This window comes from Python bivittatus, unplaced genomic scaffold (genome assembly GCF_059951505.1).
Source record: "Python bivittatus isolate LINGU-HERP-01145 unplaced genomic scaffold, Pbiv_v1 ctg000440_np1212, whole genome shotgun sequence".
In the NCBI taxonomy this organism is placed as follows: domain Eukaryota; kingdom Metazoa; phylum Chordata; class Lepidosauria; order Squamata; family Pythonidae; genus Python; species Python bivittatus.
In genome coordinates this window covers 944,505-1,068,641 of record NW_028277063.1, presented here as the reverse complement: position 1 = coordinate 1,068,641, position 124,137 = coordinate 944,505, and the positions used below count along the sequence as shown (strand labels likewise).

Genomic DNA, 124,137 nt, shown 5'->3' with positions numbered 1-124,137 from the left:
AAAATAAAAATAAAATATTGTTTCTGTAGTTTCCAAAGGTACAACATGCAAAAATGAATACTGTAGTATGGGTACTACATACTGTACCCAGATTCAGAGTAAATCGATACCCTAGTTGTATGGGAGTACAGTAATACCTCGGTTCACGAACGCTTCTGTTCGCGAACAATTTGGTTCGCGAACAGCAGCATTCGGAAAGTTTTGCTTCCGTTCGCGAACTCTGCATCGGGCGACGAACACGACCCGCGGCCATCTTCCCTGCTCTGACACATGGTCGTGGCTTCCTCTAGGCGAGATTGTGGTCGCAGACAGACACTTGCTATGAAGCTTTCTGGTGTGCTTTTTAGCACATACAGTACCTCCAGCATGGCTCCAAAGAAAGTGCAGAGCGATAATGAAGGTGACAAGAACGTGCAGAGCAAGAATGGTAAGAAGAAGGTTTTGAAGAAAATAACCATTGAATTGAAGAAGGAAATTGTAGAAAAGCACGAGCGTGGTACGCGTGTGACTGATCTGGCCTTGGAGTACAAGATGGCGAAGTCGACCATCTCGACTTTTTTGAAGAATAAAGATGGTTAAAAAAAAATACATACGGTTCAGAACGGGTTAACCTTATTTACATTGAACCTTATGGGGAAATTTGATTCGGTTTGCGACCAGAATCGTGGAACGAATTAAGTTCGTAAACCGAGGTACCACTGTATTTAATAGCTCCAGCTCTCATAAAAGGAACAAGGATATAGGTTGCTGTGCACTATATGAATGATGCAGAATTTAACAGTCATCCTCTCTATGACAGCCTTCCCCCGAAACTCATGGGACAACTTTGTGCCACAACCTACCTCGCAGGGTTGTTGTAGTTGGGAAAAATGGGAGGAGGAAACACTATGACACCTTGAGCTCCTGAACAAAAACTGGGATAAATATATCCTAATAATAGTAATGTTATTTATCCTGCACTTATAATTATGCACAAGAGAGACTTAGAATAGAACAACAATTAATGCTAACATACTACAATCAATTATAATGTTACTTTATAATATAAAAGAAGGAGCCTCTAAAGGAAAAGGCCCAGGATGTACAACAATAGCATCTATCCATTCAAATTACAGTAATAGGTAAGATTTTTTTCAAAGCAACTTCACAGGGCCCATGAAAAAAAGGCATTTCGGTGCTTTTTGAAGCTTTGAGCAATCCCATTGCAAATGTTATTTGGGCGCGAGTCAGTTCCAAAGGTGGAATGTGAGGAAAACTCTCATCCACCATGTGGCTCTTCTGGTACATGGGAGAAACCATTGACCTCGGACTGATAAGCAGATCAAATGCGCAGGTAGGTGGACCATCAGCAGGTCTTTTCAGTAGCTGGATGTGTCCATTCAGGGCTAACCATCTACACTGCAATTTACAGTATTTCCTGGAATTTATGTTGACATTCCCAATCAATATAATGAATGGTAGTAAAAAGGAGAACAAAATAAGGAACATTCAGGTGCAATTCAAGGTGCTGGCTGTCACCTATAGAAACCTTCAAGGTACGCAGCCGGGAAGTTTAAGGAAGCCCCTTTCTCTGACTGTCTCTGTCTGCCCCAGCAGGTCCAGCCGGAGAGTCCTGCTCCATCTCTTAAAGGGTACCAGGAAGCGAGCCTTTTCTGTTGCTGAGTCTGCCCACCCATCTCACCCATGATGAGGTTGGCCCTGACCCTGTTGGATGTTTGGAGGGCCCGTAAGACCTGGCTGTTCTCCCAGGCGTGCGGCGGGGAGGTTAGATGAGCCTGTGAGATACTGTTGATTGATGGCTGATGGTTATCCTCAGCTGCCATAGTGTTCGTTTTATTCCTGTTGGGGACTTCTTTTCATTTAAAGAAAATAACTACACAACAGGAATTCTTCTGCACTGATATAATGATGTTTTTAACTTTGTTTGCCACGCAGAGTTGCTTGTGTGAGATGGGAGGCCATATACGGTAAATCAAATCAGTCGATTGATCAATAATAATATGAAAAGCAGCATTCTGGAGACTAGTCCAGGGGCAGAATGAGGTTTTGGATAACCCATATAATAGACTGATACAGATACAACATGATTACAGCATAAACCAATGGTTTGGCCATCTCAGGAGTAAAGAACTGATGGATCCTGTGAACATTCATTAACCAGGAATTGGAGATTTTGTTGTTATTGTTGATGATGAAAGACTTTAAAGAGAGTCTGTCATTAATTTGGACTCCCCATGTCTTTTGATATGACTCTATGCTAGCAGGGACTTCTGGAACTCAAATTTTCCACCCATCTTGTAGGGACTAAGTTGGGGGAAACGGGCAAAAGAAAGATGATATTTCCATCATCTAAGGAGAAGCTTGAGGACCAAACAGAACAGGAGCAGCTACCACTTTTAAGTTTTGGAGATGGTGAAGATGAGATCAGATTGAACTTATTAGTGAAAACAGATTCCAATTTTGGAACTGAGTAGCATAAAAATCCCAGAAATAAATAAAAATCATATTCTGCCTCTAGGAAAATAAGGGTTGTGGGCAATGGAAGCTTATGCTACAACAAATCTGTTCCTTTAAGATAGCACTAGACTCCATTTGGTTCTTTGTTTTTTCTTTTCTTTTTGTTTTCTGCACCCAGAAGACCTCGCCCAGATGCCAGTCTTCACCTGTGTTCACCTTAGTAAAACATTCACCCCAAATAACGTCAGAAGCTAAGAAGGAATGTAGACACTTGTTTTACCATTTCAGGTTCTTGAAGGCCAACCGGTTGAGAACATAACCCAGCTTCCACCTGGAACTTTTACAGGAGGGATATTTTGTCCCAACCCAAAGAGACACAGAGTATACCAGGTTGACAGAGGATGATGGGAATCAGAGTCCAGCACATCAGGATGGAGAACTCTGATCCCGGGATGTCTACAGGGTATGGTCAAAAAAGGAAAGATGGTGGCCCCACAGTGCAGTTGGAGCTCTGCCTGCTTTTTATGTCCATTGTAATGCCCATGTCAAATGGGTGGAGTTTCAATTGCACTGTCCCGGCTGACATCTTGACTTTTTTGACTGCCCCTGAAGACAGTGCTGTCTGATTCGAAAGAGCAGAGTCTCTTCTCCTGATATAACTCTTTAAGTAAAAAATTTACCCCTGCTCTTCATGATTGTGGCCAGAGAGGGGAGAGGTACCAGTTATTTTTAAATCCTGGTTTTTTAAATACAGTAAAGCTGTGTTAAATAATGAAATTGCTCTGTACTGATTCACTGCCCAACTTCCTGTCCATACCTTAGTGTTTAAAATATCAGTGGGAACATATCATTTGGTTACTTCTGAGTAAGTAAGAAAGTAACTGAAAGTTTCTGAGAAACAAGAAAGTTTCTGAGAAACAAGAAAGTGCAGGGGGTCACTTTCTGGTCAATTTTGCATATTAGAGATCTCAGGATCTGGCAGAATATTTCTTTTCAATGAGGGATCAGTAATATTAATTTGATGCTGTTTTCTTTTCAGGAAGTAAATAATCCTCCACTTTTCTCCATTATTAGAATATTATTATTATTCTAATAATACACTCCTTGTGTTTATACGTATTCAATAAATTATATTCTACTTTTATAGGAAATAAGTTATTGAATACATACAAACACGAGGAAATTATTTCCTAATTTGTAGAACTGACCCTACACCTCAAAGCACTATGGTTCATTTTCCTTAAAATATCCATTTAAAAAAAAAGTGTGAACGTATCAAAGTACTACAAGGTTTTTCTCCAAATCCTTTAACAATAGGCTGATGTTTGTTACCCAACATTTTCTGCTACCTGATCAGATACTTGGAAGCAGATCTGAAAATGAAAGCAAACTGTGATGAAACACCCGGTGGTTATTCTGCTGGAAAGCAAATAAAGAATTAACTGGCTATTTCCTTATAAGGTAGCTGTAAAACTTACCTAACTCTCTCTGCCATCCTTGACTTGGCAGGAAAACATGCAGGCATGAGACCCACTGTCTCCATTGCCAATCCTGTTCTACTTTTACTGCATGTTTTACTTTATGTATTTAAAAGCAAACATATTAAAACGATCTAAGAACTAATCAAGATTCCAGCAACAACTTTTGTATATACTGGGGTAAACAGAAAGAAGAACTTGGCCTATTATGTTTTGCAAATAGGATAACTTTTCCCCAAACTGAATCTAAGATAGGTTTTCTAGTACATATCCCAAGACCTCCCATCTTTTATATGCCCATTTTTCCACAACAACAATTTTCCATAATTTTTCATGCCAGAGATCTAGTGGTAGAGCCTTTGAATTTTTCCAATAATGCTTCATGTCACTGCAGTCCACCTTGTGAGGTTCATGGGTAGTGGACAAGGCTGGGGGGGGGCTTCTTAGTAGTAGTCCCACTTTTTGCAACTCTCTCCCCAGGAGTTAACACAGCCCCCAACTCTACTGGCATTTCAGAAGTAGGCAAAAGGAATTCCATTTCATTTTGCTCTCGGCCCAAGCTAATTGAGGGAGACATGAAAGGATAGTGGGGGGTTTCCCCCCCCAAATGAATTTATTGTACTCCTAGTTACACTTTATTGTAATTTTATTTTTGCCGTTCACTGCCCAGAGTTGGGATTGGAGCAGGTTAGAAACGCTGCAAATAAATAAATAAGAAATAAGACAAACCATGGCTTAGGATAATATGTCAACCCAGTCACTCTCAGGGCTAGAAGACAGTGTTTGACCTGCATGGATGTCTCATCAAGTACAGCCATGACTTTTTGACATAGGAGTGAACTATTTATGCTGGTAAGAAAATTCAAAAATGCAGTGGGACTGGAGGTCATCCTTCTGATACTCTCCTGCCAGCACACTTAGCCATGCAGAAGTAGAATTGTGTTCTCTCTGTTCATTCCTTGAGCAACACAGTTTAACCAATAAGTCATTTGCTTTAACAGGAACTTCTGACTTAAAACTGGATGGATGGATGGATGGATGGATGGATGGATGGATGGATGGATGGATGGATGGATAAAGGGATCCATTCCTCCTTGCATCATTTTCTCAATCAAAATTTCTCTGCGTTATGTTGGGCTTCATGTAAGAGAAAAAGCTCTATTGGCCTGATTCGGTCATCTGATTCTTCTTCTCACCAGCAAACATAACTAAGCAAGGATGATAACATCCCCTGATGAGTAATTGAGAACTTGCCAAAACCTCCGTAGTGCTGTGTCAGTCTACCTTTGAAAGGACAGCAAGCGACTGGATTCTGTTTTCGGTATCAAGGATCTTACTTGGTGTGAAGGTAAGACAGGAAGACACCATGAAAACCCCAGGAATGAGGCTGATGGGAATGACACCCCTAGATTTCCTTTAAAAAATAACTTAATTTTGTCCCTGTCCACGGTAAACTACTGTAAAGAGCTTGCATGGAAGAAAGCTTTATTTTGTTCTTGATGAGATGGGATGGAAAGAAGAGACAAGCCTGAAGTTTGGCAGAGCTCAAAGCCTTGTCAACTGGGGCTCCTTCTCTGGGATATCAAATGTATAGTGGGGATTGTAATTATTCCGCAATGAAGGGAAAACATCCCTTCTTATTACTCAAAGTCTCACGAGAATTAGTCATGTATATACTTAAAAAAACAATACTCTAAATTGGTGTTTCTCAACCTCAGCAACTTTAAGAGGCGGGAATGCAACTCCCAGAATTCCTCAGCCAGGAATTCTGGGAGTTGAAGTCGTAAAGTTGCCAAGTCTAAAAAACACTGCATTAAATGGAATATTACTTTCCGTGTATGTAATCACATTCTTTTTCTGCCACATTAAACATTACACTTTGTTGGTCCCTCTGAGAGACGGTTGGGAGACTGAACCCCAAGGTTTTCAGAGGTCCCAGCACCTGACAAATACAAGTTCAGCGTGGAGAAGACACGAATTTTCAACATCCACTTGGCACTCAGTGTGACAACCAGCAATTGTTGTCATGTAATCCAGGCTTCCCCAACTTGATTCCCTCCAGAAGTCAGGCTACAATTTCCACCAGTGGAACGTTTAAGTTGAACACGGTTCCAAATCAAGCAGAATGTGGTTCCTTCTGGGCATCCATGTCATGTTCATCTCGGGATCTACAGGAAATCCCAGATGGATTTCTGAAGAAGCCCCGAAGCTTCCTGAAGTATTCAATGGAAAGATGGGCTTGTGAAACAAGAGGGTGAGCAGCAGGAAGATGTAAATGAACTGATCCTAAAAGGAAATTGGTCAGAGAGGCTCTTGTGTTGATCGTATGGTTCAGCTAGCCATCACTGACCTGAATACAAGCCAAAAAGTTGCAATAGAGGAAGCTCCATGTCTCGTTGCTTAACTTCAGGCCAAGTTCAAGAAGTGGGAAAATGGAAAATAAAAGAGAAAGGATGAAAATGTTAGATAGCAGCCTTTCACAAAGGAGTGTCAAAATGGGACCATAGTTCACGATTAGGAGTGATGAAACATCCGTTATGTTTTTCTTTCTGAAATTTCAACAGAAGGAACCAGAAATAGAAGTACTGTATTTCTCAAATTTATAGTGAAGAGTTTGTTTCTCAGTATATCTGGACAAAGTCAGATCCTCTTTACTTCTAGAAATTCAAAAGTACATTTAAGAATAAACTAAATTATGCAATTGAATTGACTAATATTCACTTCCCTGCATTTATCATTCTCCACTTTTTATTTTCTCTATATCAGCATTTCAGTTTGAGCTCTTTACAACGGCTGGCATATTTGTAACCGAGAACATAGGAGCATATATAACAGAATTGATTCTGTTATTGAAAAATGAGTATATGAGTGTTGTTTATGAAATGATTTTATTGTATCATCACTATTGTATTGTAAATAATACAATAGCGATGATACAATAAAAATAATATAGCATAAATAGTATAAAACTGAACTGAAACTTTAAAAAAATAAAGAATAAACAGTTCAACATAACTAACATAACTAGCGCAGGCCTTTCAGATGTTATGAAATCTAGATTAAATGTAGTTTAAATCTAAATTATTCAGTCTAGACCAGTGTTTTTCAAACGTGGCAACTTTAAGATGTGTAGACTTCACCTCCCAGTCTAGACCATATAGCACTGTACTTCTCAAATCTTCTCATTTGTACAATGTAAAGACATTTTAAAAAGCAACCAAGAACGCCTTTAAGAATATAATTTGTTTTCAGGCCAGCAGATCTGCAAAATTCAGATAAACACTTGATGGCAACAAAGATTGGGAAGGTTTTTTTTAAAAAAATATTTCTTTGCAGATCTGGTAGTTGTGATTCATTGACTCCTTCACACTCCCGTCATCACTCTACGTGGTTGGCTGTAGAGTGGGATACAGTCAAATCTAATCTTGATATTTGACATGGAATTCGCTATGCATATACTTACCTAATATCTCCTTTCTGATCAGATGTAGTATACTTATTTCATTTTGGTGCTGCTTTTTAGAATGAAAAAGTTAAGGTCAAATCTGGCAGAACAGCCATCTTCCACGTTCTTCCTCATCCCCCAGCATAATTGGATCTCCTGAAACTGCTTCCTGCTCGGATTAGGTAAATGAACCGATAATCATACCGACCAAAAGATAGGAATTAATAAATGTACAAGCTGTACCTAAAACTGAGTGCACCACCTTCAAGGAATGAGAATTCTGTAAAACTACAAGAAAACAAAGTGAATGTCAACTTTGCAAAATTATTTACATCGAATGAAATAGACATGGCTGCCACACACTGTTTACCCGGACTGCAAACCGTTCTGATTAATATCCATTACATTTGTTAAGCAGTCTGAATATTTCACCACTCCCAAACCAAATTCAAGTTCCTGGGACAAACCGTAATAGTGCATACAAACAGCCCATTTGATGGTCTTTTGATAAGCTAATTGCCTTCTCTTAGTCAAAGTCAGAGGTTAAGTAACCATTCTGCATTGGGGATGTGATCTACGCATTTATAAAAAGGCTGGCATGGGAGGTGCAGCCTTTTCACAGAAGTCCAATTCCCAAGAAGGCAAAGGGGTGTGATGCTTCCCGGATATGCCCTCCAGCCCTCTTGCCTGGCAGCACGTAACCCTCATTTAAATCTTCTAAGAGTGTATTTGCTGCAAATAAAATGATATTAGAAGCTGGTGCTTTGCTTTGCACTTTGCTTTGTTTCTTTTTGCGTCATTTAATTTTCTTTAGGGCCAAAAAAAAAAAAACTTTAAAAAGGGGGATGGGTAAGCAGTAGAGAAGATGGTTGGGAGCACATGGGTGGTGCCTAAAGTTACCTTGACAGGTTTTCTAGTTAAGGAAGTTTGGAAGATCATTTCCCAAGGAGACCAAGGATTTTGACATCGTAGGGCAGTGTTTCTCAACCTTGGCAACTTTAAGATGAGTGGACTTCAACTGTCATGGCTGGGGAATTCTGGGAGTTGAAATCCACCCATCTTAAAATTGCCAAGGTTGAGAATCACTGTCATGGGAGAACTGTGTTAGTCTATGGTGGCCAAACATCAGGAGCCTGCTAGCACCTCTTCCGACTAACAAATTCACGAAAATGTATGCCTTTTAATAAAATGTGTTAGCCGGAAAAGGTGCTGCAAGGATCTCAGAAAAGCCACACTCTGGTTCAATTCACAATACAGAACAGCTGCATGACAGACCAACCGCAAGTTTGCATCAACTGGGAGAAACAGATGGAGCGCTCCGTCTCTTTACAATGTGCAAATAGTCAACATTCTTACAGCGACATCCGCAAATCTCCTTTGTTCTCTCATGTGAAGGAAAGCTTGAAAATGAATCCCTCGTGAACTCCATACCATTGCTCAGGAAGTGATGCCAATTAGAAATAAAAGCCATTGCTAAACCATACATGAGAAAGGCAGGAAGTAGGGCCTTTTTACTGGGCAAAAATGAGGAAATTCTCTGCGTGCATAGTTGGGTGATAAGGTGAATCATGAAAATTAGAAAAGAAGCTGATGGAAAGAAAAATAAACTCAAAGACCCCCCCCAGTTAGCTCAAAGGGTGGGGGTGAAATTTAGGGGGCTACTTCCAATCCTTAAAACACCCCAAAAATCCAATGTAAATGTAACCCTAACCCTAACTCTAACCCTAACCCTTTTCCCATCATAAGCAAAATAGAGCTGACATCTATCTATCTATCTATCTATCTATCTATCTATCTATCTATCTATCTATCTATCTATCACTCACATCACTCACCATTCAGGAACATCTATGGGGAGGGGCCTCTCTATACATTTCAATCCCCTGTGGGTGCTCTTTCTACCCTTATTCCCATTTTATAGATAGAATGACCACTGATCTAACCAATCAGAATTTGCTCCTGGCCAAAAGACTGGCATAATGATGCCAGCCCCTGGGGCTCACACCCTATCTCTGCTGAGAAGTTCCTCCATATAAACCCTCTTGGCAGTTCCTGGTTGGCGTTTACCCAATATTCACTCATTCTCTTCCTTCTCACTCCTCCCAAACTACTGATTTTAGGACTTTATCCTGGAGAGATTTGGGGGTTGAGACTAAGCTAATATTAAGTCTCTGAGTTAGTCTGCTTCAACGGCCATTTCTCAGCCTCTGGTATCCTGTTGGTGACATGGAGATAAGAACAGCTTACATTGTGCTTCTAGATAGCTTTTATCAGGCCATAAAACACTCAAGTTAAAAAACAGCACTCATGATCCATTAATTATTATGATAGACATAATGCAGGGCAATCATAAATATTTGCATATTGTGGCTCCTGTTGACACTGCATATATTTAAACATTTTTTTAAACAGGGTAGACCATCAGCTTTAGCAACCCAGAGCATCGAGACCAGTGTTTCTCAGCCTTGGCAACTTTAAGATGGATGGACTTCAATTCTCAAAATTCCCCAGCCATGGCTGGCTGGGGAATTCTGGGAGTTGAAGTCCACCCATCTTAAAGTTGCCAAGGCTGAGAAACACTGATCTAGACATTAATAGAATCACAGTAGCATAGAATGGAAGGATGGAAAGGGATCTTGGAGCTCATAGTCCAACCCTCTTCCCACTGCAGGAATCCACCACTGGAGCAATTATTCAATCAGGGCATTTGTGGGGGGATGGAAGGGCAGTGTCAAAAAAGTCAAGCTGGTGGCCACAACCATGTGATAGAAGCCTCTCCCATGTTTAGGTGTGTTGCATACGCAATGCACAGGAAAAAGAGGCTGGCTTTTGATCCCTCGGTCACAGCCACCCCCTTGACTTTTTGGATACCCCCCTGCAGATGCCCCTGTTTAAAAGATTATATTGTGAAACTTCTTCATATTTTACTCCCTTCAGACTTTTGTATCAATGTCTCAACGTCTTCCATGTTGTGGTTCTTGGGTAATGAACTTGGCCTCACGAGGCTCTTGTGACGCATTGGAACCCAGCTGTGGGAGGCTGTGGATCGTGATTTATGGCTTCGTGTTAAACCAGGCCTCTCTGTGCACCAGATGTGAACCCCGACCTACGATATGCTCGTTGCCGTTTGATGCCAGAATTGTCCCATTAGCGCCACTGGCAACAGACGAGATTTGTAACCATCCGGAGTGACTCCATGGATGCTAAATGATTGATCCAGCATTTCTAGCTCTGTGATTTTGACCTTAGGAATTTGACTGTGCCGTCTTACCAAGGCCTGAGGAATTCCCAGCCATTCAGCAAGACAAGGCAGGCCCACTCCTTGATCACGTGCACCTGAGGAAGGATTCACACAACCTCTCCCCTCCTTTCCCACTTGACACATGGCTTCTCCCCTCCTTTCCACATCTCAGTCATCCTTCTTTATCTGGCAAACCACACTCTCAACACTATCGGAGCTGGCAACTGAGAAGCACATTTAGCTGGGGCCATGCCTCCCTGCGAACCCCGAGGGGAAGGGGGAGTCTGAACGTGCATGTAATTGGCATGTATGACAAAGCAAGCAAGAGAGATCTGTGATCTCTCAGAAGGGAGTGAGCCTTGACGTCAGGATTGCGCTCCTGGCATCGGTGATTACACACCTTACACGTTCAGTGCTGACGAATTTCTGACTTGAACCTTGGCATGGTTGATGGGAGTAGGTGTCCATCAAGATTCACCTTTTGGGACACTTGGATGTCTTCCCCAACTGGTGCCCTCCCTGGGTGTTGGAATGTGGTGCTCCCAAATCCCAGTGAGCTGTTTCCCCCACCCCTGGCACCTTGGACTACCACTTCCATCATACCCTGCCTGACTTATAACTGACTATGCTGTTGGGCATAATGGTAGCCGTAGTCAGCTCATGTGATTGGCATAGGTTGTGGAAAACTCCTTGAGGGTGTTTGGGACTTCCATGGCCTTCCCACGCCATTGTGGCTTTTGTTCACCTTTGTATCTATTTATCTATCTATTTATTTATTGTATTTATATAGCTGTCCATCTCACACAAAGTGTTGCTTGAACTCAGACGTTACACCTGGTTTATGTTGTAAACCCAGCTCCTGTGGCTTTCTAGCAAACTACTTAAAGCAAACAGTGGTTTAGCATGACCTGCGTAGGCCTAGATAGTATTACACATTTTCCTAGAATTAAAAGTTGACAGGGAAAGAAAAAGAGAAGGTCTCCTTCAGGTCAGTTCAACACCTGCTGACTTTGTGGACACATCTCTGTAGTTTCATGATACATTATAGAATTGGCTTGCTGTGACCTTTGTTTCTTACTACAGTCCTGCTATTTCTAGTGGTGCCCCACCCACGTGCTTGCCTCACCGTTCCACCTTACTGAGATCATCCAAGGTCAGCTAGGTAGTGCCAAAAAAATGGCTAATTTTTTGAAATCACATTGTGGTCCTTCAGTTCCTGGCCACCACATGTATGATGTTCTTCACGAGAAGGAACACCAGGAACAAAAGGATTCAGATTGCCAAAGGCAGAAGAGCAGCACTGAATCTGGGAATGTGGTGGTATTATTCAGGCCTTGGTTGTATAAATAGTTAACCATGGCATGTACAGTAATAGAAAAAGAAAGAGAAGTGGGAACAAGAACTCCTTAGTTAAGGTGATTGGGATCAAAGAAATGCCAAGCAAGGACAGAGTCGTGGGCGAAGACATCAGGAGCCATTCCAGAGCATCAGCCCCTTCAATCTCACTCAGGAGGGAGAAGCTAGGAAGAGGTCAAAGAAAAGCTCAGGCAACTTAGGATTCTGCTTTTTCGCCAGCTCCCCAGGGTTTTCAGCTCCTCCTTGGCTCCCAAGCTTTTCCAGCATGGTGCTGCTTGGAGCCAAGCACCTCATGGGGATGAGAGGCTGAAAGATACTGGGATCTGCTGGGAGGGTCATCACCTAACCATCTGGGAGTTGAAGTCCACTCATCTTAAAGTTGCTAAGGTTGAGAAACACTGCTCTAGAGGCTCAAGCCAAACCTGAAGTCTGTTATGTTAATTTTTTCTGCACAAATGGGAATTCTAACCATTGCTAAGTCTTCCATGAGGCCAATATGCCCTTCACCAAACCCCCAGAAAAAGAAGCCCCCCAAAAGGAGATTGCTGCAGAAAAAGGGGCCATCCGGTCTCTCTGGCAACCACAGTAGAAATGGACACAGAGGCCTGAAGCCTCACGGCTAGATAGAAAAGGCAAAACTGCAGCGGGACAATTGGAACGGACTGCAATGGGCCCCCTCTTCCTTCCTGATTCGTTTATTAAAGGTCTAGGCTAGCATTTCCAAAATTACTCTGCTTCATGAGATTAAAGAGCGAGAAGAAGACCACATGAAATAAGAAAAGAACACAGTCACCCCGAGGCAGCAGATTAAAAAAAAACAAACCCTTTCCTATATCACTCCCAACCTAAAGAGGCCTGCCAAACACCTTAACTGAAAGCCTGCAGAAAGGACCAGGTTTTTAGGGCTCGCTTGAAGGTGGGCAGGGTGGGAGTCATTTAAATCTCTGGGGGGATGCCAGTCCAGAGGGCAGGTGTTGTGACAGAGAAAGCCCACCTCCTGGGATCTACTAGATGACACTGACGGATCAACGGGATCTGCAGCAAGCCAACTCTGCCAGGAGTGCCCAGGATGGGCAAATCAGCACTTTCCTGCTGGATCTCTGGGATCCGGCCAGGCCATCTGAAGGAATCTGAGCAGGGAAAGCTAAGAGAAATGAATTAATTTCCCTAATTTCTAAGGGAAAGGAGCTGACAGGTGAGGCAACTTGAGGAGCAAAATATCATTGTAGAGCCACAGTAACAAGTTGCCTATGTGAATATTGATATTTTATTTGTATATTTATAAATATTGTAGCTGCCCCAGGGGGTCACCATGAGCAAGATGGCAGATGCAGCATCATGAGGCAGCCTCAAAGGGGCAGGGGCTTGCATTGTGATGCCGTGGCCACCATCTTGCCCATTTTGACCTCTTCCCATGGACACCACTGAGCAAATACTACAAAAACAGCTTAGATTTTCCCTAGCATTGATCTGGAATTCTTCCCCACTCAGGGAAGATGAGAAACCTGGAGCAGTACAACAGATCTGCTTTCTGGGGGAGCTGAACTTCAACTGCTGTGTGGCTGGGAATTATGGGCATTGAAAGCTTCATGGAGAGGCGTGGCTTGCTCCTATTTGTGTTGGCTTGAAAAAGGACTCCTGTGTGTGTAAGGCCAAAAGAGATAGAAGGAAGACAGCCTGGCAGAAAAGGTTGTCTGAATCCCTCATGCAAGCGAGAAGCCACGAACTGTCATAAATGACTTTTTCCACTCCTGCTAGGTCATCAGGACCATTGTTGTCCCTTTGGTTATCTCCATAAGAAGCGTTTTATAGGAAAGAAATGGTAACTAAGCAGAAATAGTTAACTTATGGCAATATACTTGGTATTCACAAAGGAGAAATTAAAATAAAATCAAGAGAGGATTTGATACCACAAAGACATTCATGGTACTGGTTTTCATATGTACAACCTGGAGAAAGGTTTAAAGTTGATAAAAAGACATATGGTTTTGAACAAAACAAAGCTGTTTTTGAAACTGAATTGTGTACTAATGATGAACATCTTGTTGCTAAAACGTATAAGCTTCTGTTGAGATTTGAAACAATTTGTTGAAGATGAACAAATTAGAGATTGTATGATAAAATGGGCTAAACATTTTGGATATAATATATAAATGGAACAATGGGAAAATATGTGGATGAAAGGGTTAAAATTTACACTGTGTTATAACTTGAAGAAGAATTTCTATAAAATGTTGTATAAATGGTGTTTGTCACCAGAAAGATTATCAAAAATGTACAAAGGGGTTTCAAACATAAGTTGGAAATGTAAACAACAAGAAGGGACTTTTTATCATCTTTGGTGGACATCTAATAAAGCTAAAAAATTTTGGACCCAAATTCACATATTAATTCAGAAGATTTTGAAGATTAATATACAGTCAAAACCAGAGACTTTCCTTTTGGGACTGATGGATAAACAGTTGGAAAAAGCTCACGGACCTTTGTTTTAAGACAACTGCAGCTAGACTTTTATAAGGTGGAAAGACTTGACATTACCTACAATGGAAGAATGGATGGTGAAGATCATGGAATTAGCTGAGATGGCAACATTGATAGCTTTGCTTAGAGAACTTTAGAACATTGACTAATTTTAATGCCAATTGGAAGCCCCTTTTGGATTTTTTGGAGGAGACAAAAAAATGAAATTATATGGATCTGATGAATAGTTAAGTTAATAGGTTATACAAAATATGTATGTTAAGATGTAGCTTTATAGTAAGACATTATATGATTTATCTGTATCTGGTGTATAAGAAGTCAGAAGTTATTCTTTTTGTAATTTTTTTTCTTTCCCTTTTCTTTACTTTCCATCATGTTCACATTCTTTTTCTGTCTCTAACTCTCTTGTTCTCTATTTTTTCCTTGATTATTGTTTGCTTTTACCTTTATGCTTTTTATAACTTGATAAAGTTCTTATTAAACAAACAAACAGACAAAAAAAGACCACTGTTGGCAATATTCTGCCAAAGCATATGAAGTCCGGGGGGGAGTTGAGGGGGGAAGATGACTAATTTAGCTTTGCCTTACACATGCCGAAAAATGCCACATTGTGCAAGACTGGAGAGGTGTGGTGGGGCGGAGCGACCCGGAGAGCCTTCTGCAACAGGCCTGGAATATATATAAACCTTGAGACCTGCAGAGAACAATCAGATGCAAGGAGACCATCGGCGAAGATGACGGGACAGATAAGATCTGCCAGCGTTGGGCTGATTCTGGTCTTTGTCCTTACGGGTGAGTTGCTAAGCTAGTGAGACCAGGGCTGTGAATGGGCTGTAGATGAGTAGATGGCTACCTTGTTTTATAATTGATTACATAGACGATTCAGGTGGTGGTTGAATAATCTACAGTTTGTTCATTAAAAAGGCAGTTGGGTGGTTAGATGGATTGTCTCCATCCTCAACCGACATTGCATTGTGGCAACAGGAAACAAAGCCAGATTTGCAAGCCAAACCCAGCTGCTTTGGCTAAAACAAATGTTTAGCTTCAATAAATTAACACAGTTCTGCCCTGTGCCACGTGATAGGCATGGTTGGATAATGGGTAGAAAGAAGAACCCTTAAGTAAAGATGTTTTTATGGTGGGTAAGAGATGGCAGAGGTTGGAGGGAGGTATAGCTAATGAACAGGCAGAAAGACAAATTGGCAGAAAAGCTGAGCGAGAATGCAAGCAATCGGTACTTGCCCAGAAAATACAAGAGGCTGGAACTTAAATCTGGAAAGTTGCTCAGTTTAATCTCATTTGATGCTGGCTACTTTTGATAAACACGTGGGTGCTCAACCTCAGAAAAGACCAGCTGGAGACACCATCTCCTCTTTGGGACAAACTGGAACAACCCATAACACAGTCTAATATAAATTAGATTCTGCAGTCTGGTATCTCTATTTGGAATAGGTTTAGCAGTGTCTGGAAGTGGTGCCAATGGAGGCATTTGGTTCAAAACCTCCACATCTCTCATTTTGAGAGGCAAAAGGGTGAAAGAATGGTGGTTAGGCAGGGCAGACAGTGTTTGCCATCCTGGCTTGCTCCAGGCTGATCTGCAGAAATTTTCCCCAGTGTGACAATGAGCATGACGATCCATTCCTCTCTGCAAACCTAGTGGCTCTTATTAGTCCTAGAAGCAGGAGAGAGAGATGAGAGAGAGAGAGAGATGATAGATAGATAGATAGATAGATAGATAGATAGATAGATAGATAGATAGATAGATAGATAGATTTTCACCTTGTACAGGGAAAGGACACTGTTTCACAAGAGATCAGGGGCAGTGATGGAGGAAACTGATTCACACATGAACCTGAACCAAAAGTTCAAGCAGAAGGATCACCGCTGGTGATGCTTATGCAACACAGGCTGCCTTTAAAAATAATCAGGGTTTTTGCACTTTCAATATCTACCCAGCAGACAGGAATTAAACAGATAATTTTTTTCCAAGCTAGAAAGCCCCGTTATGAGAAAAGCTGGTCTGAGGACACCTGAGAATTCTGGAGTTGAAGTTTAGCTGCTCTAGATAGCGGGGCAGTATTCAGACTGGATCTAGACTTGTCTCATCTCAGTTTCTCCCTGTAATCAGCCGGGCTTAAACTACTCATGACTAACTTTTCACAGGCATCTGTGGGCCTTAAATGTGGCTAGAACTGAATCCAGTTTGGCACTGGAGAGCGCAGATGTACTCCCAGTATAAAACTTCCTGTGGGTAATGTTTCCTCTGCTGGGGACTAACTGGATGTTGCAAACGGGAGAAGATATGTTATTCTTCTGCCTCTGTATGTGGTTCTTGATAAATCTGCATAGCTATCTTTATCTGTCTATATCTATCTATCTATCTATCTATCTATCTATCTATCTATCTATCTATCTATCTATCTATATCTATCATCTCTCTCTCTCTCTCCATCCATCCATCCAATGCAATTTCTTTGTGCAGAGATGTGATGCTGGGGAAATCTCCCCCTATTGAATTTTGGCCTGTTATCATTGCTATCATTCGTTGTCATAGGAGACGCCAAAGGAATCAGAAAAACCAGCCACCACCTTCTCCAGGGGAGCTGTCAGCCAATGTAAAGTGGTCCCCCAAAGTCACCTTAAAATGTTGTGGGGCTTCAGTTGTGCATTCACAGCCTCCATCTTGAACCCCCCCCCCGGTGGACCCCCAGCTTCCTGGGTGTGAGGTTGGCCATCTTCTCCCTGAAGCCCTTTCGTGGAAGGAGTCTGAAGAAGGGGGAAAGCTAAAGAACTTTAGTTGTGTGCACCGAGAAGGTCAAGGTTGGGAAAGGTTGTGGAGTTAGAAAGCTTCTCCCACAGCTGAGCAGAACAACCTGTTTTAAATGCCAGAACTCCAACCCCTAACCTGTGAAATGCTAGTTACAAAAAGCCAGTTTTGTTCGCCACCGTCATTCGTCATTCAGTGGGACCCAAGGAGGAATTCTTTTGAGAATTCAGACCTCAAGTTCAATATTTTATCTGATTTTTCCCATGATTGCGAAGTGTTTTTACGAGGAAGGGGTTGGCAATGAGCAATGGGCGTGCAGAGGGCCACAGCATCCATGGGGGGTGGGGAAGGGATCAAAACAGCAAGATGGCAGCTGCAGGCCCTGTTCACAAAAAAAGGGAGCAGGGCTTCGATCACATGGTTGCAGCAGCCATTTTGACTTTTTTGACCTCCCCCTTGCAGATTCACTGAGAGAGGGGCACCAATGGCGGGGTCTCCTGAACCAAGGCCAAGTTTGATGTGCTGGCACATTATCATGTTGTTCACTTGCGTGATAAGAAACAGGTTAGCTATTTTTCCAGGGGTTTTCCTTTCTTTCTCAACTCAGAGTAAACTTCCGTAAAGAACATCGGGCAAACAAAATATTGAAACAGGAGATTTATCCCACCTTTTGTGACCTTCCCACCCTTTCTGGCTCTTTTGTTCTCTTGTGTTGTACGTTAGTGCATACTGTATATCCATTTCCTGTGGTTGCTCAAACCTGAGTTTACAGTTTGGCTTGTTATTTAATTCCACCAACAATCAGTGAATGCCGCCATTGAAGAGGGTGTGGGGGATTGTGGGAAATTAAAGTGGCAATTTCTGGTCCTTCCCTTTCTGCTACTGCCAGGCAAACTAAAGGGAGGCAATTAAGAGGCCCCGGGGGTATACACAGGGAGGAGGTCCAAAAAGTCAAGATGGCGGCCTATGTACACATAAAAATCCCAGCGCTTTGATTACATAGTTGTGGCTGCCATCTTGACTTTTTGGAACCTCCCCCTACAGATACCCTGGAAGGACCACCAGAAAATACAGCATTTGGCCCACATTCCTTTCAATTTTGAACCGTAATTTAATTTTAAGGAGAACCTGGCCTATGAAATGAATAAGGGGAAGAGAAAAATCCTGAGAATTATATGCATCAATTTGGGTTCAGATTTTTTAGCAGCAGGAAGAATCATATTTTTAAAACATCTGGAAAATACTAATTAAATCTAGCCAAATATAGGCTAGCTTTAAGGAAAAGCTGTTTCCCTCAGGGTGTGGGTTGTTTTTTTTTTCAAACATTCAATATTCAAAAAGACCCCACAGGCGCATGCACCCCCCCCCCCAGAGCTAAGAACTGTCATCTGTACAACCAGCTCCGAATTGCACACCTGCTGATTTCACTCAGTGTGTAAATCGGACTGGATTCAAAGAACGGGGTCGTGAATAGTGAAACGCTGGGCCCTGCAGGGGCAACGTGTGCCAAGGCATTGCAGCTCGTTCAGGAGAAAAGAGCTATGCCCGTTTCTTCTTTCGGGGAGTAATCTTGCCTGGTGAAATCTTGCTTCAGGCAATGGCCTCCAGGTAGGTGCCCTGAGTCACTGTTTGCAAGAGTTGTGCATACTAGGAGTTTATCTTTGCTTGCACTACAGCTCTTAGTCAAGGCAGGTCAGAGTGTCGCATGTTGGGGGGGGGGAGATTTCTCCTTTGACAAACAAAGCCACACCGGCCTGCGTTTTTAGCGTTCCTGAAGCCCAGCTAAGGATCACCATGGGAGTGTCCGCTGGAGTGTGGTCAAGGAAGTCAAGACCTGCTTTGATTGCATCTTCGTGGCCACCATTTTGACTTCTTTGACCAGACTCTGCAGACGCTCCTGGGCCCAGTGCTGAGCGTTTGGCACTGGTTCCTTGGGCTTTCCCCCGTGTGGCAAAGGCAGAAAACAGGTATGGTGGTTCTGTGGAAGCTGACAGGCGTCTCCTAGGGCTCCCCACCTTTCTTCTTTGATGGATTTTGCCGGAACTGTTAGAGATGGGGGGGTTGCATTGTAATAGTTTGATGCTGCTTTCATCAGACTAACCAGTCTGACAGCAGGAATCCCAACCCTACCCTAGAAAAATATTTAAGAAGCGTTTCCCTGTCTGATGTCTTATGTTGGACTACAATTCCCAGAACTGAAATGGTGCATGTAATAACAGGTTGCGTGATTATTCCCCAGGGAATCAATCATATTGTCTTCTCTTCCATTCACATTTCTGATTTGGCTGCAACTTTTGGAGGCTTCACCCAAGGCCCTGGCTGAAATTTGGGCACCATTCCTCTGGATTTCAGCCTGCCTTGATGGCTCCTGATCATCAGCGCATGAACATCAAACTTCAGCATTGGCTGAGCAGACTTGATCTCATTATGGTAGACAATTGCAGGGAGAATAGATTTTTTGAGGCAGAGGTGAGCCTAGGGAAGCACAACAGAGAATGGCTGAACCTAAATTTGTCAACCTGGAGAGCAAAGTATTGCCCAGATGTGCTCTCGGCTCTTGTTTGTGGAACATCTGGTTGGTCACTATGATGCATATCATGGCATATCTATATCTATATTGATATAGATTTGACATGGACTCCCTGGCAGCCTCCCTTCCAAGTTCTGACCAGAGTTGATCCTACTTAATTTTCAACATAAACAAGATCAGTCAGGGGCTACCATCGACGGAGGCTCCTAACAGCAATTTGCAGGAATTGGCAGCTTATATTTTCCATAAGGGAATGATCAGTCTTACTACTTACTAACTGCTGCTGATCAGATGGAGTTGTTCATGAGAGTGCTTAAAAGAAGCCAATTCAAATATTTGTGGCCAAAATTTCTCATCATTACATTGTTTGGAAATGATGGAAAAATCCCTCAAGGAACCAATCAGGAAGCTGTTTGTTAACTGTTGCAAGCGGCTGGAAATTGCCTTTCCAAATGAGTAGCCCCTTTGAACTGAATCACACATGACTAATATGTCTGAAATCACACAACTGCAGAGATAATCCAGAACAAACTTGTCCATTTGGTCCCAAAGTTCTTCTCTATCAAATAAATTGACTTAGTCTTGAGATTCTCCAGCAAAGCACAGTGTGTTTGTGGGTGCACTCGTTGATACTTTATCCTAGATGGTTATAACTTTAAATGTTTATTTGGTAGGAAAGGCAATTTATACATGCATTTAATAAACAGTTCAGATACTGGATCTTTTGGAAGGGATTTTAAAATTCTCAACCATGTTTTTTTCACCAGGCCTCCATAGAGGATCATCAGCTCCAGGTATGTACTATAAATGTGCCATATTTCTCTTTTATTTCACAGCTCTTCCTAATTAAAGTTGAATAATAAAACCTAAAAGTTGTGCTGAAAATGCATTAGTGCAGGACCCTTCTATCCTAGGTTTGAAAGATAGCTGCAAACAATATTTCAGTGGGCCTCACATGTTGGGTTGAAATCAGAAAGTATTTCCAAATTGGTCTTGCATCATTTTGATGTGATCAGGGCTATTTCATAAACAAAGCATGAACCCAGAACTCAGATACTGGCTCTGAAGCTGTAAATGTCACCAGTCAGTAAGAGAAGGAGAACAAGAGGATACCGCAATGAGTCCCATTGTGGCTAACTGATTATGGCTTCAATAATTTTAAAGAGGAAAATATAAGTAATTTTAATGTGTACTAGGGATTTTATATCCCCACTGTGGTAGCTAAACATCAGAAGGAGACTGCACAAAAGTTTAGGCCTTTTGATAAAATCTGATGGTCAGAAAAAGTGCTACCAGACTCCTGGTTATAAGTCAAGGCAAGTGTGTGACCTGCAGACTTGAATCAGTTTCAGGTACCTTGTGTACCTGGGATTACAATTTGGAGAGGGGCTGATTTTCCGAAAACTTCTGACTCCTTTGCATAAACAGTATTTTCAGAGAAGAAGGAATAACTGTCAAATCCAGAGAGTACTAGATGGCATAAAGAATTGAGATACAAAAAACTCTCTCTCAAAAAAAAAACTTCTCTGTCATCTGATAGCCATCTAGATTCATACAACTCAGATCTGCTAGCCCTGATCAAATCAGCTTTGGGCTCACTGTGGTAGCTTTTCACAAGCAGGCGTCTTCCATATCCGGGGCGGTCATTCTGTTAGGAATTGGGGTTCCATTATATCTGAAGGGGCACCTGGTTGGGAAAGATTGCCCTTGGGACTTGCTGAGGGACTTCTGAATACACATCTCTATATTTCAGTGTTTCTCAACCTTGGCCACTTGAAGATGTGTGGACTTCAACTCCCAGAATTCCCCAGCCAGCATGGCTGGCTGGGGAATTCTGGGAATTGAAGTCCACACATCTTTAAGTGGCCAAGGTTGAGAAACACTGCTATATTTGCATCATAAGCCTATCATATAGTTGTTTCTACTCTGGTGAGAGCCAGTGGGGTACAGTGGTTAAAGGCACCAGGCTAGAAACCAGGAGACCATGAGTTCTAGTCCCACCTTAGGCACAAAGCCAGCTGGGTGACCCTGAGCCAGTCTCCCTCTGCCAGTCCTAGGAAGTGGGCAAGGGCAAACCTCTTCCAAAAATCTTGCCAAGCAAACCGCAGGGACTTGTCCCAGCAGTTGCCAGGAGCCAACACTGACTCAAAGGCTCAAAATAAACCCACAAACCCACAACAAAAAACCCCCCTCTCTATAAGATGCCTTCTCCTCTTTCTGTTCCCCATCCAGCCTTAGCATGTGGACGTCAACGGCCTATTATACGGATAGCGGGTGGCGTGAATGCCCAGCGTGGCGAGTGGCCGTGGCAAGTCAGTCTCCAATATCGTGACCACCATTTCTGCGGAGGAAGCCTCATTAGTGATCAATGGGTTATCACTGCTGCCCACTGCTTTTATGAGTGAGTGAAGATTGATACCCCCCTCCTTGGTGCCCCTGAAATGCCTCTTAGCCTGATGAGGTTCCTTTGGCCAGACATCTCCTGGTGCATCTCCTGAATGTCTCATTGGTGGCTCAGCCTACTTCCACCACCATCTCCCCACTGAAGACTGTTTTGATTTTGCCAGGCATAGGTGGCTGTTGAACACCAAACCAAATTGTTGGGTGGCTAGTCCTCCAGAGAGACAGACAGATGTACAATTCTACCTGGAGATACCAGAGACCATTAGGTTTCCCTGAATGAAAAGAATATTTCTGCTATAGTACACTCCCATTTTGCCTTTGAAAGCCTTCAGCATCAAATCGAAAAAGAAAACTGGAATGCGGAGATGTCACTGAATCCAAGGGTTTTACAATCCACTGACTAATTGACAGAAGTATTACAGGACCGTTCCTTATATTTTTCCCCAAAGGATCATCTTCTTTGTATCAATTCATTGCAAAGGCAAGATTTTTACCTTAAGGCAGTCCTTCTTCAACCTGGGGCCTCACATTGGAGCCCCTTGTTCCATCTCCCCAGCCATGTATACTGGCTGTGAATGATGGGAGTTGTGGTCTAGTACACCAAAGGGGCACCAGATTGAGGAAGGTTGGAGGGAATTCCAGCTTCCTCATATGGGTGTTGTTTTATTCCAGGGTTGGGAAAGAAATCAACCTTGCTGAATGGAAAGTGGCGTTGGGAATTCTGAAGCTGACCGGGAAAAGGGCAACTGGAATAAAACAGAACATCTCCTTGGTCATCCCCCACAAAAACTACACCAACTACAGGGCTGGCCATGACATCGCCCTAGTGCGCCTGGCCAAGCCTGTGAGCTACACCAGGGACATCGCACCCATCTGCCTGCCCTTCGCTGACCACCGCTTCGCCTTCGGGACCCAGTGCTGGCTGAGCGGCTGGGGAGACATTGCCGCCAATGGTGAATACAAGGGGTTAGAGTGGGGAGGGGGACGTAGGGGCTCTTCAGATCTGGTTTCAGGAGTTTGTAAAGGACACCGATGAGATTTTTTTTAAAAAATCAAGGGTCTGGAGTTTCTTCTATATAACGAAAGCCTTTAGGGGGGCACTGGACACGTTAAGGGTGGATAAAACAATCACCGGCCAGTCATCCTGCTGGTTACATTCTTTCCCTCCCTCTGGGGGGAAAAGCCAGCATGCTGACAAGGAGGCCATTGCTACATGATTGACAGCTGGGATCCAGAGAGGGAGATAGGATGACAGGAGTGGCCATGGAGGCAGCTGCGTGAAGAACCAGGGGAAACTGGGGCTGAAGCCAAGCTGAAGTTAAGTGGAGGTGGAACAGGACAGTGGCTTGTCTGAGAGACTACCAGACCAGGGTTTCTCAACCTTGGCCTCTTGAAGATGGGTGGACTTCAACTCCCAGAAGTCCCCAGCCAGCATGCTGGCTGGGGACTTCTGGGAGTTGAAGTCCACCCGTGTTCAGGTGGCCAGGGTGGAGAAACACTGCACTAGTTGCATGAGACAAGAGAATGAGTGAGTGTGTACATGCAAGCATGCTCGTGGTTGTGCATGCATGCTTGAGTGTATATGGAATATGTGCATGCATATGTTTAAATGCAAAAAGTTGTACATGTTTAGGGCCACTGTTTTCCCAGGTTTAATTTCATTCCCTCTTGTCTTCCAGTCCATCTGCCAGACCCCATGGCCCTCCAAGAGATAACCCTGGACCTCTTGACCGTCGACACCTGTAACTGCATTTACAGCAATCTGCGGAATAGGCGCATTGTCAACCCTGCCTTGCCTGGCATGGTCTGTGCCATGACTCCTGACCGCAAGAGAGGGCCTTGTAAGGTGAGTCAAAGAAGGCTGTGTTTGACTGCCACTTCCTAACACTGTTGACCCTGCCTTGATGGAGAAGAATTGGTTGTTGTTTTTAAAGCAAGAGTGTAAATCAGATTTCTAGCCCTCATGGATGTAGATATGAGTTGGGAGTCAGCAGCAATGCCTGAGGAAATATTAGAATCCAGAGGCTAGAAAAGGTTTCAGGATGTTGCACAGTCCCACTCTAACCCCTCCATCTTTTTCTGGCTGGCACAGATGGAATACAAAGTGGTCGAGAAAAGGAATACAACAGCACAGCCTTATATATAACTCAGGATAATTAGGTCTAACCAATAAAATAAGGCTGGCTTATAAGTACGCATGTAGAAAACTGCAGCCCCTGATTTTGGTTGATGTGGCTTCCAAGACACTATTTTCTTGACGTAAAATGTGTCCATGCGTTCCCCTCTTCTGCTATCACTTTGGGCTCCCACGTCTCCAAATCGGAAATTCTTTGGGAATACAGGACAGGAGAGATGGATCTCAACTTTTGCAATATTAGGTTTATTTACAAATCTACCCAAGGGCCCTAAGTGGAAGGAAGCAGATTTTTCTACTAGGCAGCAGCGACTTTGCCCTATAACAGATTTCCCAGTCTCGCTAATCTGCTTTACCATCGATGAATTCACAATTCTCAGTCTTTTTCTCAGCTCCCGTCTCTAGTTTCTTTCCTGCATCTGCTCCATTCCTTAGCTTAACATGGTTGCCTATCAGAGGCTGGGGAAGGTTTATAATTTAGCAGCGTGAGGTGTCTCCTTGCCATTAGCTCCCACTGGTGGATCATGCAATGACAAAATCCGCTAGCCAAAGAAGAGACGGTGACAGACACCGCCGTGTGTGCAGAGAATGCAGAGACTCTCTCTTTCCACCCCAGGGGGACTCGGGTGGCCCGCTGGTTTGCCTGGAGAATGGTCGATGGTTCCAGGCTGGGATCATGAGTTTCTCCATGGGTTGTACGCAATTCTATGGACCCACCCTCTTGACTGATGTAAGAGCCTACGCCAACTGGATCCAGCATCATGTTGAAGGGGCCTCCTTTGCCAATCAGATTGAGCCCATACCCAACACCACTGACAGTTACATGTGCACAGGTAAGCTTCTTCACTTCTCATGGCTGTGAATATGGGTAGTTCTTGTTTAGTGACGGCCTCATTTAGTGACCATGCGCAGTTATGATGGTGATGAAAAAGTAACCAGTCCTCCCATTTACGACCTTTGCAGGTCTGTAAAGCAAAGGAAAGCAGAAGTAAGATCATAAGCACAGTGGTGGTTTCACTTAGTGACTGCTTCACTTAACAACTGAGTTATCAATCCCAATTGCAGTCACTAAATGAGGACTGCCTGTGCTTTCATTTACAACCCACCTGTCCAAAGCTTTACTTCAGGATTTTTGTTACCTTCCGTACTGCTCCCTCCTTGCCTTTGGATCAAGCTTTCAGTTCAACCTCTTCATTTTTAGAACAGGAAGGATCTTAATTTGAGCTAGGCATGGATGTCAAATAAGCTTCCAAATCTGTTTGCACTGCTGGTGCTCAAGCAAAACAGTTGCAAGCTTATTTTTGTAGTAAGTAACAGCAGTCAGCCGAAAACAGAATCAGTGATGCTTAGCTGCACATTAATCTATGCTCTAATCATTATTTAAGAGCCATTTAGTGCACCAGAGGGAAGAGGGATCTATGGCCCTCCCTACATTGAACTGCAATCCCCATCACCACTGACCATGCTGCCTGGGATGATGGGAATTGGAATACAATCACATTTAGAGAGCCCCAGGATCCCCATCTCAACATTCATTTCTTGTCTGGCATATCGTATTTTAAAGCTTGATGGGCATTTGCTCTCATCAGGAGCGGGTGACTTTTTTGTGGTGGGGATTACATGATTTACGACTTCATTTAGGCATCCAAAGGCCACATTCAGGGAGGAGGTGCACTAATTCCTTGGGTGTGGAGTCCGAACATTTTGGATATTTGGGGGCTTCAGGGAGCTAGAAAAACGTGTTTGCTCTCACAGTGACCCGATGGGCCTCTTTTGCTTCTATTTTATTGACCCCTTCAATGCACTGTGAAAATCTTTACTGTCACCATGCTGCCTAGTTAGGGGGTGTTTTGGGGGCTGTGCATGCAGCTCATGATCTGCACACCCCTGCAGTGTGGAACAGGTGGTGGTATGTGCTGTAATATATATGTACCTGTTGTCTTTGGGGACATAATATGAGGAGGCTCCCTCCGTATATTCGTGATTGATCTCCAGGCTGCGGGGTCCTGAAACAAGAGAACGGACTCTGGCCTTGGTACGTGAGCCTACGGCATCGAGGACAGCATGTCTGCGGAGGCACTTTGATTGCGGAAGACCGGATTCTGTCTGCTGCTCAGTGCTTCATTGGGTGAGTGGAAGATGGGGGGATGAGGCAGCCTCTGAATAGGCAAGACCCCACGTTGGTCAACCTCCACAGTCATGTCACTGACCTTGGATTACATCCAAGAACCTCTGGACAACTAATGCTGTCTTTTGGATGTTCTCCAGATCAGGCTAACCTGACCCATTCATTTCAGGGCATCTTAAACACAAATGAATCTGGCACCAAATTTAAGTCATGGTTCTGGGGGTGACTCTGGTGGAATCCCAACTCACAGAATTCTTGGCCTGGCTTGCAAAAATCAGGACATCTGGAAAACCTCCCTCTTAAGGCTATTAAGACTATTAAATCAAACCCTCAAAGCTGCAGTCCAAATGCATTATTCAAGCCAAGCCTAACTATACAGACTTCCTTTTCGTTTTTCTTTGGCATCATTCTTTTTCCTTCTGCATCATGTTTTCCAGGCGTCAGGAAACTGAGGGCTGGGAGGTATTTCTGGGAGAGCAGCTGTTAGGAGGGAATCAAACATGGCAAGAGAACAGAACTCTTGAAAGCATTGACCTACACAATGCCTACGTTGACAAGCTGGAAGGTTACGACATTGCAATAGCCAAGCTGGCGCGTCCTGTGGTGTTCAGCGACAGCATCCGGGCCATTTGTGCCCCATATGCTGCCCATCAGTTCCCTTTCGGCTCTACCTGCTGGACCCGTGGACGGAGAATTGGTATGTTGTGGATCAGCACGATGGGAAAGTGTGATGGATTTTCCACCTAGGACAGGCTTTAGCCTGACAGGAATGGCTTTTTAATAGAACTTGTGGCTCACCAACTTGAGCAGATACAAGATGTGGAGAGAAGAGAGGTGGGATGAACCACAACATTGCAGCTGGGATGACCAAGATTTGCCAACAGATCTGAGTTGCTACAAATCAGGGCTTTCAGTGGCCTGATTGGAAAGAAGAAATAGGAGCCAATTTGTGGATGCTAAATAATTGGGATCCTAGAAATATTTGCTGATAACTGCATGTACTCCATTGACTGACAAATAGATCCCAATGTTTCTGCCCACCTCTGTTCTAGGGTGGACTAGCTTTAGTTCAGCAAGGCTGGATCAGGGAATGGAGTAACCTGTGACTCATCAATTCCAGATCCAAACTTGTGTCAGGTATTGTTTTCACTAAGGGAGTTAAGCCTTTATTACTCTGGAGTTGCTTTGAAGGGGAACTAGGTTGAGTATCCTTTGGCAGGAAGAAAAACTTCTTCCACTCCTCCTCCTCTCCTCCTCCTCTCCTCCTCCTCTCCTCCTCCTCCTCCTCCTCCTCCTCCTCCTTGCTAGAACAAAAGTTTTCTCTCTCCACTTCTCTTGTTTCTAAAATAATAAGTGAGACAAGAGAGAAAGAGAACAGCATTCCAGGATGATACCCTTGGGCAGGAATCTTCCATTTCCATTCCCATAGTCTAAGGCAGCGTTTCTCAATCTTGGCAACTTTAACATGGGCATTCTGAATTCTGGGAGTTCTGGGAATCAGAATTCTGGGAGTTGAAGTCTAGCCATCTTCAAGTTGTCTAGGTTGAGAAACACTGGTCTAAGGAATGCAGTGGAGCCCAGTCTGTTCTGAGGCAATAGGAGTTATTAAGAGGAATACCTGATTTTCCTGAGAGCCATAGGCTTGGAAGCCCTCTGCGATAAAGGACAACGTGCAGCCTGTCAGAAGAAGAGTGTTTCGAGACCTCCTATATGGCCTTGCCTTACCAGAGAACAAATGCTCTGGAAAGCAAACAACTCCAGCTGTCAGAAGGGAATGAACTAAGTCACGAATTCGAGACACGTTGAATGCTCTCCCTTTCTCCTTCCTTCAGGGTCACTAGATAGCTTTATCTAGGATGAAAAATTCCCCCAACCCCTCAGTTATGATAATGCCCGCATTTCTTCTGAGCCTAGCATCGCTCACCGCTCAGACGCTGCCTACTGTTGAAGAAATCTGTGGTGCTTTGCAAGGGAAAGAGGGGAAGAGAAAGAGAAGGTGGATAAAGATTTTAGAATAACTCCCCCCACTCAACAATATTGTTCTCTCTTTATCCAGTTGACCAGGGGAAGCCAAGTCCTCTGCAAAGTGTGGAAGTAAAAATCCTTGGCCCAAAGAACTGTAACTGCCTCTACAACAGGTCCAGTGATCCTGGGAGTGAAATTTCCATCAAGTCTGAGATGATGTGTGCAACACCATATAAAAGTACCATGCGTTGTGAGGTAAGGAGTTACTACATTTCAGCTTACAGTCAATTATAAATGATACAAATGAAGGAATGGGTTATATCTCTCAAACTGAATTTGCCCAGGGTTTTTTCTGGCATATGACTTCATTCACTAGTAAGAGATTTAATGCACCAAAAAATTCTACTTTGGGTCTTTGCACATTTCCCAGCAGTGCCACTTTATGACAGATTTGGTAACACGCATATACATGGGTGCTGAACTCATCTTCCTGAAAACGAGAGTGAGTGGGGGCCCCCAGCCAAGCTGTTTCTTACCTTCAGAAGGGACTGCACCCCCATTTGGAAAAAAGAACTTTTTTTTTTGCTAGACATACAGTAGGTGGTTTTTTACTGTTTCCTCATTCTCCTGCATGGATTCCACTGAGTGGGGAACAGGTTGCACAAGAATCCAGACAATGTTTGTTTCAGTACAGCTTTCACAGCAGAATCCCTTGAATTCCAAATTCTCCTTCTGGGTGAAACCAGGTTTTCTCCCACTCAGGTGAATTCAGGAGTGCTCTGGTTTAGCCAGCGAGACAGCAGCTGCAATGTGTACTATAGAAAGACACCACCGTCACCACCAGAATAAAGTCTTCACCACGTGCTGTGGCTTAGAATCAATGGGGATGTGAGTGACTGACCATCCCCGCAAACAATTGTGAGCAATATAATACCAGAAGACTACATTTATGCAGACACATGGCTCTTTCTTTTTTGGAACTTGAGATATCTGTGTCCTCCCTGAAAAAATGTAGGAGCAAATATATTTGATTTGGACTTCTCATGTTTTTTATATTTGATTTAAATGTGCCCTGTTTTATGAGCTGTTTCAGAGATAAATGATTATCTCTGAATATATTATCTCTTCAATATAAATATATAATTTCTATTGAAAAGTAATGGTGCACTTAAACATTTGCGGAAACTTTTTTTATGCAGATTGAGCTGTTCGAGGGTAGACTGTTTCCTAACTCCAGGGAAATTACAATTCCTCACCACAGTAAAACAGGCATTGGACAGAAAGCACCCTAAACATTGAATAGTTAAATAATCCCTGAAGCGGCCTTTCCCCCACCCATCCCTTGCTATTATCAGGCCAAAAAAACAGAATTTTTTAGAGCGGTGGAGCTGTCCACCTTTGTTGTGGTGCTGAAACGCTCAATACATGATCATTCTAAGGCTGTGACCAGCTTCACGTTTGGAAGCACCCAATGTTTTCTGATATTTGGCAAGTATTCCTGCCTATCCTTTCTCTCACTCTCCTATTCACAACTCCAAACATCATCTGCTCATACAAATCCTTCTGATGAACAGAAACAACACCCTACAATCCAAAGTGGCAGTAAACTATCATAGTCAGTTTGTTTGGTTGATTCCCAGCTTTAATCTGACATAAAGTTCTCTTTGTTGACTGGAGATGAAACCCAGAAGTTCTGTGTCAGATCTTTCCCTCTTTCAAGCCAGTGGAATTCAGAATGCAACTTAGGACCTAGGAATACTCACCCATTTTGTCATATACAAAAGTCACTGATTTCCCTGCCAGAGCTGCTACTGTTCATAGTATCATTACTGGATGCTTTTTAAAGCAAAATAGCATCTAGCAGACCTTTTCTAGGCTTGTAAGCTAAGCAGGATTGGGCCTGGTTAGTATTTGGGTGGGAGACCACCAGAGAACACTAGGGCTATAAGCTAGAGTGGAAAGCTGAAAAAATATCACAGAATAAAGCCCCGGAAATGATCCCCTCTTATTTTATACAGACATAGAATTTTTCAACATTATAAGTGGAGCCTATGTTGGAGGCTAATAATCAACGACAATTGAATTATGATTTGCAACTGTTGACATTAAATGTTTTCTCCAATGAATGTCCAGATAGCCCAAATATGGTTGCTTATTTCTGCCTGCATTATTTCTGCTTCCTCATGATCCAATTTTGGAAATGTTGCACCTGGTTTTGGAAGCACTACAGCTTCCCATTTTGGTTCTTGTTGGCCTGAAAGGGTAATCTTTCTGTTCTTGAATCTCTAGGTAAGCATCGGAGACCCCTTGGTTTGCAACCACAAAGGGACATGGTTCTTGGCAGGCATTTCCAGTTTCGGAAATGGATGTGGAACTGTAATTCGTCCAGGGGTTTTCACATCAGTCAAGAACTATGATGAGTGGCTCATGCAGGCTGCCTGGTCTGCTTACTTCAATGTGCAAAAGCCTCCCCTCCCAAAGGTCACAGATGAAGAAACTTGCATGTCTTGGTAACTTCTTGTAACGTCCAGCAAACCCATGAATCTGCAGTTCCCTTGCAGTGAAGGATGTAATAGCAAATGTTTGCTCCATCTCACAATCTGTACATACCTCACTCTTGAAGCATTTTGCATGTAATCCAACAAACCATAGAAGGGTTCATATCCACAACAGCAAATTCTCTAGTCAGCGTTGCATTCTCTTAGACAGAGCTCCCTTGTCATGCAGTTACATTTCTCATCTCTTTTTTTTTTCTTAGTCTGTGGTTCTCCATTCCTGATCCTGAAATATCAGGATGGCAAATATGTATTTCCTTTTTTTTCCTCCTCAAAATACTCCTGGGACTAAACTGACCACAACTGACTTGCCCAGTTTTCATCACTCCTGAAAATCCACTTTCAAAGGCCATGGAGCTTGTGGGGCAAATGTGCCCTGCTCTTTAATGGCTTGGAATCTTCTTCTACCATTTTTTAAAAAATAGGCCATACCTATCTAGTGACCTGTGTACTAAATCTGAACTTTTTAGCATAAGTAGACAGACTCTTGACAATTTGTTACAGACAGCCCCAATGTTCGGTGTCACGTTCTATGCAATTTACATTCACTTTTTCCCCGTGACGAGCTATGTTTGATATTCTGGTAGATTCTCCAGCTAGCATGCTGGCTGGGGAATTCTGGGAGTTGAAGTCCACGCATCTTAAAGTTGATGAGGTTGAGAAACACTGCTTTAGTATCTCAGTAAAACCATTAGGACAGGTGGATTGAGAGACTGACCTATTTCACACAATGCATTGAACCATGATATGGCTTGTTTCCTTCAGCTTTGGGTATTTTGTAAAAACCACTGTGGTTTATGGCTTAACCTTTGGTACAATCTCTAATGGTGGTTTGTTGTATATGCCGTGGTTATATATAATCCTTAGATTTGTACCATATGTGAGCTCAGCTTACAGCATCCTTGGCATTTGGAGCGGAGTCAGGAATCCAAATTTCTTGCACTGTTTTCCTTTCTTTGAGTCTCAGCACTTCACTACAAATTAGTCTTAGTTCTGAAAGCAAGAGGTGGGTGAACTCTTGGCTTTCGCTTGTGATTTAAATACATCCAAGCTAATTTTGATCATTTTTTCCCCAGACGATAAAACTGACATGTTTTTGTAGGTGTATTTATTGTCAATGTTCCATTTAATGAAGTAAATTATTTAAACATCTCTAACTCTCTCCAGCCAGCATCTGATTATTTGTACACGCTAACATTGCTGATTATATAGGCTTTAATTGTTGGGAACCAACACTGTTTTTTAGATGCAAAAAACAATTTTTTATTTTAGAAAGCATTTGATGATTAACCTTTGTTATTTTAAAACGTCTCTCCCCCATCCTGGTTTATAATATGCTGTGCTCTTCTCTGTGTGTATATATATATTTATATTTGATAATGTGTATTTATTTTGTTTTTCTATTAAATTACTGTGAAAATTTGTTTGGAAACATGGGATATAAATACAATAAAAATAAGTAAGGAAGCATTTACCATTGCTTGTGCCACACTAACAATAACCCATAACACATATCCCCCCCCCCGCCCCCAAATAGATCAGAAAGACAACTATCTCAGCACAATTCCCCTATTTTTGGATCCTTCAAGATAAGCTTACAATTACAGAAGGCCTGCTATTACAACCAATTGTTCTTAGGGTATAAAAGGGAAGATTTTCATATCTATCATGTCAGTGGCATCACCATCTTAATTAACCACTTTGATGCAAAGTTCAGACTGCCAAAATTTGAAGAGATCTTGCTCTTATTCAGAAAAGCAAATTTGGGACACCTTTGAAAACAAGCACTGAAAAGGAATTGCTTGGATTAAAGCACTCCTTAAAGATGGCTGTTAAAGCAGCATTTTCAAGGAACTCTGGAAATTGTTGTGCTGTTGTCGCTGCCGAGCTTCGGAATCACCTCTATGCAACCATCTTGTTCAGGGGGTCCAGGGTGTGCGTGCGTGCGTGCGTGCAAGAAATGTTAAGATGGCCACAACCATGAGATCGAAGACCTGTCCTTTTTTACCTGCATAGTAAGAGGTGGGGAGTGGACTGCATGTTTGTGAAACCATCTTAATCTTCTTGACCCTCTCTGTGGACACCCGTTCCTGTTCCTCTGAAGAAAAGGCCATCACAGTTGGTACAGACCACTTGGATATTCACAGTCCAACACAGGCTTTTGGGTCCTCAGTGAAGTGCCATTTGCAAGTCATTCCCCAGATAGGCTTTTAATAGCTCCCTGGCCAGGTCTAAACTATGAAACCATTTGGCACTAGAACTGAGCCTCCCTCCCTTGTCGCAAATTAGCACAGCACTTAAAACATTTATTTTGGGGTTTGCTATATGAGTAGAGCATTTCTTAGCACAGGTTGCAATAAGTTCATTGTATCAGAAAACATATATGGCATCTGGATCCGCCAATGGGAGTGGGAGGGAGAGGGAGAGGGAGTTCTTTAAATAAAGGCAAAACTGTTCATATTCAGGATGTTAGAAAATGGTTGGTCTGGTCAGAGTGTTACCAAATGCGATCAGAGAGCCAAAGCTGCAAGGATGCTCTTAGAAATGGATGCCATTGAATTCACAAGGCTCAGTGAATACCACCTTACTCAGATGGGTGCCCAGGTGTTGGAAAAAAAACTCAAAAATGGGAAGTCCCACAGAATGTGTCTTTCTGTGGACTTAAGCCAGCACAGAGGACAAAAGGAAAGCCTAATGCCGGAATGTGGCCATAAGCAGCTTGGGTAGGGCTTGGATTCACCCAATTGTAGACTTTTCTCAATCTCACCAGAGATCACACTAACAGACTTGTCTGCTGCTTTGCTAAAGAACTCAGCTTGCTTGACTAAAAATAAAAATAATTCAACCCCCCCTCTCCAAATCCAAAACACCAGAGGAAGCGTTTTATTTTAAAAATCAAGAACAATTTATTTGCCACTGAGGTGTTTCACAGTTCAGGCCTGGGCACCAGGGGGCACCAAATACCTTTGGAAAGAAATTTCCGTCACGCCAACATACTTGGCCAAAGGGAGAACAGTTTTTCTCCACTTGGTACCCTCTGAAGGTGCTGGACTACAGCACCAGCTACTGCCAAACACTGTGCTTGCTGGGGATGATGGGAACTGTAGTCTAGCACATCCAGAGGGTATCAACTTGGAAAGGCTGGGAGCAGGATATCAGTTGTCTCCCCATCTCTGCGAGGGCAGTGGCAGCTAGTGGTTTGAAAGCAAGTCAGGAAAGCAAAATACGAAGGTTGGAAATATTTCCCTCCCCACTTACTCCACCTTTCCCCCCCAGGAACTTTCAAATCCAATTACACTGAAGAACATGTTGAATGTTTCGTGACCTGTGTTTAAGGAGGAGGGGAAACATTTGAAAACATAGGAAACTCAAAATTTATTTTCCTTTTGTGAGGTTTTTTGCTGAATCAGAGCTAAAATGTCAGTTATCCAAAACAGCAGCATAGAACAGGACTTGATCGTCAACATTCTGGAGTATTGGGCATCGTAAGGATAAACACTGAAGGCAGAAAAACAGATTTTAGCTGGCAAAATAAACCAACACGTGTCCCTCCCGCGCCCTATTAAAAAATATTACCCACCTATCTTAGAAATTCTATAAAACTTTAATCACAAATGAGAGTTCTTACCTACTTAAAAACATTTATTCTTTCACTGAACCAAATTCTACCTGAATGAGAACAAAATTGGGGGCTGGCCTCAGAGCAGTAGCAAAACATTTACCCATGCCAACCCCAAACAGAAGAAGATAGCCTGGTGATGGTCAAGTTTCTAGTCCTCTTGTTTCAAAAAGATTAAAATATTATTTTAAATGATTTCCTAACCCCACCCACCTCACCCCCACAGTCTAAAAGCTGATCCCTATAAACCATTTACAAATTCTAGCGATTATGAGGGTGGCTGCTCTCCGATGCATTTAGAGTAACCCCCAGCTGGGCCCTGTGGAAGAGGGAAAGCATGCAGGGGGGCTTCACTTGGATGCATCCCCACTGTGGCTGTTCTTTTAAAACAATCTCGGGGTGTTTGGAAAACAGGTACATCAGGGAAAGCGTTTAACTTGGCCTTCTTGATGCTCTGCTTTCTAAGATGCAGGGAAACTTTCCCAGCGGGGTGGAATCCCTTCTCTGCAATCTGATCTACATCCAGATTGGTACTGAGCCCTAAAGGGATCCAAGTATGCTGGACAAAATCGAATTAAATGATCAACCCCAATCGTTCTCTAGCTGATATTTTTCTCATGACAAATGAAACAAAGAAATCTTCCCTTCCCTGCTCTGTTGCCCTCCCACAGTGTTGGACTACCGGTCCTATTATCCTGAGCCACCTTGCTGCTCCTTAGCATTGTTAGTCTTGCCTGCTGAGAAAACCTGAAATGGGAAGAAATAAAGGGCATTGTTTGGATTTATTGTCCAGGACCCTTTAAGCAGAATAACTCTTCCTCAAGGGAAACTCAGGCCAGACTGGATGGGAGAGTAAATATGCCTTTGCCTTTAACACAGGGGGGGTTCTTCTAAAAAAACAAACAAACAAACAAACTAAGCATCAGGTGGGGAAAGGCGGCCTAATACCATCTGCGCAAAGCCCTGTGCAAACCCCACAAAGAAGAAGATTAATCAGCCTTCCAACCAGCTAGGAGCCCAATTATTAGGCTTGTACTAGTGATATTATTTACATTGAACCCCCCCCCCCTGCATCTTAAAGGCAAAGCAGCAACTTAAGAGAAATAAAAGAGAAACTGATAAGTGCCTTCCACACTGTCTCAAAATAATGACTGAACCAGGCCCAACCTTGATGCAACATCATTCAGAAAGTCTAGCACTCTGTAGTTTTCTTTAAATAAGAGGTGTATCAGATGCTTTTGGTCATTGCAAACAGCAGGCAGAGAAGCGGAAGGCCTCTGGCCAATATTGCACCCGCTCTCCAAACCTAAACCAGTTTGGTTTAAAGAGAAATAAAGAATGTGAGATCTAGTCTGGCCTTCAAAATCACCCTAAGGGAGAGTTTGGATCATAAAGTGACGTGTGTGCATCACTGTGGTTCCCTTCCCCTTTAACTGTGCACCCAATGTTGTCTTCCAAAAAGATGGGCAGATGGCTGCCACTAACCAGAGAGATCTCCTGGTTTCTGGCCAAAAAGATGGCAAGGATAGCTATAGCCAAGAAGCTTCCCCAAAGCTGGCTTCTTCCAGATGTGTTAGATGACAACTCCCATCATTCTCAGCCAACATGGTGGTAGGGATATTGTGGGGTTGGGCCAACACAACTGGAGGATGCCAAGTGGAGAAAGGGTGCCAAAGAAAATTGAATTCCCCTCCCAAGAGATAGGCCTATAACATGTCCAAGTGGTTTGGGAAGGTGAATTTTTTTCTTGATGACTCAAAAAATCCCCAAGTATTTTGCACAAGAATATCCTGATGGATCACACGCCAGCAGAAGATATGCTAAGGAGAACTTGCTTACCCACATAAACCTAAAACTTCCGGTCAAGTTTCTTTAGAAACCATTCCAAATAAACCCTAGTACCTTTTAATGATTTTTTTTTCAGAATATGTTTTGAAAGAGATAAAAACTTATGTATCTTGAACTGTTTTTTAATGTTTCCTTTCATACCAAGGAAACATGTACATTTTTTAGTGAAGGAGGTAGAAATTTTTTAAAAAATTACTCCACACCAAGGATTATTGTCTTCTTCTTTAAGTCTTTGTTCAGTAACGAAACTGAGACCCACCCCCAGTATTTTTGTTTTCCCTATAAGACAGTACTTTTGCCATTAAAAAAACAGTAATTTAAATACCATATGCAGCTTAAACATAGAGTTAGCTACTCATCTGACTTCCCAAAAGGATTTAAAAGTATAGAAAACAGCTCAAAAACTCAAATAATAGAATGTTTAAGCACAATCCTCTGAAGTTCCCAAGGGTGCTAAAATTCAGTTCCCAAATAGGATCCAAGACAGAAAAGGTATGACTTGTCATCGGGACATATTTCCAAGACACACAACGGAGATGTGTTATGTTATGTGCTCAACGTAACATTCCGTTATAGGAGAAAATTCACCACCATCCCATCCCAGCTTAATTTTCCTGATCTGCATTCTAAAAAAACTGGGGAATCATGGATCCAATTTTCCACACATTTTCTCCCGTTGATGTGGCCCGATGCCCCCATTTGTGACCAAGTATAATCTTTCCCTTTTTTTTAATGCATGGACAATTGTTCCCATGGAGACAGCTTCCCACCCAACCTTGATCATTTCCCTGTAATTGGATCTCCCTGCCATACAGTCCTTGGTGCACCTTCACACATATGCTAACAATCCTCAGCTCCCTTCCCCTGTGTTACTGCCCTCAAGGGCATGATGCCCATCATCCTTGGCATGTAACAACTGGTGCTGCTGGAAGGTAAGTTGGTGGAAGAACCTCTTCGAGCAGACGGTGCAGGAGAAGGTCTCTTCTTCCTTAGACCTGCTGTGGACCTTGGTGTGGGCAGCCAACCGCTTGGCCGTCCGGAAGGCTTTGCCACAATGGGGGCATCGGTGGCGTCTCTTGTCCGTGTGGATGTGAAGGTGGTTCTTGAGAGCCAGAAGGTTGTAGAAATCCTTCTGGCACGTGGGGCAGTGGTAGAGGCCAGTCGCATGGGCCTTCTTGTGATTAAGCAGACTACCAGGATGGCGGTACGTCCGCTCACAGCTATGACACTTGTAAGGCTGGTCCTCCAGCAGCTTGCTGGCTCCCACCAGGCCCTTAGTACTGTCCCCTCCTTCCTCAGCTTGATGCCTTCTTAGGTGATGCATCAGATCCCTGGAGGCCCGATAAGCCTTGCCGCAATCTGAGCACTCCAAACGTTTCTTCGCACGTGCACGATTGTGGTTCTTCTGGGAAGAGCGGTTGAGGAAGCGTTTGGGGCGCAGCTGACTCTGCAGAGTGCCAACAGGCGCCTCTCCGTGGTTACTCCCCTGCTCCCTTTCAGAATCCGCTTTAGTTCTCTCAGATTCTTGCCCTAGTGTGGCCTTGCTGCAAGGATGGGGTCGGCGCTGGTGTCTGTGCAATTGCCGTTGCCACTTGAAGGCTTTGCCGCAATCAGGACACTGGTGGCGTTTCACTTCATAGTGGATGCGCTGGTGGTTCTTCAGGGACATGAGGTTGGGGTAAGCCTTACTGCACAAGGCACAGGTGAAGTGTCCAACCTTGTGGCTCTTCTGATGGTTGAGCAAGCTGCCTGCATGGCGGTACGAGCGCCCACACTGCCCGCACCTGTAAGGACGATCTTCAGGATCTGGAGGATGCTTAGCGGTGGCTGGAAGGAGCATGAAAGTCTCTGCCTTGCCTGCTCGCTTGCCCCGAATGGATCTCTGGACAGAGTGGAAAGAAGGCTCCAGTTTCCTGTCCCGATGCACACGCTGGTGGCTGGCCAACTGCTTCTGGAGCCGAAACGCCTTGGGGCACTCAGAACATCGATAGCGTTTGGTTTCAAAGTGGGTGCGGTTGTGGTTTTTGAGGGCCATGAGGTTGTAGAACTGCTTCTGGCAAACACTGCAGTGAAAGAGGCCTGTCTTGTGTGTCTGTTTGTGGTTGATCAGACTGCCTGCATGCTTGTAGCTACGTCCACAAACATCACACTGGAAGGGGCGTTCCAAGGAAGAGCCTTCCTCTTCTGCTGGAGGACCCTTCTCCTCTCCTGCTCCTTCTTCCTCTTTCTCAATTGCCTCAGTTCCCTGTAGAGCCCAGTGGGCCTCCTTTTTCTCATACCCCTCTCCAGAAATATCATATTCCTGGGCCTCTCTGCTCTCAGACAGGCTTGAGTTCAATTCTTCTCCTTGTTCCAATCTTTCTTTTCCAACCGGAGAGGCAAGGGAAGAATTGCTTGGAGGAGCTTCTCCATTTTGGGAACCATCACACAGCTTGTCCTTCAGCTTCTCATAAGCACATGGCAGCCCCCTTTCCACAACAAGAATTGGTTGTCGAAGTTGTGGGACGCTGCCGTTCATCTTGCATCTTGGATGGTTTCGAAGGTGATTCCGATAGGCAGACAGATTACGGTACTGCCGACAACAGATGTCACATTGGTAATCTCCAATCAGGTGGATCTTTTTGTGATTGACTAAGCTGCCACCATGCCGGTATGTCTTGCCACACTGACCACAAGCATAAGGCCGGTTGTCCAGGGGTTCGTCAGCCATAGCTAGTGCTTCCACCAAAGGTGGGGGTGGAGGGGGTGGGTCATCCTCTATGCGTGGACCTCGTCGGAGCTGGATGGAAGTATCCGCCAAGGCTGCAGCTTTCTCTTCCAGATGTCCGTTGCTGTGCTCTTCCAAGCTGGCCATATCGTCAAATGTCTGCCCACAGTAGCCACAGATGTGGGAGAGGAGCTGGTCCTCTTCTTGATCCCCTGCACCATCCAGCTGTTCCTCAGTTTCCCTTTTCAGCACATCCTGACTCTCGCTCTGTGTTTCACCCTCCTCATGCAAGAGGTGATGGTGATGCTGAAGGCTCTCCCCACTGGGGAAGATCATACCGCAGAGGCTGCAGAGAAAGGGCTGCTCCTCAGCACCGCCTTCACCCACGGGGTTGTCCTGGTTGGATGCTGTGGCCTTGGCATGTCCGTGGAAATGGTTTTTTAGAGCCAGAAGTGTAGGATACTCTTTAGGGCAGAGGGAACACTGGTAGATGCCAGTTTGATGGGTCTGCCTGTGGTCAATCAAGTTCTTGGCCTGGTCAAAGCCCAGCCCACACTGCTCACACAGGTAGGGAAGCTCTTCAGAATCGCCAGGCAACGGTGAAGACACTTGTGACTGTGACTGCCAGCCATTTACTATCGCATCTTCTTCCAGAACGTTGCAACTATCTCCCAGTTCCTCTGCTAAAGATAAAGCCATAGGCACGGGAGCACTAGCTTCAGTTTCAGTTTCCTCGTTCATGGTCACCAGTGTCTCAGACAGTCCTCTTCGGGGTCTCTGATGGCCACGCAAGTGGCTCTTAAGGGAGGCTACATTTTGGAAGTGTTTGCTGCAAAGTGAACATTTGAAGTCCCCAGTCTGGTGCGTCTGCTTATGATTGATGAGGCTCCCTGAATGCCGGTATGATTTGCCACACAGGTCACACTCATAGAGACGCTGGATAGAAACAGGTGCGTCAGTTCCCTCTGCCATCTCTTCCAAATGCTCCCCTCCACTGTGGTGTTGCACGGCATGATTTTGCAGGCCAGCCACAGTGGAAAAGGCCAACCCACACTGGTGACAAACATGAGACATCTCCAAGGCCGGAAGGATGTCCTCAGCCACAGCTGCTCCATTCTCCAGGGCTTCTACATCCTGCTTAATAGTCTGGAGAAGATCTGCTTCCTGAGAATGAAAGACACCAAGCCTAGGTACCTCTGCTGCTTCTATGTCCTCTGCACAGGGCAGATGGCGCAGCTGGTGGAGTTGGAATTCAGCCTCTTCCTCAAAACTCTCTCCACAATTACTGCAGGTCAAGCCATCCCCTAGTTCTTTGCCCCGCATGCGCGCAGCCCGCAAATGTACGCGGACATGATTCCGAAGTGCCATAAGGTTGGAGTATTGTTTGGGGCAGATGGAGCATTGGAAGATTCCTGTCTGATGCGTGTGGCGATGGTTCACAAGACTGCCACGGTGTCGATAACTCCGCCCGCAATCTTCACAACGGTAGGGTCGCTCTTCCTCTCCAACAACCCTTTCTTCCTCTTCCTTTGGACAGGCAGCTCCTCCCCACGCATCCAGGGGCTGTGTTGGGCAGTTGTCAGGGCAGTTCTGCGCTTTCTGTGGGTCTAAAATCCCAGATGGGTGCTGAGAGGCCTCTTCTGGTGCCGATGAGTTCAGCTTGGACCTGAGATGGACCCGCAAATGGTTCTTCAAGGCGGCCAGATTGTACAACTGTTTTGAACAGACAGTACAACTGTACACCCCAATCTGGTGGCTCTTCTTGTGGTTAATAAGGCTCCCTGCATGGCGGTATGTCCGACCACAGTCCCCGCAGCGGAAGGGACGCTCTTCAGACATGGGATAGCCATCCTCGCCCTTCAAACGTGCTTCCCAAGCTCCATTGAAGCTGGGTGCTACTTGTAAAGGGCTGCTACCTTCAGCCTCTTCTTCGTCTGCCTCCTCTGGGTAAAGGCAACTGTGTTCCTTCAGCTCCTCCTCATTTGCAAAGGTCCCACCACAGCGGACACACAGCTCTCCATCAGGATTACAGCGTTCACCACCACCAGCCTTGGAGGTGTCTTTGAGGCTACAAGGGGCCCTGTCCCCAAAGTCTGTGCCCACCGGTGGTGGCTGATAGATATCCAATTTTGCCGAAGTTTCTATGGATTCCTCCTCCCACATGTCATGCTCTGAATCCTCCCAGGCTGGCAAGTCTGCAGATTTGCTCTCCTCCTGGCTGTGGGCTTTCTGGTGGCTCAGCAGCTCTGAAGGCAACCGGAAGGCTCTGTGGCAAAACCGGCATTTGTAGGGCCGATACTCAGAGTGGAGACGAGCATGGCTTCTAAGGGCCATGAGGTTGGAGAATTCCTTGTAGCACATGGCACACTGATAGACCCCCAGCGTGTGGCTCTGCTTGTGATTGGTCAGGCTGCCAGCATGCTTGTAAGCCTTGTCGCACTGGTTGCACTTGTAGCGGCGCTCATCCTCAGCGGCAGTCAGGAGCCTGGGCTCTTCCCCCTCCTCCTCATGCCCTGGGAGCTGCTCCTGCTTCTCTCCTTCCATCTTGATTGGAAACTCCTGCTGAGAAAAGTCAGCTGGCACCACCGATTCAGCAATGTACTTTTCCAGGTTGGTCAACAGGCTCCCACTGCTGCCCTCCATCCCAGAACTGGGGTCCACTTCAGATGAAGACACGTCCTGGCCCCTTTGGAAGCTGTAACTCCCACCAGTCCTGCCTTCTTCCTCCTGCTCCTGGTTGGCCTGAGCCACGCAGTGGTGGCCGGGAAGCTGGAAGGAAGTTCGGAAACCTTTCCCGCAGTCTGGGCATTTGTAACGCTTCTCTTCTGTATGAGTGCGCAGGTGACTCTTCAGAGACATGGGGTTGGAGAAATCTTTGTGGCACACCAGGCAGCGGAAAAGACCCACCTCGTGGGTCCGGCGGTGATTCACCAGGCTGCCGGCATGGCGGTAGCTCCGCGGGCACTGCTTGCATTTGTATGGACGCTCCTCCTGTACCACAGGTGGCTCACAGGTCAGGGCAGCATCCCCCTCAGCCATTGCTCACAGCCAATATCCTTCTTAACTCTGGTTCTCTTTAAAGAGGGAGCCACGGGCATTTGGGAGCACCCTTCGGTCCCATTGCACAGCCTCTGGTCCCCTCTGCTCTCCCAACCATTCCAAGACCTGCAGAGAGAAGGAGGGATAGTAATGAGGAGGAATCCCCATGATCAGACTGAGCATTACATGGAAGAAATGATCAAATGCTACTGATCACATCTTTGTGTGGAGTCAGCATAGAGAGGGCTTTTCTCTTCTCTGTACAGAAGTTGAGTTCAGGTTTTCTATCATGCCAAACTTGGAGTTTGGCTTTAAAAAAATAGGCCGTGGTATGATAATAGGAAAGCACATGAATGGCAATCAGAGAGGAAGTGAAGAAACCTGGGTATTTGGGTTAGAGTTTTATTTAACAGAGATGGGATACTTTTTTTCCTAATGGATGCCTGATTTTCTGGGGGGAACCAGTGAGGGGTGGGCTGGGCCAGAGCCAAGCTGTTCTTACTGCATGCCACCTTCTTCTCTCATTCCTAATTTTACTGGCTGATAGAGAGAGATCAAGACTTTCTAGAGCAGTGTTCCTCAACCTTGGTCACTTTAAGATGCGTGGGCTTCAACTCCCAGAATTCCTGAGCAAGCATGCTGGTGGGGAATTCTGGGAGTTGTAGTCCACACATCTTCAAGTTGCCAAGGTTGAGAAACACCGTTCTAGAGATTTATGGGGCAATTGTGGGAGCCTTTCCCCACTCCTTTTGTTGTTCCCCTCATTTCAGATTTCCCCCCATTTTTATCTTTAGCTTCTCCTGCTGGTTCCCCCCCCCCGGCATATTTAGAGCAGACCAGCATATTGCCCATCTGCTACATCCCTTTAACTGAGAGAAAGCTCTGCCAAATGCAGAAGTTAATTTTGGATAGCTTTTTATTCAGCTATAGACTCCTCCATAGGCAGTTTCTTAAAAAGATTTTTCTGATTTCCCCCCCTATTTATAGAGTTTTATAACTTCGCTACCTTTTTAAAATTCCTTCCCTTAGCCCTCTCCTTTTCACAATCTGAAAGGTCTAAACCACATTAGTACCACCTGCAAGCATAACTGCATGCAAGAATACAATCCATGTTGCTTGTTCTTGCAGTTTCAAAGGTACCGTGAGAAACAAGAATGCAGCTTCATCAAAAGGCACCATTCAGAAGAGCCAACAGTAAGAGATTTGTTTCTTTCTTTTTCCTGCTTCGTTAATGGAAAGTTGTGCCCTCAAGTCAGTCTTGAATCTGGTGACTGCTTGGACAAGTCCCTGCCATTTTCTTGGCAATGTTTTTCAGAAGTGGTTTCCCACTGCCTTCTTCCTAAGGCTGAAATGAAGTCACTCAGTTGGCTTCATGTCCAAGACAGGACTAGAACTCACGGTCTCCTGGTTTTCTAGCTTGGTGCCTTAAAGCACAACATCCGCCCATCTCAAGAGCTATAGTCAGACAAACCTTTTATTAGGGCATGCACCAAAATGCCCATCAACCCACCCCCAAAGAGAAGATAACAGGAAGATAACAGGAAAAGCATACTGATCACGTGGTCTGGCTGGAGGATTTGTCCATGATGGGATAATATTAAAAGGCATAAACTTTTGTGAACTGCACTCTAATCTCTCCGGATATTTTACCACAGACCTGCAAGTGACTGTTTCGGAAAAAACAGAAGTCTAACAGCACTACTGAGTGAGGGTTTGCTGAACTCACATCAATCAAAATGCTTCAGCCAATCTCAAAAGGTCTCAACATACACAATGGGTTTTTAACTCATTACAACAGTGTTTTTCAACCTTAGCAACTTTATGATGAGTGGACTTCAACTCCTAGAATTCTCCAGCCAGCATGGCTGGCTGGGGAATTCTGGGAGTTGAAGTCCACTCATCTTAAGGTTGCTAAGGTGGAGAAACATTGCATTATAATCATTAATTGATAAGGCAGTTGTAATCTATATCTCATGTAAACTGCATCTGCATAACCAACCAGTTTTCCCCTCCCTTCCTCATCCCAATTTAAATTCTACCTCAGTCTAGCCATTCCATGCATCTGACAAAATGAGATGCAGCTCATGAAAGCTCATGCCTTTTAATAAAGATCTGTTTATTCAAAAAGGTGCTATCAGACTCCGATCCTTTAACTTTGAGCTCTCAGCAATTCTTCGCGTCCTCACAAGGGGGAAAAACTCAGGCTCCTGGCATTGACTGGGTGGGTGTCCCTGTGCCTGTTTAATTTGGCTAGCCATACCAACCAGGATCTACTGAATAAACCAACATTAGCTGATTTCACCAAACACAGTAAACCACAATCCACAGTTTACAAGCCATAGTGGTTCAGTTCATACAGTATGCTAAAACACAAAGAAGTAAACTACATGCTGGCTTAATATGTTGGGACTACGTGACTCTTGGCCACAAATTCTCGTACCATTCTCCCCTTCATATCTGGAGGGTACTTCTGCGAAGGAGACTGCTATATGCATGTGCTCTAATTTTTCCATCTCTCTCTCTTGCAATGTCTTCCCCCAAGAACCAACCAGTAGCAAATCAGAAACAGAGCCAGTCACAAGCACTGGAATAAATGGTCTCTGAAGGCTATCTTCTTAGAAAAGGGTCATGCCAGGACACAAGAGTAAATGTTGTGGTGCCCTGGTTGTAGACTTCCTGGAAACATCTGACTAGTTGTGGTAGGTATTAGAATATTGATGATTCATTCTTTGGCTCTTAATGTATAATCTTATTGTGAAATTTGTTACCAGAAAATACAGCAATGGCTATTGCCCAGGTTGTTTGGGGGAAGGAAAAAAAGATTTGATATTGTCATAGACAAGATAATTATCAGTAGCTATTACAGCAAACAGCTAAATTGGTCTCTTCATATACAGAGCAGTATGCCCTCAATCAGTTACTTGTCAAAAAATAAAATCTTCATCCTCTGCTTGTCTGGTATGAAACAAAATGCTCAATTATTGGGGTCATGGATTAATTTACCTAAACAATTCTTATGCACTTATTGTATGAGTGTTGTTAGCTTCCTTTAGGCATTCATTGGACAAGGTAGGAGGAGAAGTTTTATAACCAACATATATATGTGCTACCTAGTGTCTAAAATAAAAGCTGCTCAGAGGACAAATGTATCAAGGAAACCACAGTGTCTTTTTTAAACCTAAACCAACAAGTTTCAGCTTCTGGGCCTTAAATCCAGTTAAGAACAGGAGGCACAGATAAGTAACAATAAATCAAGTGACCTCAAATTATGAGGATGAATCCTCAACATTCAAAAGAGAATAGTTATATATCCAATTTGTGGTTGGGTGTGTTAAAACAGGCTTTTGTTGCAGAGATGTAGAACAACCTTTTCCAGTTTGATGCCTTCTAGGACAATGGACTATAATTTCCCTGTTCTCTAAGAACAGAAACGCTGAGAATTGTGTTTGGAAAGGGGAAGGGAACTAACTTAGTTCTGAGACTATAAGTCAGAAGTTTAGAATTTTCTGAAACAGACCAAAACAATAGTTTCATACATCATTCTAAGGAACAAGGTCCTTGGAATTTATCCCCAATTCTGAGAAAAGATGGGTATAACAAACTAGGTATTTCAGTGCCCATAACAGAGTTTGATTTCACTATATGCTATTCTTTTATTTTTGTTCTGCTCGATCACAGAAATTTTCTTGGGTTTTTTTGCCCAACTATTTTATTCTAATCTCAATGCACAAGGAGACATCTAGGAAGCAGTGATGTACTTCAAGCTGATTTTTTTCTCCCTCACACAACAAAAAAGAGCATGGGTTTTATATAAACAGACATACAAGCTTTATTATATTACTCTGGACCCAGGATTTTCCCAATCTTTACTTTCCAGATGGTTTGGCCTGTAACGCCCATCAGCCCTGAACCTGACCATACAAAATTGTCGCTAATGGGAGTTGCAATTTAAAACATTTGGATGCCACCAAATTGGAAAAATTATATGTTGAATACAAGCACGCATACAGATAGACAAATAAGTTATTTTCTTACCTCTCAGATCATTCTGAATTTTCCAGACGAGCATAAAAAATATTTATCAGGGGCCACTGACACAAATTTCCTTCCCCCAAAAGCAGGGAATACGGCCAAGACCAAGACATATTAACGTACACTGAAACACGCACAAGACACAAACAAGTTGGGGATGAGTTGTGTAAACTGACTTTTCTGGTCTGGGACAGAGTTCAAGCTACGCAGGAGGCCCCCTGAATTTCCAAAAGCAAAGGCATTCAAAGGTGACATTCTTCAGGATCAAGGCGGGCCTTCAGAGTCCCATCTTCAGAGCAGGAGGTATCAAGGAAGAAGCCTCAAACCCAGAGGCTGAAGAAGACACGAGGACCCTGAGTGCTGAAAGAGGCTGGGAGCTGGACCTCCAAGCGTAGACTCCAGTGCATTTCAGGACATCCCACCGGGAAGCATCCCGTTCAAGTAGGGGAGCAGCAGACCGCAGGTATTCCAGGGTTTCTAAGGCATCCACAGGAGAGGCGGCGTTCGGGCGTCCGAGGAGGCCGCGACCAGCAGCTACGAGCGGGGCCGAAAACCCTGAGATTCGGATTCAGGAGCGCGGCGGAAGGGCCCCGTTCACCGCCCCCCTTCCCGGGAGGCTCGAGGTGGACGGGCGGGATTCAGAGTCCGCGCGGGATCCCGCCCTGAGGTAGAAAAGAGGCCCCACGACGCCCCTCCGTTTCCCGGGAAGAGACCCGCCGAGCCCTTCGCTTCCTGCTCGGCGAGCAACGGACGGAGCGGCCCGAGGGGAACAAAACGGGGGAGGCAAGCCGGGCAGCCCAAGTCCTCCGGGCCCCTCGGACGCCCCGCCGCTCCCTGCCGGGTCCCGCACGCCGGGCTGGGCGGCCCCGCAACGCCTCTTGCCCCGAGACCCCGGGATTCACTGGCAGGAGTCCCGGAGGAGAGGGCAACAACAAATACTTCCTTTTGTTGCTAGGAAACAGGAAATGTGCACGCCTCAAAGCGTTCCCCCTACCAGGCGAGACGGGATCAGACTTCCCGTGCCGCTTTTTCTCTATGGTAAGCGGAAGCGTCCTTTCCAAAGCTGTCCCCCTGCCCGCCCCAGTGTCGTAATTTAAAAAAAAAAGTTTAAACGCATATTTTCGGTGATCATCTACAGATCTCCCGTTCTCATCTCGGGAGGCCTATAAGAAAAACCTTCACGGGGAAGTTAACGGGTAGAGCCATTCAGTTTGACCGGAAGTGTCGAAACGAGCATGGAGGGTTTAAGAATTTCTATCTCTACGTGGACCGCCCTCTGTCGTATTTCCGGTCTAAGATGGAACGGCTTTTCCTTTCCCCCACCGGTGTGAAATGGTTTCGCCATAGAGATTCCAAAGGGTAGAGCGGCGCTGAAAATCTACTCCTAAAAGAGAATACTGAACAATGGAAGCGCGTCGTCTTTCCCAGAAGTTCCGCTTGAACGTGTTTCTCTTTTTCTGCTTTTTTTTTTTAATCGCCTCTTGTGGAGTGTCACAAAGATATAGGGCCGTGCAATAGAATGGACTGGACAGCATCTATAGTTCTGAGACCCACATCTCCGTTGCCTCTCTCCTTAGCGAAAGGAGAGCCTTGATGACAGAACTGCTTGCTACCCAGCAGCTTTCGGGCAGAAATTTATCCCAGAACCCCCCTGGGTCTCATTGGGGGAAGCTGCCCCCTTTTTGTTGCAATGAAAAGGAATAGCAAAAACAAAAGCAACACGAACTAAGGAAAGCTTGTGAAAGCAGTTGGTTTATTGCAGAAAGAGATCCGGTTCTGCATTCTGCTCTAGCCTGTCAGAACCACTCATGTCTCTGGGATTTCTTTCCATATCAACATTTGGTCACAGCAGATGGTCAAGGCCACGTTAGCATTTGGATGGGAGACCACACGGAAATCTCGGAGCGGTAGACTTGACTGAGAAGTCGGGGGGGGGGAAAAAAGCGGGAGCCACTTCCCTATTGCCGTCCAGAAAACCATAGGGACACATCCATTAAGTCATCGGGAGTGAGCTCGAGTCAAGGCAGTTTGCGCTGCCATGAGGCAAAGCCAAACCATTTCGGAAATGCCACACCCCCGCTGGTGCTCCCGCCAAATCGTTCCCCGGGGCGTCTTCGCCACACTTCCGCTTTGTGCAACGCCTGCCCGCTTCCCTCTCGCCGTGCCAGGATATGCCACACTTCCTGCCGTCCCTCGCCTCCCCTTGCCCCCTTCGCTCCCCACTCCTCCTAAGCCAGCGAGGCGAGAATCGAGGTCTCCTCCCTTCGCCTCAAATGCAGCCGCTGCTTTTCCAGCCGGAGTGAGAAGAAGAAGAGGAGGAGGAGGAGGAGGAGGAGCGGGGGGGGGGAGCCCTGCAGTTCCAGCTAATTGCTGGCGGACCGCCCCGCGCCTCCATTTCCTCTCCTTCCTCCGCGGTCCTAGCGCTCCACCTCATGGAGCCGCAGAGAAAGGGGAAAGCCCATAGACAAAGGAGAGAGCAGGTAAGGGGGGCCGGGGCGAGGGGGACACGCCGCTCGCGCGCGCCTTTGCTCCGCGGGGCTTCAGCTCTGCTCCGCTCCGCCCTGCTGCTCGCGCGCTGGAAGGACAAGCGCCCCGAGGACCCAAAGGCTGGTCCTGATGCAAAGCCCTGATGCGCCCTCTCCCCGCCTCGCAGGTCGCTGTCCGCTGGTCCTAAAGACAGCCATTTTGCCGGGGGTCTCCAGAGACACCTCTCGCTTGGATGCAAAGAGCCGCTACTAACGCTGCTGCTGCTGCTGCTGCTGCTGGCGGCGGCGGCGGCGTCGCCTTTGCCCACCGCCTGCTGGGAGGCGGCGGCGGCGGCGGCGGCGGCGGCAGAAAGCCGAGAGGGTGCGGGCTGCTGGCCTTCCGCCTCCCTTCGGGGTCTCTCGGTCCTAGAGACAGCCATTTTGCAGACGGGTCTCCGGCCGGCCGGGAACCTTTGCGCCTCGGCCGGGGCGACCGAGGTCTCTCCGATGCCGCAGTTGCGGGCGCGGTTGGCGCGCATCAGCTTTGGAGGCCGCTGGATCTTGGCCGCGAAAGCCGGCGGGATCAGGCACGCGTCGGTCTTAAAGCGCTGCAATGATTTGGGCTGCGGCCGACTGGCAGAGTTACCGAGCTAGTTAGTTAGTTAGTTAGTTACCCACCCTTTTGGAAACTATGTTGGCAGTGAAGAAGCAGCGTTCCCCAGTCGAGTTTCAGCTCTTGCAACTCCCGGGCATTGTCCCTGCGGACTGGGCATTATAGCGCATGAACGCATCGGGGGGACCCGGGTGAGGAAGGCGGTTCTAAGCCCGCTGACACAAATGGGTGCAAGCAGTCGATCGGCCTTCCTTTGTCCCTTCCGTTTATTTAAAGGAAAAGAAGCAGCGTTTCTTCTAGCCCTCGTAAAAGACAGCACATAACGTCTTCTTCTGGGATTGCTTTTAACAGCAAATCTACCCAGCCCACTTACGTGATTGTGTCCCCCGTGCCATCCAACCCCCTGCACTAGGATCATCCGGGGACGTCCAGCTCATGGCCCCCGTTTACCAGGGCGTGGCCTTCATGGCGGTGGCACCCCTGGCATGGAACGCTATCCTGAGGGACGTATGGCTGGCCACCATGTTTTCTCCTTAGACCAGTGTTGTCCAAACTTGGCCACTTTAAGATGAGTGGACTTCAACTCCCAGAATTCCCCAGCCAGCCATGCTGGCTGGGGAATTCTGGGAGTTGAAGTCCACTCATCTTAAAGTGGCCAAGTTTGGACAACACTGTCCTTAGACGATCAAAAAAGGCCGATCCAGGACCAGATTATTTTTCTAGTGGCTTTTTAAAAAAGTGAACGTTGTTTTTAATTTTTGCATTATTTTAAGAATTGTTGGTTTATATTGAGTGTTTTGTTTTATTTAATTTTGCTTTTATTACTCCTTCATAAAGTGCTCTGGGCTTCTTTGAGAGAAAAGGTAAATAAATAAAGGAAACAAGGAAATTACAGAAAAGCTTTTCAGATCTCTTTGCTGATAAAGAGAAAGGGTTTGCTCTATTTTTTTTGCAAAAGGCTGGCCTTGATTCTAAATTGCCAATTATTCTAGGACTGGTATTTTGTCCACCCCCTGCTTTCCATCTGCTGACGAATAATGTTACAGCTTACTTTAAAAAAAAAGACCCTGTCTAATCTCACTGAATACATTAATCAATATTGAGTAGCCATAGAAAATGTTATGACATGGAACTCGTCATAAAGTACATCTTCATTCAGGGAAATGCTCAGTTTCCCCCCCAAATCAGCATGAGTGCTTCTCCCTCAGATGTGCTGAACTGGGCTGGATAAGTGAAAAAGGAATTGGGCCTGATAAATAGATAGTTGGGACCTGTTTAGGTCTTACAAGGCCAACCACTCTGGGCATGACGGAAGTCAATAGTCCAACCCGACTGAAGGGGACCAGATTGTTAAAGGCAGTTGTAGACCGAAAAGCAGTGATGTCATGCAGCTTTGGGGTGATGGAAGTTGTAGTCTATGCATCTGGGGCAGTGGAGAAGGCTGGCCTAGAACATCTTAATGCAAGAAGCCCTGAGCTTGGAGACCAGCCAGATATGATTATCATAGATTCGTACAGTTTCACCCTGCTTCTGCTTTTCTTCTGCTCGCTCTCTTCTTCCAAATAATCTGGTTGTCATTCTAGATCGGATTGTGCAGCCTTTTATATTCCATCTTACACTGTTGTTCCATACCTGTGTTTTCTTTTCTTTTCTTTTCTTTTCTTTTCTTTTCTTTTCTTTTCTTTTCTTTTCTTTTCTTTTCTTTTCTTTTCTTTTTTCTGAGTTCTGGGGTTGGAGCATGATTTTGGGGCAAGGTAAGTTGAATTTTTCTGAGAGGGAGAGGCCTGAGCTGGCCTGCAAGGAATATCTGTAAATTCTGCTGCCCGAATTGTGCCGGTGGGCTTGTTGGCCTGAGCCCCACAGCACGGCTGGACAGACCTTGGCCCCTGAGCTTTCCTGCCCAGCCCAGTTTTTTTCAGCCCCCAGAGCACTGCCTGGCCAACCATGAAAATGAAATTTGGCAGCAGAAGACTGAAATAAGTGTTGAGGGGTTTTACCAGAATAAAAATAAAAAATAACTGTGTTAAACCTTCTATAGGTTTGTGTCCTATTTTACCTTTCTAAGAGAAACAAGAAACACCCGCCTTTCCAATGTCATGGCATCACTGCCAAATTCCCTGCTAGATCAGGGGTGATATCTCCCTCCCCTCCGCCTGCCACTACTCCAGCTGTGCTCAGAGGCACCCTTGCATGCTCTTAAGTATCCTATCTCTAGACATGCATTTGGGGGTGCTTTTAAACCCTGGGCAAACCTCCTGCTGCTGTTGTTTATTATCCAGCAGCAAACCTTCGTCTTTCCTCCTGGTAGGAAACAGTTCTGCCATGCTTTCGCACCTGCCATCTTTCTCTAAGGGCTCTGCTACACCCCCAGGTTTTGGGTTCTTCAAAGCCAAATTAAAGGAAGCTTATGAATAATTGCAGTTCTGCTTGGAGAATTCCAGGAACTCCACTTGCGAGAGGCTTGTGGTTTTATTTTACCTTCCTCCAAAATCTTCTATCTCCTGTTATTCTAGCTATGTCTGCATCTGACGGCCTTCTTATCCTCCCCCTCTGCTTCTCCCCAGATCCTAAATCCAACCATCTTGCAAAGAATAGGCAAATTCCCCACCATCTGTTCTTGCAGAGTAGAGGAAACAAGCAGCCTATTCCACCTGCTTCCCCCTCACCCCCCAATTATGGATGCTGACCTCTTAAACTACACACACTTTTTTTTTTTTTTACATTTGATTTCTGGAATCCAAAGTAGATTTGTGTTCGTTCCCTTTTGCTTTATTTTTGGTCAGTTACACACTCCTTACAAACAACATTTCATAAAAGTCTTGCATCATAAAAATTCTGATGCCATATGTACTCCCTGTGTAATTTGCATATAAATTTACAGAATAGATCTCACTCCCACTTGAACCCTTCAAAAATGATGCCAGCTTTCCCAGTCTTGCACCTTGCAGACATGTTGGATTACAACCCCCATCATGCTCATTCCACACAGCCTGTAAAAGCCACCAGGTTGCGGTGAGGTTGAGTTGTACAAAAGAGCCATACCCTTCTTGATTTGTCTGTTCCTGTGGCTTAATTTTGTTTCTCTTTCAAAATTGTTTCCCTCCAAAAGGTGGGAAGAGAGATCCTAGAGATCCTAACTCAGGAGGGGACAGTCCTGATGCCATACATATGGCCAGTAACATCCCCAATTTTGGTGGCATGATGTTTCTCAAAAGTGGAGGTGAAAATAGGAACACCAGATCTCTCAGTTGTTCCAATTTCCACCCCTAAATACTTGCCCTGCCCCACAATCTCCCAATATTGCACTGCCAAAATGCAATCATTTGGCCACCAAATTCCAGAGCTTTTTAAAAGTGGAATGGGAGCAGTTAGCTTCCTAGGTTACTGTCCCATCCTCATCCATACTCCATCCCTACCAAATAGGCCAAAATGGTTACAGCCTTCTAGTGACATCACCATCTTTCCGCTTGTCACCCTCCAGGTTGTTCTGGGTATGAGTTATGGTCCCCAATCCTTGGGAAGTTGCTAATTCCATTAGAACAAGGAATTTCCTCATCCCCATCTGACAGTGAAGTTCAGTAAGGATTATCTCAGCTCTGCGAATACTGATTTAATGAAGCTGCCAACTTCCTCCCTTGCTTATCTGCACTACTGGTTCTCCTTTACCTCTCTCTGTTCCCACACACAGACACCCACAGCATACAGTTCTGCTTTGCTCATGTATTCAGGTTTAAAGAGCAGATGTCTCTGTGAGATTAAAAGAAAAGGGAATGTCTCTGCTGCCTTCCAGAATGTCTTTGGGGTTGGAAGGTCCATCACCTGGAGGATGTTTAATTGCCTGGCTCTGTCCGGCACCTACATTTCTTTAGCTGAGCCCCATCATATGCTGGCTGATTTTGAACTGAACACACTTGGAGGTTTGTAAGAGAGAAGCCAGCTCCAATAAATGGATAGGCCTTTTCAGACTGGAGAAAAGGAAATGCCTAAATGGGCAGGGATTGTTTGCCACTCAGCTGCTGCCTGAAGATAAGACCCAGATAAGAGCCAGGAGCCTCTGTTGAGAAGGTTCTGAGTTGTGAACAGTTGACCTCCTGTCCCATTTTTGATGTGCTTACTCTGACCCTGAAGCAGGAAACTGGGGACTGAAATTCAGCTAGGAGAAAACTCTGTTTGTTTGTTTTTTTAACAAGCCTGACCTTCTCAAGGTTCTGTAGTGCCAAATAATCATAAGTTTGGATGTTTGGTGCTGCTGTTCCCTTTGAGCTTGAGCGCACATAGACATAAGGGAGTTTCCCCCCCTTATCCTTACTGGTTCACCGCACCACTTGCTCAAAATCTCACCGTTGTTTGTGACTGGTTGCAAATTTTAGAAAAAGCTTCCTTTTTAAAAAACCTTGCCTGTTTGGAACCCGTCTGTCCTCCAAAAAATGCAGGAATGCGCTAGGTTTTCCCACTTTTTTCCCTTGTTGCAATCCAAAGAGGAATCTTGGATGAAGAGCTCATGAATACTCCAAGGTAACCCTCACCATTCAGGAGGGTTTGAACTGAGGTCAGTGCTTGGTCCAGAAGATGGGCAAGATTTGGCCATATTTTTCTGACCGGGGGCCATATGGTAATAGTGGTGGGGCTAGTTAGAGGGAGATGAAAATAGTCCTGTGGATAACTGGACAGTATAGTTGCTGTTTTTGTACTATAATTTCCCCCTCTTTTGGTATTATTGGGATGTTTTGTTACTGAAGGAAAGCAACAAAGTTCAGTCACAAACCTTCAAGGGCTCTGGAAAGGCCACACAAATTAACCAGGAGGCTACATGCCACCCACATGTCCATCTCTCACCTCTATCTATAAACCACACAATGAGACAACTTTGTAAGTGTAATTCCGATGTGTATTTCAGGCAGCATCCTCTGGAAAGATGGCTGAAGCAGAAGAAGGAGAAATGGGTGTGGAAGTGAAGCTGGAGGAGGAGGATGAAGATGAAGAGGCTGGCTACGTCCAATCTGGGCGGCGCTATAGATGCCTGACCTGCAGCAAGACTTTTCCTAGCGTGCCACGGGTGTTGCGTCATTTAAAGTCCCACGTGGCTGGCACTGTGGATGGTGTAGCTGCCAAACTCACTTGCCCTAACTGCAGGAAAGAGTTTCCTGACCGGGCTCAACTTCGCAAACACCAGCTCAGCCACCAAACAGAGCGCCCATACCAATGCCAGCTTTGTGCCAAGGCTTACAAAACCGCCCCTGAGCTGCGTAACCATGGCCGTAGCCACAGCGGTGAAAAGCCCTTCGTTTGCCGTGAATGCGGCAAGGCCTTCATGCAGCCAGTTTGCCTGAGAGTCCACATGGCCCGGCACACTGGAGACCTGCCCTTCCGCTGCCAGCAGTGCCACAAGGGCTACGGCACTCTTTCCAAGCTGAAGATTCACCAGCGATCCCACACGGGCGAGAAGCCATATTCCTGCGGTGAATGCAGCAAGCGCTTTGCTGACCCCTCAGTGTTCCGGAAGCACCGCCGTACCCACGCTGGCCTCCGCCCCTACCAGTGTGAGGTTTGCCACAAGACATACGCAGAGCTGAAAGATCTCAAGAACCATGAGCGCTCCCACACCGGCGAACGTCCCTTCTTGTGCCAGGACTGCGGAAAGGCCTTTTCCCGCTCCTCGTCACTGGCCTGTCACCAGCGCATCCACGCAGCCCACAAGCCGTACCGCTGCAACCTCTGTGGAAAGGGTTTCACCCAGCTGTCCTCCTTCCAGAGCCACCAGCGGACCCACTCCGGGGAGAAGCCTTTTCTCTGCCCGCAGTGTGGGCGTATGTTCAGCGACCCCTCCAGCTTCCGCCGGCATCAGCGAGCCCACCAGGGCCTCAAGCCCTACGCCTGTGACAAGTGTGGGAAGGCCTTCCGCCAACCAGCTGACCTGGCCATGCACCAGCGCATCCACACGGGCGAGAGGCCCCACAAGTGCTCCCAGTGCGACAAGAGCTTTGTGGCTTCGTGGGACCTCAAGCGCCACCTGCTAGTGCACTCAGGCCAGCGCCCTCACCAGTGCGGGGAGTGCGGCAAGAGCTTTGCCGAGCGGGCCAGCCTCACCAAACACTACCGCGTGCACTCGGGCGAGCGGCCATTCAAGTGCGGGCGCTGCGGCAAGGCCTTTGTGGTGTCGTCCAGCCTTCGGAAGCATGAGCGTACCCATGGCAATGAGAACAGCGATGACAAGGCCGTCTCCCTGGGCAACCAGGACCCGCCCCCTAGTGACCCGTCCGCCATCGTGGTCGCCACTGTGGTGCCTGCCTGTGGGGAGTGTGGGGAGGCCTTTGCCTCCACCCAAGAACTGCGCCGCCACGAACGCCTGCTGCACCCCGGCCTGCGCCCGTTTCCATGCCCAGAATGTGGCAAAGGCTTCTCGGACCGGGCTGGCCTGCGTAAGCACGAGCGGATCCACTCGGGGGTCCGCCCCCACGCCTGCCCCCACTGCTCTAAAGCCTTCTTGGGTGCCTCGGACCTGCGCAAGCACCTCAAGACCCACGTGGCCCTAGAGAACAGGAGCTCCGACGAAACCGTGATGACTGCCACCATCACGACCTACGAATCCCTCCTCCCTGCTCATCTCCATCCCCATGACGACGGGACGGAGACTGACAAGGATTCTCCCTCAGACTGCCTGCCTGACCCCCTCACAGAACCTTCTTAAGCTCCGTCTCCCTCCCTCGCCCTGCCTGTGATTGGCGAAAAAGGAGCCAGCTTGGCTGCTGAAAGCCCTTTGCGTACTTTGATGAATGCACAGTCTTGCTTCGTTGACGTAATGTGTGGACTGCACTCGTTCAGGGCCTCCTATCCAGCATGGCTCTCTAGCACTTCTTTCCAAACAGGGCTAGGCGTGCTTCATCAGTCAGTGTGTGTGGCTACCCTTTCAAACCAAACTCATACTTCTGAAACTTTGGTGGGCAAAAGGGGCCTGTATCTTGTGAGATTGTGCGTGTGTGGAGGTGTGCTTCTGCTGTCTGCAGGGTGATACACATTCATCTGTAAGGTGTTTCTGCATCTGTTGTGATCTGCTGGGTTTTTTTTTTTTAAGAAAAAAACCTCCAGGTCCTTTTAAAGGCAAGAAGAATCAAACTGAGAAAATCAAGGGAGGAAGCAAAGAACAACTATCTTTCCTTCCAGGAGAGTTTTACGAACTATCCAAGGGTTTCCCTGCTTGTAAGAACAGAGTAAAATAAATGGCTTGCCTTTTTTTTTAAAGGGGAAAATTGCCCTGGATTGCATGTTTGAGGTGCCAGTTTTTGGCTTGGGGAACAGAATCCTTATCTTTTATTCTCCTTATCTCACCTATTGCAATTTACTTCATTTTAAGTTTTATTTTATTTCTGTATTTATTAGATTTCTATACCATTGCAATCAAAAGCCTCTCGGCAATAAAGCCTCCTTGACTGCTGAGAAGAGGGTCTGGGAACCTTCCTGCTTTCCTGTTCTTCTCCCACTACCCTTCCAAGACCTCGCAGTCTTGGCCCTTATACCATCCATTAATGACTGTGAAGCCTCTTAACCCTGGTTGGCCTGCTTGGGGGAAGGTTCACTTGCTCAGGAGCAAAGCTGCCTGCCAGCATCTTTTCTGAGGGAAGGTATATTTATTACTATGAATGGGGTTTAAACCACCCATAGGATTCTTGGGAGGAGATTCTGAGAGGCAGAGAAATTAAAGAACAGAATGGTGGAAGCAAGAGGGTAGGAAGAAGGGGGTGATGTGGAGGCCAGATATAAGGAACCCGTGACTTTCCAGGTATTGTTGAACTATAGCTTCCACCATTTCTCACCAGCAGCCATGCTAGTTGTGGTTAAGAAAGGCCAGAAGAAAAGAGAAAGGGAGAGATGGAATCAAGAAGAGATGAATCCCTCTGTTGGGCCAGAAGTCAATTTTCCTCAAAAGACAGTCTTCCTCGAAAAGGGGTTCTTCAGAGAGATCTTTGATTTCAACTCTGATGAGAAGAGCTGTTGGAGGGTTTCTGGCTGATATGCATCCATCTATGCGGTGTTTGTCCAACTGTTGTCATCTGATGGGGAAATGAGCGGTAGAGAATGGAATAGGAAGTGCAGTATAAAATGGGAGAATCAGCAGATGGTTGACAGGAGGAACCAAGGAGAAAGTAAGATGGGCAAAAGGTACACATAGAGCCCAAAAACAGAATGGATGAGCACTGATGGTGTTACCTAGTCGGGTAATGAAATGTCTGCAAGCAAACAGCCAAGTTCAGAGAGCACCAAGGACTCCACAGTTCAACCCTGAGCTACAGATATTCTCTTCTATTGGACTCTGTACTATTGGCAGGCAGGAAGGAATGGGTGGGTGTCAGAGACACAGTTTCAGTAACTAACTGGGACATCCTGTTTTGGTGTAATTTGTCATTGCAACATTATGACCTGGCAATCCTCAATGGGATGGCTTAGGGAAGATAGGGTACACTCTCGGACATTTCTGTGGCAGGAGGGTCCCTTAGTCCTGGCCCAATGTTTAGCAATTGGCACAAAAATCTCCTACAGTCTTGCCATTTAGAGGGCACCAGTTTGCATAGGCATCTCCAAATGGGGTGACTTTCAGTTGGGTGGACTTCAACTCCCAGAATTCTCAGCAATGGTCATGCTGGCAGGAGGTTACTGGGTGTTGAAGTTCACATATCCAGAGAGCACCCTGTTGGGGAAGGGTACCCTCGCTGCTTCTGCTTTTTCTCAAAAACCCCAGAGGCAAAACCTCACACTTGTAGTGACATCAGGATGTCAGAATGGTAGGAAAACTGACCAAGCAGGAAACTCTTATTTTGTCGATGTTGGCCTTAAGAGTTTTTCTGGCTTATCAGAGGTTTTTTTTTCCTGTGCTCAAACTGTGTGAATCATGACAGCTTCTTACTCCGTGGTCTGCGTTATTCATCTCTATCTTCCTTAATTACAATGAGAGAATAAATTCTACAGTTTCTCTGAAGCTCTGTGGCTGCTGGTGTGGAAACAATAAGCCACTGAAAAGCTGCACAAGAGACTTTGTGAAAAAGCTTGGTCAATAAACACACACTCCACGATTTTATTCCATTACACGGGGCTCTGACTGTGATCACCGTCCACGCTTAAATCAGCCGCTCTCTTGTAGTTCCCAAATCCAGACGTCGTAACCTGCACAAGCCTTGGTTCCAAGGCCTGCTTCTGAAAACACCAATGGTGGCTATTTCAGGTGTAGATGACCCTAAACTGGATTAAAGGAGCCGTGTGTTGTTGGGGCGGGGCAGGGGGATAAAAGGAAGGCAGGGGAATGCCCCTTAATGAAGTTTTTGTCCTAAGCATGCTGTGAAAACATAGCCAAAGTATCATAGAGAACACTTGGGACTCTGTGATAAAAAGGAAGCAACCTTTTCTGAGACTGAGGACAAACTAGGGTAGCCTGTCCAATCACCATGCTGGGTAAGGGTGACCCAAGATAAAAGGAAAGGTAGAAAAAGGAGAGGGGAGCCCTCAGCTTTCCACTTTCTCAAGACACTGAAAAGAGTACAAAATAATACAGCCAGACTTTCCAAGGCTGCATCGTTATGATCCGGGCCAATGCGGCCTGCTCCAGGTGGAGGTGGATCCAGTCCATGTTATTCACAAGAGCGATGCAATTTGCTCACTTCAAGTACCAGTTGTTCTGGTTCTTCTCCCCACCATCTTGATAAAGGTGGAGGTACATAGTGCAGAAAAACATTGCCATTGGATGTCCTGTGGGCATGATGGAGTTTGCCTAACTTGCTGCCTCCATGATGTGCAGTAGTCTCTGAATGAATGCCAACGAATACTCCATCTGACTCATCCCAAGATTCATATTCCTGTTCCTGCTCCAGATATTATCTTAACGACTGCTTCTGTCTCCCAGACCCCATTGAGTCAAGGAGTTGATTGGGCTCAATACGAGGGATGATAACAATTGTAGTAGCACAACATGGTTAACCATAGTTAAGCATAGAACTGAACCCAATTTTACAGGTTCATCCAACAATATTTTATTCAATCCGTAAAATAATCATACTGGCCAGGATACTGCAAGATGCTTTTTTAAACCATGGCTGGCTAACTTGTGTCTCAGTGTGTTGTGTGAACACACCCAGTGTCCCTCACCTGGGCTGTCTCTCTATGCTACAAATCAGCCAAAGCTTCAAGAGTGTCATGTGCTCAGAGGAAACCAACTAGGTCCATCAGGTGCCTGGATCAGATTATTCTAACCAGTCTTCCCTTCCTGCACAGGTTTGTATTAGGTAATAGTCCAAAGTTGATCAGAGAGTAATCTGTTCATAAGAATGTAGCCAGAATTCCCAGTACACCCAAACAGAATCCTGAATCAAGTGTGTACTATACTGTGTGAGTGCAGTCAAACACTAGGAGAGAGAGTTCCACCATTGTTGTGGTGAATCTGAAATCCTAAGACCTCCTTGTTTGGGTAACTGCATGGACACTGAATCCCACCAGGATGAGAAGCTTAGTATTATCTACACCAGTGTTTCTCAACCTTAGCAACTTTAAGATGTGTGGACCAACTCCAGAATTCCCCAGCCAGCCATGCTAGTTGGGGAATTCTGAGAGTTGAAGTCCACACATCTTAAAGTTGTCAAGGTTTGAGAAACACTGATCTACACTGTGCTTAAGATCATGTTGGAAAGTACAACAGGATGGACTGTACTCTGTTCACAACAAGCACTCATCACCAGCAGATTGTCAAGAGGGGCATCTTTGGGAGAAGGTGAAGATCTTTAGGGAATATGAATGTTCTCCTGTCGCGCCCTTCAAACCTAGCCTGATACTTAGTGGAGTAGTCTAGTGGACAAAGATGAGAAAAATGAATTCTCTGTATCTTTACAAGCCAGTTTTTTTTCAAATAGCTTAGGCAAAGTCTTGGCTGCATCGAGAGCAGAACAGATGTTAAAATATATGAGCTCTGGAAATCAAAGTCTATCTTGCCAAATAGCCATGATCATGATCACTGCATGATTATGGGCTAGTCTGCATCCTCTCAGCTTAACCTACTTACAAAGTTATTAAAAAAATACAGAATAGGGAGTAAGAAGGAAGTACCTTGAAGAACCATAAGATAACACAACAAGGCTTTTTTAATGTGGGTGGAGGTGTGAATTCTGCTGTTGTCCCCACAAATGTTTACAGTAATAAAAGCCTTAATATTGTGTGAAGTTGGTAAGAGTGTAACCCTCAGAATCACACTTTTGATAAAGTTTTATCCTTCAGATCAATAACTGAGTCATCCCATCACTGGGGGATGGATTATAAAATGTGCAAGGATATGTCCATGGACACATACAAATCCTATGCAGCCGGAGGGACAAAAAGAACACACTTAGAACTCACCTTATTCCAGCTACAGCTGAAGGTATGGAGCGTATGGCTATCTGATGTTTCTCTGAGCAGAAGAGTCAGGAGGAAAAACAGGGGAATTGGGTCTGATAATATGCCTTTAATATATTTTTTTATTGCTTCTGCTCAGCTTAAGAATGAAGGGGGAAAAAGTATTCAGGAAACAGATTCCAGCTTCTTCTGAGAATTTTATGCTTTGCACTTTCAAACTCTGTAACACAACCTGAGAGACTGTAAACTTAATTTGTTCTAAAAGGATAGTTAGGATTCTCAGAATGGCAAAATCATCCTTAGTGTAGCATTTCCTTGAAAGTTCCCACTTTTTTTTCAATGGATTGAAATTTTGAAAAGCAATGGATTCTCTCCTACTAGTTTTCGTCAATGTATTCTTAGAAAGCATGTTTGAGGAATACGATAAAGGTTAAAAAGGAGGAAAAGAAGGGGGCAGAGAACAGTTTGAAAACCACCTCCGATGCTCTATTAAGGAAACCTAACATTTCAAATTTGAGAATCTCAAATTTAGGACCATTTCATGAAGCAGCAGTAAATTCAGACTCAAAATTTGGTTTGGGGTTGCACGTGTCTGTAAACATGGAACATACCTGGGAGTTGCACCCCAGGTTAACTTTTGTTAGTTAAGCAATGTAGTAGTATTCCCCAAGCTGTTACCTTTTTGAGGTGTTGGGACTTCAAATCTCAGTACCCCCAGCCAGCATCAGCTAGGAAACAATGCAATAAATGGGGTGGAAAACTCTTGGACATGTCAGGAGAATCCTTTTAGCTCTAAATAGGAAGTCTTAATTTAGCTGTCATAGGCAAGAAGTTATCTTGGTTGGTTTTTCTAAGAAATTGAGAAGGGAGACCCTAGGTGCGGACCAAGTTTAATTTGTGTTGGTCCCCTGCTTCTAACTCCATGTAAGATGGAGCATGAAGTGCTCCGGTGAAGCCCAGAAGAAGTACTGTAATGAAGAACATCTCTCCTGCTTTGACTCAACAGGAATCACTGCTCAGAAGAAAACTGCCTCTGATACTTGAAAGTGCCAGAGAGCCATTGCAGGTATCCCTCTGCCCATACCTATCCCCTACAGCTATGTCTGTAGCCATTCCTAAAAAAATGCGTCCATTCCTGCATCTTGCATTGGGGAAAAATCCCCTAAACAACTTATAGGGATATGGTGTCTTCTTCACACAACTTTGTGACTGAGGAAAGCAGCTTCACTTTGTGATCTAAATTGCAATGCATCTTTTCCATTGAAGTTGACAGTCCCTTTTTCTTTCCCATGTAGGATCAACCATGCTGGGGGCAAAGCCCATCTTTGCTGCCTTCACCCTTCAGCTTCCCTTCCTCCTCCTTTTCCTGACCGGGGTCTCTCCCCATTGCCAAATCAGCACAGCTGAGGAATGCCAGAAGAATGAAAACTTTGTGCCTGGTTACAGCTTGGCTGGAGAAGGCTTTGACATCACCACGCTGGAGAGGAAGGAGGCCAAGATGTTGGATCTGAATCAGTGGCAGAGAGCTAACGGCACCTGCACCCTGTGCCAGAACCCTTTTCTGCCAGGGAAGCCTCTCCAGAGACTTCCCTTGGCAGCCACTGACTGGGTAGCTAAAGCTGCGTGCCAGAGGAAGATCCACACTTCCCTACAGAGCTCTGGCATCGGTGTGGTTCAGGCAGCAGCAGCCGATGTGAAAAATGACTGGAAGGCTGGACTGGATGTGCCGATACAACCTGGGATTCAGGGCCAAGTGGCTTTGGCCGGATCCCACTCCAGGATGGCTGACTTCACCATGGAGAAGAGTAGCCAGGACAAGTATACTTTTGCAAGCCATGAGGTGACCTGCTCTTACTACAGGTGATGAATTTTATTTTTATTTAATTTATTATCAAACTTGTATGCCGCCCATCTCCCCCAACGGGTGACTCTGGGCGGCTCACAATAATAAAAAAGGAAAAAAAACACGAGTCCCTCCAACAATGGGTAAAATCTATAAATAATTAAAGAAGAAACATGTATTAAAAATGTCTTTTTTTTTTTTTTTTTATCTGCGCTCAGTCGTTACCGACTCTGCAGTGACTGCTTTGGACGAGTCCTTTGCAGTTTTCAAGGCAATTGTTTCGGAAGTGGTTTGCCAGAGCCTCCTTCCTAGAGCAGAGCCCAGCTGGCAAGCGCAGGAGGCGGGGTTTCCGTTGCTTCGTGCCCTTTTTGGGCGAGCGCGGTTTCGCGCTTACCGGCAACTGCTCCTGACTCCTTTTGCAAGGCGCCGCCAGCATTTTTCCTCCCACCGGAGTGAGAGTCCCCATTTATCTACTCACGTGAGTTTTCGAACTGTTGGGTTGACAGGAACTGGGGAGGAAACAGGAGCTCACCCTGTTAATGTGAAGGCTGGACTCGAACCGCCGAAGCGTCGACCATTTCTGGCCGGCAACTTTCAGTGTCATTAAGCCGCTGCGCCACCGCATAATAATATTAATATAATAATAATAATAATAATAATAATAATAATATATAATAATATAATAACAATAATATAATTATATAATATAATATAATAATAATATAAATAATAATATAATATTAATAATATTAAGGCATAATAAATGTCTTAAAAACCTCCTATAATTTTTAGCCCTAAAAACCTGCAAGATGCTGGGGGGGGGCAAACCCATCACCCCACCAGCCATCTCCACAGGTGCGGGCCCCCATCCGGCCCCCAGGCCTTCTGGCAGAGCCAGGATTTAATCCCTTTCCTGAAGGCCATGAGGGAGGGGGCACACTGGACCTCGGGAGCCAAGATGTTCCATAGGGCGGGAGCTACAGCAGAAAAGGCCCTCTGCCTAGACCCCACCAATCGGAATTCCTTGACTGGTGGGGTCTGCAACCTGCCCCTTCTGCTGGACTGAGTGGGGCGGGCTGAAATGACCAGGGCGAGGCGGTTCCTCAGATAACCTGGTCCTGTGCCATGAAGGGCTTTAAAGGTGATGACCAACACCTTGAACTGGACCCCAGAAACAAACTGGTAACCAATGCAGCTCATGCAACAGTGGTGTTATACGTGCCCTCCTAGGGGCATTGAGAACTGTCCACGCCGCCGCATTCTGCACCAGCTGTAGCTTCCGGATACTCTTCAAGGGTAGCCCCATGTAGAGCGCGTTACAGTAATCCAACCCGGAGGTGACCAGGGCATGAATATGGAAAGAGCAGTCGTGGGGAAGTGGAAACCTACGGGATTTGGCTAATGTTCTTTTCTCATAAAGGCTGACATTCCTGCCAGCCAAGGTGGGAATGAAATTAATGGGAGATCAGTCATGTAACCCTGTATACCAGTGTTTTTCAAACGCAGCAACTTTAAGATGCTGGCTGGGGAATTCTGGGAGTTGAAGTCCACAATCTTAAAGTTGTCGAGTTTGAAAAACAGTGCTCTAAATCCAATGGAAATCTATACAATTCTGTCCTTGCCCTGACTTGCTCTAGATGCAAGAGCCATAACCTTCAGCATCAAACTCACAATCACAATCAATTTATTAAAAGGAATAAAACTAAGATCAAAGAATCCTATAAGGGTTTTGACAAGATAATGATATGTCTAAAACACATTGATTAGGAGAAATGTGATAATAGTAAGAAATAATACTAGTAATAAGAGATGATGATGATGATGATGATGATGATGATGATGATGATGATGATGATTTCCTAAACAATATTCAAATAGGAATAGTCATATATTGCCATTAGGAGACATTGCATACATCTCTGGTAGAGTGGCCCCCAACTTAAAGTTTCTCCCTTTTTTAAAGGGACTTCCAAACTCATGATAGATCTAGCCTCAGTAGTTCCTTTGGAATGAAAGAGGGCATTTGTAGATCACCAGTTGTGCTTGGGATCTTCTCAGAGGCACACATTTAGCTGGGCACTTAGGATACTGGGTTAAACAGAAGAACTCTGTCCAATGGAGGATCAAAATCATGGCTTTAGTTTCAGCAGGTTAATTCAGTAGGTGGTAGCCTTTGGTCAACTTTTTTGGGGGGCTAGGAAGCTAAGCAGAGTTGGGCTTGACTAGCAGTTGGATGGGAGACTAGGGAATTCCAAGGCAGCAGACTAGGCACCTGGAAGAAAACAACCACGTCTATATTATTACCAAGAAAATGGTATTTCCATGTCTGTGAAGATACCTGGTGTCAAGCATGACTCAGGGGCGTTTTTTAATTATTAATTATTTTTATTATTGAGATCATACATTATCTATTTATTATTCATGCTGTGCCCCCCTGTTTTGTAGTTTTGGTATAAACCACTGGGAGAAATTCACTGACCATTTCAAGCGTGCCCTGAACAACCTCCCTCCCAAATACCAACCTGACTCCCAGTTGGAATATCACCAGCTTATTGGAACCTACGGGACCCATTTCATCAGTCACCTTCAGTTGGGGGGCCGTGTGAGGGACGTGACCGCCCTGCAGGTCTGCAAGACGGTGTTGGATGGAGTGACTGCCGACGAAGTCAAAGACTGTCTTAACATCGAGGCCTCGATCAGCATCAGTGGAGGCAGCATAAGACCCAATGCAGCGTATAGTGTATGTGAAGAGCTGAAGAAAAAGAAGAGCTTTAAAGGCAACTTCCATCAGACCTACAAGGAGCGTCATACTGAAGTTGTGGGAGGGGGCATACACATTGACTTGCTTTTTTCCAAGGATCAGAATACTGAAGCTTACAAGGAGTGGTTGGAAGACCTCAAGTTTATGCCCGCCCTCCTCTCTTACTCCCTGCAGCCCATCCATACTTTGGTGCCTAAGGGTGACCCAAAGCGGGAAGGTTTACAGCAGGCAGTGACCGAGTATATCAAAGACAGGGCCCTTTGGAGGAACTGCACCCAGCCTTGTCCTCCTGGCACCCAACGCAGCATTCAAGATCCCTGCTCCTGCGTGTGTCCCAGTACCAGCATCACCGATAGCATGTGTTGTTCCCGGGAGCGAGGCTTAGCCAGACTCACGGTGACCATCCAACGGGCCTACGATCTGAAGGGGGATGTATTCTCCCGTACAGATGCTTTTGTCAAGGTCATTTTCAAGGAGAAATCCTTCTCCACCCCTATTGTGCGTAAAAACAACAATCCAGTATGGAACATGCAGTTTGATGTGGGAGACATCACAGTCCTTGGGGAAACCACCCAGATCCATATTGAAGTCCTAGATGAAGATAACTACGTATTCTTCCAGCATCATCAAAAGCTGGGTTCGTGCAAAGAGAGTCTACAGTCGGGGAAACCACAAAATAAAATCTGCTACTTGACCCACGGCCGCCTGGATTTCCAATACCACTTGGTCTGTGGCCCCCACCTGGGGGGACGCTACTGTTTGGATTACGTTCCCGAGGTGCCCAATTACACGGGGGATTTGCTGCAACGAAAGAGCGAAGCCAACGCCTTGAAAACACAGGTTCCCTGAAGGGTTGGACCTCCTGGGCTTGTACGAGCAGAAAAGTTCTAGGTTACTTAATCCAGTGCAAGTTACTTAACCTAAGTTACTTAATGCAATGCTAGTTTCCTTCCCCCCATCTTCCCATCCCGGAGGGGTGTTCATGGAAAAGGGTTTGCCACTAGTAGTTCTGCTAGTCTTTTAAAGTGTGCATAACTCTCCGTCGCTTTTGGCTGATCAGTCTGTTGTTCCTCCTTAAAGAACAAAAATACAATTCTGCTTGCTAAAGTTTTGATATTAAGAATGCTGACATAATAAAGTGGATTTTCACAAGCTTAGTTGATTTGTATGAGTTTGTTTTAGGAAAAGTAAACGTTGGGTCTTCTCCCTTCTGGCAATGCAAAACCTCTGCCTGCAGGGATGTTTTACCAGACCGAGTTCCAAGAAATCTTCACAACCATAAACTCTTTTTGTCATATATTAAATCTGTGATCCTTTAGGTGCAAACCCCCAAGGCACGATGCCATTTTTGTACTTGTGTGGTGCAGATATTCAAAGCCACGTTGAAACAAAGCTTTTCCTCTCATTCTATCTAGGCTTAATTTAAGATAGGATTGCACTTCCAATTTGTGGGGGACTAATGGCAAACTGCATGTTGCAGAGCAACAGCAAAATAGTTCAGATGGTTGTTTTTTTCTTTCCTAAAAATCTACAGGGTGGGTAGCGATTTGTACTTGAAGATTTGGGATGCTAAACAAAATACCAAGTCATTTTCAACGTTCAGTACTTTTCTCTTCAACACAGATCTGCAGACGGAACTCCAGATATAATATGGATTATCTCAGAATCCAAATTCACTTCTGATCCTTTAGCCACACATCTTTTCCAGTCTACTTTTGGCATTTGCAACAGGGGCGAAGCTTCTACTGTGACGCCCACACCTATCATCTTGCATATTTTGATACAATCAGGACACCTCTGACTTCAGACTTTTGAATTAGCAGATTCCACAACTGGGGTGTTATGGGGCACAACCTCCCCACAGTATCCTCCTTATCATCCAGAGGGCCATTATCACACTCTCCAGAAGAAAAGGAAGGAAACATTCATTGGATGTCCCAGGCAACTTACCTTGATAGACAACTCATTCACAAAAATCTAATTTTTGTATTTATGATGGAAATTTGCTTTTAATTTATTTTAAGATTGTTCACTGCCCAGAGTCACTTGCTGAGATGGGCAGCCATACAAATACACAAATAAATAATAAATAATGATCAAGAATCACAGATTAGGAAATGCATCCATGAGGACATCCACACCAACCCCCAATCTTAGAGCACCAAGATTGGCACAGTCACTATTTTAACAAGTAGAACTAGCTTAGAAAGCATGCAGTTATTGGAAGAAGTTGCTGGAATTAATCTTAACTGAAATTCCACAGATGTGCCAAGTTATAAAGCTGTGGCATATAAGAGAATTAGTTTTTAGAACTAGTGTTTATTTGACAGCCAGTGTGGGGGAATGATGGAAGTGCTGGACTGGCAGAGGTTCAGATCCATCCCCTGACAGTCCCTCTCTCTTGTCCCAAACTACCTTGCAGGGATGCTGTTATGGGGACAAATAAGAGGAGGGAATGCTATGTATGTTCCCTGGGGCAGGATACAAATTACATACACAGACACAGACACCCCCCCCCCCCAGAGGAGTAAAGCTCCTATTTGTTCTTTGAACACATTTACCACTAGCCTTAAATCAGTCTGCTTTCACTATGGTGCCTTCTAGGTGTGTCAGACTACAAATCCCATAATCCTACATTGCAGGGTCAGAACAATAGCAAAACCTCCAAACTGGGGAAGACTGTGCTTATAGAATAAATTGCCCAGCTTATGCAAAATGAGAACAAAATAAGGGCATTCATTTTTAGAAGAGCTCTTTTTTGGGCAGGGTAGAGTGTTTGAAACTTCCCATTCTGGCTGATATAGATATGGAATATTAATGAAGCAAGGCTAAGAGGGAAAATATGTATATTTTACCCTATAAAATTTGGTGGAACTGAACTCATGCTGAGGTTTCCTTGTGAAATCTGTTTGGTGGCCAGGGGTCAGACCATTCATGTGGTGATGCTCCAGCGATCCATTTGACATAAGCCTCTATTGGCAAGTTACCCTACAGTTGGGGTTTTGTGCGCTCAGCCATTTCACACAAGCAAGCTGGATGACGAACAGATGTGGAAGCAAGTTGGATTTTTGGAAGCAAGTTAGTTCTGAACATGGATGTCTGCAGATTATGGTCCAAAGCAGTGTTCCTCAACCTTGGCAATTTTAAGATGTGTGGACTTCAACTCCCAGAATTCCCCAACCAGCCATGCTGGTTGGGGAATTCTGGGAGTTGAAGTCCACACATTTTAAAGTTCCCAAGGCTGGGAAACACTGGTCCCAAGAGTCAAGATGGCAGCCGCAGCGGTACACTTGAAGCTCTGGTTGTTTTTTCCATGCATTGTGCTCCAATCGCAAGTGCAAGAGGAGATGTTCAGTTCAAAGAGAAGTGCGTCATTGCAACTGATTCAAAGTTCCCCCCTTCTAAACCCCCCCACAAGTGTCACATAGATCCCATGCCGACCACATTAGAGTTCAACCCACCCACAACATTTCCTGTAAAACAGACCAAAGCATGAAACGGTGAGAAACATAAAAGCAGAGAAGTTTTGGACTTCCAAGTGGAAGAAACCTGTGTAAGACATGGGAAGGAGGAGAAAATGACACTTCGGTCACAGAAGTTGAGAACTGTATTCTTGTAAGGTCTACCCATGACTTTGTTTTGCTATCAAAAAGATGCCTCATCCATCTTTCCACAACTAGGTGCCCTCCCAGAATTCCCAGGCACGGCAGCCAACTGGGAACTGTTGTCCAACCCGCCTGGTGTCAGAAGGGCATCCTGGTCTCTCCTGTTTCTCCCTCGGAAGTGCCCCGTCTGACCTGCAGCAGTGGGATTTGACAAGGGGGTTGCTGGGGGATGTAACTATGCCGAACTGGGCCTTTGCAAAGAGAGACATTAGCGGCCCTTTTCCTCCCTTTGGACCTACACAGATGACCTTCTTGGGGCAGGGCCATCTGCTTGGGGTTGTGGGGGGGGGGTCAAAAATGTCAATATGGCAGCCACAACCATGTGATCAAAGCCACCTCTTTTTTATATGCATTGCATGTAAAATGCTTGTTAAAAAGTGCAAGGTGTATAAAAAGGTGTGGGGCTTCGGTCACGGCCACCATCTTGATTTTTTTTGCCCCCCCCCAGTCCAGATGCTCTTTCTTATGAGCTTTTACTTCCCCTCAGCTGAACCCCCCCAGCCAATCTCTGTCTGCTCATTGCTCTGGCAATTATGGTGCTTTTCCCCAATCCTGCTAGAGCAGATCGGTGCACCTTTCACCTGTGCTGAGGCAACAAAGAACCCATGGTCCACTGCCATTCCTGAAATTCTGCAGCTGGAGCCACGAGAGCAGTCTGCCATGCCAAGCATCTCCCTGGGCAGCCGTGGGAACTAGGGATAAACATAAAAGAGTCTGTTTTTATCCTCAGACATCCTTTTTCAAACTGCCATGCTGTTTGCTAAACATGTCAGACCTGAAATCCAACGGCTATGCTGGTTCGTGACTCTTAGGGAAAGCATTGGGCTGAAGAAGGTGGTCCTAGAGGCACAAAACTGGCAGAAATTCAACAGGTAAAGCTGCCAAGGAGCAGCAGAACATTGGCTTGGCTAGTTCATGGGGGGGGCACACCTGTGGCCCTCCTGATAAGTGTCAAACTATAGTTCTCAGCCATGGTGGACATTGGCAAAGGCAGATGGAACTTGTAGTCCAGCAACATCTAGGGAACCACAGATTATAGAAAGGAAGGAAGGAAGGAGGGAGGGAGGGAGAAATGTTTTCTCTGGGACAGAATCTGGTCATAACACACAGGATTTAGCCATGGTGGACATTGGCAAAGGCAGATGGGACTTGTAGTCCAGCAACATCTAGGGAACCACAGATTACAGAAAGAAAGAAAGAAAGAAAGAAAGAAAGAAAGAAAGAAAGAAAGAAAGAAAGAAAGAAAGAAAGAAAGAAAGAAAGAAAGAAAGAAAGAAAGAAAGGAGGGAGGGAGGGAGGGAGGGAGGAAGGGAGGGAGGGAGGGAGGGAGAAAGAAATGTTTTCTCTGGGACAGAATCTGGTCATAACACACAGGATTTATACACTGAATCTTCTGGGTTCTCCCCGTACAGGAATAGGGTTCCATTTTGAATTTTTGCTTAGTGTGTAACAAAGACAGACACCTATTGTCTGTTGGAAAGGCAACAACTTCTGGATGAGATTTGTGGCCCCCCAGACTAAGCTCCATGCTAAACCAGGTTTCACCATCCCAGTAGCTTCCAGGTGCTGCAAACTGCAATGCCAATCAGCCTTAGTCGCCACAGAAAATAATGGCAGCTCGTCAAAAAGAGTTAGAAAGCAGTTCGTTATGGAAGGTTCCTCTAGGTCAGGGTTTCTCAACCTTGGCCACTTTAAGATGGGTGGACCTCAACTCCCAGAATTCCCCAGCCATCCATCTTAAAGTGGCCAAGGTTGAGAAATGCTGCTCTAGGTGGAAGATACCATGACAAAAAGCAGTTGTGATGGTTGCCTTCCTGACCTGCGTGTGCCTAAATTGCAGAGCCAAGACACCCAATTCCCATGAACCCAAGGGCTGCCCAGGACTTTGCGTGGCCCATCAAGGGCCACACCCCAAAAGTGTGTAGAATTGAATTTCAAGTGTTTTAAGAGAAGAAATGGGTGCCTTAAACACCTGCAAAACTTAAAGCACCCACTTTGTGTCTTAAAAATCCTAGTCCTCCCCCAGTGCAGAAACTGGCCAAAACATCTGACTCCATTTTTCACCCTTATTGTACAACACCTGCTTTGCATTTAGAATGACCCAGATGTAGGGCTTCTGTATTGGGCTGTGAAACTCCATATGAGTCCTTATCTCTCTGCTGCCATCGGCTGGTCATTGTAAATTTGCAGCCCAGATATGGTAGCTCTGCCGAAGTTTAATCCTGGGCAAATCCAATTAAAAGGATTAACTACAGGTAGTCCTTCACTTACAACCATTCGTTTAGTGACGGTTCGAAGTTACAACAGCACTGAAAAAAGTGACGACCGGTCCTTGCACTTATGACTGTCACAGCATCCCTGCGGTCACATGATAAAAAATCAGGCACTTGGCATCTGGCATGTATTTATGACAGTTGCAGTGTTCCGCGGTCACATGATCACTATTTGCGACCTTCCCAGCCGACTTCCAATAAGCAAAGTCAACGGGGAACTGTGTGTTTTGCTTAACAACTGTGGCAAAAAAGGTTGTAAAATCAGGTGTGGTTATGTGATGCTTTGCTTAATGACCATACTGCTTAACTATGAATTTTCCGGCCCCTATTGTGGTCATAAGTGAAGGACTACCTGTAACAGGTATCATTCCTTACAGACACTGTGACCAGTGCTGGATTTAGGCATAAGCTAAACAAGCTACAGTTTGGGCCTCACAATTCGCAGGGCCGCACAAAATTTCAGAATATCAGTTTTCTGACTTTGCAAATGAGTTCATTATTACTTGTATTAATAAAAATGATCCTGATTACTTATTTTGTCAGCATTTTGTATTATTTTACATTGAAGTATTGTTTCCAGGGTATACTATATTATAATCTGTGAGACAGATCAAGCCAGCCAGATGATAAATAGGTAATCAGCAAATGCATTCATTTGAAAATAATTTGTATTTTTCACTTTAAATATGTTTTCATATATATGTTTTCAATTTTTTTGAAAAACAGGATCCAAGGTCCTGTTTTATTTTTAGTGAGACCTTCTGGTGCAACTTTTTAACAACGGGCCTCTAAGCTTTATATAGCTTAAGGCAGTGTTTCTCAACCTTGGCAACTTGAAGATATGTCGACTTTAACTCCCAGAATTCTCAGCCAGCATGGCTGGCTGGGGAATTCTGGGAGTTGAAGTCCACACATCTTCAAGTTGCCAAGGTTGAGAAACACCGGCTTAAGGCCTCACTAAGTCTAAAGCCAGCACTTGCTATGACACAGTGTTGAGTGGAGATATAATCTTTTATGGTGTGACTTCTGATGGGAAACCGAGGAAGCAGATAAAAAACTAACCCTAACCCTCTGAGCAAATGCAAAGTGTATTTACAGCATTTCCCTAACCAAGCTGCAGGTATTAACTCTATAAGCCTACTCTTCCTTTTGCTATAGAGCGCAAATTGCCCCAGATCAGATAGCAGCAATGATTTTGGAAAGCGGAAGACTATTCTTTTGGCCAGTGGTGTCCACGAGACCTGGTCCAAAAAGTCAAGATGGTGGCTACAACAGTGTGATCAAAACTCCATCTACTTTTTATGTGCAAAAACAGGTGGAATTTCAATCACAGCATGGTGGCCGCCATCTTGAATTTTTCGACCATATCCTGCTAACCTCTTTGCTTTCAGCCCTTGATGTGTGGCTTAGGTTATCTTTCTGAAACAGGTTTGTGTAATGTGGCTCAGGCCAAGCCTTAGTGCCAGTGAGACACAAAATTAAAGTATGCTCAGACCAGGCTTCAAAAAAAGAAAAAAAACCCAAGTCCAAATTCCCAGGCCATGATGCAAACCCCTTTTCTCAGCCTGCCCAACCTGCTTTGTTGTATCAAGTGGGGAGCGGAAAATGTGTAATCTCATTTCTTTGAAGGAAAAATGAATAAATGTCAATCGGTGAGCAAAATACAAATGGGGGGGGGTGAATTTTGATGATCTCGTCCGTGTTAGGTTGTGTACAAACCTCAGAGCCATATCCCTGCTCTGCTTTTCACCTTTTGAACAAGCACTGCGTCATAATTGAGCTGAGTTTCTTTTTCACTTTTCTCCGCTGTGACATCCTGTCACTGGCAGATAGACTTCAGAGGGTGCATGTACACACGTTTCTCCTGCTACTGCTAAAGGTATGTATTTGTGGAGGGATGTCTGTGTTTAGACCCGGGGGGGGAGGGAAGAAATATGGAAGTAAAATTGCAGGGAGCAGAACGGTTCAGTTATTCTATTTTTGCTCTAACTGAGATGGGCAGAAACCAGTTTGGGAATCCTGATCAGTTTTAACCAGCATCCTCTCTCAGCTGTCAGACTGAACTCTTTGGTTAGGTCCCTGTAGCTGTGCCTTGAACAGCAGGTTGATCTGGGGCAATTATGGGGTGATTCCTGAGCTCCCGGTGTGAAGATGCCCCTTTCACCTGCTGATTTCTGCATGTAAAACAGGCTTTCTTTCCTGGCCAGGCTGAGACCTGCCATACTGCAGTGGTTAAGATGTTGGATTAGGAAGGGGGTTCTAGTCCAGCCTCAGCCATGGAGCCTTAACTTGGGTGATAGAGGGCCAATCATTCTCTCTCAGCCCAACCTACCCTGCAGGGCTGTTCTGCAGAAAAATAGGAGAAGGAAGCCCTACATATGTCACATTCAGCTCCTGAATGAAAGGCAGGATGTACGTTCAATTAATAAGTATGGAAAGATCAGTTGGCACTCCAAAGCCACAATCATCAACCCTTCTCAAATATTATTCCAAGGCAAAAGAAATGCATCTAGAAATGGAAAGGAAATGAATTTGCATTAGCAAGATCTTTCAGTCATGCTTATGAACATTAGAATATTTTATGGATCACCTCACATTTTCATGCCACAATTTTGCAGCCAGTGCTCATTCTTCCCTTAACTGTGTTCCTGTGCAGGTCTAGTTGTTTACTTCACCCCCATACATTGGAAGTGAAGGGATTCCCTTATGTTTCTTTTTAAAGATTTTAAGTGGGAAGGGCAACCTGGCTGTGTGTGTGATGTGGTGCTGCACAGATTTCATAGATAAAAAGACCGCATGACAAAGAATTTGCAAATAAAATTGGCGTGTAAAGCCTCTTTACCTTGGATATCTATAATACTTGGATATCTATAATACTTTTAAAAGGAAAACCTTCCCTGAAAAAGAAAATCAAGGAGAATAAAAATGTTGATCCCAGCTCCTGTGCCCAGGTTTCTGTTCTGACTGCCACGCTGGATGTTGGAAAGAAAAGCCTCCATGTTTTAGCAGCAGAAAGGTTGCAAACCCTGATTTAAAGCTTCATCTTTCTCAATATGTTTAAATGGAGGCTGGAACTGTTAGGATTACTGTAGTAGAGGATTCCTACACCGAGCAAGGGGTTGGACTTAGATCAATGTTTCTCAACCTCAGCAACTTTAAGATCTGTGGACTTCACCTCCCAGAATACCTCATGCTGGCTGGAGAATTCTGGGAGTTGAAATCCACACATCTCAAAGTTGCTGAGGTTGAGCAACACTGAAGATTCCCTCCAACCCTTACATTCAATGACTGATTGGCTGAGACATCCTTTGTATGAGAACCAGAGTGTTCCAAGCCTGTCCTCAGTTCAGTGATGTCATTTCCAAAGGTTTTGACTTCTCCGGGTCCTCTTGCTTGTAAGCTTGATACGCAATTTCTTCTCCCACACTGAACATACTGAAGTCATATGTTGGATTAAAAAAGGCAAGGAGGAGAACAGCCTAGAAGAGTTTACAAATGTTCTTAAGTCCATACAGAAGCCTATGCTTCCAAATGTGGAGAATTCAGATTTAACACCATTTTGTTTGGCTGGTTGAAAAGTGGTTGGGGAAGCACGTTTGTAAATTCATGACAGACTTTACTGTCTCTTGGTGCTTCTGTTCCTTCTCAAAAACTTAGTGTCTTTACAAAAGCAGCAGCAGACCAGCCTTCAGCAACCTGTTGTCACCCAGATGGGCTGGAAATTCAAGCCCTGGAACTCCCAGCTATCTTCAGCTTCCTAGAAATTGAGATCCCAAGTCATCTGGATAACAGCAACTTATGGAAGACTGCTAGAGATTCATTTGATGCTAAACAAAGGTGTCAGGATAAACCTCTTGACTTTGTACATCTAGACTGGCCTTAGATGCCTTGTTTTGGGTGCATTTGGTTGAACCTAGACACCTAATAATTCTTAAGAATTTCTCTGATCCCTTTCAAAAAGAGTGGCCATTCCTACATCATGCATCGGGGAAAAAAATACTTACACTAATTGTATCATGTCTTTTTCACCCAGTGTAATAACTGATGAATGCAGCTCCACTTTGAAATCTAGTTTTTAATGCAGCTTCTCCTTTGGAATTCACAGTCCCTTTTTCCTTCCCATGTAGGATCAACCATGCTGGGGGCAAAGCCCATCTTTGCTGCCTTCACCCTTCAGCTTCCCTTCCTCCTCCTTTTCTTGACTGGAGTCTCTCCCCAGTGCCAGATCAGCACAGCCGATGAATGTGAGGAGCAAAAAGACTTTGTGCCTGGTTACGGCTTGGCTGGAGAAGGCTTTGACATCACCACACTGGAGAGGAAGGAGGCCAAGGTGTTGGATCTGAGTAAATGGCAGAACGCTGATGGCACCTGCACCCTGTGCCGGAACCCTCTTCTGGAGGGGAGGCCTCTCCAGAGACTTCCCTTGGCAGCCACTGACTGGGTAGCTAAAGCTGCGTGTCAGAGGAAGATCCACACTTCCCTACAGAGCTCTGGCATCGGTGTGGTTCAGGCAGCAGCAGCCGATGTGAAAAATGACTGGAAGGTTGGACTGGACGTAGAGGCGAAACCTCAGAATCAGGTCCAACTGTCTTTGGCTGGAACCCACTCCAAGTTAGCTGACTTCACCATGGAGAAGGGTAACCAAGACAAGTATACGTTTGCAGGTCACGAGATCTCCTGCTCTTATTACAGGTGAAGGAGGCATGGGGGAGGTACAAGGGCTGGGGATTTAATACAATCATCCTTTTGTGTGTTAGATGTTTTGAGGGTATCTTGTGGGGAAGGGCAAATGAATGAGTGTCCAAGTCCAGGTTTCTTGTCTGACAGGTATCCAGCTCTCACTCAGATTCAAGTATGCCTCATTTATGAGAAATCTTACAGGAGTGCTGGAAACCTTATTTATGTAATATGGATGTAACATGTGGAGTGGGGAGATGACAAGCAGGGTGATGATAGTTTGTAAAGCTAAAGATACCTCGGAGTCAAGATTGACTCCTGGTGACTGCATCTGTGCAATTTTGGGGGGCAGTATTTCAATTTTGTCACTGCTGCCTTCCAAGATGGTTTTCCAATTCCTTAATCTAACCAACAGCTCTGGAATTCCTATTCAAATATTAACCAGGCTTGACTCAGCCAGATGTTTCCACCTGCTTAAGGCCTGGATGGTTTTGTTGTTGTTGTTTAGTCGTTAAGTCGTGTCCGACTCTCCGTGACCCCATGAACCATACTGCGCCAGGCCTTCCGGTCCTTCACTGCCTCCCTGAGTTTGCTCAGTTTCATGCTCATTGCTTCAGTGATGCTATCTAACCATCTCATCCTCTGCCGTCCTCTTCTCCTTTTGCCTTCAATCTTTCCCAGCATCAGGGTCTTTTCCAAAGAGTCCTCTCTTCGCATTAGGTGACCAAAGTATCTGAGCTTGAGCTTCATTATCGATCCTTCCAATGAGCAATCATGGTTGATTTCCTTTAAGATTGACTGGTTTGACCTCCTAGCAGTCCAGGGGACTCTCAAGAGTCTTCTCCAGCACCACAGTTCAAAGGCATCAATTCTTCGGTGCTCAGCCTTCTTTATGGTCCAGCTCTCACAGCCATACATTACTACTGGAAAGGCCTGGATGGTAATTAGTAACAATTAATAACATAATTTGTCCTACCAGTAGTCAAATGAGATAAGTCATTATTCCCATCAGAAGTGAAAAACGGAGTCAACAGTATTTTCCTCTCTCTCAACAGCAGAATTCCATTGTAGTGCTGGCTCCCACTGATTTATTGAAAACACTTTTTATGCTACTCTTCGTACAACACAGAGCAGCTTTAAAAAGATAGTAATACACCTTCCGTACAAAAAGTAAAAAGGCTAAAAGAGAAAGCAGAAGAAAGGCAAACTCATGCATTGGTTCAAATAGGTTTCTTGGTGGATCTTGATTGAGATCCATTTGAATTCACATCTCTCACTAGCCCCTGGTAGCACTTAGCACTGGCACTTTTATTTGACATGTGCTTATATTTGAGATGGTACAAGGCCTATTTTTTCCCCCAACAGCAATCCTGTGAGGTTGGTAGGGCTGAGAGAGAGGGGGACTGGCTCAAAGTCATCCAGTGGGCTTCCATGGCTGAAGGTAGATTAGAACATGGGTCTTCCTGCACCTAGTCCAACACCTTCACCACTGTGCCAGCTTGCCAACCAATTCTAATTCTGCCAAATTGGAATAAAACTTTATAGATGATCACAAACCAGTCCAAACCCCAGAAGAAATACATCACAAAGGATCAATGAACGATTGATCATGTGAAGGCATCCTCCCCAGATAATACAGCTGGGATCATCTAACTGAGTAATATATGATTGAGCACAAACAGGAGATATTTGTCTGTCCAGGCTGAACAGAAGTCATGTATGGAATTAAAAGGTACAAGATGTGAAGGTCTCTTGTTTTAAGGACTTGGCAAACATATGGAGGACATATCTTTCTCTGGTTGTTAGAAAAATTCTCTAGAAGTGGAACCACCTTCTTTCTAGCCAGTTTAACTCTTGATGGCAGTTATGGGGAACATCTCAGTATCTAACTAGTCACCAGTTCTGCAAGATTGCTGCCCTTACAGGCTTATCCAAAATCAAAGTCCTTTATAATTTGATAAAAAGCCCCCTTAGTTCTGTCACACTATCTGTATTCTGCCTCCTTTGTAGCTTCCGTATCAGCCAACATACCCTCACCAAGCATTTCAAGCGTGCCCTGAATGGTCTCCCTGCCAAATACAAACCTGACTCCCAGTTGGAATATCACCAGCTCATTGGAACCTATGGGACCCATTTCATCAGTCATCTTCACTTGGGGGGCCGTGTGAGGGATGTGACAGCACTGCGGGTCTGCGAGGCAGCATTGGATGGAGCGACTGCTGATGAAGTCAAAGACTGTCTAAACATGGAGGCCTCAGCCAGAATTGGCAAAGCAAGTGCCAATGCAGCCTACAGTATATGTGAAGAGCTGAAAAAGAGAAAGAGTTTTAAAGGCAGCTTCCACCAGACCTACAAGGAGCGTCATACTGAGGTTGTGGGAGGGGACAAACACACCGACTTGCTTTTTTCCAATGATCCGGACACCAGTCAGAACACCGATGCTTACAAGGAGTGGTTGGAAGGCCTCAAGTTTATGCCTGCCCTCCTGTCTTACTCCCTGCAGCCCATCCATATTTTGGTGCCTAAGGGTGACCCAAAGCGGGAAGGTTTGCGGCAGGCAGTGAGCAAGTATGTCAAAGACAGGGCCCTTTGGAGGAACTGCACCCAGCCTTGTCCTCCTGGCACCCAACGCAGCGTTCGAGATCCCTGCTCCTGCATGTGTCACAGTGACAGCGCTACTAACACCATGTGTTGCTCCCGGGAGCGAGGCCAGAGCAAGCTGACGGTGACAATTCAACGTGCCCATGATCTCTATGGAGACCATTTCACAAGGACAGATGCCTACGTCAAGGTATACTTCCATGGAATTCAGAGCCAGACATCCACTGTGTTGAATAATGACAACCCAATATGGATGACCCACTTGGATCTGGGGCATGTCCAGAACTTGGGAGAGGCCAGTCGGCTCAAAATAGAAGTCTGGGATGAAGACAACCGTTATGATGATGATCTTCTAGGGTCATGTGACCGAGTTCCCAGGTCTGGGAAACCTCATAGTGAGGTCTGTTACTTTGATCATGGGCGTCTTGATTTTCAGTATCATTTAGAATGTGGCCCCTTCCTGGGGGGCCCCTACTGCTTGGATTATGCCCCTCAGCAGCCACACAGGGGTGCCTTGTTACAACGTGGAGCAATGTGAAATCCATGATATAAACAGGCTGCCCAAGAGGGTAAAATTCAGTGTTTGTTCAAACAAGAAGCTTTTGGATATTCATGGTACTGCTTATTTTAGAGCATGCCCCGGGTTTTTTCCTATAAGCTCTCGTTTAATTGCTGTAGATCTATCTGGAAAAGCTAGAAAAAACACAAAACAACGCATTACTTACGTACCGAACAAAACTAATCCTAGATATATAGTATAGAATGCTTTTACACATATAGAAAGAGAGGTTAGCTTTCAGATTGCCCTAAACAAATGATGGAGAATGGATATCCTCTGTGCACGTAGCAATCATTTTTGCTGTTGCTGCTGCAATCAAAGCAGCGTGCAATATTAGAACTGTGCAATGTTTGGAAGAGGTGCTTCTAAAGGGATGGGAGCACAACACCTGTCTGCAGCCTGTTACAACAGGTGTATGGTTCCTGGGAATGCTTTTTCAAATTTAATCTTGATCACTGCTTAGCCCTTCACCATATCCCTTTTCATTGTCCTCCTTTTTGTTTCCCTATCTGTCCTATGTAACTCAGAAAAATCCACATTTAGAAAAACCAAATTGTTCAGAACAAGATCAATGTGAAATAATTTGTCAGTCCATAAGGAAGCCACACAGCACCCCACTGCATTGTTCTACAAATTCTACATCTATTGTCTCCCTATACTCTCGGACATCTAATTTTGTAACTAGCTATTAAAGGCATATTTGATATTTTATTGATAAGGAGAATATGCACTGGCTGCACATAACTAGATATTAAAAGGTATTTTTATTGCTTCCTTGTACTTTTGGGGAAATGAACTACTACTTGGCTTGCAAGTCTTCAAACAACAATGATTTGTAACTTGACCCAATTAACTGATCTAGAAAATATACTCTACCCGGGTTTGCAACCAAAATATTTCCTTGCTCATTTCAAGGTTTGATCCTCCCCTGATGTTAATTCAGCATGATCATAAAGACCAGTTTGGATTTGTATTCCAACCCTTTCTAAACCCTCACAGCAGGAGGGGAAATTTGTACTTTCCAAGGTAGTTGGACCCTAGCATTCTATAACTTATAAAGGATGGAAAATACATTGATTCCAAGATAGCCCATGCAAACTAATTTTCAGCAGACAAGATCTGTCTTTGATTGATTCAAAAAGTAAGGTACACTTTATGTCAGAAACTTAAACCTGGAAAATTAAAATCACCTAAAAAACAATTGTAGCTTTTGCAATTAAAAAAAAAAAAAGACCAAGGGAAGTTGTTTTCCCAAGTGAACCTCCAAAATAATGCATTAAATCCCTGCAAATATATTTTAAGAATCTTTCGAAAAATGCCGTATCAAGAATATATCACTCACAGCAAAACATGTATTTTTAAAACCTTAGCTACAGCTGAGAGAGGGGAAAAAGATCTAATTCATTTTCCATCAAATCCTTGGGCTTTTTTGGCACAATTTGAAAAGGATGTGAAACAAGGAGGTATAGGAGGGAGTAAGAATGAATTTGAAATAGAATTATGCAAAGATGTAATCACAAGAATTTATAAATTTGCTGTTAAAATATGATACAGAAGCTGAACAAGTTTAAAAATGTAACATTAGATGGGTGCTAAATTCTGGGCATAGTATTGGCGTGGATATTTGGGGAAAAATGTAGACTAAAAGTATTATATTTACTCTGTGCAATAATTTTAGAGAAATTTTTTATAAAATGATGTATAGATGGCATTTGACACCTGTGAAAGTATCAGAAATGTATAACAATGTTTCAAATAAATGTTGGGAATATGGAAAAGAGGATGGAGCCTATTATCGTATGTGGCGGACTTATGAAGTGGCCAAACACTTTTGGTCAGTGATCCACAGGACGCTGATGAAAATAATAGGAATCTCTTTTCAGATGAAATCAGAACTTTACTGATTAGGGTTTGTGGAAGAAGAACTGAGTAAAAAGCCCAGCGTCTTATGGTTGTATATGATCACTGCAGCAAGATTATTATATGCGCAGAAATGGAAAAATAAAAAAGCTCCAAATGTTAAAGATTGGATATTTAAAGTTATGGATTTGGCAGAGGTGGCAAAACTGACATGTCTAATAAGAGAGAAATCTATAGAAGCTTTTATTAAAGACTGGCGTCCATTTATGAATTATATTACAAAAGTAGAGATAAAATAGCTTGATGATAAAGGATTTTATAGATTCAATAAGGGGAGAATACAGAAAATTTAAATAGTGATTACAACAGTATAAAAGAATAAGAAACGGTTATGGATCCATGAGGAAAGTGAAAGAAATGGACTATATGCTTTTTAAGTTAGACAATATGCTTTTTAAGTTAGATGTTTAGTTTTGTACTTGCAGGTTTATGTTTCTGTATTATGCTTTTTTCATGTTTATTTTATGTGTAGAATTTTAATAAAGTCTATAAAAAAATCCTGGGGCCTTTTTTGATTCCTACAATTCTGCTTCAGCAGAGTGCTTATGTAGTGGACTAAACATAGCAGTTAAGGCTAGGTTTAGTCTAGGTCACGGATGGTCTCAAACTTCTATTTCTTGTCTTTTTACAGTATAGACGTTTAGGAGTGGTCCCAAGACACCTCTAAACATTGTTACCCAATTGTTATTTTTAGCATGACAGAAATATGATAATTATTACATAAATAATCAGAGTAACTGTATTTAATTTTAATGAAATTTAATTACCATTCCATTTAGGTTTTTTTTTTCCTGGCTTCACCCATTCCTTTTAAAAGCATGGTTCACAATAAGCTAACTAAAGACCACATTTAGGCAAAAAATGGAATAAGATCTTGCTGTTTCTACCATGGAAGAGATTATGCAAAACGAGAACATGAAAAGATGGGTATCAAATCATTCAGTTTTTATGAATGGGGAAAGGAAACTTGCAGCAACCCACTTTTCATGTGTCAGAATTCAATATTAATACAGCCAGACTGAAAATGAGGAAAATGAAACCTCTAACATTTAGCAGAACTTACTCAAAGTTTCCTGCACAAAATTGGTTTGGGTGGTGGGAGTCAGACAAATGACAGGATGACGGCGATTCTCTAGGGCAGGGTTCCTCAACCTTGGCAACTTTAAGACAGGTGAACTTCAACTCCCAGAATTCCCCAGCCAGTCTTACTGGTTGAAGTCCACCTGTCTTAAAGTTGCCAAGGTTGAGGAACCCTGCTCTAATGATCTGCTTCTTTACCTGATGTAAGTCTCCATTAATAAATCATACTAACGGCTTGGATGACAACAATCAGGGCCTCTAGAACAACACCACAGATGCAGGATGATTACACACATTCAGGCAGTTTTGAACACTAAGCACAGGGGGACACTAAATTAAAAGTGAGGTAAATTACAATTTATTTGAAATTACTGTTATCAGAGCTTCTTTTACAAGCATCAAACGGAAACCAAAAAGCCCACATCACAGTTTATTTCCCCGCCCTGTGTATCCTGTATGAGACCAAGTCAGGAAGTGGAAAAAAAGATAAATGTGACACATTAGACCTATTGGTGGCAGAATGATTTCTTCACCTAAAAGTGTTGAAGAAAACAGATATTAGAAAAAAAACCTGTCTCCCTTCTACAGCCCAATCCAACTGCTACTCTTCTGCTACCGATACTGCACAGGAAAAAGCTAGACATTAATTTTAAGAGGTGCTTGTTTGCGTTCTTTCCCCATGTTACACCAAAAGGCCATTTTGCAGGTTGATGGATATTTAAGAATGCAACTCTGACCATCTCTAACCAGCAGGGGAAAGCTGGGGTAAAAACATGCACACTGATTCTCACATGTTGAATGAATACCACGTGAAAATTGTGGAACTAATCTTGCAGTAGTGATTCTTGGTAAGAGGAGGAGGAGGAGGAGGAGGAAAGCCAATTTTAAAAAATAATTTATGGGTGCAATGCTGTGCACAATCCCAAGTTGTTGGGTTTCTGTTTTTTTGTAGCTCCTGGCATCATCTCTGGCCACAGCTGTCAGAAATTGGACTCATGCATTTTAAAGTCTGGAAACATTCTGTAATAGGCCTAAAAAGAACCCACGACTTACTCACCCAACGTGAGAACTTCTGATCTCACCCACATTTGTATCATCACTCCACTGTGGTCATGAGGCACCCACACAAACCTAGGCCCCAGCCCTCAAAAGGTTGCCCATCCAATGTAAAACATTGCATTTGGAGGAAGTATGCTAACAGCATCCTCACACCCACTATGCTGGCTTATACAAGCAAAGTATTTTGTTCTGTAAAGAGTCACCCCTCAACCTATCCCTAAAGTAGCCAGATCTTAAAACTGGGTGGTGGTTGAAGGGAGAAGATTCTAGTTTCTCAGCCATTAAATTCAAGTAATCATTCATCTTCAGTAAGTGCCTTCTGATCATTGACTGATGTTGTGCATCTGGTAACTCTCAAATCCCAGTACATATCCTTGAAATCAATTTCTGCCAGTATCTAGTTCAGGTTATAAAGTTTTGTTAAATTTGAGGGGTCTTTTATGCAGCAATTTTATATTTTCTTGTTTATCTTGTTGAACATGTAAAAGAAGAAAAGAAGATGTCTATTTGTACAGCCAGCTATGGCTTCTTGCACTAGTAATGTGTATATTTCCTACACATTCGACAGGGTGCGGGTGGGGTGGGGGTGGGAGCTTCTGCAAAGTAGCTTTTTAATTATATTAAAGAGCAATGAGGCATGTGGCTGGAGAAAAGGAAAACTCAAGATACTTATTCAGTCAAGTTCTTTGAGCTCTTACTTTGTCCCCAAAATGAACCATTCATGTCAGGCCATCACCCCAATGTTAGCAAGGACTTCAAATTACTCTCCGGAGAAGCTCACCATGGACCTTCTGTAGGTTGAGGCAATGACTGTAATGGAATAAATTGTGCAAGGTGGTTTCAAACTGGAGATAACCAAGAGAGATACAGAAACCATTTCTAATGCAACAATTAAGGCATGCAACAAAGGCCCAGCTTAAGAGCCTGCCCACATGACGCACATGCGACAAGAATTAGAAGGCATCAGAAACTCCCCCAATTCGTTGCCACTGTTCAGACAGGAAAACCAGATCAGGTGTGTGACTACTGTCCCGTGTTGGGCTCTGGGTGACCTGGGTTAGGCCCCTGGCTATCATGGTGGCCATGAACTCCTGAGCTGCCTCTGACCCGACTCCCAGAGAAGGTAGGTTGAAGTCCCCCAGGAATGTAAGTCTGGGGAACTCCACCGCCAGTCCAATGATGGAGTCAAGCAGCTCACAGGGAGGTTGCTATGCAGCAGGGAGGCTGGTGCAGCAGCAACAGTCCCAACTGATCCCTAGACCCCAACTTAATGATCAGGGTCTTATATCCAGCAACTTGTGGAGCAGTGCCCCTGAAAGCCTTAAGAGACTCCTAGATGACAACTGCTACACCTCCACCCCTACTCTGGAGTCTCAGCTGATGGCATGCCCGAAACCCCACTGGGCCATTTCCAAAAAGGGCCATCCCCTCTTCCAGACCCAGCCAGGTCTTGGTAATACACACCAGGTCAATGTACTCAAAAGCAGCCTGACCTGGCATGTATTACCGAGACCTGGCTGGGTCTGGAAGAGGAATTAAATCACAGAGGAGGGAGACCTTATTACAGACCAATCTGGCATTTAGTAGCAGCAGCCAAAAGCCAGGGCCTCTGAAGGTTTATGGTTGAGAAGTACAACTCTTCAGAATTTAAAGAGACACAACTGCTTTGTAGATGTTTTTAAAAGTGCTTTTATTTTTATATTACAAAATAATTTGAGTCAGGCCACTTTTGAGTACATTGAGTCTTCAAGGCAATTGGAAAAAATGCTTAATTCTATGAGTAGGTAACCCTTTTTTTTTTTCAAAATACAAAAGTATTGGAATTTTAGGAACAAGACCAGGAGGCCCTAATTTCCACTTGTATCATGATTTCCCAACATAATTTAGCTAGAATTGCATGGAGAAAGACACCAGATGACTTGGCTGTTATTTCTTGCTAGAACATTTGGAACCTTGATTTAATCTGGCCCTCTGAACATGATTTCAGGCCATCTGGTTCCAGATCTCTGTGCAAATTCCATAAGGGAGCAAAGGCAAAGATCATATAACTCACTCTCAATCCTTTTTAGGTTGGCACTGGGGCATTTATCAATTCAATGTAGAAACATGACCAAAAGATCCAAAGGAGAGAAGGAAGTAATCTGCAATCACAAAAAGTTGGGTGTACAATTCCTAAGGCACATAGGTGGGGAAAAGACACAACAAAAGCTCTAAAGGCAATTGGAAAATAGCTTGGCAACCCCAATATTTCAGCCAAGAGTGAACCAGGATGTCCTGATCTGCCATCCTCTGTCAAAATGGGCTTGTGTCTCTAAGACAAAGGAGAAAAACCCAGTAAACCAGCTCAGGATGAAAAGAATACTCAGATTTGGACTCTAGAGCTTCCCCCTACATGGCTGAGTACAGTATGTGAAGGATCAAGATCTGCCCCAACCTTTGCAGAATATTCTTCTCTTCCTTTGCCCTCTAGTGAACACTAAGAATATTTTGTGTGGGGACGAGCCTTTTTATAAAGTGACATGGCATGAACTACGGCAGATTGAGGAAGGTGCTGAAGCAGTACTTAGGAGAGGACTAGGAAAAAAAAGGTGCCATGATCAGGAAAGGAAAATTAGGGTCGCTCAAAGCTTTGTTGTAGCTTTACAGGAGTAAACAAAAAACCGAGGATTCTGTAATGGAAGTGACTGATCACCATTTCTATATGGACAGATCAAGGTTACAGTATCCATTGAAGAAAATGTTACAAAGATAAACCAGGAAGGTCAAAACCAACACAGCAGAGACCTTCTTATAATCTAGTGTTATAGGCACCTGGAAACAGTTTTGAATGGAGGGAAGGATTCTAGGCAACAGGCAGCATGTGCTTTCAGGACTGGAGGGGCAGGAGGATCTCCACCAGCCATCTGTCAGTGCAAAGGCCACCCCACAAAAGGGGTAACAGTTCCAGGATAGAGATGTAGCCAAGTGGAAATCCTAAAAACAAAGGGAAAAAAATCCAAAACTCACCAGAGTCACTATTCTCAATCTGATCCCAACTGAAAAGCTCTATCTAATATGGTAGCCATCCCATAGCCTTCCCTCTTGCTTAACCTGTACAATAAACCTTCCCAATGTTTTCAATTCCTTCTAGAAGACATGAGACACTACGGAGGCCTCTCTACCTCTGTGAAATGCCAAAAAGAGCTGCATCCTTGTACTGTATAACAGGAGCAAAAGCACATGGGAGAAATGTGCCTTGGCTCCCATCAAAAGTTAAATGGCTACTGCCATTTTCCCTTGTTCATATAAAGCACTTTTAGGGATGCACCTCAAGGCACCTGGTTACCAGGTCTCTGTTCAAGCCTGCTCAATAGGCCAACCAAGTTTAATCCAGCCGCATCCTTGGGTTTCCATCTCCTTGTACACACCATCAGGCTCTGACCACGCAGCATGAAGGGAGACACAAGTGGGAGTCCTTCTAAAGTGCAATAGACAGAATGATGGCGATGATGATGATGATTGCTGTGACGCTCAAGCAGATGCCAATCATGACCTTCTTCTGCAGAGCCCCAAAACAGAGAAAAGGCAAAAAGACGTTAAGAGACATAGATAGGGGAAGTGTCTCAACTTCTGCTTTATTTATTCTTTCTCTGCTAGCTTTAGGGAGTAACAAAGTAAATGTGAAAGCCTTCTCACCCACAGGCATACTTGCTCAACACACCTTTCATCTCCCTGAGGTTTCACCATGTGCTATTTTTTGAACTACAAGGACTCAGAAAGTTTTCCCCCCCCCTGAACTGAAAGCAGAAACTCCCAGGATCATTAACTCTGCTCCTATAAGATACAGCTGAAGGGTGTTTCATTTTTTTAGAAAGTGCCTGCTGAATATGGACTGAAAACGGGCTGTTTACCTTGCGAGCTTTCTTCTGATTCTCCTGAGCTGTATGAAGGTGCTCCTGTCCTTTCTTGACATAGTCCCCAGAGTCTAGAATGTTCTTCTCTATCCTGTCAATCGTTTCTCCCTAAATGGAATCAAAAGGGGAGATTCAGATAAGGAGAAGCTTTTGGCCTAAGACAACTGGTTCCAGAGGCAGAACAGGTGGGCAGAAAAAGAAGTGAGACTAAGAGTTCCATTGCAGATTGGCAGTTAGTGGGATCAGATTAGTATGGGACAACTAGAGGTAAAGAGAAAAGAAATCAAGCAAACGGTAGTTCATAGAAAAAGGAACAAAAGTGTTCAAACACAGCAGTTCATCTTTTGCCCACATTAAAGGGTTTTTAACAGTACATTAACAGTACTAATAGGAAGGAGACTGGATGCTATCAGAAAGTCAGAACAGATAAAAAAGGGAATAAGAGGGCTCAACAGATATTCCTTTCTCTCTTCAGGGAAGTAAAGCACATCGTTTTCATGCAAGAAATCCAAAGTTCAAGCGTTAATATCTCCAAACAAGGCTGAGAAAGATTTCTGACACCATAAAAATATCTCTGACATCATACACTTAGTAGATCTGTGTAGATCCTACTAAGCTGATGTTCTGATTCAACAAAAGTGTGTCCAGATCACAATTCTCCTCCTTTTTCTTTCTCCCCCACTTCATACCTGCAGCTCCACTTCTGTAGCCAGGAACATAAACATGTCATGTAGCTCCTGGATACTGCGCTCCAATTTAAGGATTTCACTGTGCCTTGTTTCAATGTCATTCAGAGCCTGCTTTGTCACTTGTGTGTCCTTCATGAGCTGCATGAAAAAGGCGAGGTAGATTAATCCCCCTGTTTAGAGACTTTTCCTCCTTCCAAAGGCCCAATATTCTGATACTCACATTTGAGATAAACACCTCTGTCTGACCGCTCTCCAGCATGTCATCCAGCTCTTCATCAGACACCACCGTACTACCAGCTGAGGGAATAGAAATACAGTGTTGATACCAACAGAGGTTTCTGACTCTCCTGTCAGAAATGAGAAATTAACCCCAAAATCTCTTTTTCCCAGCACCTCTGACACTTGTTTTGCCCTTGAACAGAATCCAGAAGTCTAGGGCCTCTATCCTTAATCTGAAGCATAAGATCCAAAAGCCAGGGGCTATGCTGGAATTCTGAGGTTATCTGCTCTGCCCTCTCATGGCAAACAGCATAGCTGAAAGGAAGAGAACCCGATAAGGTTAAGGGGAAAACTCTGTATTTTGCAGCTGGGTTATACTGGCAAATAGCTTTGTTTAAGTGTTTGTTTGCTTTGTTTCCATTTACTACAGAGATTCTGAGATAATTGTGATTGTAATTTTAATTGTAGTTGTTTCAGTCTTTGATTCTGGGAGTTGAAGTCCACATGTCTTAAAGTCGCCAAGGTTGAGAAACACTGCTTTAGAGGATGACAGACAATTGCTATCCGTCTGAGGGAAAGTTACTTGGCTAGTATACAAATAGCACACATTGCTGAAGGGTTCTATAAAACTGAACATTCAGTGATGGAGCACAAAAGCTAACTGTAGAAACTCTGTGACATTCTTCCAGGAAGAAAAATATGCCTGACAGAATGTATCAAACTTTTTGAGAAGGGACAGGCAAATGGCTTTTGGTGCCTACTAGCTGCACTTAACACATGCTGGGGAAGTGGAGGGGGAAATAGGCTGAAGGTTACAAAGCGAATGGGGTCATGTGACACTGTAGACAGAACTGAGTTGGGGGGGTTGAATTGTGGTCCTTTCTTCGGCGTTTGTGATTTCTCTCTTTTATGGCTTACACTGGATTAGTTCCATTTTCTACCTCAAAAGAGAAACAGTGCTTTCGGTTTCCAAGAAATCATGGTCAAATGGGCTTCAAGGGGCCACAAAAAGAAAACTGAGGTCTCATGCAACTTTGGGGCTACAGGTTGTCCTCCCTGTTTTAGAGAAATCAGATACTGAGAATGAGGGTTCCAGGTATTGAATTATAAAACAGGCATTTACCCTTTTCTTTTGGGAAAACACAAGGAGACCACAAGACCACAGACAAGTGCTCCAGACAGTTGCTCCTTGCAAGGAGACCACAAGACAGTGGCCTCCAGCAGGTTTTGAGCACTGGGAGACAAGTGAATTGCCATCTTGCTCAAACTGTGGCCAGTGCCTTTAAAAGGACACAAAGTTCACACACTTCCTTTTCTAATCACATTAGGAAATTGCTTATTAACTACTTTTCAGCTCTTAGAAACCTTTGGATTGACAAGTATGAAAATACCAGGTGAGTCTGCCTTCAATCCTTAATGAAAGAAAATTTTAACTACAAGCTTAAGAACTTAAATTTGAAATAAACAGCAAAAAGCTAATTAAGACTTTAATTTTAGAAAGTCATAAATGGATTAAGGATCCAGATAAATTTGAAATAAGATTTTGGAATTAATTATAAGAATCCTTCCCGTGGGAAAGTTGACTTGTTTTGAAAATAAAAGAGATAAACAATTTTAATAATTGGACACTAGAGGGTACTAAAGATTTTAATTAAAGGAGAAGAATACATAAACCTGATTAACAGCTACAGAATGACACAAAATATTGTAACATTGGAAATACTTTAAAATACTTTTAAAAAATGGAATCAGAAGTTAGTATCAACAATGTCAATAGTGATGTTTGCTTCAATGAATAGACTGTCCAAAAGATGTTTTGGAAGAAATGGCAGAAGAGGAACAAGTTTTATCTGACAAGACAGAGTTGACACTGAAAGTGGATCTACAAATGACAGGCTATAAGAATGACATGGAAAAAGATGTTTCATTGGACATTCAAAATAAATCAGTTGATGTTTTAAAAATCAAAAGGGAATTACAAATAATAAACCAAGAGAGTGACCTGGATAATTCTTTTACAGATATATTGGATTTACAAAAGAGGTTTGTTAAAGCTTGGATGAATCTTGTGAGAAGGGATAAGAAAGAAATGAAAAGAATTCAAGTTCTATGACATTACTTGAATGGACTAAAACTAAGATTGTTAGAAGTAAAAGGAAGGAATATAAAGTTGGTTTATTTGAGCAAGTTAAAATAGATACACTGTTATTTCTAACAACCTTAATGGACTTCTGACATTTGGACTGAAATGATGATGCTTTATGGTTTTGTTTATAGATAAGAGATGGGACATGCGATGAAGAGCTCATTGGTTGTAAATTAAGAGGAAGTGAAAAGTTACTAAAATTGTTTATACTTGTGATGAAGGTTGGAAGTCACTTCTTTATATATTTATTTTTTCTTTACTATATTCTTGCTTTTCTTTCTATTTTTGTTTTTTTTCTTTTCCTCTGCACTTTTTACTGCTTCTTTCTATTCTTTTTTCTTTCTTTTAGTTTGTATTAGTTTTTACTATTACAATTATAATAGTTATTTATTAAATTATTTTAAAAATACAATAAAAGTAGCAATAAAATGTATAATAATAGTAAATAATATATCAAAGGAATATAAAACAATAGACAAATATATTCTTTAAAAAACCTTAAAAGTTATAGTAGGTGTCCCTCAAATGTCCAGAGGGGGAACATTCTAGAGCGGAGGCAACCAACATGAAGAAGGCCCATCCATGAGCAGTTGTCAGACTTCTCAATACATGCGTAATTATCTCAGTGACTGACCAGATCTAGAACTGTGAAGATGCTCTGACAGGTATCATTGTTCCAAAAGTCTGGAATGTCCTAACCAAAACCTCAAATCTGATTCAGTCACTAATTGGCAGCCATCTGGGACTTACCTTAGCCATAAAAAAATCCAAATGACTTTGGGTCTCACAATCTTTCTTTTTATCCTACAGCTGGCACTATGATTTGGGACAATTGTCCAAGAGGACTTGACATTAAAATGCAATATTTTCTGTCCCTAACAAAGGCAACCACAAATACTCACTAATGTGTAGATGTCGTTTGATGCGCTCCAGATTCCGGTCTCGATACTCAGACTGTATGGAGTTGCATTTGTTGATGAGATCCAAGAATTGCTGGGAGAGGATCCCATGCTGAAGCAGAAATGTAAACAATGAGTTATGCAGACCATTTCTGCTTCCTCACTAGCTTCCCTACCAAGGCAACCAACTGCTTTGCCTCTCACCTGATTTCTCTTCATTCGGTTGTTGAATGAATTTCTGTTCTCATCTTCTTCCTCCTTCTTAGGCTCAATTTCTACATATTTAAAAAGTGTCTATAATTAGATCGCAATGCTTTATTCAAGAAAGAGAGAAATGGGAACTAAATTATCATTTTTTCAGAGCACCAGATACTAAGTCCCAAGCTGAAGACCCAATATACATCCCTCTTCCTTTTCCCCATAAGTTGTGCAGACTCACTCTTCAGGCGGGCTCTAATGTCTTTTGCCAACTCCTTGATCTCCTCACGTAGCTTTTGTAAGTCTTGCTTCATGCCTAGAAAACACACTGAAAATTCAGCAACTGTACTATTTGTCATCATATCCAATTCTAGCAAGCACCTTGACTGAGTACACTTGGCCCCCTATCTTTCCTCCAGGAAACTCAGTTTGCTCCTATACATTTACAGATAGTCCTCAATTAGTGACAGTGATTGAGATCGGCAACTCAGTTATTAAGAGAAGTAGTCACTAAGTGAAAAATCATGTGACTGTGACTGCTTACGATTTTACACAGGACAATTCCTACTAACTGACTGTAATAGTTAACATGTGACTGAGAAAGAGAGATAATGCAAAGGTTGTAAATGCAGGCATTGGTTGCAAAGTTACTTTTTCATCACCGTCGTAACTGTGAATGGTCACTGTCCGAGGCAGTCACTAAGCAAGGACTACCTGTACTCCATTGTCAGTCACACCACTTCTTCCTGAACAATTCTGCAAAAATCTATCTGTCCCCTCCCTTATGCCTTGGTTGAAAGTCTAATTCATAACTGGTCATCTTCTTCTGTACAGGTAGCCCTCGCTTAGCAACCACAATTGGGACCAGCAACTCTGTCACTAAGTGTTGCAGTTGCTAAGCGAAACATCATGTGACCGCAAATTATTTTATTTATTTATATTTCGAATTTGTCACTGCCCATCTCACCGCAGAGTGACTCTGGGTGGTTTACAGTAAAAACTTATGATTTTACTTCTGCCTTCTCTATTAACTCTGCTTGTTGCAAGCCAGTTGCAAACTGCCCAAATGGTGATCACATGACTGTGGGATATTGCAATGGTTGTAATGCGAGGATTGATCACAAAGCTTTTTACGCCAATGTAACTTTGAACAGTTGCTAAACGAGGCAGTCAGTAAGCAAGGACTACCTGTACTTTTTTGTTATTTCCTTTCACCAGCTTTTCTCTCTAAACTTCACTTCTTATATCTCTACTAAGAATTCTGCTGGCAAAATAATTCTTCTGACTGTGATGACCCATTTTCAGATTCCTTCTCAATTCCTACTCTACTTGCAGCACAAATTCCTCGCCCTTATTTTTAAAGCTATCTATGCCCAACCCATTTTCTTTCAGTTCCTGTTATGTCTAACAAGGCTGGTTTCTATTTCTGATTCTTACCCTCAACTGACTAAAGGTATCTTGTTTTTTTGATCAATTCCACCTATTCTTTCTAGCTGTCTAATTTGTGTAAGTCTCCTGTTTGAAGCATGTATATACAATGTTTCCTTTCTCCACCAATTTCTTCTCAAAGACAGTATTTTCTGTCACCTTTGCCTAGTCATCTTGAGCCTCAATCCTAGTTTAATTTAGTTTTATAGATGGATCGCAGCATTTGCAACTAGTTTTCCCTTTGTAATTTTGGAACATTTAACCTATTATGCAATAGTCTGCAAGATGCCAAGTGCATAAATGGTACAGTGTATATATTGGCAGAGTCTGAGGCTTGATCATTGGAAACTTACTTTCTTCAGGGATTGGTGTAGCCAGGACTGTAGTCTGTTTTTTCTCTAGTTCTTTCACTTCATTTCCCAGCTTCTTCAAGGCTTCACGGATGCCATGTGTCTAAAAAGGAGATAAATGATATGATGAGAAGGTTAGTACCAATTACTGAATCCTGATCTCATCTCAGAGAGCTCAGAAACATTGATGATACAACTGGATTAATTTCTATATGTTGTTTTTTAAAAAGCATTACAAAAGAAGAAAATAATTACAGGTAGTCCTTGCTTAACGATTGCCCTGTTTAGTGACCATTCAAAGTTACAACAGTGCTGAAAAAGTAACTTTACAACCGGTTGTTGCACTTATGGCTGTTGCAGTGTCCCCATGGTCACCTGATCACCATTCGCCTGCTTCACAGCTGGCTTCCGACAAGCAGAGCCAATGGAGAAGCCAGCAGAAAAATTACAAGTCGCAATCACATGATGTCTCGCTTAACAACTGTGTCACTTAGCAAGAGAGTTGCTGGTCCCAATTATGGTAGTTAAGTGAGGACTACCATATTCCTTTCTATTGCCAGTAGCCCTAACATGTTTGCCAATGAAGAATATTACTAATTAAGCAGCATAACAATTGTCTGAAATCACTTATTTCACTGTCACTAATTATAAACTATCATCCTAGCCAACTGGCCAAATAACATGCACTCCCATACCCATTGCATTCTTCCCTTTCAGGATAACCAACTTTATGCAAAGCACAAGAGACAAGAAGTAGTAAGCAAAAGAAATTAATTGCATGAAATAAATATTTGAAAGCATAATTAAGCCTACTCTATACCCATATAGTCCACAATACCCCTACATACCTTACTACTTTTGCAAAACATCCTTGCTTCCATCATATCGATACATTGCTTCATACATTGCGTTTTGTCCTTTAAACTTTGCAAACTTCTTCTTTTTGAGAATCTCCATCCAAACACACATGTGGCCACTCACTCCTGTACTCAATTCACGTTAATTCAGCAGCCATTTATTCCTGACCCTCACTTCCAAATAACAAAGTGGGCAGAAGCATGCTTTTATACACTGCCATTTTTACTTCTTTCAACAAGCACTAATATATCATATCACATTACTTTCAACTTTTGACCACCTTTTGCATTTCTTAAATGCTTACTAAAAATGGACAGAGAAATTTTATTAAGATATACTGTACACATTCTTCTACTTTATTTTTTCCTCTCTTATAACCTACAAATGTTTACTCCATTTTCCTGTTAAATACAACCTCCATCTTTGATACATTAGTTTTCAGATCCATACTTGTCATTACATCATACAGTCTAACGTTTGCTGCAAATCATTTGAGGTCTCATCCAGCACCATAGCATCGTCTGCATGCAAAGGTGCACGTACATTCACATCCCCAACCAGCATACCTCTAGTGGTACAACAGGCTCTACACTCCTTATACAATTATTCATAAACAGATTAAACAACCAGAAGGATTTCATATACAGTATATTGAACAAACTAAGGACTAAGCATTCCAATTTGTTCATACATGCTTCCATCATATATCATTCTAACTGTATTCAGCAATACAAACTGTAACTCCATATTCAAGCAAAACATTCCATAATGTAAGCCTATTTACTTTGTCATAGATTTTCTCTAAACCAACATAAACTTTTTTTCCTATTCACATATTTTTCAATGACCTGCTGAAAAGCATAAACTTGATCTATACACCCCCAGCACTGCAGTTATCAGTTTGCTCACTGTCACCTCTCATATCCTTTCTATAAAGTTTTGCTAAGCATCTTCCCAAGCACTTAAACTAATCCTACAGTAGGGGTTTTTTTTTTTGCATTTACAAACTTGCATTTCCCCCTATGTATAGAACAATAATAGCATTTTCTCAACAATCAGGTTCAGCAATTTTCACATACATTAAATATGTTGAATGGCCACTCCGTATTTTAATTTTTCCCAGTAATACCGTTTAACTTGCAGCTTCACTATTTGTCTATATTGCCAAAGTATTTACAACTTTTTTTCCATATTTTTTTTCCTCTTGGACACTAACTTTTAAAGCACTCAATTTTTCAAATACTCCTTCAAGTATTTTCTCCCTTTGGCTGCATCCCAAATGAACTTTTATTTTTAATTGCATTCATTCTATTGGAAGGTCCTTGTTTAACGTTTTCATTCACTTCTAGAACTATTTTTTATTTCCATCAAAATCGCTATGTAATTTCCCTGCTTCTTATAATCTTAATCTTTCCTTGCTCTCTTTCATTACATTCTTTGTAAGAATCTTTTTCTCTATAGGCACATATACAGTATCTTTCATACTCATTTTCTGCAGCAATCATTCTTTTATATGTATGTTTTTTCTCATCCCCAACATTCTTCATTTCATCATTTTATGAAATATCCATTTTCACATGATCATGCTATGGCGCATATACATACACAAACACACACACACATTTTGTTCTAAGCAGTTTCCAGATTCACTTTCCGTTCATTCTGTTGGGAGATTATTTATTTACAAAAATTATTTACAAAGTCAGTCATAGACTTTGGGCAGTTAATGATAAAAACATATAATAAATTATCCATAAATTAAAACTCAACCTCTTCAAACCAGCATAACGTAACTAAAAATGATTTCCCGTTAGATTATTAGAGGACAGATTGCTTTTTCATACAGGACACAGACTTTCTCTTCCTGAAGTCACTCTGATCTCATCTATTGTTTTTACTACTTTCCTTTTCTTTCACATCCATTTCCACCCAGGATCTGCTCTCGGAAATACAAAATAATAGCCTACCTCACATTCAAAATTTCTAATCATTCTTGTATCCTGTTCTTCTCATTATTGATCCCCTCCTACTAGGTTAGCATGCTAACTATACTATATGGTCAGTGAATATAAACCACTTGGGTTACTGGGGCCCTGGTTCCTGTCTGATTCCTCCTCCTATTGCTACCCAGGGTCAATTCAGCTTGCTGTGAATGTTTTATTACAAGGGGACTTTAAGCAGTTCACATGTATGGGAGGGCATCTTATAGGGTTGGTAGTGAATGCAGCTGACATGTATGGGTGGGTACCTTTTACCACCACAATGGGAAGAGAAATCAGACACTGAGTAAGCATTTTTATAGAAGACCGAAAAAAAGCCTTCATTAGTTATTTATTTATATATACATGGGGGGAGAGAGAGAGAGAGGGAGGGGGGGAGGGAGAGAGAGAAAAAAAGCAAACCAAGTGGATTATCAACTCCCCAAGTGCTCAGAAAGATCAGTATACCATTTCGAAGAATTCATCAGTAGGATCTGGGGAGTCATTGTGTTTTGCTGATCCAGGCCATGTGACAAGGGCCACACGTTCAACCTCTTCATTGTCTGAGTCATCATCTTTCTGTGGAAAAAAAATAAAAGAAAATCAGATATGTCTGAGAAAGTATATATACCTCATACATGGCAGGTACAAAAAAAGGTACACCAAATTATTTTTTTTAAATGTATCTTAATTTTAACTCTACAAAAGCAGCTAGTAATTAGAACAACACATTTTAATTACATGACTTGGTATCATGTTAACACCTGCAAAGAATGAATGAGACAATCTTCTTGCCAAGGCCTAAGTCAGTACATTGGCTAAGTTCATATATTATACCAAGCAATAATATGGTTTGGGCTTCACGTTTATATGAGCCTAACCCACTGCTGTTTATTCAATACATCATGGGTTTAAACATACTTTAGCACATTCTGAGAAAGCAATTACTCTTCTCACTATGGCAATATTCTCCATTTATTCTTAGATTAATATTGAACTTTTGAGACTGATAGGCAATATTCCCATGTGAAAGCAAAAATGAAGTATCAAAAGTATTGCTAAATACTAGCTGAATATACACTGCAGCATGATTATATATGAAAGCCTGGCATGAATATTGGGTGACTATTGATGCTAGATAAATATGTAAGAGAAGCATAACCAAATAAAGCTGTAAATCCAGAAATTACTTCATTGTAAGGAATAACAGGCACCCGTTTCCTGTGCAGAAAGCAACTGTCACCCAGCATTCATATATAATATTAAACGGCAACTTAGCACAATGTATGGGAACAGAACAGAGCTTACATGCTTTACCGGGCTCTTACATTCCCACCCATTATTATTGTACACCAGGGGTTCCCAACCTGGGATGCAAGATGGAATTTCAGAGGGCGCAACGACTGTATGCACTGAGTTAAAAGCTTTTTTTTTTTTTAAGTTCAATTTGTTCACCCACATTAGAAATTAGACTTCTTCATCTTCAAATGTGATATTACTTTTGTAGGGGATGCAAACATTAATCAAACATTTCCTAGGGGTGTGGGGCATAGAAAAGGTTGAGAACCACTGTTGTACACAATAGTACCATGGGTTCAAAAAGTGGAATAAGCCAGATTTCTGTTTTACTTTTGCTAATTCCTGGCTTTCTTTATATAATCCTAGCTTTCTTTTGTATAATTCTTTATACAAAAATTACACAAGACAACAGAATGTTGATGTGAAAAATTCACTAGTTGAATGCTACATTATCTGGGCTGCAAATACATGTGGAAATCCCAAACTCCTTCCAGTCATCTAGTACTCATTCAGATTTCTGGAGCCCAGATAGTGTAGTCCAGCTCTACACACTAGCTAATTGCTTGTAATGACTGAAATGAAACTGAATTCAGGTTTATTTCTCTTTCTGGTTTTATACAATAGGAGGTAGCTATAATTTGCAAGCTTTGTGCAGACTTCTTCTATGTGTGGATCCATAGTTTAATGTTATTTCTTAACAAAAAGTTCATCTTGCTAACAAGTGCTTTAAATATACGACATTCTATAGAATTTGAGGAGAAAAATCTGTAGCTGAGAAAACTAGAGTGAGCTAGACAATAAGGATTTCCTCCCTTGGAAATTCTCTGTTGTCATTCCTATAACTCAGTAGTCCTCAAATTGTGGATTGCATCAAATACATGTTTTTCAGAAGATGCCAAGAACTGGCATGGCACCTCCAAAACTCTCAGGGAATCATGAAAGTTTCCAAAAGACTGACATGTGTCCTTTCTCAAAATGTAAGAGAAAGTAATAGAACTATTACTACTATTTAATTACAGCTAAATGCTTTGGCCAATTAAAACTTTAACTATGTATTACAATTATCCAGCTCTGCTTAATTAGTGGGGTTGAGCCCAAAGAACCACAATTATGATTTGAGAACAGTTGAACCAACTCTCTCCTTTCCTTTAGAAATTTTTAGAAGGTTAACTATTAACTGGAAATGAAACTATTTTTCATCCTATTGTGAAGGATGGGAACAATGGAAGATTAAGGAAAGTCCAGGAAGCCAGTTTGTTGTAGTGGTTAAGACATCAGGCTAGAAACCAAGAAACCACAACTTATCCAGTGGCGTGACTTTGGGCCAGTTACTCTCCGTCAGCCCTAGGAAAGAGGCAATGGCAAAACACTTCTAAAATCTTGCCAAGAAAACAGTAGGGAGTTGTCCAGACAGTTGCCAGGAGTCAAGACTGACTCGAAGTCACACACACACACACACAAAAAGGGTGGGGGGAGTCCACAACACAGGCATGATAATGAATATACAGATTTAGTGCCAGCTGCTGAGGTGACAGAAAGCATGCATACATAAATGTGTGAATAATTTCATACCAATGCATTTGCAAACCTCTTTGAGACAAATTAAAACTTGCCCCTCCACTGCAGTCACATGTTAAAAAACCCAGCCATGCTTATATTATTATTGAGGAATTCAGGGCAGCCTCCCTATTGTTTTTAATAATCACCTTGCCCGTAGATTAGGCTGGGAAGAGGTGACAGACCCTTGCCCACCTGGAAGTACAGGTTTCCCCGGTCCGAATCTGAGGCCCTCCCGTTCCACCTGGTGCCTTTACCATTCTCATCAGGCCCAGCCAGCATCAGCTATTGGGAGTTGTGGTGCCAATACAATGTAGTGCAGTGAGGATGGTTCCCTAACCTCTCCCATTTTCAACTTCTGTTGCTTCAAGGCTGAGAGCCTTTGTCTTAAACCAGCGTTTCTCCAACTTAGCAACTTTAACCTGTGTGAACTTCAACTCCCAGAATTCCCAGCCAGTCATGCAGGTTGGGGAATTCTGGGAGTTGAAGTTTACACATCTTAAAGTTGCCAAGTTTGAGAAACTGCCTTAAACTTTCTCTGGGGCACGATTACGAGGCAGAGTTCGGGGGGGGGGGGCAGAAACCATGCCAGGAGAAGCAGTGATGGAGGAAGGGGGGCCAAATAGCAAAGGTCATGGGGCAGCAGAGGTGGCAAGAAATGCAGGCAATATAATGAAGGGAGGGAAAAATGCAGATGAGAGTGAGGAGATGGGGAGCCAGGAGGAAAGGAAGGTGGTGGCCGCCATTTTAAACATGATTATTGTAACTCTTCCCACTCCTGCGCTAGAAAGAGAAGAGGCAGACGAAGCAAGCGAAGTTTTTTTCCATGTCAAGCAGGGAGGCACTTCCATCTCCCCGGGCAGACCCAGGAACTGAGGGAGCCACCAGGAGTCATGGGGACAAAGAGGATGCGGGAACGGAGTCCAGCGCAGAGAAGTTACGAGTCAGGAGGGAAGGGAGACGGGAATGAGCCGTTAGGTTAGCTCGAGGAGGTGAAAAAAAGGCACCAATTTGCGGGGGGGGGAGAAGAGAACAGCCTGCCAGGCGAAGGAAGTGGGGGAAGGGCAGCGCGAAGCCAGAGCGGCCGGCGGCGCGAGGGGGAGGGGCAACCTCGACTTGTGGGCGGGGCTAGCCGTGCGTGTTGAAGGGGCGCGCGGGTGGCATTCTCACCTCTCTCAGCTCTTGCGTTCGGTCCCTCATAGCTTTGTTTTTATTTTTTTTCACACCTCGGAGATGAACTCGCGAAGGGGCGGGGGAAGAGAACGAAGGGGACCCACAGCGCAGGCGCGCGAAAGGCTCGCGCGCTCTCTTTTCGGCAACTCCTCCTTCCTGGCAGCTCGATAGCTTGAGGGCAGGAATCCCCCTCGGCCGGAGAGCGACTGAGTAGCGCACCGTCCTGCTCTGCGCATGCTCATCTGCCGCGTCCCACCTTTCGACGGCCCGGTTTTCCCCAGTCTTCCCCCACAGCCAATAGAGAAACCGAAACAAGCAAACCGGAAATATACCAAACCCCAATAATGAATGTAGTACTCTATAAGGAGGGCTAGATAGAGACGGCCACCCCTTCTCTCTCGACCGGAAGTCGGTTCAACACAGGTATTCTTTTTTAAAAAAACAGGAAGTAATTTTAGACTCCGACTGGCTGAAACGCTACCTCGCGGATTTAATATGGCCGTCGCCGGAAGTCCATTTTCCTCGACCGGATGTCTTTTTTTAAAAAGTGGCTGCTAAAAAGCACCATAGAGCTACGTAAGTGGGTAGAATATCTGTTACCATACTATTGGGGCTTTTTGCCTAATTATTATTACCAATAGAGGCGAATTATTATTCCCGGCTAATTATTATTCCCGGTTAGCCATCCAAATAATTCACGTCCAATTATCTGAAGGATGAACTACTCAACTATATTTTCATGCCCACAGTCTTTCCTTAAGTAACCGCACTGCCGGTCTGTAGACAGTTTTAAAGATAAGGTATTGTCTTGCCACAAGCCAAAAAGCAACTAAGTCCTTTTCTTCACAAAAAGCAAATAGCCGCTTCTCTTCCGCGCTTCTTTTTAATTGCTGTCTTCCGGCGAGCAGAAATTCAGCCTGCAGGTACCATGATGGGAAACGCTTCAGGGACTGGATTTTTTTCTGGCTGTTAGCCAGCCGTTAAAACAATAAACGTAGCTGCCTCCGTCTTTATATGAAACAAAAAATGTTTTTCCCCCTCTCTCTGAGGCCTCATCGTGCTATTGTTTGTTTGTTTATTTATATTTATTAAATTTCCCCCCCGCCCATCTCCCCCCAATGGGGGAACTCTGGGCGACTCACACAGAACATTAAAACCATAAATATATATAAATACATAAAACATCAATTTAAAAACATTTCTAAAAAAGGGAAAGGAGAGTCCAAGAAAATGAAAAATCTGGGGCTGAAGACAGGAAGCCTCTATGGGGCTAGCCATCCCCATGCTTGAGTTATTCCCTCTCCACCCCAGGCCAATGTACAATTATTGTTGTACATTAATACTAATCCTGTTATATAGTTATGGTCCATCGAGTCAATCTTGGCTCCTGTTGACCACGGGGACAAGACGGCAGTTTTCTTGGTGGTGGTTTCTGAAATGGCTTATCAGGACCTTTTTCCAAGGGCTGAGAAAGTGACTGGCCCCCAATCATCCGGCCAGCTTCCATGCCTATGGCAGGTTCAACATTTATGTTCTTCCAGGTTTTAAAAAGTGGAAGGAACGAGAGGATGACCAGCAGCAACGTGGATGGACTCAGTTACAGTAGCCACGAGTGCACCGTTGGAAGAGCTGGAGGATCAGATTAGGGGCAGATCAGCATGGAGAATATCTATGTGGTTGCTAAGAGTTGACAATGACTTGATGGCACATAATCAGTTTTTAATCCAGCATCTTAACTACTAGACCATATTGGCTCTCAATGTGCGGATTGATTGATTACATGCTGTCAAGTTGATGTCAGCTCTTACAAACCACATAGCTAGCTTTTCTCCATGCTGATCTGTCCCTAACCTGCTCTTTCAGGTCTTTTAATGGTGCTACCCATCACCACTCTAACTGCTGGTCATCCTCTTCTCTTTCCTTCCACCTTTCCCAGCATCAGAGCCTTCTCCAGAGAGCTAGATCTTCGTATAATGTCCCCGAAGTAGGATAATTTGAGCCTAGTCATTTGTTCCTTGAGTGAGAACTCTGGATTGATTCATCTGATGATCCATTTAATTATTTTCTTGGCTATCCATAGTGTTCTCAGGAGCCTACTCCAACACCAACGTTCAAAAGCATACATATTCTTCCTATCCTGCTTCTTCAAAGTCTCAACTTGTATTTCCATGGAGTTTCACAGGGAGTACCATTGCTCGCACTATTCTTATCTTTGTAGGTAGAGACACATCACAGTAATTGAATATTTTTCCCAAGGCCTTCACGGCTGCTCTACCAAATGCTATTTTGCAGTGTATTTTTTGACTGCTTGTTCCTTTACTGTTGATAGTCGATCCTAAAACACAGAAGCTATCTACCACTTCAGTATGTTCAATGTCATTTCATTGTGCTAGCAAAGCCTAATTAGTGTGTGGCCATACTTGAAACACTGCTGAAATCATACATAGAGTTAAGCCAGTTTGCTCAACCATAGTTTATTGAATAAATTGTAATTTATTGAGACAGTGTAATGATAAACTGTGGTTTAAATACAACAAAAGCTGAGTTCACCTATCAGTTTGCTTAACTGGAGTATGTTAAATAAGCTACAATTTGCTAAATTTGCCTAATATGTTAAGCTGTACGTTTTGGCTTAGAAATCATAAGAACTGACATTGTGTACTCTCCTAAGTAAAATCAAACAAACTGTGTGATGTTTTAGTATGACATGTGGATAAGACTACTAATCACTGATTACTAATAGTAATAATTCTGATTACTCCATCTTACAGGACCTTGTAGGACTGGAAAATAAACAGGTGGTTGGACTGTTTTACCTCTGAGAAAAGACTAAACAATTCTGGGTTTCTATTTAAGAAAAAAAGATAGTGAACCCCTAATCCATTTCCACATATATGGGAGTAGGCCTGCTTGAAAACCATAGGACTGAATAGATATTTTTTAGAGCAGTGTTGATGAGGGCAGATGGAGTAATGGAGTAATGGGAGATGTATAACATACATAGTGCAGTTAGAAATTTTTCTTCTTTCTCCTTCAAAATACTAAAGTTTGTAGTTATTTGGTGAATGGAGTTGAGTGGCTTAGTGGTAGATTTAGGAGACAGAGGAGAATGCAGGTTGCTGCTGTTGTCCAGAAAGCACTACCCTGATAAAATTAATCAGAAAACAAGTTGTTTTTGGAGATGCTCCTACCCATGATAAACTGAATTATGTTACTCAGTAAACTTTTCTAGTTTTGCAACTGAGTTCTGTCAACACTACCATAGCGAGGGTTCCTGGGTTAGACTTTTTAGCTGGTCAAAATGATGATGGCATTTTAATTTACAGAGTGTCCTCAACCATCTTGGTTTGTTAGCAAAATTATGTTAATTATTAACACATTAACAATTATGTGGATTAAGAAAAAACAAATAAAAGAGTGCTCTGTACTAGGTGACATGCTATTATTGCTTTAACACTGGTCTGTGTTCAGTCGTAGTATATCATTGATGACCAGTTGCTGGAGGACAGCAAGAACTTGCATCTAGGCTTTTGGGGAGCAGGGTTGTGAATCAGATTTCATTTCAGCAGGTATCTTCTAATATTCTCATGAAGGTTATTTTTATTTATTTTATAGTAGATTTTTGTCATGTTCCTCTGAAGAAATGCTTTTCTGGGCAGTTTACACAAATCTCAGATTGGAGTCTTACTATTTTTTTAAAATTACAAAGCAACTGAATTGCACAGAAAGCCACTTAAGTAATCCAAAGCTTTTTAAACCTATTTTTAACAGCTAGGAAACTCTGTCAGCCTGGTACCCCAAATATAACATTCCATTCATTAATTATCTGCCTGTAGAGTGAGATCTAAAGTCAGATTTGCTTGGTGGCATATAATACGTGCCAATAACAAACAGTTTGATTTTAGGCAGAGGCTCAAAATAGTTGGCTACAACTGAGAGCTGCAGGTAGAACTGGCAAGATCTGGAGGTTGGAGGCATGTGTGTGGTCAATTTATAAGCATTCCTCTCTGAAATCTGATGCAATTTAGCTGCTGTCCCACCTGCTTTATATTCTGCTTATATAAATAGAGATTTACAAAGACAACACAATTCTCCAGTGTTTGCGCTCCCTCCTGACATCTTTCTCTCTCTCTCATATCACAAGGAAACAGATTCTGTAAAGAGGCAGAGCTTTGGAAAGTATTAACTCTCAAGGACAGGAGCTGAGATCCCTTTTCTAAATTGGGGGGGAGGAGGAATTAATGTCTAGGTTTGGGTTTCTGTTGTTATTAATTTATTTATTTTGCTGCTTCGCAGGTGAAGGGTTTCAAGCTTTGTTGCTAGGAGGGCTGAAGGAAGTTTGGCTGCGTCAGGCCAGTCCTTTTGCTGGCTGCTTGGCAGCTTGCCCTGCTGTCTGTGTCAATAGCGCAGCCAGTGACTCAGGAGGTTGGAAAGCTGCGTGATGGGAGCAGGGTTGAATGGAGCCCGACAGCCAAGGTGGGAGAGGGGGCTGGAGGGGAAGCAACAGCACTGTAGGTTACGCAGACAGGTTAGGGGATATTATGGTATGGGGGAATAATTTACTTGTGGTGGTAGACTAAGGCTATCATCCTAAACATAGAGTATACCTACAATACAGGGAGACTGTCAGCTGAGTGAAACTGCAGGTATGCTAGCTAAGTCTGACAACAATGCTCTGTGTGAGAATAAGGATCAGCCCCTACTGTTAGTGCTTAGGTTTGCAACGTTCAAAGGGCATCCCCAATCTGCTCAATGATCATCAGTCCCACCCCAATGGAAAGTCAAGTCTGGTTGAAACAAAGTCCCTGCGCTCTTTCACATATCTAGTTTAGTGGGCATAATATAGAACTTGCCTCTGTTTTCCACAGTGCTGAGTGTTGTGTGCTGTTACATTCCAACCTGTGGTTCATGGGAAATAAAAATCTAGTGGTACAACATATCAACCCTAGGTCCCCACCTCCCTTGCCACCCACCAGCCTCTCTGCCCTCCCTGTTTGTTTTAGAGCATTTTAATTAAAAATAATAATAAACGGGAACTACAAAGGCAAGCACTCACCTCATTTTTATTTTCCAGAATTTCTCCGAGCCCCTTGTTGGTCCCAGAAGCATTCTGAACAAAAAAAGGTGGGTGGCTGCAGTGCAGAGCTTGGCTTAGAAGTGTTCCCGCCTACATAGAAAAGAGGTAAGCCAAGGTGATAGGGAACATCCTGACGGTTGGCAGCGATAGCATCACCAATTTACCTACTGGCCAATGGGCATTTTGTGGCTGGTTAACACCTGTCAGGGCAACTATTTTGTAAGAAGGCTGATAACATCATCTTAAGATTCCAGTTATGTCCCAAAGGTCTGGGGATAAGCCACAGCTTGTTTAACCATGTCCTATAAAAATAAATCACAAATGTCTGGCTTTGCACTGCATGCTAAGCTGCAAACTATGATTTATAAACCATAGTGTCTGGGTTCATGCAACCCATTAAACTAACATACTGCATCATAGCTTGATGTGTGATCCCAGCCAACTAGATAGTGTTTGATTCAGAAACCAAAAACGATCCTTTTTCTGCTTCTAAAAAAGTGACTGGCTCCCACATTCATCAGTGTGAGTGAGTGTCAAGCTGCTCAAAGGGATCTTAAGAGAATGTTATAGCTTTTCCTCATCTCCAGTGGTGGAGTTACATTATTCTAGACATGAACTTCAAGCGGAGCTTGATCCTCATCCCTTTGAAAGGAGGTAAGCTAGCTGGTGCTGTGTTTGGAGATCCCTGTTCCTCATTCTGCAGGGTCTAGCTGAGGACATCTGCCCCCAAATCCTGTTCCGATGATACTCCTACGTATTTCACATATTGATATGCACGTCACTTCACCTTTACTCCACTGCGAGTCTCCTAACCTGCTGCTGAAAACTAATTGCTATTATATAAACACAGGAAGCCTCTTCTGGGTATCTGACTGCAGTCCCTCTGCATGAGCTGGGCATTTTTGGCGCCTGGCCTTTCATGCTGCTGCTTCATTTTCAGGAAATGAGTCCTGGCAATTCCAGAAGTGTTAAATATTTTCTTGCAGCAGTGTTGCTGTCCTGCCAAATGGTGACCAAGATACCTCAGTATGTGGACACCTGGCAAACAAACAATCAAACACAAATCATGGCCCATCCTCTCAGCACCTACCTCCCTAGCCTAGAAAACCCCAGATTGAAAACCATATTTTTGGGGTAGGGATCTCTTATGACTGAGTTTGTAAGTCAGTTGAAGACACTGTGCCTAGCACGCGCTCCCTACAAAGTCTATCTCAGCACCACTTCGCAGTGGACCAGAATTTTTCCTTTAAAACAACAAGAGCTGGCATTCTGATTGTGTTGTTACTATTATGTCATCCGAGGGGCTTCATTTCCAAAAAAGCACATTTAGTTCTCAGACCTCCTTCAGTAAATCTTGGCTCTCAGCTGGAAGGTTTTCAGCTCTCCTGAGGCTCAAATCTTGAGAGTTAGCAGCTGGAACTTGGCAGCTAGATGGTGATTTCTAATAGACCAGTTAGCAGAGCTGGGAAGGGTCATCTACTGAGAGAAGAGGGTAGCTGGAATTTGCTCGGTTAGAGGAATAGCTTGGCAGCAGCTTCTGTCTTGGGGTGGAGCCCAGTGGAACAGAGCAGAGCAAAGGCTTCTGAGCCATGTGTTTAAAAAATAGCCTGCCATGTGGATTTTTCTTCAACTTGAATCTCCCCCCTTTTTTTTTCTTTCCTGCAAAGACCTCAGAAAGGAAGTTGAAGCCCTGAAAAATTGGAACAAATCTTGAAAGCTGATATGCTTATAGAGAAGGCCATCTATCTGACCCTCATTATGACCTTCAAATGTAGGTTAAGCTAAGCCTCTTGCTAGAAATCTGGTTATATTTAAACCTAAGTTTTTCCTCTCAAGTCACAGCAGTTGCAGTATGTAGTTGACTTAGACTAATTTTTCTTTTGTTAGGCAAAGTCAAATCTGGTTAGCACTTGGATAGGAGGCCACCTAGAAATTCCAGGGCTGTACTGGCTAGACTGGGGATTAATATCCTAGAAGAAAACACTATTTTAATCAGTGAATTTAAGAAACAAAAGCAATACAACAGTGATGGGACAATTTTAATGTACAGTATATTAAGTATTATATAATACTGTATATATCGTGGGGGGAAAAAAATGGTAGACCACTTCCATACTGGTGCCAAGAAAATGACATAAATGTGTCAGGGAAGGCACCAGGAGCCCAGCTGTACTTTCCACACTTAAGCCTAATGTAGGTCATTCTCTAGCCTTACCAAAGGTACTTTTTAAAAATTGGAAGGCAATTTAGAAGGGTGCTTCTCCCCTTTTCTTCGCCTCCAACCGTTGATGAAGTGCCAAATATTTGTCTATTTATTTATAAATGTCTAAGTGAAACACGGGTAGACAATGGGCCTCTGAATGTCTTGAACGAGGGACCTCTGTGAATTTGCTAGCAAAGGTGTCTTGAGGTGGTTACACCTGCTAGTTGTCCCAGTTTGGATGACATCTCACTCATAGCTCCAGGCAAAACTTTGTTTTTGTTGTTGATATTACTTTATTTATAGATTCCTTTTGTTTTAGATTACAGCCCTGCATGCAACAAATAATGTCATGCCCTTAAGCAAATTAGAAAGAATCCAGAACTGGAAATCTGCAAAAAGGAGAAAGTGTGTTAGTCCAAGTAATCAAGATTAGAAAGAAGGCAAGGTCAGAATAAGGATGTTAATCTGTAAGACTGGACAGAGGAAGAAAAAGAGAGCCATAATTCCATGAGGGAGCACCTGCTTTACATGCAGATGGTTTCAAATTCAGCCCCAGATTCTGAAGATCTGCTTCCAATCAGTGTTGAGAGTAGTAAGCTTTGTGGACCCGCTGGCTGACTTGGTAAAAGATAGGTGCTTATGTTTCTAAGGGTGTGAAATAGTAAGAAAAGAATTATGGTCAATTTTCCTGGTGGGCCAAAAGGTTGAAAGCTCCCAATAGGATATTACTGGATTGCTCAGTGATCTTGGTCATTATGAGTTGACAGCTGGGTTTGGGAGGGAGAGATTTGTTTCAAGAGAAGCCAACTTCAGATCTTTAGAATAATTCTGATGTGATTCTCAAACTGGATTCTGAAACACGTATTAACTAAACAGTATGGCCTGGATGCGCCTCAGAGGTACCTGTAGTCTTGTGATCCTTAAAAGATACAGCACTTGAACTGAAACCAGCAATCCAATTTTATAAGGAACTAAAAAGCAGAATGAAAATTAATATTAATTACAAGTTTCCCTTGATTTATGCAAATTCACTTTATGCAAATTTGCTATTATGCATTGGATCATTTTTGGCCAAGAATTCACTTTCCTGTATGTGAAAAAAAAATCACCATAATGGGATCTGTGTTAACATAATGAATTTGTGCCAAAGGTCTGGAAACATGCCAAGACTTCTTCCCACCAAAGCCATGTGACCACTTCCCCATCAAACCCCTTTCTGCCCTCATTCATATTTTTACCATCATGTTGTACAGTTATTCTATTTATGCATCCCATCTCCTATTTTGTACCACTGTTACTATGGGGGTCAAAATGGCCCTCAACATCCGGTCTCCTTACCCAAAAGGAAAAGGACTTCTTTAATTCTAGAAACAAAGTTGGACATATTACATCACGCCAAAGCTGGTGAAAGTGCTAGGACAAGCTTTTAACCTGTGCAAATTTACTATTTGCAACGTAAGGAAGAATGCCAAAAACATTCATTGTGCCATGATGCATTCCACCTCGTGGTCTGCCATGATAACATGTGCATTAGAAATCCAGCTGTAGAAAAGATGGAGAAAATGCTTTCACTGTACATACAGCACAAGACAAGGAAGAAAACGTATTTGAGTAATGTAGAGTTTTTTATGAGCACATTTATCTGACTGACAGACTATCAGGAGCAGACAGACTATTAGAGAATATTGCAAGCAAGTCATCCCTGTGGTAGCCTGATCATGAATCGAATGGCATTTTTGTCAGCCCACCAAAGGCCAGTCATGGTGAATGAATTTGTCTACTGATTTATTATGCAATACATAAGACCTGAATATGAGTGAAAATATTTTTAAATGATGCAGTGAATATCATAACTTCATGTTCCATGTAAGTTACACCATTATTTGGCATTCCCAGAATCTTTTTATAAAATAATTTGGTAATCTACATAGTATTCCACCCTGAATCTATGGTAGTATGTCTCTGTTTGCTCTGGGTCTTTCTGAAACAGCGCAAAATGAATAGCTCTAGCCTTTCAACAATTAGATTTCAAGCAAGTTGTGGAAGATGTTTTTTCAGAAGCTTATAGGCACCCATTACCCTTCCTTACCTGGTATCACATTGCCTTTACTCCTAACCTTATAACTCTCTGCAGGAAAGTGAGGTGGGAGTCGGAGATGGTAGGACAAGACTGTAGCACTTCAGAGTCTGGTTCTGTCCTCCCTAACCAGGCACCCTCCAGCTACTTTAGATTTCAATTCCCAAGATTACTAGTTGAGATTCCTATGAAGTGAAATCCAAAACAGCTGGAGGGCACCAAATTGGCGGAGGCTGTTTGTTGGTGGTGGGTTTTGCTTCTGAATAAATTTGAGAGCAAAGCTCTTTGCAATCAATTTTTTTTTTTAATTGAGTTTCTGACTTGGTTTCACACATTATATCATAGAGGTTGGAGGTACCACTCTTCATTTAAACATATCAAGTGAAAGGGATCCACCTTTCTATCTAATTGCTTTCACTGTCAAACTGCTCTTAATTGTTAGGAAGATTTTTCTTTTCTTTTTCCCTAGCATTCAGTCAGAATATACTTCCTTGTAACAGAAATATTCTGTGACCTTCAATCTGGAATGATGAACATTTTTTTCTTTTTCTTTGTGAAATGTTTTTGAACATTGCTTCCATCCTCTCTCAATTTACTCTTCTAAGGTAACACCCACTTCCTCCAATCTGTCTTCATAAGACTTAAATTTCCAGTCTTCTGATCGACTTCATTGCTCTTCTCTGAATCTGTTCCACTTTTTCTGAATTGTATAGTGTGATATCCAGAACTGGACACAGTATTCTAGATGCAATCTGACCAATAGCAATCTTCTGCTTTTATTTTTGCTCCTCATTGGAAGTGTTGGAAATAATGTTTTAGTGTCTCCTTTTTTAGAAACTCCCACCCACTCTGAGCCTCTTTTCACATTAGCTTCTCCTGCCAAAGAATTCTGCTTATCGATGCTCTGAGTTTTCTTACCAACTGCTTTTTTAAAGGTCAAGGTACATGATTGATTAAAGCTTTTCCTCCATCAATTTGCTGGCTTTTTTCCCACACCCCACCCTACTCCCTTTGTACCATGCTCTCAGTTACACCCAGAAGCGTACCCAATTATACAACCGTGAATTTTCTTCAAAAGTAATTTCAAAACCCACTTGTATAATACAGTGGTCTGAGATTGTTATTTACTACAGCAGGGGGCAGTGCTGCATTCCGTCATGCAGTGGTGATACATCTACAAGCAGGAGTTCTCATCAGACAGAACATAATTGGGCAACCATGCACACAGCAGCACGTACCCAGTGATACAAGTCTATTGATGTGCCAGTGAAACTTGCTCGGGTTGGCCTGAATGGGCTTTGGCCTCTACTACCCCTTAGGTTCCCTATGACTCAGTGGAAAGGACATAGTGTTACTATATGCACTAGAGATGTGCCTGCATTTACAGAGACAGCAAACAGTGATTATAAATGCTCTGCAGGAAAATGAGGTGGCAGTTGGAGATGATGGGATTGGACTGCAAAACGTCAGAGTCTCTCTTCCCCAACCTGGCATCTGGCAGCTACCTGCAACTCCCAAGATTACTACAGTAGCTGAGATTCCCAGGAATGGACATCTGAAACATTTGGAGGCACTGGATTGAGGAAGGGTAATTCCCAGAGATGGATTCTGCTTCTGAAGGCTCTTCCGTGTATAAACCACCCTGCAGACAGATAACTAATAAACCCTGGAGGATGGTTACACCCTGAAACTTTTTGCCTTCTTTGCAGACAAATTTCTACAGGGAAGTCACCTTTTAAACCAGTGTTTTCCACATGGCTGGCTGGGGAATTCTGGGAGTTGAAGTCCACTCATCTTAAAGTGGCCAAATTTGGATAACACTGGTTTAAACTTTCAGAAATGCAGTCAGTCCTTGGCTGTCTGAAGTGGTGTACTTAATTTTTGCATTTCTGCCCCTTTATTCTGGTCCCAAGCTTACAATTTTGTTGTACATTTTGAGATGGAGATGGAAAAGTGAGGAAAGCCACCACCTCCCCTTTCTCTCTGCATATTTCTTTTATAATTTCTATTTCTCCATCCATCTTTCCTTTACTTCCTTCTCATTACAAGCCTTTAAAATACATTAAGCTGAGCAGGAGTAGTGGTAGGTTAATAAATGAGTTTTACTAGTGAAGGGGAGATCTGAATACTGTCTTCTCAGCCTAAATCCATAAATTATATTGCAAGGTTTATTTTGCTTATTGCTCATAGACACCCAATCCCACCAATGCTTACCTAGAGAACCTAATCATATTTCCCACTTCTTCAAGCAGTTCCTGAGTTTCTTCTAGGCATAATCTTATCTAAAGCTGAGCTTTAAAAACCAAGGCCTCAGTTCCATTTCATTACATTCTTAATTCATGAATCTAAATAAGGTTCTCTCCAACACACTTTGACTACGGTGGGTTCCCAAGAAGACTAGTGTTTTCTTTTTCCCTTCTCCACTCTTTAGTGTGCATGAAAGTTGGGATTTTAGTCTGTGTCATTCATTTTAAATTTAGTGCCCTATGTTCAAAATCCCCCCTATAATATATCCTAAGAATTCATGTATCATCGTTGCTAAGTCCATCATTTGAATTATATTGTAACACTTTTTGTTGTTGTTCTGGGACTCTTCTCTACTTTTAGGACCCTTTTTCACATGGTAATCTCAACCAAGGATGGGATATGTTCTGTGGAGAACAAACCAGTTTACCTCACAGATAATTCACAGCATTTGTTGGTCATTACCTCATGTAATCTGCACATGTGTGACCGAACACCTCTCTCTCTTAAGAGCTCTCTCTTGCTGTAATTCTGTGTTCTAGCTAAACACTGGTTGCAAGGTGGGCCATTTGGCCTTCCAAAAAACTACTTTGCTATGCAAGTCCCTTAATAAATTTGTAATAGATATACAACGGATCCCCTTCCTGCAAAGCACAAGACAGTCTTTCCCAACAAGGTCTTCTTACATTCCCATCCAGTCATTGTTCCAACCGGCATGAACACTGGATTCTAACACCTCCAGACAGAGGTACCAGGCTGGGGAATACTTTCTGTACTCCCTTGAATACAAAACAATAGCTAAACTATGGCCACAGTAGAGATTGGTGCTTCCACCCTCTGCTTACAAGTTGTTTATTAATTACTGGAAAGTATGTACTGCTTGTGGTGCCATGCCTACCTTCCATGCAGTTTGAACTATAATTAAATATATAAAGCAAGGACCTTTGGCTATATTAAAATATACAAACCAATACCCATGAATAGTGGAATGGTACTGCCATGAAGCATCAAATGCCAACTTCAGTAAAACTCTTTTCAGGGTGCCTCTCAAATGTACAAAGGTTGATACAGTACAAGCCTTATCCCTAGAAGGAGAAAGAAGTTCTAATGGATCCAACTGGAGGAAAAACCTTCTTTCTGGTTGGTTGATTGATTTATGTGCTATCAAGTCAGTGTCAACTCTTAGCAGCCACACAGATAGATTTTCTCCATGACAATCTCTTCCTAACCTAGTGTCCAGCCTCAAGTTGGCTAAGGCTGTATTAATATACCACAGTCTTAAGCTTAGCTTGGTAGAAATTAGGAGATGTATAACACTTTCAGCAAGAATGTTAAACAGCAGTGGCTAAGCTGAATTTTAAACTGGCTGTAGCTTCCAGTCCATGCATTAGAGCATGCAGCAAATTACATAGTTGAGTCATGAGGTTACCATGACTTAACCTGTGACTAAGCTATTTCGATCTAGAAATGGCTGTAGCTGCCCTACCAAAGCAAAGGGGCAAGAAAATATTCACAATTGCTTCCTTGTAACAGTTCTGGTTCTAGGAGCACCAAGTAGCTACTTACCTTTTCCTTATAGATGAAAGGAGGTGAAGTAAGCTTGAGGTGTGATGAGCAGTGAACCAGGGCAGGGTGTAGATTATATTTTTTGTTGCTCTGTGCTGATTCATAGCAAATTAGCAAGACCCCCACCCTTCCCTGCTTCCACAGTCAGAACTCTGAATGAATTAGGACCCATCCTGTAAAATCATTCTTTCCCCAAAGGCTTTGTCAACAGCAATAAGGAATCGTATGCAATGGAACCAGCCAGCTTGGTGGAAGAACATAAGAAAACTGCATTCCACTTCTACCAGTCTTAAGTGAGTTGTAAACATTTTTGTAGACTAGAAACTTGCAGGTCTATTTTCAAGGCTGCCATAACACCTTAAACCCAAATATTTTAATTACAACTTTGGGGGATTCAGATACACACTAGCTGCAATCCAGTCATTGTACTTTCTGGAAGCGGTTAAGGGGGAAGTAACCAATATTTCTTCTTTTTCCCCTAAGATTTATAGGTATTAATTAATTACATTTGCATTGCTTCTCTGGGGGACTCAAAGGGTTTCTCACCCAAATTGGGTCTGCAGCCTGGAAATAAATATGTGTTTTCCTCTTGGGTGAAACCCTCCAGAAATATTCTCCAAAACAAGTACAGGCTCCTGCCAGTGTGAGCTGATTCTTGAAATCATGGGAAGCAAAGCAAACCTGGCTTACTATGCCTTCACCCTCACTTCTGTGACAGACTACAACTCCCATAGCCCCTTGGGTGGGAGGGAGCATGCTCAGCCTCTTAGTCCTGCTCCCCCTCCCTGCCTTTCTCTCTCTCTCTCTCTTTCCTGCATCCTCCCACCCTGCCTTGCTGCATCAGCATCAACCTTTCTTCATCCTTAGAGCATCATTCTCTTCCCAGCTTGGTTGAGCCGGGAAGCTGCGTTTATCCATCACTGCAATTCCCAACAACCTCCCTCTCCCTCCCCACAGCCTTCTCCCCCTCCACCCCAAAGAAGAGGGGTCCTTCCCCACCTCCGTGTCTGTCTGCTGTGCCACAGGGAGCATAGGGGAGAAAATCCACTGAGGACCCACAGCCTCACCAGGAATCGCAATGAAGGATCGCACTCAGGAGTTAAGAAGTGTAAGATGCAATTCCATTTTTTTTCCCTACCTAATGCCTAGTGGGAGGGAGATCTAGCTCCTGTGTCTCCCCCTCCCCAAAAGATGGAAATGGGGATCCTATAAGAGCTCCCAATATTTTTTTTATCCCCTCCCCCAATGCCCAAAAGGAACCCTGTTATTGAATCTTCCCTAATAGTTGAGGATTTTCTGGGAAGGGGAGCACTTTGTATCTCCATTGTGGTGGGAAGGGGAAATGTCTGCTACTGGGAGTTCAGCACAAGCAGAAGTCTCCCTGGCATCTGTGGGTGAAGATATCTCAGATTTCCAGCAGAGGGGAGGGGAAGATATGGCTTGGGGACAGGGTTCATCTTGTAGATAGCAAAGGGAAGGTAGCTGGTGGCATTTCTGCAGAGAGGAGACCTCCAAATACTGACAGGAGAACGTGGATCCTTTATATGCTTAAGAAACATATCTGGGTGTCTCTCTTGCAGATTTGATTTCTTTCTCAGAAGTCAGAGGGGCGAAGTAGCTCATTTGAAAAACTGGCACTTCAAGCCAATATATGTCTGGGGGGCAGGTGGGGGGTATACAGTTAATTTTTATAGGTCATTCAATCTCTCTCCTCCCCAAGAGGAGGGGTATGGAAGAGAAAGGAAAAACCCTTTTTCCTGAGGAAGTATGGGGGGGAGGAAAAAGAAGTTTCTCCCTCCTCCCCCATCCATCAGACTGATACATCTTCTGCCCCTGCCCCTACCCCAGGCTGAAGGTTGAATCCAATTGGCAATGATAGGTGAGGTTTCAAAGAAGAGTCTTTGGGAGCAGATGTCCTACATCTTGGTGTGTTAATGCCATTTTCTGATTAGTGTGGCTTGATCGTTCATTGATACGTTGGAAAGGACAGCCCTACCCTCAGTTTATAAGACAGACCTCTTCTGCATGAACCACCATGCCTTAGCCTGCTTCCCTCCCCCCCCCCCAATTTTTCAGTTTGCTATGAGAAGATGGGGCTTGTATTTAAGGCAGAAGATAGTAGTAAATCTTTGGTTTGATTCTCTTTTCTCCCTCCAGCAGCAACTAAGCAGATAGAGTAATCCATCTAAAACATTGCAGTCTGTGTGTAAAGTAATACAACCTGGGGGGTGTAGGGGAGGGAAGGAAAGGAAAGGAAAGGGTTCTTGTGATCAGAGCAGGCAAAGTGGGGTGACTGAATGAGAAGAATCCACTCTCTTGCATCCTTTTCATTTAATCTCCCACTGAGATTGTTAGAGATCTAGAAAAATAAAAGAACATGTCCTTTCATTTGCTCACTTCCCCCCTCCCCCACCAAGACATCAAAGGAAACTCCCAATTTGCTGTGCCCCAAATTGAGATATTTTGGGTAGTGCCTGTCATTATATACAGTATTCTGGTCTCTTTAAGCTCAGTTTAACTGTCTTTGTTTTTCTGTGCTTAGAAGAAATGTGTGCTTTTTTGTCTCCGGGAATGTGTGCAAAGAGAGAATGTATGTTTTCACAGTCTCTGCGGGTACGTTTGCAGGAAATTAGTATTGCATATTCCTTTCTCTCCATGTCTTCATTACAGCCTCTTTGCTTTTAAAATCTACCTATTTTTGCCAAATGGTAATTAGGAATGTAGAGCCTCTCCAAACAATTCGAACATTTTTTGTTTGTACTTGGGGAGTAGGGTAGATCTTTGCAGACCGAGTCTGTTATACCACTGTTTAAGGTTTGAGAAAGTGAGAGAAAGACAAACACCCTGCAAAACAATTCAGCTGCAACTCCTGTGACATGATTTTGTGATTTTTTTCCCCCCAAGGGTGAGTAAAATCCTTCTCCCACTTTTTTCCCCTTTACTTTTCCCTTCCCCCTCTAAATTTGTGCTAATCTCATGAGTGAAAGAGAGGGAGGCACGCACATACATACATATACGCACACAGATACAGAAAGAGATGTTTAATAATCACCATTCCACATGCTTTTGTCTTCTGCAGAGGCAACAGAACACACTTTTCCACCCCCTTTTCTTGTTCTTGTTTAAACAATGGAAAAAGGAGAATTCAGGGCAGATGTGGTAACAATAAAAGACTCCTGGTGACTAATGTGTGTATGTGTGTGTGGAGAGTGAAGAGTGGAGACACACATACACATATATATGTACAGCTCCTCCCTCTCCTTTCTTCCTCTTCTTTATTCTGCATGGATTAAAAAAAAAGGTTGATGTGCATGTAAGGCTCCAGTTCTGGGAATCTCTTTGGGGATGTTATGCCATGGGGTGACGGTCGCATGCCCCACTTCACATCTGCTGTAGGTAGATAGAAAAGGAAGGGAAAAGCCACTCTTTCTCCCCCTGTCCCTCAAATACACCCCTCTGTCTTTGCCAGCCAGTGAAGAATAGGTCCCAGCGTTCCTGCCTAGCCTTCTGACTGGGCAAGAAGAAATGGGAAATTTGCTTTATCGTTGGTGCATTGTGCGTTGTGCAGTGGGGAGGTTATGATGGAGGAGATGGGTTTTGCTGCAGGAGCCAAAGGCTTGTGTGCATGAGTGTGTGTGTGTGTCTCTCTGTCTCCCTTCCTCTCCTCCCCCCCTTCCACTACTTGGTGTTAATAGTGTTGGCAGTCAAATGCAGTGGAAGAGAAAGCATGCCAAAATACACATAGACAGGAGACATGGGGAGTGGGAGAGATGTTGCTCAAAGCTTGTGTATTGGCCAACAGGAGGAGACAATAACCCCAAATCTTGTGGCAGTCAATCCGGTGGGGGCAAGGGACCCATAGCCCCCCAAGCAGCCAGGGAACGTGAGTTTATAGAAGAAGCGGGGAGGTTCCTCTGCCCATTTGAGACACCCAAGAGGTGCTTGCAAGCCTCCTTGTTTTCCCCTTTGCTCTTTCTGTTCCCCCCCTCCCCAGGTTCCAGCAGGAGAATAATACTCCAAGTGGAAGAAATAGCTTGGCCTCCTTTAGGGAAAGTTCTCCTTTCCCTAAAACTCCAGGCTGGACTCCAGCTTGTAAAATCCAACCTGACTTTTTTGTTTTCAGTTTCTTCATGTCCTTTGTTGCTTTGTGAGGAAGGAGGGGAAGCAGATCAGGGATTCTTAAATGCTTCTGAAAGATGCTCAACTTTGGGCTCTGGCATGTCTCTTAGGAAAAGTAGATCCATAGTAATGGGGCAGCCCCAGGTTTATTTTAATAGGTTTACTTGCAGTAGATCAAATGTGTCTTCCTGCCCCTGCAATCCCTCCCATCCCCCAGCAACCTCAGAAGTGACCTGCTCTGCCACTGATTCCCTCGATGCCCATAAAACAGACACCACATACAGTTCTTTGGATCCAAGCTATTTATTAAGTATCAGCAGTGTTCATGGAACATTCTCCCAAAGGCTTAGGGCTCACCACCTGCCTTAGGTGAGCACACCTGGGACAGCCACATTTGGAACCTGAAATGTGAAGGGCAAGACTGAGGTGTGGGGGAGAATCAGGTGGCATATGGAGACACGAGTAAGATAAGATTTTGTTGAAGGTCTTAAGGAAGGACTTGAAGGTGGAGTTTGGTGTTTGGACGTGGCAAAAGGCTCAGAGAAGAATGTGGAAGGAGGAAGCCAACTGGGGCCCTGACTGGGTGGGTTGGGAGATGGAGAAAAATGTGAAGGGCATGAGAAGAAGAAAGGTGGGCGAAGATGGAGTTGAAGTCAAATCACATGGGCATTGTGTGTGTTTTTCTTTTCTTTGTAAATGCATGTCTGTGTAATGGATACTTCGCTTGCGAACCCAAAGCAGTTTCAACAACATTTTTTGGATGCATACAGTTCTCCTCTTGTGGCTGAGAAGCCTCCTCAGTTATCAGTGACAATAAAATATAAACATCTCAGCTCAGTAAAGAGAAGCGTTATCCCAGTATCTGTAATAATTATAGATGTATGAAGACATTTTAGATCAAAGTAAAGAAACATTTTTGGAAAAAGGGTGGGTTTTGCCTTGTAACTGTAAGAAGTTAATGTGAGATTTCTCAGTAGGCTACAAAGTTGATTGGCCTGCTAGCAAGGCTCCATTCCCAGGACCTTCCAAATTTCATCTGACAGGAATGCTTGGGGCAGGATCTTGGAAGTTAAAGGGAGCATCATCCTGGACACAAACCGAAGAAGCCATTTGAGGCTTTAAGAAATAGACCCAAGAGCTAGAATTGAGCTTAGGAGCAAACAGATAGCCAGCACTGATTTAAATAGGAGAGATATTGGCTCCAGCTGGCCAGCTCCAGCCAATAACATGGCAGTAGTATTTGGCCTTAGCCAAATACTTTTTTTTAAAAAAAGCCACCCTGATGATAGTTATATAGCTTGGAAGCACTCAGGTAGGAATGGCTGTCTGACTTAGTTGGCCACCAGCTGCAGGTGGTGATGAGCCCTCCAAGTCCCTGCTGTCTGTTCTGTTTCATACTATACCTTACGGTGTACTGTATCCAAACTTTTAAAATAAGGACTAGTAGCTTGAAAGAGCTATGGGTATGATGGAGAAAGCGAAAATGGATTGGTATTGAATGAAAGATAGTGATGCCCCAAAGAAGGGATTGATGGAATTGCAGGCATCTCTCTAATTGACCAAGAGTTTTGTTCTGTGTACAGTACAGTATTTAGTTTTTAAATATAACAGATAAATAGTAGGGCTGGGAGACAATGTGTGGACCCTGTGTGTCTCTGAAGCAGTGATTATTACTTTATAAAATATGAAGTTGTGGTAACACACCATTAAGATGGGAAAATAACAAGACACACTCTGTGTCTCCCTCATTCTTGAGCCTCATCCATCACCCCAAGCACAAGACAGGCATTTTAATGAAATCTTAGATCCAAAATACAGCAATTCAAAATAAGTCCATTGTCAGTCATTCCTCGAGAGTAGAGAAGCTGGAGGATTTGGCTCAGACTGCATTTTTAGGAGCAACGAACTTAATTGCGTGTCCTGGACACATACGTAGTTTGGGATCAGCTGTCCATCAAGTGGCATCCCTCTTTGATGTTTGTGATCCAGTTCCTTTTTCATAAAGGAATACAAAAATGCGTACTTCAGGAGAAAATATGTTCAAACTGTGTGCAGTGTTTAGCACAGTTTAAAAACACACATCCAGGAAAAAAGGACAATAGAGTTATGTCTGGACCCAAGCTTAGCTGACACCAAGTCCTATTATTGCATCTCTTCAGAGTAAGTCTCATTAACTCAGTTCTCAATAAATGTACTAAAATTATACTTCAAAAGCACATCTTTAATATAAATTGAAATCCAATTAGTAAAACAGGTTTTTCTAAGGGAACAACGGTGTGTTTGCTCAAATACTGAAATTCAGAGTCCCTTTGAACAGAAGACATAATGACGTTCCAGCTGCTTTAAAAGGTAATTCAGGATGTCATATGGATATGCCTGATGAAATGATTTCTCTAACTGTGGCCACAGGATGGGCAGTATAAAGATATGAGATGAAGGGATACCTGTTGTGGCTACATACTTTTCTTGCTAGGTAGGGAAAGCAAGTCAAAATGTCTGATCAAAGATTCCTGCATCAAGAACCTTGTTACTGGCACAAAGAGGAAGACTGTACAAGAAATTACAGGTGAGGGTGTTACAAAGCTTCCTGTTTTGTTATTGTGGAATATCTTCCTAGTTCTTCAGAGACAAGGAGTCTAGGCTGAAAAATGCTCAGAAGAAAAGCAAAGAAGCTTTGTCTCCTTTATCATATCTGCCCAGTCTGTAGGCCTCAGTCATGAAGTTTCAGAAGCCCCTCCCCAATTAAATCTTGTGTGGTTCTGTTCCTCCACCATTTCACATAATGCATTACCCCAGTGAATGTCACTTGCCAGCTCCCTATCAAAAAACAATTTATTAGCAGTTTGAGGAATACTCCTGGCCTAAGATCCCAAGTGCTCTCATTTTATAAAATGATTATTTCCGTGTCAGTTAAACTGAATGTTTACTTACCATAGGTGACCACCCATCCAGAAGCTGTTGTGAGATGAAGCCACCTATGCCAATGCTCTTTGGTTGTCACATTATAGACTATAATTCAACATTATGAGAATCAACCTATGTAAGCTTTGAGCTCTCATATTTCCTTCTCCTTTTTTTGGCATAACCCTGGGCAGAAGCATGGAAACATTTGCATCGACCCCCCCCCAAAAAAACTCTGGTTAACATAACTATCATTTGTGGGAAAAACAGTTTGAGATGCTAGCTTGTTCTGAGAAGCCCTTAAAACACACTTTAGGGATAAGGTGTGATGTTAAAACATTTTTCAGTTAAAATGGAGTAAAGCTTCAAATTTTACTGTGTCTGTGTTGGAAAAAGGGGGAAGCAGACTGACTGGTTTCTTCTCAAAAGGTTAACCAATGGTAGAGTACTAGGTAGAAACCAAGATGAGGGAGTGGTAGCGTGAGAAATATAAAATAAGAATTGGAGAGAGGCAGTGAAGTTAGCAGAAATAAAAGAAAAAACAGGAAGAATTTAGCCTATAGGAAAAGCAATACTAATAAAAATGGGGTTCTGTATTGCGAGTCTCAGTTCTGACATGTTTGATGTTGGCTACTGCTTCTGATTTAGCATTTACCCCTACTTTTGTTACCTCCAAATGATCATTTATGCCAGAAGTAGTACAAGGCAGGGCAGCGCAACGAAATACAAAACCAAGTGTGTCTGGGGGCATTCTTCAGAGATGTTCTGAAGCACACAGTTATCTTTGTTGTTTAAAAAAAGCAGTTGGTGCCTTTTGGTACAGATAGTTCCAGATTCAAGACCTGCACTTTCAGAATTTGGCTAGCAAAAAGGGAAAAAAGACTCTTGCTTGAGGCTCTGCAAAGCCACTGCTCTTTGGAAAAAACAGCTTGGGGAGGGAGGTGCGGTGCTCTAGCCCAGACTCTGTTAAATGCAGCTTCATGATAATGTATTTCATGAATTCACAGCATTTATAGCTCACCTGTTGCCCAGGATGAAACTTCAGGCTGCATACGCAGAGCTTCCTGATAATGCTAATCATCTAGGTGTTGATCCGACCTTGAGTCACTGGCTTCAGCAAGATTGCTGCATCATGTGTCTTTGTGCAATAGTGCACAAATGTTTTATCATCCTTTGCTCAAAATCTGGGAGAGTTACCAGGGTGATTGGAGAGGAGTAGATGTGGCCTGCAGCCTGCCATCTGGCCACCCCTGCTTGAGAAATGGCATGGTCCTTCACCAGAAGCATTGTAACCAGGCCTTTGTCTAACTAAACCAAGCAAAGAAACCTGTCCACACCCCAGCTAAATTCTTTGACAAGAAGGCATGGCTGATTGTTTATTGCACAGGTATACCACTGAAGCTGCCAGGAAGTCCTGGTCTCTGTGTCACGGATCTAAAGAGGCTTTCATTGGCCAATGTCACATTGTCACTGTGGCTTTGCCGCCATACTTGGTGATGTGCTGAATTCCTTCCCTGGCATTATTGGAAAACTCTTGGCTTCTAATCCTTTGCCTTTAAAGCAGATTGCCTCAACCTGACAAACTCTAATCTCCCACTTGTGTAGCCATTGGCTACATTGGTTGCAAATCATATCTTCCTTGGTCCCAGCATATCTAAGAGACACACACACACACACACACCCCGCTTTGGGGAAAGCTGTCTTAAGGTTTAACCCTTGTCTCAGCCCTCCATAAGGACCAAAAATGTGTCTCTGCCTTAGAAATGTAAGCATATTTTTGCAAATGCTGAATGCTGTACCCAGTATCACATGACCCAATAGAAATGAAGAATATAAGCAAGAAGCCCAAATAAGGGTAAGAAGAAAGTTGTTTGGGGGAGAAGTAGCAGTCTCATATTTCTGGCTATTTATAGCGATATCTTCTTTCTTTCCCTCTCTCTGAATGCATGCAACAGTGCTTAGTTGTATGTAGACCAGCCGACCTTTGCACGTGTACAGATTTTTCTATAAGGAGTTATCTCCTCTGTTAATAAACCCACTGCCTTTCCAAATACATTTCAAAATCTCAGTTCAGCAACCCCTTCAAATTGTCATGAGATTTGCTTAAATATGAAACATTCAAGCTTTTCCAGGAGGAGGTATAATTTTAACCAGAGCTTCCAGTATTATCTGGAAGCATTTTTTTTTAAAAAGAAAATGTCTGATTCATCATCATCTTTCCATATTTCTGGGAATGTCTGAACTCACCCTGGATTTCTGCTCATGTGAAAACAATAAAAGCTTAGTGATCATTGAAAGACTAACAAATGAATGCTAAAAATGAATAATATGTGCCATACTAGGTGGTTTTTTTTAGTTGTTTAGATGCCACAACATTCTGTGTTTTTGCAGCAACACACTGGCCAATTTTAGAATTCTTTTTCATTTGGCAAATGAAGTTTCCAGCCATTCAAAAAACAGTCAAGTCTCTCTAGCCCTCTGTCTTTTCTCTCTATGTCCACAATTTCTCCAAACTTTCAAATGATTCAGGCCCCCAGATAATGACAGCCTGCTTGGTAAGCAAATGTAATGCGTCATGGTACCAGCGCAGCTGAGTGTAAATTCTGTATAGGGCCATGTTGTACTCGGGAAGGTGGGGGACTCCAAACTAAGAAATGAATATGGAATTGCCAACTGTCAGAGAAATTATGACAGTCCCGAGCAAAGAGTGATGAAATGTAATGCTAAATTAAGGTTTCACTGTAGCTTTTTTCTGATGTTTTCTCCTTCCATCCTTCCAAGAAGCTGAGCATGATCTTTTATACCAGGGCTAAATACCAGCCCATTGATCACCCACAGCCCTTAACCCCTTTTTAACAGATCCTAGGGCCCTGGGACCCACTGTTCGGTCCTGCCATTGAGTTTCAGTAGAATAGTTTTTCAGTTTGTTTGTTTTTAATAAAAAGCAAAATAGATGAATTAACCCAGCCCTTCCAGTGAGGTCAATGTATCTACGGCTTAGTGGCCAAAAGAACAAGAAGCCGCTGCCAGAGAGGTAGGTGATGGAGGTGAAGAAGTTCAAACAACAGGTTTGTGCACCTGGCATGGACTCTTGATAGCAGAATAAATTATGCAATGGGAGATCATTTGCATAATTTATGCATGGGATGCAGTTGAGCTTATTCCTTCGTGGAAACTTTGGCAGGGATATGCACCCAGCCTTCTCGCTAATGCCATAGGTTATTTTTGCTTCCTCCTCCTCTCTCTCTTCTCCAGCATCCCCTCCCCTCTCTTTTTATATGCCTTTAAAGTGGCATCTTTCCATCCCTCAGCAACATTGGCAGCTCCAAGTCCTTCAAGAAAAGACCAACAAGAACACAGGTAAACTTTTAAGAAAAGAATGGGGCTCGCTGCCAAACTCCATCCCCCCGGCCTTCAGTGGTTAACATTAGATCAGCCAGTAAAAAGGCTGCCTTTGATTTCACTTTATGGTTTCTGGGTTTTCAGGGTTAGTCCTTCCAAGCTGGTTTCTTCAGTGACGAAGTGAGAGGCTCTGTGTGTAGGATTACTTCTCACTCCCTAGTCTTTTAAAAATAAAATACCTTTTTTTAAAGAAATGAAGCTTTGGCAGTTGTTCAAAGAAGGAAGTTAGGAAAACGAAGCATCCTGGTGGCATTTCAGATATAATTGCTTCTCTTTTCCCCACCCCCGGCCCATCCTTACAAAGAAGACACAGGCACCCAAATAAGAAAATAAGGATATAAATGGATATTATATTTGAAAGAAGGGAGGAAAAGGGGAGGGGAAAGAATAGATACATTTCCTTATTTCCCATCCAAAACAATCCACATAACGGTGACCATGTTTCTTTGCTGCAATCTTTCTATCAGGAATTGTTTGTTTGTTTGTTTGTTTATAACTTCCATTTCCACACCCATGTACTCATACTGTGACTTGGGGAGGCTCACAAGGATTAAAAACATTAGTGCAAACAATTCCAACAAAAATAAAAATGCCCAATGGTGGGTGGGTGGGGGGTAAATTAACGCAACAAATTAACACAGTCAACTCAAAATACCCTACTCAATATAGAATCTTGGGCACATGTAAAATCCTGGCACAGAGCCTGAGAAATGAGCCAGGTGTTCAAGGATGTCAGGGTTGGGGCCACCTGGATTTTGGGCAGTGTTGTTCCAGAGGGCAGGTGCAGCCTTC

General features: G+C 43.4%; 6 protein-coding genes across 9 annotated transcripts; 4 read left to right on the top strand and 2 right to left on the bottom strand.

Moving 5' to 3' along the window:
* The first annotated feature begins 15,048 nt into the window (after window positions 1-15,048).
* LOC103059923 (serine protease 53) lies at window positions 15,049-32,400 on the top strand. Its single transcript, XM_088142593.1, has 10 exons — window positions 15,049-15,250; window positions 20,523-20,549; window positions 21,988-22,156; window positions 22,831-23,111; window positions 23,838-24,004; window positions 24,909-25,125; window positions 26,288-26,420; window positions 26,858-27,117; window positions 28,477-28,640; window positions 30,675-32,400. The coding sequence occupies exons 1-10, from the start codon at window positions 15,049-15,051 to the stop codon at window positions 30,897-30,899; spliced, it is 1,845 nt and encodes a 614-aa protein (XP_087998719.1). The 3' UTR covers window positions 30,900-32,400.
* A 1,896-nt stretch (window positions 32,401-34,296) lies between these two features.
* On the bottom strand, window positions 34,297-47,235 carry ZNF646 (zinc finger protein 646). The gene is made up of 2 exons (XM_007434075.4): window positions 46,189-47,235; window positions 34,297-42,279 (listed from the first exon to the last, which is right to left on the bottom strand). The coding sequence occupies exon 2, from the start codon at window positions 42,151-42,153 to the stop codon at window positions 37,258-37,260; it is 4,896 nt and encodes a 1,631-aa protein (XP_007434137.2). The 5' UTR covers window positions 42,154-42,279; window positions 46,189-47,235; the 3' UTR covers window positions 34,297-37,257.
* Window positions 47,236-48,527: 1,292 nt separating this feature from the next.
* LOC112541350 (perforin-1-like) lies at window positions 48,528-66,377 on the top strand. Of its 2 annotated transcripts, none has more exons than XM_088142573.1 (3): window positions 48,528-48,665; window positions 61,926-62,490; window positions 64,919-66,377. In XM_088142573.1, the coding sequence occupies exons 2-3, from the start codon at window positions 61,934-61,936 to the stop codon at window positions 66,081-66,083; spliced, it is 1,722 nt and encodes a 573-aa protein (XP_087998699.1). In that variant the 5' UTR covers window positions 48,528-48,665; window positions 61,926-61,933; the 3' UTR covers window positions 66,084-66,377. The 2 variants fall into 2 exon arrangements, with proteins under 2 accessions (XP_087998699.1, XP_025026198.2); XM_025170430.2 differs by lacking the exon at window positions 48,528-48,665 and adding an exon at window positions 59,992-60,655.
* Window positions 48,544-59,078, top strand: ZNF668 (zinc finger protein 668). Of its 2 annotated transcripts, none has more exons than XM_007434071.3 (2): window positions 48,544-48,665; window positions 54,161-59,078. In XM_007434071.3, the coding sequence occupies exons 1-2, from the start codon at window positions 48,618-48,620 to the stop codon at window positions 55,949-55,951; spliced, it is 1,839 nt and encodes a 612-aa protein (XP_007434133.1). In that variant the 5' UTR covers window positions 48,544-48,617; the 3' UTR covers window positions 55,952-59,078. The 2 variants fall into 2 exon arrangements, with proteins under 2 accessions (XP_007434133.1, XP_087998698.1); XM_088142572.1 differs by lacking the exon at window positions 48,544-48,665 and adding an exon at window positions 50,114-50,126.
* Window positions 66,378-72,980: 6,603 nt separating the features above from the next.
* Window positions 72,981-81,774, top strand: LOC103059195 (perforin-1-like). Its single transcript, XM_007434073.3, has 3 exons — window positions 72,981-73,051; window positions 75,300-75,864; window positions 77,860-81,774. The coding sequence occupies exons 2-3, from the start codon at window positions 75,308-75,310 to the stop codon at window positions 78,986-78,988; spliced, it is 1,686 nt and encodes a 561-aa protein (XP_007434135.1). The 5' UTR covers window positions 72,981-73,051; window positions 75,300-75,307; the 3' UTR covers window positions 78,989-81,774.
* Window positions 81,775-84,849: 3,075 nt separating this feature from the next.
* Window positions 84,850-100,178, bottom strand: STX4 (syntaxin 4). 2 transcript variants are annotated; one of them, XR_456342.4, is made up of 11 exons: window positions 99,754-100,178; window positions 96,196-96,306; window positions 92,894-92,993; window positions 91,354-91,428; window positions 91,119-91,189; window positions 90,918-91,026; window positions 87,871-87,947; window positions 87,651-87,788; window positions 86,959-87,069; window positions 86,476-86,606; window positions 84,850-86,041 (listed from the first exon to the last, which is right to left on the bottom strand). XR_456342.4 is itself a non-coding variant. In XM_007434070.4 (10 exons), the coding sequence occupies exons 1-10, from the start codon at window positions 99,781-99,783 to the stop codon at window positions 86,526-86,528; spliced, it is 903 nt and encodes a 300-aa protein (XP_007434132.1). In that variant the 5' UTR covers window positions 99,784-100,177; the 3' UTR covers window positions 84,850-86,525. The 2 variants fall into 2 exon arrangements, 1 of the variants encoding a protein (XP_007434132.1); XM_007434070.4 differs by having other exon boundaries at window positions 84,850-86,606; window positions 99,754-100,177.
* Between the last annotated feature and the right edge of the window lie 23,959 nt (window positions 100,179-124,137).

What these genes read in the sequence shown, in the direction of transcription:
- LOC112541350 (XM_088142573.1), top strand. Translation starts at nt 61,934, where the DNA reads ATGCTGGGGGCAAAGCCCATCTTTGCTGCCTTCACCCTTCAGCTTCCC. An exon ending in GTGACCTGCTCTTACTACAG is followed by an intron (nt 62,491 to 64,918) that starts GTGATGAATTTT and finishes CCTGTTTTGTAG; the next exon opens with TTTTGGTATAAACCACTGGG.
- STX4 (XM_007434070.4), bottom strand. Translation starts at nt 99,783, where the DNA reads ATGAGGGACCGAACGCAAGAGCTGAGAGAG. An exon ending in CATTAGAGCCCGCCTGAAGA is followed by an intron (nt 91,190 to 91,353) that starts GTGAGTCTGCAC and finishes TTAAATATGTAG; the next exon opens with AAATTGAGCCTAAGAAGGAG. An exon ending in CAGAGGTGTTTATCTCAAAT is followed by an intron (nt 87,789 to 87,870) that starts GTGAGTATCAGA and finishes TTTTTCATGCAG; the next exon opens with CTCATGAAGGACACACAAGT.
- ZNF646 (XM_007434075.4), bottom strand. Translation starts at nt 42,153, where the DNA reads ATGGCTGAGGGGGATGCTGCCCTGACCTGTGAGCCACCTGTGGTACAG.
- LOC103059923 (XM_088142593.1), top strand. Translation starts at nt 15,049, where the DNA reads ATGCCGAAAAATGCCACATTGTGCAAGACTGGAGAGGTGTGGTGGGGC. An exon ending in TCTGGTCTTTGTCCTTACGG is followed by an intron (nt 15,251 to 20,522) that starts GTGAGTTGCTAA and finishes TTTTTTCACCAG; the next exon opens with GCCTCCATAGAGGATCATCA. An exon ending in GCTGCCCACTGCTTTTATGA is followed by an intron (nt 22,157 to 22,830) that starts GTGAGTGAAGAT and finishes GTTTTATTCCAG; the next exon opens with GGTTGGGAAAGAAATCAACC.
- LOC103059195 (XM_007434073.3), top strand. Translation starts at nt 75,308, where the DNA reads ATGCTGGGGGCAAAGCCCATCTTTGCTGCCTTCACCCTTCAGCTTCCC. An exon ending in ATCTCCTGCTCTTATTACAG is followed by an intron (nt 75,865 to 77,859) that starts GTGAAGGAGGCA and finishes CCTCCTTTGTAG; the next exon opens with CTTCCGTATCAGCCAACATA.
- ZNF668 (XM_007434071.3), top strand. Translation starts at nt 48,618, where the DNA reads ATGGAGCCGCAGAGAAAGGGGAAAGCCCATAGACAAAGGAGAGAGCAG. An exon ending in ATAGACAAAGGAGAGAGCAG is followed by an intron (nt 48,666 to 54,160) that starts GTAAGGGGGGCC and finishes TGTGTATTTCAG; the next exon opens with GCAGCATCCTCTGGAAAGAT.